The 124,857-nt window shown below is 44.9% G+C and overlaps 4 protein-coding genes across 20 annotated transcripts; 3 read left to right on the top strand and 1 right to left on the bottom strand.

The window, feature by feature from the left end:
* The first annotated feature begins 250 nt into the window (after nucleotides 1–250).
* Nucleotides 251–46,123, top strand: MYO15B (myosin XVB). The gene is made up of 72 exons (XM_074847238.1): nucleotides 251–3,250; nucleotides 3,326–3,387; nucleotides 4,292–4,355; nucleotides 5,118–5,227; nucleotides 5,838–5,912; nucleotides 6,289–6,409; nucleotides 6,957–7,060; nucleotides 8,828–8,891; nucleotides 9,404–9,517; nucleotides 11,081–11,242; nucleotides 11,594–11,707; nucleotides 12,114–12,172; nucleotides 12,263–12,386; nucleotides 14,150–14,245; nucleotides 14,839–14,970; nucleotides 15,149–15,274; nucleotides 15,752–15,829; nucleotides 16,166–16,314; nucleotides 16,439–16,484; nucleotides 16,837–16,961; nucleotides 17,056–17,215; nucleotides 17,715–17,890; nucleotides 18,306–18,399; nucleotides 18,861–18,918; nucleotides 19,270–19,292; nucleotides 19,476–19,616; nucleotides 19,904–20,059; nucleotides 20,117–20,194; nucleotides 20,278–20,370; nucleotides 21,753–21,810; nucleotides 22,076–22,143; nucleotides 22,649–22,733; nucleotides 23,369–23,499; nucleotides 23,608–23,703; nucleotides 25,504–25,739; nucleotides 25,824–26,002; nucleotides 26,148–26,220; nucleotides 26,663–26,866; nucleotides 26,974–27,053; nucleotides 27,243–27,340; nucleotides 27,516–27,603; nucleotides 28,974–29,084; nucleotides 29,254–29,348; nucleotides 29,950–30,177; nucleotides 30,648–30,750; nucleotides 31,101–31,247; nucleotides 31,595–31,784; nucleotides 31,917–32,004; nucleotides 32,552–32,756; nucleotides 34,254–34,369; nucleotides 34,924–34,983; nucleotides 35,224–35,299; nucleotides 35,801–35,919; nucleotides 36,169–36,287; nucleotides 36,728–36,869; nucleotides 37,006–37,117; nucleotides 37,440–37,600; nucleotides 37,869–37,981; nucleotides 38,098–38,161; nucleotides 38,405–38,477; nucleotides 38,859–38,935; nucleotides 39,312–39,388; nucleotides 39,964–40,094; nucleotides 40,702–40,796; nucleotides 41,074–41,151; nucleotides 41,468–41,564; nucleotides 41,911–42,059; nucleotides 42,458–42,585; nucleotides 43,574–43,707; nucleotides 44,191–44,324; nucleotides 44,756–44,896; nucleotides 45,164–46,123. The coding sequence occupies exons 1-72, from the start codon at nucleotides 251–253 to the stop codon at nucleotides 45,239–45,241; spliced, it is 10,941 nt and encodes a 3,646-aa protein (XP_074703339.1). The 3' UTR covers nucleotides 45,242–46,123.
* Nucleotides 46,124–47,070: 947 nt separating this feature from the next.
* On the bottom strand, nucleotides 47,071–86,282 carry RECQL5 (RecQ like helicase 5). 8 transcript variants are annotated; one of them, XM_074846897.1, is made up of 20 exons: nucleotides 86,209–86,282; nucleotides 85,474–85,604; nucleotides 84,092–84,213; nucleotides 81,784–82,302; nucleotides 80,957–81,062; nucleotides 80,401–80,512; nucleotides 78,038–78,200; nucleotides 77,590–77,672; nucleotides 55,916–56,143; nucleotides 54,317–54,416; nucleotides 53,787–53,823; nucleotides 52,931–52,989; nucleotides 52,707–52,783; nucleotides 52,145–52,238; nucleotides 51,535–51,675; nucleotides 50,401–51,074; nucleotides 50,129–50,204; nucleotides 49,008–49,259; nucleotides 48,441–48,513; nucleotides 47,071–48,337 (listed from the first exon to the last, which is right to left on the bottom strand). In XM_074846897.1, exons 2-20 carry the CDS (start codon nucleotides 85,592–85,594, stop codon nucleotides 48,216–48,218), a joined length of 3,159 nt encoding a protein of 1,052 aa, XP_074702998.1. In that variant the 5' UTR covers nucleotides 85,595–85,604; nucleotides 86,209–86,282; the 3' UTR covers nucleotides 47,071–48,215. The 8 variants fall into 8 exon arrangements, with proteins under 8 accessions (XP_074702998.1, XP_074703002.1, XP_074703003.1 ...); XM_074846901.1 differs by having other exon boundaries at nucleotides 86,176–86,278; XM_074846902.1 differs by having other exon boundaries at nucleotides 47,071–48,316; nucleotides 86,176–86,277.
* On the top strand, nucleotides 59,284–75,784 carry SMIM5 (small integral membrane protein 5). 8 transcript variants are annotated; one of them, XR_012625929.1, is made up of 5 exons: nucleotides 59,284–59,934; nucleotides 66,024–66,109; nucleotides 68,323–68,476; nucleotides 69,845–70,928; nucleotides 75,073–75,784. XR_012625929.1 is itself a non-coding variant. In XM_074846915.1 (4 exons), exons 3-4 carry the CDS (start codon nucleotides 68,350–68,352, stop codon nucleotides 69,964–69,966), a joined length of 249 nt encoding a protein of 82 aa, XP_074703016.1. In that variant the 5' UTR covers nucleotides 59,284–59,934; nucleotides 66,024–66,109; nucleotides 68,323–68,349; the 3' UTR covers nucleotides 69,967–71,102. The 8 variants fall into 8 exon arrangements, 2 of the variants coding, with proteins under 2 accessions (XP_074703016.1, XP_074703017.1); XR_012625928.1 differs by having other exon boundaries at nucleotides 75,076–75,784; XR_012625931.1 differs by having other exon boundaries at nucleotides 69,845–70,807.
* A 10-nt stretch (nucleotides 86,283–86,292) lies between the features above and the next one.
* Nucleotides 86,293–117,527, top strand: SAP30BP (SAP30 binding protein). Of its 3 annotated transcripts, XM_074846913.1 has the most exons (12): nucleotides 86,293–86,492; nucleotides 86,656–86,765; nucleotides 89,823–89,870; nucleotides 103,707–103,749; nucleotides 110,180–110,268; nucleotides 112,773–112,864; nucleotides 113,336–113,396; nucleotides 113,893–113,944; nucleotides 114,344–114,402; nucleotides 115,618–115,702; nucleotides 116,362–116,546; nucleotides 117,211–117,527. In XM_074846913.1, the coding sequence occupies exons 1-11, from the start codon at nucleotides 86,315–86,317 to the stop codon at nucleotides 116,541–116,543; spliced, it is 999 nt and encodes a 332-aa protein (XP_074703014.1). In that variant the 5' UTR covers nucleotides 86,293–86,314; the 3' UTR covers nucleotides 116,544–116,546; nucleotides 117,211–117,527. The 3 variants fall into 3 exon arrangements, with proteins under 3 accessions (XP_074703014.1, XP_074703013.1, XP_074703015.1); XM_074846912.1 differs by lacking the exon at nucleotides 117,211–117,527 and having other exon boundaries at nucleotides 116,362–116,886; XM_074846914.1 differs by lacking the exons at nucleotides 89,823–89,870; nucleotides 117,211–117,527 and having other exon boundaries at nucleotides 116,362–116,886.
* The last annotated feature ends 7,330 nt before the right edge of the window (nucleotides 117,528–124,857 follow it).

A 124,857-nucleotide genomic window follows, 5' to 3' on the forward strand; every position in this document is an offset into this window, starting at 1 on the left:
AAAAGAAGAAAATAAGGGTGATTCGTGACAAAATAAAACAGATTAACCTGGAAGAGGACAGTCAGTTTGGCACTCCTCAGCTGCACAGATATGGTTCTGCAAATGTTTGTTTGGTTCTATAGAAATGAGGTAACTTACCGCTTAGGAGGATCTGTCCTCTCTTTGTAGCTTATTTCACAGCAAAATGCACAATGTTTCCTTTCATAGGTGAATTGAGATAGACCCTCGCATACTCCTGAACATTGGAGAAATGCCTCATTCTCGATCCAAGACTCGGCACAAAAAGGCTGCAAAAGAGAAAGTGTTGAATTGTGAAAAAAAGGCAAGTTCCCCAGGAGATTCAAAGATCCACTGTGGGAGACAGTGGGAAGGTAAGAGTAAAGGCCAGGTGAAGAGCAAAGAGTCATTGCCTGAACAAGATGATACCATTGAAGAAGACCCCTTAAAAAGCCAGAGGCTGGTGAGGCTTCAGGGAAGCAGAGAAAATGGCCACAGAAAGTTATTCCGGGGAAAAAGAGCCTACAAGAGAAATGATAAAAGAGAATTTGGTTTAGGGAGAAAACATGGAGAGCAGTTAGTGTCCAAGTTGGAGGGGAAAAAAGGAAAGGCTTGCAAGTGGCGGGAAAAGACATCAGGACGAGAAAGTGAGGACAGTAGCGATAAGGAAGAAAAAGCCACCACAAACAGCAAGAAACACAGTTTAAAAAAGAAGTGTGGAAAGCGTCTCGCTGTTAGCAAAAATGTCACTGACTCAGAGTCTGTAAAGTCAATTGCAGTGAAAAGTGTTGAAGGCTCTTTTCAGAAACATGACTGGCCGCAGAAGGCACATAATGCCAGGCCTAGGGAAAAGCACAATGAGAATCATGGCTTTAATGAAGCTTCTGAGCAGAAGTCAGGCTCTCAATCCCAAGGCGGTATGATGCAGGGAAAAAGTGAGAGAACTGGGAAAAAGCAAGTTGGAAAACATACCAGGATTATTGTCACTGAAAGTGCAGAAGAAAATATCCTGGAAACCTCAGATAACTCCTGCTCTGACTCCAGCAATGAAGGCAATTGGATCCATAAAGAAGAGTCTCTAGTGGACAGCACTGCAAGCAGTGAAGAGAAGAGTAGTTCTTCAGAGGAAGGTAGCATCAGTGAGAAAGAAGCCATGCTTGAAGATCCTCCTGCGGCTCAAGGAAACGGCTACAAGGAACTGCTTGATAAAAGCAACGAAGCATCTATTGAAAGGGAACAGGTGACCACAAATGGAAGGAATGAATCTGAGGATGAAGGCACAGACTTTGCAGGATTGGAGGCAGAGGAGAGAATGAAGAAGCAAGATGACATGCCAAGACAACCAAAATCTATTCTAGCTGAGAGCAGTGAGGAAAACGATGATGTAAACATTTCAGGATTCCAACTTGAAAGTCTTAAGAACAGAGAAAATGTCAATAATGAAGTAGGCAAGGAAAATATATTAGAAAATGACAAAATTCAAGATATGTCAAAAGATGCTCGTGATAATTCAGATGGCAATGGCGAGAACAGTACTGAAGAGAGCATTAACAAAGGAAAAGAAAATGCAACAAAACAACCACTGCCTAGTACTGTGAAAGCAAAACTCCACATTCGCCTTAGCAAAGTACTTCAAGGAACTGAACAGGAAGAGAAGGTGAATGATGAAGGCAGCGCACTGGAAGGTAGCCCTTGGCTCTCCAAGCAACAGATGACCTTGAAAGAGAAATCTGGGAGGTGTGAGATTGCAGAACAAGGTAAAGTGATAGGACATAGACAGAGGGACAGTTCATCAGACTGCAGCGAGCAGGAGTTAGCAGCATTGATGCTTACAAAGAAATGCTCTTCTCAATCCCAAATCCTTCTCAATCTGAAAAACAAACATAAAAATGCTGAGACCAAACTATTAACAAGCTGTAAACCAAATCCTGTCCAGATGGCTTTGGAAACCAACTCTGACCTGAAAAATGTTGAAAGCATCTGTTCAAAACCCACGACTCTAGAAACCCTCAGTACACAGAAAGAACCCAACATAGCTCAGAGTTTTGGAGAGACAAGATTAAATCTTTCAAATATTCCAAGCTGCTCCACTATTACAAAAAAATCATCTGATAAGCAGCTCCTTGGCAAGAAGAAGAAAGTTGGAAAAGTTGTTGGAAAAGTTAAACTCAGTTCAGGCCAGACTTTAGAGGCAAAAAAAGAGAAAGCAGAAGAAGTGGTTGCAGAGGCAACTTCTGAAAAAGAAAATGTGCATGATGGGAAAGGATCCAAGTACTTGCACACCCATTCTGCTTTTAGAAAAGTCACCAGCTGGCTTGGTCAAAAACCTGCCAAGAAAGCAAGCCTGAAGGCTCGTCTTCTGAGTGTGGCACGTGCAGTTGGTGTTTCAAGGTGGCTCTTGAAGAAATTTGGGAAGAGAAAGAGGAGCAGCAAACCTTTTGGATTCAGAAGTAGAGTGGCGATACGGATTGTAAGCACTGCTGCGTGGCTTGGTCGGTCTGGCAAAGCCTTTCCTGCTGCAGCCAGACATCTGGGGAAGGCTGAGTTGAGTGACAAAGAATCTTCTCCATTAGTGGAGGGGAAAGGTGATCCTAAAACGGCAGAGGAAGTGGGACACAGTGATTTGCCTTCTGGTGATTCCCCTCTTCATGGAACAAGTTCCTTTCCATACTTACTTAGCTTGGATGAGGAGAACAATGCTCCTGATGCCAAGTTTGCTATAGTATTCCCCAGAGTCCACAGCATGATTAAGGCAAAGACCTCCTTGTCCAGGGGCTCTGGGAATGGTTATTCTCTAGAGAAACTGAGATCTCGATCAGAGGGAAAATCTGTGATGTCTGTACAACAGAGTTGCAGATTCAAATCTGACCTTCCCAGATCTTTGATAAATCAAAGCCCTCAGAGAAACAGTGATCAGGGCTTCCTTCCGCATCAAGAAGAGGATCCAATACGTACATCAGATTGTTCCAGTGAGGCAGATGCCAAAGAAGGTTCAGGTGTCCTCCAGACTGCAGGGTCCATGGTCACACCTCGTGTTCACTGGTCTCAGCCACAGGCTCAGGGATGTGATCCTGCAGCATGGCTGAACGCTGAATTGCTGCTGCCACGACTAACCATTGAGAACTTAAGCAAATGGGCCATCTACAAGGACCCACATCTGGCCAACAGCCATGTGATGAAGGTCTGCAAGGGTCAGTGGGAGGCAGAAGACATCACTGACAATATGCTAGAGATGGAATTCATGCAGAAACAGGTACGGGTGTTGTCTCCAGTTTTGGAATGAAGTTGAACTTCTCCTGATTTTCAGTAATGTATCTATGCATTTCAGGTGTACATGTGTGAAGACCACTGTGTAGAAGTTGAGGAGATTGAAGATCTAACCAGACTGGAGTATGTGTTGGCAGTGGTATTCTGCAGCTAATTCAAGGTCACAGGGGCTTGCTTGTTATACTTCAAAGCTACTGTTGGCTCAAAAACAGCAAATGCATTATAGTTCCTTGGCTACCATGTGAGAAAATAGAATTAATTTGATGCATATCATAGCTGAGTAACTGATGCTCTGCAGTAAAGCTAAGTAAAAAACTGCATTGCACTATTTAAGTTATGGACTGAATCACGTGGGGAGGAGCACAGCTGCAGACGGAGCTCCTGACCATTGTATATAGTGTGTCCCCCAGCTCTGCTGCACAGAGTGCACATTGAATCTCCACAGTCACACACCAGAGAGAGCAGCTCATCCTAGTCAGCAGACTCTTACAGATGCATCCAGGGAACTCTAGCTCCCCTGCTAAAGCATTCCTACTCCTGAAATGGGTTCCAAAAAAACCAAATATACTTTATGGGTAGGGGAAACAAGGTTTAGAGGCTGTGACTTTTACTGAAGAGGGACAGAACTGGGAATCTGACATACCATTGCCTTCAGCTGTGGCAAACTCAGGCCTTACATCTTTATCAGCTTTTAAATCATGGGTTCACTGCTGTTGTTGAAAGAGAAGCACTTAACACTGCTTCTCACATGTCCTGCACCCTCTACCCTTGCCATCCTGTTGAGATAAACAGCTGTAAAGGCTATGTGCAAGGAGGTGTGCTCACACAGAGATGGACAGCCTGAATGTTCTGAGCTTTGGCTGCTCTGTTCTCTGATGTGTTTAAACCTGGACATGTTGGAACCATGTGAAAGCAGTGAATAGTTTCAGATCCCAGCCTCCTACAAAATCCTTGGGAGGGCAGAAAGGTTAATATGAACATGTGCAAGTGAATCTTATGGCTAACAAGTCCTTTCCTCTGTTTGTAGAGAAGTCTGTGAGAGCTCAGTTCTGCTGTGTCTGAAGAAGAGGTTCCATCGCGACTTTATTTATGTATGGGTAGTGGTGTTTTGGGTTTGTTTTTTTTTTTATTTCAGTGCTTATTCATTCTGACAAATGAGCTTGAAGAGAAAATAATTTCTATCATTCCATCAAGCTTTAATAATGCACCAAATAACTCAAGAGCTCACTCATTACCAGGAACAGTGATAAGAAGTATACTCGCACTCTTTTTGCTCAGAAAACAGGTAGCATGAAATATTTGTGGTAAAATCTGAAAGTCCCAGAGTTTCTCTTTAATTTTGGTATTTGTTGCTAACCCATGAGTACACTTGGATTCAGTTTTAGCCTCAGCTGCTCCTTGTGGAACTCTCCTGTCTTAGCAATACAGTTCCAACTAAAAACTGTGGATCTTGAGAAGAAACTTCAGAGTTTCTGCAAACATTTCACAGTGTTACAGTCCAGAGCTAGTTCTGGATGGCTAATTGTTCCCTTTTTCATTTGCTGGCTCAGGTGTTCAAACCTGTGCCTGTAATTTCATGTGAAGCTTGGAAAATAGACAGTGATTGGTGAAGGTGACCGTGGACTAGTAAGTGCGCACTTAGCCCAAAATATTAATGACAGATCTTTGAAAACAGCCATTGAACAATTGTGCTATGCCCTGAAAAAGTTGGCAGTATAGTCAGTATAGACAGCATTCCTTTAAAAGTCATCTTAATCTTTGTGTTGATATATGTGTTCTGTTGCATTCCTCATTCAGAAAATTCTAAGAAGCCACCAGATTTTTTTTTTTCCCCTTTCTTATTTTTGTCCTAGACTTACATTGGGCAAATTTTGGTTTCTGTGAATCCTTTCAAAGACCTCAGTATCTACTCTGAAGATGTGGCTACCCAGTACCACCAAGGGACTCTCTCAAAAAATGCCCCGTATGTTTCTCTTTATCAAATAACTCCCTAAATTCTGTTCTGTTTGTGCTCCAGGAAGTATTTTATTTTCCTCCAGTTGTCTGATAGAGCAGGATGAATGCCACAAGAAGTGAACAATCCATTTGGCAAAGCTGTAGTTGCTCCAACCTGTAATGCTACAGAGCTGAACTCTTTAGGTCAGGTTTCTTCAGTATTGCTTGAAGGTCCTGAATTCAATGCCTGCTGGGATTGTACCTGAGGAGTTCTGTCAGTATGTGCTCCCCACTGCTAACACTGGCACAGGCCTACCAGAGCTAGCAACGTAGGCAGGTTCCTCTAGTGCAGCTAATACTGTTGGTGTCCCTTATATTAAACACCACAGCACAGGGATGTACTCAGGTTAGGCTGAAGAGGTCCTGGAGAGACCTGAACTTTGCAATAACTTGTGACAGTGGTATTAACCTGATGTCAGCAAAGAACAAGGCTCTGATTTTCCTGGTTCCTCACATTTCTCAGATCAAGATACTGGCCCATCTGTAATGTAGATCACTGATGAGTAACCTTTTGGTGCTGTATTTGTGAGGTAGGAATGTGAGGTTGGTTAACTGGAGTTTTCTTTCTGTGCATCTAGACACATCTTTGCCATAGCAGAAATGGCCTACACACTATCCCAGTCATCAGAGCAAGAGCAGTGTGTCATCATCAGGTAGGTAGTAAGGGTACTTTTTTGAAGGCTTGTTAATGTCTTTATGTAAGACTTTCATCTTTGTATTTTACTGTCCATAAGTTTATCATTCTGGCTCTTGTGAGAAGGCTGTCAGTAGAGAACATGAATAAGATGGATTTTTATTTCACTCTGTGCAAATACAGTTTGAATTTAGCTTCACATCAGTTTGGAGGAGTGGAAGAGAAGGCGTTTGGCATTCCACAGTGGAATCTTATTTGGGCTTATTTTGTCAGGTTGTCTCAGTGTTTCAAACAATATGTGATAGATCTTCATTCATTGCAAATCAGTACAACACTGATTTACAGTAACAGGTTCTCTGATATGTCTAAATGAAGTAATTCTGTTTTGATGCCAGCTTCCTTACCTCTTGTTCCTCCAGTGGACACAGTGGATCAGGTAAAACAGAAGCTGCCAAAGCAATTGTGCAGTACCTGACCATGCTGTACCAGAGATCAGACAGCCACAGGATCAGACAGGTAAGAGGCAACTGAGACAGGCTTTATGCTGTGATGGTTAGGCAAGAAGTAGAAGCCAAAGACAGGGTAAAGAGGCCATACAGTTTATGTTATTTCTTTGTTCCTGTTTAACTGAGCTGGACTTTGGATGGCTTGTGGTTCAAGGTGAAGCTCTCCTGTAAAGACATGAGGACAGCTGATGTATTTATTGTTCTGTATTTTAGTATCTGGGAGCCCTGATGCTGTATAGAGTGCTGTATCTGTTTGAACAGAGAGATGATACCTGCCTTAGAGACCTTATAGCAGTGTCTGGGAGGTGAATCTGAACAAACACAGAGCAGAACTAAAGTGAAATATCATAGCAGTGAAGGTAAAGATCTCACAGAGCAACTCACCAATGGTTAGAGGCAATGATACCAAGATAAATTTTAAAAGAGACTCTTTAGCCAGGGCAAGAATTATTTCAAGAAAGTCCCATTTTTCTTGCATTTTCAAACTAACAGTTACTTAAGTTCCTTTGGGTTTAAAAACCTGGGATTGCTACTGTTCTCTCCCTCTTTTCTTCAAGCCCTGCAATGTCCTACCCATCTTGGAGAGTTTTGGGAATGCCAAAACCATCCTCAATAACAACTCAAGCCGTTTTGGAAAGCTTCTGAATGTCCACCTGCGACAGTGAGTTAAAGGAACATCTTGGGGTGCTGTCCTTCCCAGCTGTCAAGGGTTGCTTGGGTGAGGAAAGGTCTATCAGTGGTTAGAGCTCATGCAATAGTCCTTCCTCCCCTGCACTCTTGTTACCATCAGGATAGTAAGTGGGTGAGTTTACACCCCTCTTGGGCTTTTATGTTTCCTCCACAAAAGAACAGATCTTCACCTCTCAAGATGGGTGATAAATTAAGAACATAAGAATGGCTGAACTGGTTTATACCAAGTTATACACAGTGTTATGTCTCCAACATTGGCCACAAGCATTCACTGAGGCAAAAGTCAGAACAGGCCAAATATATATAATGATTTTCTCTAACACTCTGTTAGCTCTTAAGCATTTGCAGCAGCTTGGGAGTTTTTCTGAGACTCTTGTGGTTTTCCAGTTTCCTCTTGGACTTATATAAACTTTATGCCTCTGCAACAATCTTTAGTAAGTGTTCTACAGGTCTAACCAGTTCCTTGAAAAACACCTTTTTTTGTTTTGAACCTGCCTCCTTTCTAACTTCTGGTTTCTTTTTTTTTTTTTTTTGACTGTTACCAAGCACTGAACTGATATTTTCACAGAACTGTCTATCATAACCCCAAGGTCTCAGTCCTAAGCAGCAATGGTTAACTTGGAGGCTGCCAGTTTATATGTGAAGCTGGGATTACTTCAGCCTTGTATGCATCACTTTGCATATATCTACAGTGAATTTCATGTGCCATTTTCTTGCTCACTCTGTATTGTAAGGTCTGTCGGCATTTATTCACAGTTGGCCTTCATCCTCACTGCCTTGAATAATTTCATACAATGAGGAAGCTTTGTCGCACTGCTGTTCAGTTCCTCTTTTAGGTCACTTATCAAACCTTGAGTTACACTCACAGGTCAGAGCACAGACACTTTGTGGAACCACCTTCCACTGTTAAGAGGATTAGCCATTTACTCCTACCCATATCAGGACCTTTCTCTGAAAGTTCCATAGCTTTGTCAAAACCTTTTGGAAACTCATGGAGACTATAGTCCTTAGATCATTCTTATCTGAAAATTTGTCATCTCCTTCAAACAACTCCAGGAGGTTTGTGTAGCAGGATCTCCTTTTACAGTAGCCATATTGACTCTTCTCAAATCAACTGCATATAATCAGGTGGCCACTAATTTAGCCCTTCATTACACATCTGCCTAATCTGCATGGGACACATTACATGCTTAAAAGCCTATAGATCCTTGCATGCAGCTTGACTCCAGGCTTCTGGCTGCATGGCCCACTATTGCTGTAGTACTTGGACATCCTGGTTTTGGTCCAGCATCGCTTTGTGCAAGATGCAATTAAATTACAAAACAAAAAGTAGTCCCTGTCCCCACAGGCTATCAGCCTGACATATGAAATGGGTGGGTAAGGTCAGGTGGGGGAGTGGTAATGCAACAGCAATCAAATACGGCTGAAGGGAAGGAGTGTGGCGTGTTCCCTGGACTATTTTCAAGACATGTTCTGTGAGGATCATTCAAGTTCAAGCTCCTTTGTACTCTGGAGGCTGTCAGAACCCAAACATGAATCTGTATGTTTCATAACTCCTTTCTCTGTAATAGTCTGATACAAAACACCAGTGCTGGAAAACTTTGAAATTCAGACCAAGTTGGTCAGGTCATACCCTTGTTTCTCAGCAACATTTCCCTCTGCTAAACCCTCAGAGAAATGTATCTACAGAAAACCTCTCACTAGCTGCTGACAGGATCTGTTGTTGTCTTATGCTCAGTGGCATCGTGGTGGGAACATCCGTCTCCCAGTACCTGCTGGAGAAGTCTCGTGTGGTATTTCAGGTGAGGACCAATGAGCCCCTCCCTCCTAGAGGGGTCCCTCTCTCCCTTATTCATATTTAATCTTAAATTTACTGTTAAATAACAGGGATGGGAATAAGTATAAGAATTGCCTCCCGTTTCTTGTTAGCAAGAAATATGCCTCCCCTGTGTAGCACAAGGTGATCGCTTATTTTGTTTGAATAAAAGAGGAGGTTGCTCTGTCTCAAACAGGTTGAATTAAGCCACTTATAAGGGATCGCTTGAAGTTAAATCTTTCCTCAACGATTTTTTCTGAGTGTCTGGAGTGTGGAAAAGGTCAGATATTGGGGCTGTGTGAAGGCGACTGCTCTCAGGTGGAATGCTCTTAAGGTGTCAGTGAGAAAGCCTGGAAACTTTTCAAATTAAATAGTTCTTGGGCGGCTTCTGGCCTCATCTTGCTGGCCTCAGAGTTTCAGTGTCCTGCTCTTTGAGTGTATTCTGTAGGGTTTTGGAACTGGATATGAGTCAACTCTATGAACTGTGTTCCCTGTCAGGCCCATGGTGAGAGGAACTACCACGTGTTTTATGAGCTACTGGCTGGGCTGCCTGTGGAGCAGAAAGAGGAGATGTACTTGCAAGAGGCAGAGTCCTACTTTTACCTGAATCAGGTGAGGTGAGGATGCCCTGCAGCAGCTGATAGAGTGAAACAGCCAAGGCATCACTTCTGTTTGGTTAGTGAGGCACCTAACAACTTTGCTTCCCTCCTGATGTGTCCCTCACAGGACTATGCTAAAGTCTACTCTGCTCCTTCTCACATCTGACATAAGAAGGAATACCTTTGTTTCTTACGTGATCTTCTTCTCACCTTTCAGGCCCTTTCTGCTCCCAAAGAAAGCCTTTCAAAAAAGGAGTCATGGTGTAGGCCCGTGGCTCCACCCTGTGGTGAAGAAATCCTTTTCTCGTTGCCATTCCTTGCATTTGCAATTTATTGTGGGACTGAAAAGAGCAGGGGGTATTTCTTTCTACCTTCGGCAAAATAGTTGCTTCATTGAGTCAATGGGTGGAAATTTTAAACCACTGAAATGTACTGCTGATTACAATCTATTTAAATTGGAAAATTGTTTGCCAGACTTACGGCAAGCCACCACCTTGAAGCATGGTTTCTTTGTTTAAGAATGCTTTCCATACTCAAGAAGTTCATAGCAATAGCAAGATATCTTTCTTACTTCAGCTGTGTGGGTCAGCTTTCCCAGGTGGGCAAACTCTTTACAGCAGCTGTGGTCATGTGAGGAATCCTTGACAAATGATTGCTATTGTCTTTCCTTGAGGCAAGGAATGAACAAGTGTGATTAATGACTCCAGGATGGAGGGCAATTAAAGACCCATCCCTTAACAGGGTGATGTTCCTAGTTGGCAAAGGACCTGTATTGTAAATTAAACTCTTCAAGGTGATAGTTAACAGGAGTGTCTCAGCCTGCTGCAGAGAAGGAAAGGGAAAAAGATCAGACCATGTGTAAAGAAGTTAGCAGAGACTGACAAAATCTCTCTTGGATCTTGGTCTTGGCAAGAAGAAGCCTAAGGCCTGCCTGGACCTCATTCTTGTCCTCACTTGAATCTGGTGATCAGCTGGAAACTTTTGTCAAAGAGTTCGCTTGTACACAAACAGGTTCTACAGGCTCCCTTGACCCAGGATTTCCATGAACTTCAGGGTCACAGGTGGTTGTTAGGAGTGTCTTCTTGTGGAGAAAAGCACAAGAAGAATAAGAGTGATATGCCCACGTTGCAGTGAAGCTCTGTGGCAGAGGTGAGTGAGACTGTAACCCAGGATGACTCTCCAGGTGCACAGAAACCCATTTGCTTTGATACATTGGGTTCTGGTACCATCTGGGGTAGCAGCTCTGACATGACTTGAACATAGATTCTGGCATCCCTTCTTCTCTCAAGCTGCACTCCAGCAGTGAGCAAGGGGTAGCTGGGGTGCCTATATTGGAACTATAATAAAAACTTAGCATGTGTGGGCAAGAGAGATCTTATTCTCAAAAACTCCAGAGAGACATGAGACTGGTCTGTCATGAATACTGAGCTCCCACTAGTGGTGTCTTGGTCTTTTAATTTCAGATTCCTCCAGTCCTTAAAACTTTGAACAACTACTCTGAAGATTGCTGCCGGTAGCTCAGCTCCAGCCTGGGGCAACAGGGACTGACCACAATTATCTGTCCCTATTCTCTCAGGGCAGAGCATGTGACATTCTGGGGAAGGAGGACAGTCAGGACTTTCTGGTCTTGGTGCAAGCTCTGGAGGGAATCAGCCTTTCTGACGACCAGCTGACTTCCACCTGGGCTGTCCTGGCTGCCATTCTGCAACTGGGAAATATCTGCTTCACCTCCTACGAGGTACACTAACCCTTGACAGCTTGGGAATGGGCTATTTGTGCTGAACATTGCTGTTATCCCATGTGGTGTGACAGGGGACATTATTCTTGACTGAAGATTATATCCTTTGAAGACAATTCTGTTCTTTTGATATTAGGCTCTAGACTGACCTAGGCAGGGACAGAAGATGGGAGGCAACCAATGGTCATTAGAGCTTGGGTGGCTCTTTGAGGAGCCAAAATGAACCTAGATGCTGGTGCTTTGGCCTGGCTGTGACCAGCTCTGAGCAGCTGAGGTGCTGTCAAGAATATTAATACTAGTGGAAGCTTAGTATCCCATCCATAGTTGATTCTGTTGTTCTCCATTAATTAGAAAGAATCCTATGAACATGCAGCCATCGCCAGTGGCACCGAGATTCAGATTGTGGCCAATTTGCTGCGTGTCTCAGCAGATTTCCTTCAAAGTGCTGTCACTCACCGTGTCACTGTGAGTACCTTTTTGGCAATTTCTCATTCATCCTGAAGCATGTAAAGCCCTAGCCCAGTGCTCTGTCAGCAGAAGTGCCACCACCTTAGAAGGTCCAAAATCTGGGAGGTAACAGCAGGAATAAAATGGTTGCTGTGCTGGATCAGTAATGAGGATGGCTGAACCCCTCAAGACAGCTCAGTAAAGATGGCAGAACTCATATCTAGGAGGGCTCTTTTCTGACATGAGGTGGCTTCAGGCTTAACACTTTGGCCAGCTGACTCTCACCCTCAAATGTGGCAGCAAAATTCTCAGGTCAAATAAAAAAAAATCCATTTATTAACTGGGCTGACTTCCTTGTGGATTTAAAAAAAAAAAAAGTGTATTTGTGAGATAATAACAGTAAATGCTGGCTCTTTATTATCAGGTGACATCTTATGATCGGATCTTCACCCCTCTGTCTGTAGAAGGAGCCATCGATGCCAGGTGATTTCTGCTGTTGTGGTCTGGGTTGGGGAGATGCACCCAAGGGTGCTGTCTTTGCAGTAACTGGTTTTACTTCCCTCTCCTACTCAGGGACTCCATTGCCAAGACTCTGTATTACCTGCTCTTTGAGTGGCTGCTGCTGAGAATCAATGAGTGGTTGGCTCCCTGGGAATCAGACTGTGCCTTGGGCGTGGTGGACATACATGGTTTTGAGGTTGCTTTTCCTATTCTTTTGATATTGTCTGGGCTGCAAGTGCATGTGCTTGTTCTCCTCGGTCACTGCCAGAAAGGGGATGGTATCTGATGGGTGGGTTTTCTTTCTGGTTTTGTTTTTTCTGTTTTTTCTTTTTTCTGGAAAGGAGACAGAGCACTTTTTTTTTTCAGAGGCAGTAGAGAAGTCCTTCTTTGGGGTGTGATTTAACACTTTTACTATAGACTCTTGTTATGAATTGCTATCTGGAGGAGCCCATAGTCTTCCATGACTGTGTGACATAGGTAGAATCCTAAAGTATATAGGACTGGGTGGATGGCAAACAGTATTGGTGTGTGAGTGGAGTCCTAACAATCATAGGCAGTTAACAATCTAGTATTAATTAGAGGGCTTTCTAATGCTCCCACCATGTCAGCCTTACTTGTTTGATACTTTTGCATTACTGACCAGTATGGTGCTGCATAGATAGTGCACATCACTGGCTTTGGTTCTGTCATTCTAAGGAAGAGGAAAATTATTTGGTTTTAAATCAGAACAAACCCAGCACTTTAAGCCAACTTGGACCACTGGGTTAGCTCATATGCTGTATTAAATACAGATAAAAACTGTATTTTCAGCAAGTGCACTGGAGTTTAGAAACCAAGTTATGTGTGATATTGAAAGGACATATGGAGATTTTAACTCCATGGTTGGATTCTCACCTAAAGAAGGTTTGACAAAACCCGCAGAGTTTCTTAGAACGTTCACTTATACACAAATTCCCATAAAAAGCAGCTCGGAGTCCTTTCCCTGCAGCCTGTGTTCTGTTGCTCAGCAGTGGCTTGGGGAGCCAGATCACTCATCAGCCTGTTCTGATAGACCAAACCCGGAAAAATACCTAGTATAAATTTGCTGTACTGATGAGGTGAGCTGAATAAGCTAATTCTTAATGAATCACATTTTAATTATTCCCGGTGCTATTACTAACAGAAAGAAGAGAAACATTTCTAATGTTGTTTTAATCTAACTGTTCCCATTTTTTCCTGAAGACATGGATTAAGCTGAAAATATGTTAACACTATATTTTACAATTTATTTCTTTTCACATGCTTCAGCATATCCTGTTTTTCTATTATTCCCAGCCTGAATAGGGAGAAGTCCAGAATCCACTGAACTTCTCTGAAGAGATTATCCCTGATCCACTAGGCTTTGGGTCAGGTCAGGGATAGGAGAAGTGCAAATAATTTTGTAAGAAAAGGCCCTGCAAGGTGTTACTTCTTGAAATTGAGGTTAGGGTAGCATGTAGAGGGGTCAGGAGTTGTTACCCTGTGGCAGGTCTCTCTCAGTGAGCTTCTGGGGGCTTCCCAGACATATGGTAAATAAAAAACCAGGCAGAGCAGGGACTTAGGGTGATATGCGCTCATCAAGGCCTCAGAGTTTTATACTTAGATTCCTGTTGAAAATCTGTGTGCTCTGATGAATGCTGAAAACAATGGAGCACATACAGGTGGGGGTGTGCAGCCCAGAGTAGATCTCTTTCTTTCTGCTTCTTCGCGGCTTGTCTTGCTTCTTGCTGTGCAGCCTAGTCAATAAACCAGGCTGAGACCTTGCAAACCAGACATGAGATGATTTGAATTTCTCAGGTTCATTTACACTTACTGATCAGGACAAGCTGCCTGAACCAGCACCTCAGATCAGCACTATCTGGTGCCGTGCATTATTCGCATGAAGACACAGCCTCCTGGGAGGGCTGTGGTCAGAAGTGTGATGTCTTTTTGTCTTTGCAGGATCTAGGTGTGAACAGCTTAGAGCAACTCTGCATCAACTTTGCCAATGAGCATCTCCAGCGTTTTTTCATCCAGACAGTCATTGCTCAGGAAGAGGTAAATGGAACTCATGTCAGCAAGTGAAAGGCAGCACACATGGAATGAGCTGAGGCAGCCTCAGCTGGAGAGTATCCTTTAGTGGGAAAGCAGGAAGCTGAATAGACCTGGCCCTCTTAAGCAGTACCTGTGGAATCCTAGTCTAAAGAACTGGTTATTTAATATCTTTTATTAATTCTGTAGTAAATTAAGGGGAGTTTGTTAGTGCCCTGCTCCCTTTTACAGATTTTATAAATGAGTTGGTAAGGATCAAGAACCCCAGACCTCAGCTGGTACTTTTAAAGACTGTTTGGTAGATTCATTGTAGTATTTTATGTATCCTTCATGTCCTGGAGATGAAAGTGTATTTATCAGACTTGTTGCCTTTTACAGTTCACTTTACCACTCTGCTTAGCAGCCTTCCTCTCTCAAATTAGGAAAATCATAAATGACTTTAGAAGAAGGTTCATAAGACAAAATCATGATTTTAGGCAAGTTCCTAACAGCAGTGAAGCACTAAGTTTGTAATGAATAAAGCAAATCCCTCTGTTAACCCCCTCCATTTTTTTCTTGTTTGCATGGCTGGATTTGACTGGTTGATCTTTAACATGCAGGAGGAATATAGGCAAGAGCAGTTAGCTTGGATTCCTATTTCCAAGATGTACAGTGAGTCATGCCTAGATTTCATTGCTGCAAAACCCCATGGCATCTTGTGTATCCTGGATGACCAGACTTCACTGATTCAGGTGAGAAGCTCTTATGTGATCTCTTTCACAGGATGGTTATGGTGAGGCAGTTACACAGATTGAAGAGGAACTGTGTTCACACAAGTATTAGATGTATTTACCTTTGGTTTAGCAGCGGCTTTTCAGCCTACTGAATATGTTGCAGCAGCAGGAAACATATTTGTCATCTCCTTTACAGGCCACTGACCACACTTTCCTCCAGAAGTGTCATTACCATCATGGAAACAGTCCTTGGTACACCAAGCCCAAGTTGCCTTTGCCAGTCTTCACTGTGAAGCACTATGCAGGCCCCGTCACCTATCAGGTGAGCTGGCAGGGGCTTCTGAGCAGCTGGAGCAAGAGGCCAGCTTGGAAGTGTGTTGTGGATGTCCTGATGGACCAGCTCCGAGTGCTGGGAACAGAGCCCTTCCTTTGTAACTGCACATCCCCCTAGAGCATCAGTTTATCAGAAATGAGGAGATTCTTATTAGGAGAGGCTACTAAGCTGCCTCTGGGCAGAAGGAAAATAGGTAATGGCCTCAGCTACACAACCGCCTACATTGCTGGTCTCAGAGCCCTGGAAATCCAGGAAAAAAAGTGAGGGGTCAAAGCCTGCTGGGCAGTGTGAAGGGGAAAAGGAGCAATCCCTCCTAAAAGCAGAAGTCATTGTCCCCTCCACTCCTGATGGCCTCTTGTTCCACCTCTCAGCTGTCTGCCTCAAGTCAAGGTGTGTGTAAGCGGGGTGTTTGCCTGTCTGCTTGGTGGTCTGAATGGTGCATTAAATGAGACTTTGCCTCTGCAGGTCCACAAGTTTCTTAATAAAAACCGTGACCAGCTGCGTCCAGAGGTGCTGGATATCTTCTCTCAGAGCCGCCTCGAGGTACTGTAGTGGTTCAGGATGAAGATCTCTATTGCAGACACCTAGTGAGCCATTCATTGCTTTCATGTGTGAAGCAGAAAGATCCTGGCCAGGTGTCAGGAGAACCTGGACAAACAGTGAGGAGTTTTGTTCTTCTGAAGGACTCTTGGGAATTGAGCAAGTTGTTTTTGCCCACAATTGATACATTTTATATATGAAATGCACAGACTGCCTGAGGATGCAGCTGGGATGCTGGCACTGCTAAGGGCAAGGGAGAATGATCCCCCAATTCCAGTTAGAAGAGATTATTCTTTCCACGTAGTTCAGGGAGCTTTGGTCATTTCTTTGTTTTTACAGGTGGTGTCTCACATTTTCCAGAAGGCTAAAGCTGCCTATAGTCAGCAAAGGGAGCTGGGGGCCAGAGGCAAAGGGCTCAAGCCTCAGGCCTCCACACTGGTGTCCAAATTCCAGCAGTCTTTGCAGGACCTCACAGAGAAGCTGAGAAGGTGAGAGATACTGTTATGGTGCCATCCCTGCACTGGGATGATTGCTGCACCCAGAAGTGTGTAAAGTCTTCCCAGGTCAGCACAGAGAGGAGGATGATCAAAGGTTCTTCCTTTTATTTTGCAGGAGCCATATCTTCTTCATTCGGTGCATCACCCCTAATCCTAAAAAGGTAGGGCAGCACCCTGAGCTCCTTATGGAGTCCCTCAGTTCCTTGAAGTCCAGTCCTCTCCAGCAGCTCTCATTTCACACTTGGGATTTGAACTTCTTCCCCTTTCTCTGTCTCTCAACTTTCCCTGTGGCCATGTGAGCTGATCACATGCTGGAGGATAAGAAGCCGGTGTCAGCTGGACACCAAAGGAGGTGTTGGGTTTTGTGTTCCATCACCCACAGACCACGGCAAGATCTAACCCAAGGACAGGACAATAGAAGGAGATCCTTTCTAAACTCTCTGCCTTCTGTATCCTTTCTTTTTTCCTTCTTTATTTCTTGTTTTACATTTTTCTTCTGCATTATATTCATAGCTCTCAAATATCTTTGATGTGGAGTACGTCACTTGTCAGCTGCGACATTCTGGGATACTGGAGGCTATCCACATTAGAAAGGAGGGATACCCAGTCCGTTTTCCATTCCAGAACTTTCTAGCCAGGTACAGTAGTGTACTGGCTTGGGATTCCCCAGGCACTCAAAGCCTGGTTAAACTTATCAGCACACTGTGATTTGTTCTCCTCTGAGGACTCCAGTTACAGCCTTGGTTTCTGTCATATCAACATCTCATCTTCCAGGTATGGCCTCCTGGCTGGGAGAAGGCACAATGGCTTGGAGAAGAGAGAAGGCTGTGCAGCAGTGCTGTCTCACGTGGTGGGGAACCCCTCAGATCTCTATCAGATTGGAGTAACAAAGGTGATACCCATAGAGAATCCCACCTTAATCCCACAGGCTCTGCCATCTAGTCACTGGCTGTCAGTGCACATATTGCAGCTCGACTCCCTGGCCAAAGAGGGAGAACACTGCATGCCTTCACCTCCCTTTTGCTTTGCGTCTTGTCTCCAGTGTGAAGGAGGGATTTTTAGCATTTCGTATAAAGAAAGAGGGGACTCTGGCTCTAGGCTGTTGTAGTAGCATGGCCAACTCCTTTGCCTACCCATCATTCCCTGATGCAGATCTGGGATTCTGCCTTTCCTGCCTACTAACCTTCATCACTCCTTGATTCCCTGTCGTCCACAAATGCATCCATCTCTGTCACCTGTGCCTCCTGCCCTCCCCAGTTAAGGGAGTGCAGTTTCTTTGGCAGGAATCCTGAAAGGCTACAAAGAGATAAACCAGCAGCTTTTATTATTGATTAAGTCTTAGAGAAGCTGGCTGCTTTCCTTGTGAGTCAGCAGCTGTTCCCTTTGCCCAGGTCTTTCTGAAGGAGAAGGCCAGGCAGCTTCTGGAGAGACGGTGGAACCAGAGGCAGAGTTGGGCTGTTGTCACTCTGCAAAGGAAATTTCGATGTCTCCTTCATCGCAGACGTCTCCGTGTCCTCCAGGAGAAAGTCACAATCATTCAGGCTCACTTCCGAGGTTACCAGGCAAGGTACAGCCCTTTGTCCTTGCCTGAGACAGGAATGTGGGGATGTCCCTAGCCAGGCCCCTCCTCATGTTGGCTCCTGACCTGCTCTGCGGTGGGGTATCCTGTTTCTGGAATGGTGGACGAAGGACTTCCCAGCGTGGTTCCCAACACTGAGCAGAGATTCCAGTGGAAATACAGCTGCTGTCAAAGCTGTTATGGTAATTGACCTGTGCCAAGGCTGATATTGTGATAGCTGGAGTACAGGATGTAGAGAAAACATTTAAGAGACGACCAGGCTTAACACAGTAAGACCAAATCCAGACTGGCTGACTGTACTAATGTTCTGTTTGGCCCATATCCTCAAATTGAGTCCACAGTCTGCCTAAATTTTTTTGATATTTCCCTCATTAGCAATTCTTCTCTTTTCACATCCCTCTAGGAAGCGTTACAGGAGGTTGAAGAAGACTTTGGTGCAATTTAATACCATGATTTTAATCTCCAGACATTTGATTCAAAGGAGAAAGCACTGCCAGGTAACAACACTCTTCTCAGGACCAGGTGTACTTGCAGAAGCTATTTCTGCTCTAAGTAGAGAGAGCTGGTGACTGGATGAGGCCACGGCTCTACTTTAGAAAGTTTCTTGGAAATGATCCAGTGAGGTGTCCTTCATTCTCTGGCTGAGATAAATGTAGTCAAAAGAAGGAACCCCAGAGACTGGAGCCTTCTCTCCCTGGATAAAGTTCAGAACTGGCATAGGTGGTATAAATGCAGCTGGTTTGTATGTCTGTGTATGTGAGCTTCTCTCTAGGTTGTCCCACATAAGACATGAGCTTATTCCATCTGTGGCCTCCAGACCTGCTGTTACACTCAAGCTATAAGGAGTCATTCATCTTGTTCTTTTAATTGTCCAGTTCAGTTTCTGGTGTTTTCTCAGATGATGACTGAAATGCAAGATTTTTTCAGTCCACAGTGATCCTTCCCTGACCCCTTACAGCTACATCAGGCTGTGGAAGTACTTGGCCTTTTGCTAATCAGCTGGGCCCATATTTGGGGTGAGAACAGGGTGGCAGTGGTTTGAGAAGATGGAAAATTGTGTGCAGGAGAAGAGCCATGGTTCTGTCAAAAGGGTTGAATGTATTTTGCACAAGCTATTAAACAGAAACTTGAAAACAGGAAATCGGACCACTCATCCTTAGAGTAGCAACTAACAACCCCATAGCTGTCAGCTTCATGAGGGAGGGACCCAGTACAGCCGCTGGCATGACTGGCATGGCCATGACATGACAGGGCAGAGGGTTAAGGTCAGTGGTGTTGTTGGAAGACTGCAGAGGTTCCTTCTGCTGTGCCGTACCCAGAGCAGTTTGTGTTTCTGTTCCTTTTCCTGACTTTTCCTACTTGGACAGGATCCAGCTTTTCTCTCTCCCAGGTAACCACAACAGCACAGCTCTTTTGAATGTGTTTCTATTCATCCAGTGTTTGCTCAATGAGGTCTCTGTACATGCAGTAGCAACAATAAAGGTCTCAAAGTTCACCTGCTGCAAAGTTCCTCCTTTCCCCCCACCCCACAGCCCTGCCCTTTGGACTTCAGCATGCCTACTGTCTTTCTCAGCCCAACCCTCATAACCTCCCATCTACTCACACCATCCTGCAATATAGACAAGCAGGAGAGAGAGGGAGAGACAGAGACCCTCCTTTTCCATCTCAGGGGAGAGACAGAGACCCTCCTTTTCCATCTTGGAGTAGGAGTCAGGTGAGTGGGGAGACTGGGGGATGATAGCATGGGTGGGAAATGGCAGAGCTCCAAGGGAGTTTGGCTTTTGGTATTCCTCGCACCCCCTCTAAAAGGGTCCCTTTCCATGGACAAGTTTGTCCGTCCATGTTCATATTCTTTGACACTGGAGGAGGCAGATGAATGTTTCTGACAACCTCTGTGTGCTTTTGGCCTGAGATACATCAAATGCTAGGCAAAGGAGGGAAGGTGTGGCCGGGATGCTGGGCAGGTGATGAAGGCTCTTGCTGTTGATATGTGTTGTGCAGGGCAAGTGGTGTTTCAGCAAAGCGAAGGGCTTTGCCTGGGCACCCCCTTCTCCGTACACTGTGTTGAGTCCCAAGAAGGCTCTGAAGCTGTTCTGTCATTTTACCTGCTGGAGCAGGACACCAGCTCCTGCCCATCTGCAGAGTCTGTCCCCAGAAGTAGCTAGAAGTGACCTCATATACATCTTTTCCCAACCCCCTTTCATCTCCTAACAGCAAGAGTTAGAGGAAAGGAAGCTAAGAAGGAGGTCCCTGGCCATTGGTGACACAGACAACAGTCCCAACCAAGGAATGGTAAGTTGTCAAACAGTCTGGGAGAGTCTGAGATAAAACAAGGCAGGCTTTCAGGTTGTTCTCCCTCCCCTGTTCCTCCTCAGCCCAGGTTTGCTGGGGAACAGCAAAACATCTGCAGAGTGTACAAAGCCAACATGTATGCAGGAAACCTAGCAGCAAGAATGCAGTTTAGCCTGGTATAAAGAACCTTCTAACACATAACTATCTATCATCTCATTAGTGCTGTGTTTCCCAATCTCTGGGCATAGTCAGGCATCATAAAGTGGTCCTGGGGCAGAGTACTGTATTTGTTCACAGCACTGGACCTGTTCTTTGGAGCAGGGAGGAAGACTATTTTTGATAACAACATTCTATTGTGAAGGGTGGGAATGAGACAGTTCTGCACAAATATATTTATTGGAAGGTGTTCTAGAGGAAGGGAGGTATTAAAGGCTTCATAACAAGTTTAATCTGTATCAACTACTATAAGTAACACTGCTAACTAATGTCATTATTTATACATTTGTGAAGATGTGTGTGGCAAGGAAATCTGAATTGACATAATACACAATTTTGCACAGATTTGTCAGTAGCAATGGGAATACTTAGCGCTGGGTGCTCTTGCAATATCACCTGCTTCCTCAGGTGTGGATCCAGGACTGTGGAATTTCACAGTCCATTTCCTGAATACCCCACTGAAAAGCTAGACTTAAAGTCAAGAATCTTCTTATGACAAAAAGCAAACTGATCAAAAAAGCTGTGAATCTATCTTTAAGCATTGCTGAGAGTTTGTGGAGAGACATGACAGAACAGTATGTTGGTGAGTAGAGGCTTTACTATGCAGAACTTAAAAAAAACCAAAAAACAAACCCCAAAAGCTCAGGCTTTGTGCCTTTGGCTTGGTTTCATAGTGTCTTAACCTCAGTAGTCCTGTCTGAAATGCCCTCAACTAATGTTATATGCAGATACTGGTGTTGCATTGGCCTATTTGCTCCCTACCTTGCGTAAATGCACGCATCGTGCAAGGTGCAAAATAGTGAAAAATCAAGGCTCATTGGCCAGAGCCAGGTACAGATCTGAGCTTCCATAGGAACCTCCAAAACAGTGGCGTGTGTCAAAGATCAGAATCAGGTCTCTCTTTATTTATGCTGTAGCAGCCTTGGATACTGGAGAATAAAAATAAAAATAGCAGAAAAAGGAGCAGGAGGAAATGGCCCTTACCCTTCAACAGCAATCTCTTCTGTGCAATATGCCAAATTTGTTAGTAATGAGAGATGAGTCAAAGAAAGTCACCTTTCCTGTCACTTCCCCTTGTGGCAGTTGATTTTTTTTAAGAAATTACTTACTTTTGCCTCCTTTGCTGACCCATGTCATATACTTGTGTTAATATGATACTTCCCTATTTGTAATGTTTCTGAATGTTGCATAGGCAGAAATTACTGGGTTTGCTCAGATGCTCAGCCCTTGTTCTGGCCAGCTTTCCAGAGGCAGCTTTACCCAGCCTCAACAAACAGCTCCGGGTTTATATGTTGTTTCACTGCTGGTACCCCAGTGACTGCCTTGCTCACTCTCTCCACAGGATGTGGGACTGCTGGAGATCCCTGCAGACCTTGCTGCCCTCCTGCAGGTAGCTGAAGGTGAGGAATCCTTCCTCCTTCCCTCTCTTTCCTGCACTGTTTTACTTTACCGTTTATTTCCTTGTTTTCTAGCAGTGTAAGTATGTGCTTGTTCTATCTACTGTCTATCACCTGGGTTGTATTTGATTTATGATTATTGCAGTGTAAATATTATAAAGGCAAATGGTGTCATGTATATTGTTTCCCAACATGACAGGGCAGAAGAGGACTTGGGCCAGTGGGCAGAACACCAGATTCAAATTCAGTATCTTTGTTACCTTTTCAGCTCTTCTTTTAAACTGTGCGGATAGAACTGATGAGAGTGATGGTGCAAAACCTTTTGGTCAAAGCTATGTGACAGCAAACTGTTTAATGAACCCAAGTCTCTTGCAGAGCTGGATATCTGGGGTGTGAGAACTTAAAGCCATCTTTTGTCTACTCAAAACTCTTTAAGGAAATTGAAGGTGAAGAAGTCAAAACTACAATTTTGGCACTTTCAAATGAATGTTTTGGGGTTTTCATTAAAAATTACTTGTTCAAAAGTAATTCCTTATTTTAAAATAGAAGTAGGTAGAAACAATGTAAAAACTTCAGGATGTAACAGTGTAACAATTAAGGGAAATGTTTTGCTTGGGATGGAAAGTTTTTTGGTTTATTTTCAAATCACCAAATTACCATTAACTGAAATAATTTCTCAAGTTGTTGACCTGACCTTGAGCTTGAAGTTGTTTTCAGTTTTTTCTGTAACTCTTTTTACAATGTATACATTTAAGTTGAAATAGGTTGAAGCAGGATTTGCCTCTTTAGGTTGGTTTAGCATCTAACAAAATGACAGCTGTGTCTTGGGCCTTCTGTATAGTACAGGAAAAGATACAATCAGGCAGAACAGGCTTGTGAATTAGAGCAGACTGTGCTGGATTCCCAAATACTTCCTACTTCATGGTGTACCCCTCTAGGGACTATCAGCTAGTCTTGTGAGCAATGTCACTTAGAGGAGCTCAAGAGACAAACTGCCCTGAAACTGCTGAAAATGAAAGCTGACGGAATGTAAACAGGGAGAAGGAGGAGAGCATCAGGGGACACATTGGTTTGGAGATACAGGAATGTGCAGAAGCTGTGCTGCATTGAGAAATCTATTTGTTTAGGAAAATGTTTGCTCCTCTATTATCAATGATAAATCCCTCATCCAGTGCCTCATCTTGAAGACCTCTCATTTACTTATTGAGTGAACATGTGTCAGCAGTATCTCTGCATAGGCTCCGTGTTTCCTGCCTTGTAAACTCTGCATAACAGAATTGAAACTCCAGGTGCTGACTGCCTCCTGGGTGTTACCCAGCGATAAGAGTCTGAAAGATCAGAAGTGTAAAAGCTCCCTCCTGAAGTGAGGTCTTGTGGTCTCAGGGAGGTGAGGATGTGCCTGTTTAGGGCAGCAGGGGCAGACTGGGTGTCCCTGGAGCCAGGGAGCTGGTACAGGTGCTCAGGCAAGGTTAGATGCATATTAGCCATGTGTTGCACTGTAAGTCGGATGTGTTCTGGCTGCCTTTCCAACTCTACAACACAAGACCTCTTTCTCTTGCAGGTCAATACCGAGCACAGGCCAATCAGATAACTGAGGCATTGCCTCCAGAAGTCAAGGTCAAAGATGACCTTTCCCTCCCACCTACCATCAACAGCTATCCTTTCTCCTCCTTCATTAAGTCACACTTCCAGGTGGGAACTCTTTTTGTATCTCTTTATTGCTTCCCCACTGGGGAGACACACTAGTTCTAGTAACACCAGGAACAAACACTATGTTTCTGTCCTTTCGTTTCTTTGTAGAAGACAGATTTCCCACCCCCTGGTCAGCCTCTGCAGCATCCCTTAACCCATCTGGAAGCTGAATACCAGGGAAGCGCGCTTGAGATCAACAAACTGGTAAGAGATGTTTTTCTTGACAAGAGCCTTATTAAAGAACAGGTGGGCATAAGACCATGCCTTTATACAACAAGATGCTGGTGGTGGCTACTGTTCTTACAATACACGGTGTGTTAGGACAGCAGAATAAATTGCTCCTTCTGGGCACTGGAGCAGTCTGGCCGAGATCATGTGCAGTCCCTTAGGGTTGCTGCGTTCTTGGTGAGGCATAGACCAGCCATAGACCAATGGGATCAAAGTGAATTGCCTGGTGGTGTAGCCTCCAAATTTGGCAGGACATATAGGAATTAGTCTGCTAGGCCTAGTTTCCCAATATTCCAGATTCAGTAGCAATGACAGTATAAGGGAGATCTGTCTTCTCAAGCAGTTACTCTTATCTGTCAGTCATAAAAAAGTTTAATTTAACCCAGATCTTTTCCATGATGTGGTTTATAGTAAATATATTGATTGTATGTCAGGCACACAGTTGCGTCAGTACACAACAGGGGACAGTGAACTGTGGTATAAAGGCTGGAAAAAGGCAGGGACTTTGTCATCAAGAAAACTACACCTGGAACCACACCCTAATTCTGTAGTGTTTGTGTGAGGGGGATGGTGTTATTTCATCTCTGTGGATGTGAAACATACATTTCTTCTTAAAAATGGTAATATTAACTCTCTGAAAATAGAATGAAACTTCAGATAATTTCTAAGTAAATCTGGCAATTCTTTTGAGAATTACGTGTAATTAAAATAAGCCTCTTAGGAAAGGTAATACCAAAAATCAGTTGTTTTGTCCTAATGATCCCAACTATAGAAGAGCATAAGATTCAATATAATCTTGTGAATAGGATTGTGCTTAAGCAGACTAATATTATTTTTCCTGAAGATCAATGATAATATTTCTCCATTGCTAATCAAAAACCAGACCAAATTATTTCTCTGGCAAAGGCCAAAGATTTGCTACATAGGGATTTGCTACAAAGAATTCCATGAGAACTAAACAACCACTATCTCCTGTTTTTCTTGGTGAATCTCTGACACGCTTAGTCCATTAACCATTTTAAGAAGTGTTGTTCTCTGAGGAAAAAAAAATAGGCCATCACTCATAAATGTTCTTTCCAAAGCTGTCCATAGTACATTTTAGAAAAATTTCAATCTTATGACATATTGAAGTGTAGGGGCTGAAAAAAATTTTTCTGTACCAAAGGGTGAGAAATACAAACTACAAAAGCATCCAAGATGTTGATATGCATAGCCAAGAAGCTGAATCATTGCTAAGTGAGTTGGTTGAGACACCACATCTCATACTACTTGGTATAATATTAACTACACCGAAGTCTTCAACATTCAGTTGTTAGACAGCGTTTCCTCATGTCTGGTGCTCTGAGCTTTTCACAAAGATCAGCTAAGTATCAATTTCTTCTACATATTTTTACAGCTACGCAGCCTGTGGGCTCAGACACAGTAACAAATAGCCTATGGTAACTTGCTTGTGTATCTGAGCTCTGCCCAAAGAAGGGAAATATTTTGCCCAAGAACAAATTCTGAGTCAGAAGCATAACTAAGAAGAGACTGAAGTCGTCCCGACTTTTAGTCAGGATCCAATCTCTATGAACCCAGCCTTCCCAATTCCCCAGAAATTAGGTGGTACACAAAACCTGAGAATAGATCCCGATCTGAGTGTTGGCTACTCTTCTTAGGCTCACACACCCCCTGGTGCCTACAACCCAGGTTGTCATCTTAAAACACAGTTTGGAACAGAGGGTTACATCTAGAGCGCTCTCTTTTTTTTTTTCCCCCCCCTCTGGATGCTTCTAGATTTTGCGGTTCATTGGTGACAAGAATCTCCATGGCTGGCAGGAGGTACTTCTGGGCAACTACATTGCTGGGAGAGGTTTGAATAATGTGGCTCTGCGCAATGAAATCTTCAGTCAGGTGGTTGCCCAGACATGGAAAAACCCAGACATGGAGCACAGCCAGCGAGCTTGGGTCCTGATGGCAACTTTGCTGAGCTGCTTTGCGCCTTCACCAGCACTGGAGAAGCCGTTGCTGAAGTAAGGAGGAGAAAAGACCTAGCTACACCTTCATTAAGGTTAAGAGAAATGAGCAGTGTGCTAAATGCAGTTGCCTTTTCCTAGATTTGTGTCAGATCATGGCATGGAGGGCTACAATGCTGTTTGCCAGCGCAAGATCCTGACAGCAGCACAGTACACAGAGGTAGACTCTACATTCTCTCGGGCCTATCCTCCCACTCAACTGGAGTGGACAGCAAACCAGAGGAGAGGGAAGATGGTGCTGGATGTTCATACCTTTAATGGTAACTCGTGCTTCTGCCCTTCTGCTATCTTCTAGTCTTCTAGTGTGTAAGATTTTTCAGCTGGGCTCTGTGTCCTGCAGAATTTAGGTGTTGCTTTGGGTTCTCTTGGGGAGGCTGTGTGTACTGACTTTCTTTTCTGTGCTAGAGGAGAAGTTCTCAGCTGAGGTGGAGTCCTGGATGACTGGGGAGCAGTATGCAGGCTGGCTCCTGAGTGCAAGGTACTGCCAGAGGATGGGAGATCTGGGGGTGTGAAAGAGGCTGTCACTAGTTTTAGGGTTCAGACTGGTTGGGGCTGCAGGCTAGAATTTATATGGTCAGATGTGGAATAACCACTCCTTCCCCACCCCAGCTTGTGCTCTCTCCTTTGCCCTTCCATCTGTGTGCATAAACTGCAGGCCTCTTCAGGAACAGAGGAGTCACTGGTGTGATCTGTCAGAGCAGATTCAGAGAAAAGATGATATAAAAAAGAACAAATCTTGAGTGATTCTAGGGTTTTTTTTTCCTGACCCTGGGCACTTAATTTTTGATTCGCACCCTGAATCTTAAGGACTTAAGCTAGGATAGACAAGGCAAGAAGAAACCGAATGCATTGGTTTTCTTTCTCTCCATTTTCTCTGTCTATCTGGACACCTTTTCTCTCCTTCCTTTCCCTGTTACCAGGGGCTGTGATAAGAAGTCTCGAGGGTGGTCTATCTCCATGTTTACTGGCAACACGTGGCAGGACCTGCTAGGCTGTGACTTTGTGCTGGACCTCATCGGAGAAATGGAGGAGGCCAGCAACTTCAGCAGCCCCTCTCAGTCAGCTGAGTACCCCATCACTCCTGAAAGGGACAGAAGCTTCCTCCAATACTCTGACCTGGATTCGTAAGTCACCTAATACTCCTGCCCCACCACTCGTGGCCCTGTCGCCCAGTGGCTTGTCTTTCTCTCAGCACTCTGTACTGTCCTCATCTCATTTTCCTCTTCAACAGGATCCCTCCTGCTCCAGAAATCCGGGCCCCTACCTTCCCACCACCTAGCCTGCCTCCAGAATTCAATGATCTCCATCCAGGTAAGCCCTTGCCCATGACTGTGGATGGCACTGGGAAGGGCCACATGGGCCCCAGGCAGTGAATCAAAGCAGAGGGGGAGACAGGTGATTCTCCTCGATGTAGGGCAAGGAAGGGCTCCACTCCAAAACATGACTGTCTAATGCTCCTTACCTGCCTTGCCTTGTCTCCATACTTCTCTCTGCTCTTAGATCCAAGATTCAGAGATGACCTGAGGACGCCTGTAGGCTTGGATCACTATGTGGATGATCTCTTCAGCACTGTGCTGCATCAAGGCTCCAGAGTATCAGTAAGCCCCTTTATGTTCCTTCTTACTTTCTCTCTGTAGCTGTCCTCTCCCTGTGACTCTCTCAAGCATGCCTCTGCCTATTCACTCTGCCTCTGCTCAGCTCAGATATGCCTTTGGATGGCTCTGCCTCTGTGGAATCTATCTGAGCTGACATAACTGTTGTTTCTTGATGCAGGATATGGAGAACAGGGAATTTCTGAATGGACGCATGAAAGGAGGTGGGAAGATTGGACCCACACAGAGAGGAATCTTTCCTTCTACAGGTCTGTAAGGGGATGGGGGCAGCTGGGAACACCTGTGGGGTTACATAATAAGCTTCAGTGAGCGCAAGTCAGGGAGTCCCTTAAATGCTAATAATTGCATGGGTCAGCTGATTCATGAAGAGCATTGGTCTTTAGCGTAGGTCATCAGAAGTTGCGCTCCTCGCCCCTGGGTGCTGGGAGACAGATGCTTTGGGGAAGCTTGTTCTGCTTTTAATTTCTCTCTCGAGTTGGTCTTGAGGTCAAGGTAACAGGTACCTTGCTTCTGACCCAGGCCATCTCTTCCCTAGGCCAATGCTCATAAGTCCTGTATTCAGCTTCTATTCACCTTGTGCTTTCACAAAATAATTGCTGCCTTTCTCAGGGAAGGGTTTTAATCTTTCTTATTGCTTCCTTACAGACTTTCCCATCATCTCTAGCTATTCCTTGGGTTAGTAAGTCTGAACCCTACAGAGGCTCTGGTTTGTGTGTTTGGTTTCTTTTCCTCCTTTCTGTGGAGCTAAGACTCAGGCATTTTCAGTAGGGTGGAGTCAAACACCAATATATTAGTGACACTGAGAAATCTGCCTGCATAGGAACACACCCAGCTGTGTCAGAAAGGCGGGGAATGTCCTGTTCAGATCATAACTGAGACTGGAACTATTTTTGGCTATTGTAGAGATTCTGGGGCATGACAAGCCCTATCACTCATGTGGCTGCTTAGATCAGTGAGGAATGTGAAGATTTCTCCATGGCATCCCTGAGCTGTTCTCACTGGCGAGGACATCATGATTCAGTAGACCTGTGCTGTGTGTTGGCTCACTCCTAGCTGAGACTGATCTCCATGCCCTTACTCTATTGGCTTTACCTTCAGTGGGATTTCTGTTTTGTGGCCTCATGTGGGACTTGACTGCTGAGAGCAGAGGAATTCCTTGCTCCCCACAGTTCCTTCACATGATACAAAATGCCACCCAGGCCAGGGCTCATTGTTCATTCACTCTTGCTACCAGCTGCAGAGACAGATATGGATGTGGCAGTCCCAGAGATTTTTGCCCATCCCTCAAGAGAAACCCTTCTCTGTAATCATACACAGGCAGGAGTTATTTATACGTTTAGTCATGAAGAATGGTGGTGTCCTAAGCTAGACTGCAGAAGCAGGGTCTGCATATTGCTATCGTAGTGTGGCAGGTCACATATTTCTCTTTGGTTTCCTTTTTCCACCTGAGTTTTGCTGTGTCCTGCTGTGTGTGACGAGATAAACTAATCACATGTCCCTGTGGTTGGTGCATGTGGAGAGAGCCAGAAGTCCCCAGCCTATGCGATGTGCTCTGTGGGACCGATCAGGGCCTTCTCATCTGCGATTCCCCAAAAGCACTGTGTGTATGGTCTTCTAGGCTTCTCTGGAATGACTCAAGCACCAGTTTACCAGCCCATGCCTTCGATGATGGGGATGCCAGCAGCCATGCCTATGATGCCGGCAGCTGGTGGGATTGCCCCTGTGCCAGGTAGTAACACAGTGTTCCAGTAACTCCACAGGGGAAGAGGATGGGAGGGTGGGTGTCGTCATGGAGCCTCTGCATTTGAGTCTCAGTGAACACTCAGCTCTGGGCTGATGCTCAGGCACTGTGGGGAATGATTGCCTGTGGGTTTTGCACACATGTGTGTCTTCCACAGCCATGGTTATGCCCCAGCCTGTGGTTCCAGCTGTAGATCCCAATCAGTTAGCAGCACAACAGCAAGCCTTTATCAACCAGCAAGCCATGCTCATGGTGAGTGGAAGGGACTGGCTGGGAGGGCCCCAGGAACTGGGGAAGAACAATGCACTGGTATATGTGCTTAGAAGAGGTTAGCTATGTTCCCATCTTGCCTTAGACCTGCTCTGTAACACTCTGTGCTTCTGTGCTGGGTGTTAGCTATATAAAGTTGGCATTATTTAAGACTGCAAAACTGGGAACCCCCTTTTTGCTCCTTTGTGTACACGGGGACACTGAGGCACCATAGGTGAGTGAAGTAGCAGGGACAAGAGCAGGACCTGAGAAGCCTCAGCTGTAATTCCCATGTGTTTTAAAGCTGGGATTTGCTACAGGTGCAGATTGGCCATGTTCTGCTTTCTGTACAAAGTCTTGTGAGTGCATGGAGGCCCCAGGCTACCTCACTGGTAGCTGAGTCTTTGGGGTGTTGTTGAGAGCTCTGCATACTTGGCTAGGTGAGAGCTGACTCCCTGGGCATGCCTTGTCTATAACAGTGGGAAACTTGCAGTGGACTGTGTAGATGTTCTGTGATTACCAGCGAAAGAATGGGACAGCCTGACTGGTGGCTGGTGGTTTTGTGTAGCCTAGAGCTCACAGACATTGCAATTCCTTCCTGCAGGCCCAGCAGATGACCCTTCAAGCCATGAGCATTTCCCAGCAACAGCAGCAGCGGCAACAGTCTCTTGCAAACTCAAGGCCAAGAGTCTCAAGCCCACCACGAGCCCAAGCCCCTGCTCCAGTGTCAACCCCAGTCCCAGCCACTTCCCCAAAACCCAAGAAGCATCCCAGCAGCCAGAATGCTGCACCACCAAAGGCTCCAGAACCGCCAGCTAAGGCAGAAGAACCGGTATGAAAAACACACAGCGGTGGCGAATTTGGTTTGAATTTCATGATTTGTGTTTGCTCTGCTTCCCTCACAGTGTGGCAGTGGTTTGGCAGAGAGCTGTGACTACCTATGATACTGAGGCCTTTCAAACTCTGCTTGATGAGTCTTTAAGACACAGGATCAAACCTTGGTGGAATTAGCTCTGTGGAGGTTTGGCTACAGAGTTGGCTGATCTAAATTTTTCCATTGGAAAATTCATCACTCTGAGTTCTTTATCTTCCAGCAAGCTGTCTTGGGCCTCTAACATATTCCTCCTTCTCTGGACTCGGTTGATGATTCCTTGGGTCAGAGACAGATCTCTTGGGACACTCCCAAGATGGGGAGAAGTTCTAAATCAGAACTTGACGAGGGAAGATCACCTCTGAACTTAAGGGCACTATGGAGGTATCTGCTGGCTAGTGCTAACTAACCATGTCGTGAACTGCTTGCAGGTTTATGACTACACAGAAGACCAGTTCTCCGACAGTGATGATGATGATGATGACTATCCTCGGGAAACTTTCCAGCAGAAGAGAGAATATTTTCAGAAGATGGGTGGGTATCTACCACTTTGGGAATTTCACTCATCATAAAACTTTGTTCTGCAGCCTCCTTGGCATAACAAGGTGTTCTTGTCTCCCTGTCTGGAACCCAGCTGATCCCAGCAGAAGCTGCTGGTGCTGTGTGTAGCAGGAATTTTGGGTGCCCGCTCAGCTGGCTACAATTCAGATTGTGAGATGTTGTATTGCCAGTTTTCTAGAAATCTTTGGGCTTGTGACTCCCACACCTTCCTTTGCCTCTAGAAAGCATAGGCTTCTGCTGACTGATACAAGGGTGGGAACTATGCCATTAGTAGTAGGTTTTGGCTGTGGGTTTCACTAGCTCAGGTCCCCCTTTCTACACAGGAAAGCAACATATCCGAGTGAAGAAAGTCAGGCCTCCTTCCAAAACCTGGACCCCTCCAGCAAATCCCCAGCCAAAGCAGGAGGAGGAGAAGGAAGAGGAGCAGGAGAAGACGAAAGAAGAGAAGCCTAGCCCTAAAACAGAGGCAGGTAAGATGCTGTGCAGTGAACACCCAGGCAGGCTGACAGGCAGGAACTTTCCAGGAGCATCAGACCAGGATATAGCCAGAGGAGGAAAGGATCTGGCTCTTCTGGGAGTCTGCATGAGGGGAGGGGAGGGGAGGGGAGGGGAGGGGAGGGGAGGGGAGGGGAGGGGAGGGGAGGGGAGGGAGGGGAGGGTGAAAGGCCTGAGCTTTGGGAAGTGGGATCACAAAGCAAGGCAATGGAAGACCATGGCCAGTCAGCCTAGGGGTGAAAGACAGGGAGCTTCAAATGAGATAAAGGGATTTCTCTTGTGTCTTTGCTGGTCTGTTGGTTAAAGCTGTCATCCCCAATAGCTCCTGCTTCCCCTTTGCCACCTCTTGAGCCAAAACCAAAAAAGCAGACACCAAAAGTGAAGAAGGAGCCACCTGTAGTGAAGCCTTCAGGCCCCAAGACACGTCCTGAACCCAGCCGTGAGATCCGCAACATCATCAAAATGTACCAGAGCAGGCCAGCCCCTGAGCCCCAGCCTATCGAGCCTGTCAGGTGAGAGCGTGGGATCCAGCCAGCTGGGCAGGAAGATGAGTGGGACTATATCCCAGCACTGCCACATGGCTCCACTGTGGCCACAACCCTTCTGCAGCCCCTGTAACTGTGTTCCCCATTTCCTTGCAGAAGAGTGTCCAAGCCATTTTTGAAGAAGAATGACCCCAAAAATGAGGCTCTGGCCAAGCTGGGAATGATGAACCTCCCATCTCCCAAATCAGTGAGTTCTTTGCTCCCCAGTCACCTTAAAAGCTCAGCAGAGAGGGCCTGTATAACCAGTCCCTAACAGGTTGGGAGCTACCTGGTAGTGCAGTAGCAGCCAGGTGATTTCTTGTTGGGTTACTAGATAGCTGTGAGCTCATACCATGGTGCTGCCCATCCTAGACTAGGTTGCAGTCTGTAAAGTCTGAGGTCCTGAAGAAAAGGCTCTGGAGCAGCAAGTCCTGTTGTGGTATGTTTAAGGCTGATCTGGAAGCAAGCAACTCATGTTCCCCATATTTGGCACCAAGTCTTGGCCCATTAATGTATTTTTCTTTCCTTCCCAATTGGAGGCTTCATTCTCAATTACTTGGTTCTCTGCACCTGGGTTTGGTTGATCTTCATCTGTTTAGATCATGTGTTGATTTAAAGTTCCTGATATCCCTGTTCATACAGATCTTGCTTCCAGAGTTGGACTGCTGCTCTAGGGATGATTTATAACAGCGGTGTCAGGACAGAGCACAGTAATGCAGAGAATGACTGGGTCAAATGGTTTTGCTGTCTTGCAGCCAACTCCCCTGCCACAAGAGAAGACACCTCCACCTCTCAAGCCCAAGCCAGGCTCAGCTTCCAGCTCTATCAAGGAGAAGCAGTTGCCTCTCCTGTCCATCTTCAGCCCAGAGGGTACCCCACCTTCTGCTCCCCCTCCTCCCCCACCATTGCCTTCGCCTCTCCTGCCTGGGAGCCCAGGCTGGCAGGAATCCACTGGGAAGGGTGAGTGCTGACTTCACCCAAGGAGGATTTGGTAGTGGGGGATGAGGAGGGGACAGGGTCGAAATCAGCCCAGTGGCCTAGGAGTGTCACAGCACACGTTCTGTCATCGGCCAGCTGGCCAAAGTCTGAGTGGGCTGTGTGAAATCAGAGAGACTGTCGTAGTTCCAGTCTGGCCCAGTGATCAGCATGGTACTTCCCAGCTCTAGCTCTTCCCTTTCTTCCCAGTGCAGTGCAGGATGTCAGGCACAAATGATGAAGGAGGGGCTGGGTCTCTCTGAAAAATGCAGCTAAAACCAGAAAGGACCTTTGGGCTACAGCTTTATCAAGGTCCCGTCCACAATATGTTTTATTGTTTACCTGAAGCGTAATTACTTTATCAAAGCTGCAATTCAATGGATGAACTTTAGACCAGGGAGGAATGGGAAGCCAGGTGTTTTACCTTCTAGAGCCTCTGAAGGGTCCTTAGAGAGAAGCTGAGGAATGAGGGAATGTTTCTTAGAGGGAGAATGAGAGCCTGGGAGACCTTGGGACATTGGCTGCATAAAGAGTGTGTGGATGTTGTCCACCTAAAAAATGGCATAGCTAATGCTTCTCAGCAGTAGTTTGGAAGTGTTATTCAGTCTTAGGTTTTACTTCTGAATTTCCATAATTCATTTTATACTTTGCTGCTATTTTGGATATGTACTAAAGTATTTCAAGCTGTTTAAAACACTCATCAGCATCACATTTTATAACATGCAAGGAACAGTCAGCCAAACACATTACTGAAGGACTCCATCCTGCAGCAACTTCCCTGGTATAAAAGAATTGCCCTGTTTTACTCCCCCTCTCTTTTAAAAAATGTTTCTTTAGAAGCCCTGTGAAAGTAAATCAAAGTAACTGGATTAGCCTGAAAAATCCCTATGTGCTTTTGAATAGAGATATAGAAACAGCTGAACTGTGGGATCTACTATATTTCTTGTCTACGAACTCTGAAGTTTTGAAAGTTGGGAGTGCTTAAATGAAGACGTTCCTACCTCATAAAGCAATGCCTTTCAACTGTTGCCTTCAAACTGAGCCTGTCTTTAATAGATCTCCTGCAGAGAGAAAACCCAGTGAAAGTACTGGGTGCCTTGTACCAGAACCTTGCAGTCTATTTGTAGCAGCCTTTTTATAATGAAATAAAGTGAAACTTGCATCTTCAACCTTAAGCACAGGGGTAGTATTTTGCCTGGGATGCTGTGTGCTCCTTATCTCTGGAGTGTTTCTATTCTGGGCACTGAACTTTGTGGCTAATACAGCAAGTACAAAAGCTATCAGAAATGCAGGTACTCACATGATGACTGTTTTGTGCACGCATTGACATTAGCTGATCACTGACCTTCAGGAGGGTTCCTGACAGTAATCTTCAGTCAGGCATGTGGCACTGTCCCCTTTCCCTTGGTAGCAATCCAGCAGGTGGGAAGGTGACCCTGTAGTCAGCAAAGCCCATCTTCACTGCTCTCTCTCCTCGCACAGACTCTGCTGTAACAGTAGCAGATGATGAGGGTATCAAGACCCAGCTGTACAAGCTCACTACCAGTGTCAGCTTTTCCTATGCCAACCCTGCCTGGAAAATCTTTCTGCGCAAAGAGGTACAGTTCATTAGCTGAGGGCTGGCTATGGGGGGAGGGAACTGGTCCTGCATTTGGTTAAAATCACTCTTTGTGATAAGACACCCAGTGTGATATAAGAGCACAAAGATAGTTCTGGGAGGAGCTCACATGACACAGGAGTTGGCCGCAGGGGATCATCTCATAGGAGAGCTGGGTCCTACTCTGCCTTACTGACTCTTGTGTCTCAGTTTCTCTACCTGTCCTTTCCTTCCTCTAAAGCACTAAGAAATCTACAAGTAAAGTGAATTTGTTGTTACCTGGTGCTTTCCTGTTAAAATAGTACAAATGTGTTCAAAAACAAGTATTGGAGAGTGCACTGAACTGACCAGGGGTCATCCCATAGTCTCACCAATTTACTTTTGGTCCTTCGCTCCTGGTCCTTCTGTTCACATTCACAGTGTCTCTTCCCTGCCTGTCCTTGGAGATGAACTCACTCCTCTCTGGCAGTAGGGCATATGGATTACAAAGCATCCCTGGGGAGCTATTTCTGCAACATCTGTAACATCACTATTGTTTTTATCCTCCTCTTGCAGGTGTTTTACCCCAAAGAAAATTTCAGTCATCCTTACTGTCTGAACTTGCTGTGTGAACAGGTATGTACTGGTGTGTGACTCAAGGCCTGTTGTCTCTCTGGGGACAAACCACTCCATAATTACATTGCATATGTTGCCTTCACTTCTGCATCCCTAGCAGTGTTAGTCTCTTCTCCAGGTCCATCCAGTCAAGCCCCTGTTTACTCCTTTCTGAAACTCAGCCTGTTGAACATCCTCGGATGCTCCAACACAATCAGATGTGGCCTTTTTAATGGAAGCCTCTGTTTCCTTCCTCTGCAGATCATGCGTGACACCTTCTCTGATTCCTGCTTTCGGATCTCCAGGGAGGAGAAGCGCAAGATGAAAGACCTGCTGAGTAATTAACAGCCCCATCATCCCCTCTTCCCTGTGCCAATCCCAGATTTTGGCCTGAAATGAGAAACTGGCTTCCAAGCCCTTTCAGGCAGGACTTAGGAGAAACGTTTGTCACTGCAGCAAGAAAGTGCATTTGTGTGTACTGTGTAGTGCTGTGTAGGAATATTTGTTTACTCCAAATGGTCAGAAAATGGCCCTGAAATTTCTCCAAGCCAGAAAAACTTAGTTCTGATATGTTTATTGTGGGGAGAGGAAACTGAGGCCCAAGAAAGCGATTTTGAGTTGTTTCAAAATCCAACTGTCTTCTTTGACAGGAACTTCATGGGGGAGACAAACTAGTAGTAGACTCGTGTGTGCAAGCAATGTCGTATCCTTTTGCCTCTGCATGTCGTTTGCTGCACTGTAATCACTGAGCGGGGCTGGTGGGAATGAGTCCCTGGGCAGAGGGAGGCTTGGCCATCTTTGTCTTACTGAGAAAGTATCTGCTTTGTAACCCTGCTAGTGGAGTTCCGGGTTGGCAACGATGTCCAGTCCATTCAGGAGGATGGGATAAAGAAGAGGATTGTACTGGCTGCTCGGGATAATTGGGCTAACTATTTCTCCCGCCTTTTCCCAGTTCATGTGAGTCTTAATCATCTCACCAGACTGTGGGCTTGCTTTAGCTCTGTGGCTCTAGTTCACCTGGGATCTCCTTCTGTCTCCCTGCCAGGCCACGTATCACTCATTCTGCTGCTCCTTCTGTACCTTGCTGGGTTTGACCCTGTCAGCCCAGGGTACCTCATGGTACATGTGGTAGCATCTTCTTCTCCTGCTGCATCCTATCCAGGTGGGATGGAGCCTTTGATGCTCTCTGCTGTCCTTCCCTTACAGGGTGAAAAAGGAAGTGATGTCCAGATCCTGGGTGTTTCTCACCGGGGTGTGCGGCTGCTGAAGGTAGTGAAAGCAGCTGGCTATAATCCTGAGCACCTGAAGATTCTTCGCAGCTACAGGTGAGCAAAAGGGCACTGGTTGCTGCAGGCTAATAACTGTCACTTGCAGGATGCTTTCAGAGTGTTAGGAGGCAAACTGAACAGGTGAGCTCAGAAGTCCCTGGTTGTGCTGTGCTCTCTAGGATTGTCCTAGGCCAGTTGTGGCTCACTGATCTTTCTGATGAGTTTGGCCTTTCCATTTCCTTCCTACCTTGTGCTTTGCTTAGAGTAAGTGAGCACTAGGTGCTCCACTCATGTCATCACAAGGGAGGTCCTCAGCATGGTACAGTCAGTGAAAGCCATGAGCTATTACTGTTGTAATCCAGCGCTGGTGAAAGGCCACTCTCTGGAACATGCTGAGGCCTGTCTCCATTCTCAGTCCTTGGAATGAGCTCCCATCCCTGTGATCTGCATCCCTACCTCTGGCAGAAGGAGCCTGAGCATGCTGGCTGTGTTCTCAGTTTTGCAGATGTGCTCTCAGTGGAAATGAAGGGCAGTGATGCCCTGGAGTTCTCTCTGAAGACAGAGCAGCTCATCCTGCACTCTCCGAAGGCTCCATGCATCAAGGCCATGGTGGAACTGTTCATCCAGCAGCTGAGGCAGGTGAGGGAGCGGCTGTAGTGCAGTAGGGCATTAAGGTGGTTTCCCACATGGACTTGAGAGGGTCCATGGGTTGATGTGCTCTGAGTGCTTCACATCCTGGGCATGAGATTTGACCTCCCCATTGCTTTTTCCCCAGGATACCAACTACGTTGTTGCTCTGCGCAGCTACATCACAGATGACAAGAGCCTTCTTAGCTTCAAGAAGGGTGACCTCATTGAGTTACTGCCCATGCAAGGCGTGGAGCCAGGTGAGGGAGTTTGTGGAGAATGGCAGGAAAGGTGGGGACTGGGTTCAAGAGCCTGCTGGACCCATGGTGCCCAGAAACTCTACATGCTGCTGTTGAATAAACCAGAGGAAAGCAGATGGTTAAGGGCTGGCATAGTCAGCCTTCAGCTCTGCCATATCCTGACCACAACCCACCTTGTTCCAGCTGCCATAGTTATAAGGGATGTTATTTTAGACTGCAGGAAAGCCTGGTCAGTCTGATGCTCTCCTTTGCCAGTAGAATGCTTAACTGCCTGTTTCTCTTGGTAACAGCCATGATTCCTGACTCTCCCCTGTTTCTGCAGGCTGGCAGTTTGGCTCCACTGGTGGCCGCTGTGGTATTTTCCCCACCAGCCTGGTGCAATTGGCTGCAGCCCCTGATTACCTCAGCACCAGCATGGACAGAAGTGGAGGGCTGCAGAAGAGCATGAAAGCTTCCCCAGAGAGCAGGAACACCAGCAGGGAGGTGAGTTGTCCTTGGGGAACTTCTAGGGGCTGGGTTCTGTGGGAGCTGCCAGGGTGGGTACATGGCCCTGGTAGTGTTTGACCTCCAAGGTTAGAGGGAAGAAAATGACTGCTTAATCCTTGCAGATAGAGACACTCAAATACTATCACAGTGGGAGGGGGAGGCACCCCACACAGATGAGGCCTTCCCAGGTCTGGCAGGTGAGGAGAATACACACTGCAGCTCCTCAGCTGACTTTTGAGGGTGGGTTTGGTGCCTGTCCCTGCAGAGTTCTGTTCCCAGCCTGACATCAGAACCCAACAGCATCATGTTAGTCCCTGCTGGTGATCATTATACCATGATGGACTTCGCAACAGCCTACTTCCGAGAGGCTCAGTCCATGTGAGTAGGCTGTAGTCCCTCCTGAACAGGCATACACAGAACCTGTGGAGCCTGATTCACACCAAGCCATTTCTGGGGATATTTCTTGGATTGCATGTTCCTTCTCCTCTGTCCAGGCAGGGACTGAAGGGGACACCTGCTGAAAAGAAGATTGTAACTGACCTGGTCCAGCACACCAAGGTGAGCCCAGTATCTCCCCATGGCTACACCCAGAATCCCAGCTCCAGCATTGCCTCTAGTTTTGTCCCCACATAGCAAAAGTGCAGAGGGCAGATCCTTGGCTGCAGCCTCTGGAGACATGTAGGTGCCCCTACTTTTCAGTGCTGCCTGCAAGATACTGGGCAGTCATGTCTTTCGTGAAGCCTGCAGCACAGCTCTGTGTGATCTGTCTCCCCAGCTCACCCTTGTATTCTGGCCCTGCAGGTCCCAATCCAGGAGTCTTTGCTGCGGTACTCTGACAGTGAGCTGAATGAGCTTGCTACAAAGAACTTCAAGAGTAAGTACCTTCCTAGGACACAAAAATGCAGAGGCTGGAGCGGGGGTGAATGGGATGGCCTTGGTGGTCACACATAAGCATTATGGGGCCCAGAGCAGGGAATGAAAACTGCGAGAGGAGGGCCCCTCCTAAGGCATTTCTGCAGTTAATAACCATCTGTGTCCATGCTGAAAGCATCCAGCAAAATGCTCTTTGCCTCAAGTGCAAAGTGTTCAAGAACACACACTGCCTGGGCTGATGCTCCACGAACTACACATGTCCAGTGCAAGCCTCGTAATAGCCAGTGGAGCAGAAAAGCTTTCAGGACATTTTCTATTCTACTGCCTGCCCCATGGCAGGATCACCTCTGCTTAGACCTAAATGCTCACCTTCGCTTTGCAGCTCTGATGCGGTTCATGGGAGATCAATCAAAGCTCAAGAACCAGAATGAGGTTAACTGCATCTATGAAATCCTTCAGGTTTGTGACCTTCCCCTGGGCAAGGTACTGAAGTACCAATGGGAATGAAAGGCCAAGACCTTGTGAAGGGAGAAAGCAGGGAGAGCTATAATGCAACCTCCTACATGAGAAAGGGAGCTGAAACAGAGAGGCTGATTAAAAAACATGGGGGTGAGGGGTTGCATGTAAATGGTTTCCCTGGATATCACTGGATGAGAGCACAACCTGCTTCTCCTTCTTTGGGCCTAGATAGCACTAGAGACCAGAGGCTGCAAAGCCCAAGCTTTAAGCCAGACTGGCAGAGCTCTGGAGCTGGGAGAGGAAGGGCACAGAAATGAGCCGGGGCCTCTCTGATGCTCTTGTTTCCTCTCTGATGCTGTCTTCTCTCTGAATGCAGCTGTGCAAGGAGAAAGAGAATTTGCATGATGAAGTCTACTGCCAGGTCATTAAACAGGTCACCCACAACCCTAACCAGTGAGTACCAGCACTGTTGGCTCCTGTGCATGTACAGCTGCAGGGGAACTGTCTGCTTCACTGCACGTCACCAGGCCCAGGGCAGAGGCTGTCCCCTAAAGATGTGTTGTCCCCAGCTGCTCAGATGCTGGGGTTTTTGCTGAGCACTCAGGAAATTTAGCCAGTCACTGGGTTTGGCATTTTCACTTCAATGGATGTTTGTCCTTGTATCTCTGGCTGCTGATACAGCTGGGCACTGGTAAACATTCCTGGTAGCTCCCAGTAGTGTGCTGCTCAGAGCCCCAATTTCCTCAACATAGCCCTGGGGAACTGATACAACAGGGACTGGCCTGACCCCACACTGCCCTGCAATGTGGCAGCAGTGGCAGCAGAGTGGTCTTGACTGTTCCCTTTCTTTCTGCTGTTTGAATAACTGAATCAGTCCCTCCCTCAGCATAAGAAACCTCTGATCAAGGGCCACCACCTCATTTTCTGCCACCTGCCATAGGTGTTCAGAAAGGCAGAGGCTCACTTTGAGCTGCTTGGAGCAGGAATTGTCTTGTTCTGAGGTGCTCACAGTTCTTTCTGTTCCACAGGGAGAGCGTGCTGCGTGGCTGGTTGCTCCTAAACTTGCTAACTGGGTACTTCCTCCCTTCTAACATCCTGATGCCCTATGCCACCAAGTTTCTGCAGCTAGCCAGCAGTGATCCATCTAGCACCCACCATGGTATGACTGTTTCTGTGTCCTGTAAAATAAATGTCTGCCCCCTTGTTATTAAGGTCCAGTGGTCAAGGAAAGAAGAGAGGATTCAGGCAGGGACATGGTCCAATGCGAAAATCTCCTTATCCTGTTAGGCAGGAGAAATGAGTGGGGTACTGGGGGAGCTGAACCTGCAGGCAAGAGCCTGATTTGTATCTCTAGTCTTTCTGTTTGCAGAGGTCATTTCCCATTATGTCTTCACCCAGGCAAGGTGGAATTGTGTCTCTGAGGCTTAGGCCCAGTTTGACAGCTAGACACTGGGGAAAAGGCAGGCTGTGGTCTCCCAGAGTCATCAGCTGCGAGGTATTTGGGGTGGAATCCTGACAGAGAAAAGGGTTCTAGTTCTCCCATCCTATCATTCCTTTGTACTCCTACTGCCCTGGGCGCTGTCTGGGGCTGGCCACTCATGATTTGGATGTGTCCTGGCAGAGCAGAAGATGAGGTCAAGTCTCTTTGCTCTCCCAGCAGCAGCCCTGGGTTAAATTCAATACAGCCAGGATGACCCAACAGCATAGGAGACAGTGCTTAGTCCTCTGTTCGGCTCAGCACATGAAGCTTTTTCCTTTTCCTGCAGATATAGCCAAGATCTGTCAGAGCAACCTGCGGAAAAATTTCATGTACGGGGGCCGTCGCCACCTTCCTTTCCCTGTGGAGATAGAGGCATTGCTGGTATTGAGGGGCAGAGAAGTGGGGATGTTGGGAAGAGAGGGAGGGCAGAGGTTTGCCAGGAGCTGCCATGAGCAGTGCTACAGGGGCGGGTGTGTTCCAAGAGAGGTGTCTGTCAGGGCATTGGGAAGTGCAGTGCCATGGAGTAGGCAGGGGTATGGGCAGGGAAGAGACAGGTATCATGGGCAAGCAGTGGAAGGCAGAGATGAGGAGGAAGAGGGAGAAACAATTGTGGGCTGATGGGATGCATGTCTTGCTGCCTAAAGACTGTCCTTTGCAGAAGGGTCATGGTGCCCGCCGGCTAGTGATACTGATGCCTGGAGGTGTGGAATACCTCACCAGAATCAAGACATTCACTGTGAGTTTTCTGCTTTGAATTTCTTCATTGATCCGAACTCTGAACCACACCAGGGAACTCCCTTATCTCTCAAAACCTTGGGTTTGGCCTGTGCTTCCCACAGTGCTGTGACAATTTCCCACTCACTTCCTAGGAATCCCTGTAGCAGTATACCTCTGCAGGGCCTGCACAACGCTGGGATGCCTCACCCAGCTTGCTTTGTGCAGTGGCCAGAGCCATACTGCTGCCCTCCAGCAGGCCCAGTATGTCTAACTGCTCTGGGGCTGCTCTGGCCTTGCCTGGCCTTGGTATTTACTTGCTTCTTCCCTTGCTTCAGGTGGCCAAGGAGCTCTTGCAGGAGATCTGTGAGCAGATGGGAGCAGGCGAACAGGAAGAGATACAGGAATTTGCTCTTTTTGCCATCAGGAGTGACAGCAATAATCCTGGCAAGTAGAGACTAGCACCTAGCTTCTTAAAGGAGTTTCTCCAACAGGGAGTACCATGGCTACTGTTTTGGATAGTTCCCCCACACTTGCTGGCTCTGGGGAGGTTCCTCCTCAGCAGTTTCCCTCTGTACTAGGGTTGTACCTTCTCAGGGGCTGTGTTGCTTGTTCCTGAAAGAGGTGTGTGGGCCCGTGTCCCTCTGGAATGGCTGATGTTTGGTGTCATAAGGGCAGGGTGGGATAGAGGTGTGCAGGAAGGCTCCTGTCCCAGGCCACAGAGCTCAGCCCACTCTCTCAGCACCAAGAGTGATGACCCTCTCTCTGTGTAAACATGTAGATAAAATGGTGAGGCCGATAAGATCGGAGGAGTATCTTCATGATTACCTGCTGGAGGACAACTTGGTCACTGTGACTTTACGCAGGCTCATCTGGAGGACACCTCTGCACTTTGAGAACAAAATTTATACTGATGTCCATTATGGACAGGTAAGCAACAAGGCCAGTGTGAGCACCAGGAACGTCCCTAGCAGGGGCAGAGCTGGTGCACAGGCCAATGGGAGTGTCCTATGGGGGCTGGAGAAGGGGAAGGGCTTTGGCTGATTGATTGGTACACTGTTTCTGGGAATGACTAATAACTGAAGCTATGGATGCAAGGCAGGCAGTGCACCTGTAGCCTTAGCCTGTGAGCTGTACTGCTCCAGACATGGTTTGTGCCATTCTGCACACTTCCTGAGCCCAGAAAGCCTTTGCTTTCATGTTATCAGCCTGAGCTGGATTTGTTAGCAGCAAGGCAGGATGTGGGTCTCTGCAGGCTGGCACTGCCCAGGCCTGCCTGTACCTTCTGGCAGGTTTAACAAAGGCCTCTTTGCTGCACTGTCTCGCAGATGCTGTGGGATTACCTGAATGGGAGGATACTGTTGAGCCGTAGCAAAGAAATGGAGATGCAGGTGGGCATTTTGGCAATGCTCCAGCACTGGGCCAAACCAGAGCAGAACAACTCTGCTCTCTCCAGGTATGTCTGTCCCAGGGTGGGTTTCTATCTCTAATGGCCATCTGCACCCCAGGGGTTACATGTAGGTGCCTGGAGATACTCTCTGGATAATGAAGGAATGGACAGTTCTGGAGAACATAAGCTACTAATTAATGTCACTTAGTGACTGACTCCTGCCCATAATCAAGAAAGTTCACCTCCTAATCACACTCCTTTGTCTCTGATCCACATTTCCTTTCCTGACTCCTCCCAACCTGAGGGTCATGAGGGTGCCAGAGGCATTTCTTTTGACTGCCATGTGTTTGTAATACCAAGAAGGAAGTGCATGAGCTTAGAGTTGGGATGAATGCTCCTTTGTTCTTTCTCACAAGTGCCAGAATTTTTAACCCTGCACACCTGAACTCTGTACTGATGCCTAATGGGAATGAAAGTGTCCCTGGGTACTGGAAAGCTTCTGTCCTGCAGCCCCGAGCTCTATTTTCACACTCCTTCCTTCCTGTATCCTTATGCACTTTGACTCAGATTTGAGATAATGTCTCCATCAGCTCCCCTTACAGCACCAGCAGCAGGGGGTAATGGTGTAACCCTGCTGGGCATGGGGAACTCTGCTCTGTGTAGTGCTTTGGATGCAGAGGAGCAAGACAGGGTTGGAGTAAGGTGGCGTTCAGCTGAGATTGCCTGTGAAAGAAACACCCCGTGGCTTTACTTCCCTGCCACAGTCCTTATCTGAAGAGCTCCTGTTGTCTCCAGAAAGAGGGATTTCTCTCAGCGCACTGGTCAGTGGTGCCCAGCCACCTTCTCTGTGGAAAATGGTGGTCTCACTGTCTCTGATGTTTTCTTCCACGTTATCCAATTCAGATACAACCTGTTGTACTCTTCCCCTCTCCCTCCACCCTTGGCCCCAGCCACGCAATTGAAAACCGTTGCCACATCCCCTCCTTCCTCCTAATCCCCCTGGTTGATCTTTTAGCTGGGCAGGGGGTGAATTAGATTCTGCTTGTTGGCACAGGGAAGAGCTGAACGAGTACACGCCAAAGACCCTGCAGTCCTCCATCAGAGTCCAGGCTCTGGAGAGCCATGTCAGCATGCTGCTGAGAACCAGGCAGCCCCTCCAGCCAGTGGATGCAAAAATCCAGTTCATAGGTGAGGAGACATCCAGATCTGCTGGAGTTGTCCTTCCTGAGCATGATGGAATCTGCTCTGAATGCACTTTTGGGACAGTTCCTGCGGTTGGCGACGATCCTCGGAGCCTGGAATGGGCCATGGCATAGAACTCCCTGGCAGCCTCCCCCTGCAGACTGGCACTTGTTCCCAAGCATGGTGATCATGGTAGAAGTTTCACCTCTTTTGTAAAAGTCTGCAGTAGATTTTCAGAGCTCTGTACAAGTTGTGTTTTAATTGATATTCTGGCTGCACGTCTATTTTCTGGTCAGAAAAGAACGGGACATCCATTCAGGCTGCTGGGAATTGAGTATCAGCAGCCTGGGTGCGAGGGAGAAGTTGTCAATCTTACTTTTTAACGTAGAAAAGCTTGGGAACACTTGCAGCTTCTGACCGTCTCAAGTTGGTGCAGTAGATTGCCGGCTGGAAGCTGCTGCCTGAAAGCCACCTTTTGCTTTCTTACAGAGCACATGATGAAATTGCCTTTCTTTGGCTACAACATCTACTTTGTTGAGAGAGTCAGCGATGACACAATCCCTGTGCCCTGTTTCTTTGGTGTGAATAAAGAGGAGATCATCGTGGTGGATGACACCACTCAGGTACGCCAGACACTTCCTCTCTGGAGTCCAGAGCCCTGATGTCTGTCAGATGTTAACTTTGACTTTTAGAAGAACTTGAGCAGGAAGAGACTGTATTTACCTGCATCACAGCCACGCTAACAACAGCCCTAGCCCAAAGCAGGTGACAAGAGTGGTAGAAGAGCTAGTACTGCCATATGCTCTTTTGTAAGTAAGTCCAGTGGTCATGCTAACAAGTGCAGATCACATTCCTGGTTGTCCCAATCTTGCAGAAGTTCTAGGGACACACTGTCAGCAGGAACCTGCCCTGTACTCTGTACACACTGTCCTGTGCCCCAGTCCTTGTCTCACCTTTCAACAGGCTGTAGAGGTGAATCCTCCTTGGTGAGAATCAGATGGTTTTATTTGTAAGGACTGCACCAGAGAGTTTTGTGGCTTTTCTCCTTACACAGGCAGTCTCCTGCGTCATTCCATTGAAAGAGCTGCAGAAGATGCGAACCCTGCGGCCTGTCTCTGATGGTGGCCTTCCCGGCATAGAACTGAACTATGGCTCAGCTGCCAGCCCCAAGACTATGTGGTTTGAACTGTCACAGGTGAGATCTGCCTGGACCTACAGCTTCTTCCTGGCAACTCAGAAATTGCCCTCCACTGCCCAGCTGAGTCTCTGCTAAGAGACAGTACTACTGCTCTCTTCTGTCCCAGAGGTGGATGGGGGCACTGCATTTCCCAGGCCCCAAAGCAGCTTTGCCCCAGCACGACCTGGTGTTTAATTATGGAAAGTGATTTATGGGAATATTTAATTATGAGAAGCAGCCATTGTGGAGGCAGAGGATGACTGATACCAATTTGTATTTTGACAGGCTAAAGAAATGTATCACACAATTGTTGTCATCCTGGATAAAGCAGAGTTGCACCACCAGAGCCTAAGAGGAGACTGACCAAGCAAAACAGCACTATTTTCCTTTCTCTGAGCTCATTCAGTGCTCCCTGCCGTGTCTTCTGGAGAGGACTCTTCCAAAAGACTTCCATGACCTCAGAAAGCTGCTTTCTAAGACTGCCACCACAGTGTTTGTTGATGGTCTGAACCGTCCCCTCCTGACCTGCCATTCAGTCCCCAAGCACTCTTCCTTGAAGCCATGTATGCAGTGGCTAAACCAACCACAAGACACCCTTTCTACACCATTGCTTTTTCAGAGCCTGTCTCAACAAGAGCAGCTGAACAGATGCAAGCAGTTGCCTTCAAGCTATGCAGTGTGGGACTCTTCTTTTTTGAATTAATTAACAAACATGACCAAAGACTGATACTTGCTAGAAATTTGTACATCAAAATGCCCACCTGAGGCTATGAAACGACTGCACTGGCTGCTGCTGTTTTCCACAGGCAGCTTTTTCTCTGTTATTGATATCCAAGAGGCCCTATATCAGGATTTGTGAAGCAGGAGCTTGTAGAAAGCATCTTAATTGCAAAGCAGATCAGTGTTAATATACAGTTAACACATATGCTGGGGCACAGATTGAGCTGCAATGGTAAGAAAGTTTATTGTTAATTAATTTCTTACTGACATAATTATAGGCGTATGTTTCCCTCTACTATAAAGAAGTCAGTCACATCCATGCAGCTGCCATACGTGAACGGTGGCTCCATGCCCAAGGAGAAAGCGTATTCAAATGGAACTTGTATTACAGTAGAGGAGTGTCCTGGGTTGTACAAAAATGCTTAATTTATTTTTATTGCTACAGCTATCCTACTGAACTGAAAAGTATCTGCACTTTAGGAGATTGCAATAAAATAATCACATAGAGATGTTTTGAAGCTATGACATGACAGATACTGGTTTACATCTAACATGGGAAGATTGACCTGCAGGTAACTGGCAAAGCCTGAGGAAAAGGTTGTCACTGTTGGCTGGGAAGGGGATAGATCTGAGGGTGCTCATTGCAAGCCACGATGCACAGCCAGTTCTTGCTGGTGAGCTGATGTCAGCAGCAACTACAGCATCTTCCCTGTCAGGACCTTCCCTTCACGTGCTGCTCGCTGTGGTCTGCGAGGTCTTAGCTGAAGCATGTTCCACCCTCCCCCTTCAGCAGTGGCTCTACGTAAAGCACCACAGTGACATGAAAGAAAGGAATAGAGAAAATAGCTGAAGATTAACTTATCCTTATTTCCCCTTCTCTTCCTCTGAGCTTTTGCTACCTTACTTAGAAGCCCAACTCATTTGGTTAGAAATGCCCCATATTGTGATAAAGCACTTTGTCACACAACCGCCTGACTTAACCAGCCCTTTTGGGAGCTCCCTGCTTTACAAGATAAACAAAGCACTTCTGAGAAGTTCACCCAGGCAGCAGCTGAACTCTATAAACACTGAACTCTGGACAGATAGTAGACCCTCTTAAGTGGTTGATGAAACAGGATTTTTAATGGGAAGGTAAAATAGAAAACAGCAGGCAACAGCTGAAAAACACTTCTATTGCAGAAAGGGCTTTTTGTAAAGCCCTTTGTCCTCTAGTGAGCAGAGAAAGCTGAACACGAGTTACTTTTGAGTTAAACATTTCCTGGTTCTAGCTGGAGAAGTCCTGCAGCTACAAAGGGGTGGAGGTGGCTGCTGGCACATGCTTCCCATCCATCCCATCCCGCTGGCATTTATTAACTGTCTGTTCAGATAAGAAATGAGCTTTCGTGTCTATGTTCAAGTGATGGAGTCTTAATGTATCTTAGACCAGCCTGTAGGACTGAGTGGTAAGAAAAAGTTCCCAGGAAGAGTCCACAGCAGCTATAACACTGTTTTATTGTCAGTTCCACACATACCCTTCAGTACATTTAAAAAAACCAAAACATCTGTTGAGTACAGCCATCCAAAAGCCTGTCTGATGGCCTCTCAGGCTGCAGACTCCTCTAGCAGCACCAGTGCTTGAGGCCACCAGCCTTCACAGGCATGGAACAAAGGCAGAACCCAACAAAAAGCCAACAGAAAGGGCTTGGGCCAGGGAATCAGGTTCTTTCAAGCCCACTGATACCCTAAGGCCCAGGTCCTTATATAAATATAGCAGCAGAGACACCACAGTGTCAGCTGGAGGGCCACAGCAGTACCTTAACCAGTCGTAACAGCAGCATCGCCCTCTGTATTGCAGAGTGTGGGTGAGGCACAGGGAGCAAATATGGCTTTAGGGGTTACAAGCAAATGCTGGAAAAGTGTTGGCAACCTTGGTGCCACTACTGGAGAGGTTAATACTGAAAGAACATCACTGCTTAAGTTAAAGGGCAGGCAGAACTAGACAAAAGTAAAAAAAAAAGCTCAGATTAAAAGAAAAAGAGGAATCTGAGTTTCTCCACCTTCAGAAAGTAAGCATTGCCTGCGTGGTAAAAACAAATCGCTCCCCTCCTGCCCTTCAAGGGGAAACATTCCATCCAGGAACTCAACCATCGAGTGGTCATTGGCAGCCCTGAGCAAAGCATGTGAACCTGTAGCGTAAGGCTTCTATTGGTAACACTGAAACAAGAACCAAGAGATGGGGAGCGAGGGGAGGAGCCCTCTAGGAAGCAAGGTGCCATCCCAAAGCAGAGTCCCAAGTGGAAGTCTGAGCCTTTCCCAGATTGCTGCAGGGAGCAGAGGCTGGAGACGCCGCAGAACATCCGAGGCAGCAGCCCGTAACCTACCCAGCAGATGCAGACTTCACACCTCTTGGCAAGAGGTACTAGAGGGCTTCAGCGCCCTCGTTACTGGAGAAACTCTCCGTAAGTTCACAGAAACGGGTTTCCTGGAATTGCATGTCGCTAAGGACAGAAGTGAGCAAAAATGCAGTAGGAAAAGAAAGCTCATTTCTGCAGTTTCATGAAACTCTCCGTGGCTGAGTTCTTCAAGATCCCCCGGTTGTGCTGCTGGAGGAAGGAGGACAGCCAACACGATGCAAGGATCAGCTCTCTGAGCTTTGCAGCTCCTGCCAGTCTGTCTCACTCTCACACCTGACCCTTGTTTTGAAAAACTCCTTGATGAGTCTCTGTGCTTCCTCCTTCACTGCAAGAGAGGAAGCACCACCTTTGAGATGACACTTAAGACATCTGCCCCCTCTAAAGCCATCAATCCATTTAGCACCAAAAGAACCCAAGATTCTTGGTGCTCTCCCCAGCTGCCAACTCACCAGTCTTGCGGGCAGGGTTCTGCTCTTCAGCCAGTAAGTGAGAGAGGTGCCGAGCAAAGCCCTTAAACAGATCCTGCAGAGTTGGGGAAGATAAAGAGCAGAAAGCAGACATCGGTTACCTCACCAGACTGTTTCCATGTCTGTCTTGCCCTCAGCACAGGCTGGCTGTAGCACAACCCATTCACAGATTTAGACTACAGGAGCGTTGCAAACCTGCAAATACACCTGACCCTGCAGTGCTGCAGAAGACACGCACACACGTGCTGCCTTGCAGAACACACCAAGTGAACTACACCAGAATTGAACCTGATCTGGTGCCACTCCACAGGGGGCAGTTCTTAAAAACGTGCCAGATTTTTGTGTGAAAAATCACAAACAAGTGTGGAACCAACATGATACCACTCTAAATCACACACAAGCCCCTTCCTGGGAGAGGTGAGTTGCTGCACCTAGATGGGACTTGGAAATGAAATGTGGTATCCAGATCACCTTCCCCTTCTCAGAGCCCCTGATCACCAGGGAGATGCCATCTCCTTCTGCTAAAGAGGGTCTTGAGCTGTGCCCTACCTTGGAAGCAAATTTGCCACCCTTGTAGAATGGGGTCAAACATTTGACAACGATGTCTGCTGTCTCTTTGAGGGACATGCCTTTGGTCACCGGCTGTATGGTCTTGCTGCTTCCTTCTTTATCACATTGTGATAAGTTTGGATCAAAAGTCACCTTCTTCTTTGTTGGACCAACACTTTTGCTTTCTGGTTGGGACAGAATAGAAGATTTTGCTGCTGTCCGTAGCCGCTTTGTTGCAGGACTTTCCATATCCTGGAGATGGAACAGAAGAAAACCAAACCCACCAATTCCTGTGGCAGCATTACACTTCCAAGCAGCCACTACCTTCTGAGAATGTGCAGCATCCTGCAGGCTCTCCCTATAGTGAATGCCATGCAGGAATCTACATAACCCATTTTGCTGTGTAGACGTAATAAACTGTTTCTCACACAAAGGGACTTTGAGAAAAACCCTTTAGGACTATCACATTTAGAGTTACCCCATGCTCTTATTAGGACAGGTAATTGCTAGACATTGTCCTACACAGAAAAAACTGACAGGAAAAGATTTCCTGGGATGTCTGCTGAGGATACACCCTACACACTTCAGGTGTGCCACACTCCAGTTTGAAAGAGCAAGGAGAAGACCACACAGTGCAGACAGCTACCACGCAGTCTCAGAGGCCAAATGCAGAACCAGAGACTGAATGGCAAGGAAGGCTGTGAGCATGGTTTGCTTCTGAGTGGTCCTGTGTGTCATTGGCCTGTGGTTGTTCCCTTGGTTTGAGAAAGCAGCTTGCTAATTATAGTTACACATCTTGAGGGGGTGGAGAGACTCATTCTGGGCAAGTCGTCAGCAAAGGTACAGTCACATGTGTTGCAGAGAAGAGAAAACAAAGCAGAGTGGAGGGGAAGCTTTCCACTGCAGCCTGAGGTGCTGGCAGTGGCGCAGTGGGTGGCAGGGGAACACCGGGAGTGCAACACAACTACGGTTCTCCCCTCTGCTGTAACTGCAGCCGGGCCCTCCCCAGATAAAGAACTCTATCGGGTGAGGTTCAGGTCAGGAGTGTCACTCCCAGAGAGAAACTGGGCACAAGATGAGCAGAAGAAAGAGAGGAAACCCAGCATCCATTAAAGTCTTACCTCATCTGATCCTGGTCGCTTCCCACTCTCACCTTCAACAACAGTTAGCTCGGTTTCTGTGACATTTTCAGCAACACTAGTGGGAAGAGCAGAGAGAAGGCCGATTTTAATCACTCCACAGTGAAGGTATTACTGCATGCCCTGTCAGTGGTAAAGCAAGAGTCTTCCTCACCACATCTAATACAGATTTCTCAAGTTTCCAGGACAAGGCTGGTGGGGCTCTGCAGCTCATTAACAGGGCAACACAGGGAGCAGAGAGGCAGAGATTTTACCTGGATTTTACAGCAATTTCTTCCTGAGGGAGTTCAGATTCAGCAGCCTGCTGGGTCTTAAAATCCTCCTCTCTCTCAGTCAGTGTTACTTCTGTCTCTCCCAGTTCTTCATTCTCTGCCTGGGACTGTCCAGTTACATCTTCTCCAGAGACATCTTTGTTTTCCTGAGGTGTTGGTTTCTCTTGACACATGCTTTGAGAAGAAACCTGAGGTAGTATACTTGCAGAACAGCCATCTTCCTTTGCTGAGCTGCAACTTTTGGCTTTAGACCCACCTTTGGGGAGGGAGAAGAATTTGGAAATATCCTGCGATTCTTTTTTAGCTGCTTCTGCGAGCATTTGCTGCTTCTTGCTAGGTTTGGACTTCTTAGTAGGGCTGTCCCAAAGGACAGCTTTTGTGTCTGGACTGGGTTGCTGTGCCTTCTTTTCAGGAAGGAGTACTTCTACCCCAGCATTCTCACACATTGCTTTGGCTCCTATTTCTTTCTTCTGGAGAACAGGGTTTCTGGTGTTCAGTTCCAGACTGCAGTTGCTGTTGTCTTGCCCATTTGGATGATCTACTTCTTTTTTGACAGGCCTTACATCGCTCTCCTCCTGGATCTTCAGCAGTTCTGAAGCTGTCTGAAACAAGCTGGATTTCTTTGGAAATCCTGCTCCCACATGCTTGGGTTTGAACTAGGGAGAAAGGGAGAAGAAGAAATTTTGGATATGAGAGCATTAAGGAAGCCCTGAGAACATGTGCAGAACCCTGAGAGGAGTTTCTCTACACAATACACTAGTGTGTACAGCCATAAGCTGGGGAAGGCTCCAATACTGACTTATCATCGTAACCATCAATGGAGCATCAGGGAAATGGATTAGGTTAAAGTCATCAGCTCGCAGTAAGGAAACAGACAGCATCTTTGTTTAGGGCAAGATGAGAAAAACTTATTTAATGTATGGCCTGCACATAGATTATATTCACTAATAGGAACCAGCATGACTAGTTGATCTCACTCCAAAAAGAAAGGACAGACAGGGAGAACAATTATAATAGAAATATACAGCTAGGGCCACAGAAAGGACTTAAAATTTTAAAAGCAGATAGACAAAGCACACCATTCCCTCCTTGTCTATCCCTTCTGTACTCACTCACCGAGTAAACCTGGGATGCAGGGAGGAAGTCCTCTTCCGCTGGAGACATGGATTTTGTTTCCAAGCTGCTGTTGCCACCAGTTCCAGACCCAAAGACTGAGAACAACTCTCCTTGTTTTGAGGCTTTGCTGATTTCTGCTACCTGAAAAGAGAACAGAAATATTCTCTAACGGCCAGAAACCTTTACGCATTCCTACCTTTGTACCTACTAAAAGTTGTAGTGACAAAACAAATGTCTCCCTGGAGAGACACCTATCTCAAGAGCAGAAACACCTTCAGAGAGACTTATGGCAACCAGCTAACCTAAACTAAGGCTCCTCTTTGGGCAGCGACAGCCTGAGGAACTCCTCATTCCCATTACTGCCAGACCTAGAAGATACCTGGAGGAGCCTGCACTGGTATGTGTTTCCAGAGCCTGTAAAGCCAACAAAGATGTGAAACAAACCTGATTCTGGGCCCTCCTGGAATTAAAATCAAGAAGAAAGATTTGGAAGACATCCAAAGCAAAGCAGAGCTTCTCCTGCATCTTTTCCACACAAACTCTACCTTATTTTCCCTCAAGCGGAGGCCACACCACGTTCAAGGGAACGACAGCAGACGTATGGCCCTACCTTCTTTAGCACAGCTGCCTTGTATGAGTTAGCCATTTTACTGGTTCGGAAAGCTTCATACTCCAGCTCCACAGCACAGGCATGAGGGTCTGACCTGTAACACAGCCTGGGGTGATTTCTGGCAAGACACACTTCTATAACTGCAAAGGGAACACTAATGCTTAAGCACCTCCCAGCAAGTACAAAATTCACTCCCTCCTGTACAAGAATAAGTGATAACTTCCAATTAAGTCCTAAGGGGTGCAGCGGTGAATTGCTGGAGCATGGAAAGGGTGGTGAAAACAGACTAAATTGAAGTCCTCTTGTCCAGTCGCTCAGTTTGAGAGGTACGCCACCCCCATCTTGTGGGACAGGGAAGAATTGCCACTCCTAGGATCAAGCTGATTCAGCAGAATCAGACACAGGAATGCTCATACCTGATTCTGAACGTCACTCCCAGAAGGATGCTGTTAAGTGAAACTACGTGCTTGGACCAAATAACTTAAAAAGGCATTCTCCGAGAGGGGTAATGCTGCTCAGGGAAGACTAGGTCCTGTGTTAAGGAACTCCTTTTCTCTCATACCCTTTTCTTCCTGTTGCTGGAACCTTCTGATTGGTGCTCAAAGCTTCTTCCAGCATCTTCAAGCAGTGTTCCCGTCCCTAGGAAACATGGGATACTCAGACATGCTCTACAGAAGTCACAGTGCCCCTTGGACTTCTATCCCCGAAGGATGAAGAACAGTGCAGGCAGAAACTTTGTTGTTCTTTGTAAGTCATCAAGACTGAATGTTCACCAGCCTTTCTTACCTTCACTGTGAGCTTAGAGATTCTCCTGCTGAAAGCATCCTTCAAGGGACAGTCTGCACCTACCACAGAAGAGCATTTGGAAAAGACGTCACATCAGGGCTGGGGCTGATGGAGAACATCTTCCCTGTCACTGGGAGGGTGCCAGTCCAGTGCTGCTTGGCATGCTCCTCCCTGCACAGTCACCCCAAGGACCACTACGCTCACCCTTCTTACCTGGAGAAGCTACAAACTCCAAAAGAGCAGGCAGAAGCCAAAGTGAGATTTTTCTCTCTGGATGAGAACATCTACTTTGCCAGTTTATGACTAACAACTTTCTGAAACCTCCCCATCTCAGGAAACCCTTTTCCAAGGAACCCCAGCTCTTAGAAAACTCAACTCTTTTCCGCTCCCCACAATACCAACCAGAAAAAAAAAAGAAAAAAAAAAAAAGAGGCTGAATAGAGTAACACAAACTACCAGATATTCTTTTAAAATAACGCAGGAACTGTGTTGCCAGACAGGGCCCCACATAGCACAGTTTATAACAGCAAAGTTTTTCAGCAGTTTCCTTATAGCCCAGTTGAATACTGCTGCATAACCACTGCAGAAATAGCCTACCAAATCATGTTAGGGAGTTTTCCTTCTCTCTTGCTTATTTGGAAAAGTTGTTCAGAAAGATGCATTCCATATCTTCACCCCAACCAAAGCTAAGCTCTGATCCATCTCCTCCAGCCAAGCTTTCACAGCCAAAAGCCTAACCTCTGTGTCTAGGGACTGATACCTCCAGTGTTGATGCTACATAGATTGCATGCAGCTGCAAAATACAAGACTTTCTTCTCCCAAAGAAAACCCACTATAAATCAAAGAACATATTTACTTGGAGGAACAAAATCTTCCTTTTCTGGTTCTTTGCCCTGGAAGAAAACAAAGTTCAGTCAAACATTTCCATTACTGCAACACACATGCAGGTCTAGAAGCACAAAAGACACATTTTATACCCCTGCTTCAGGGAAAATTAATGCTGAAGTTACAAAGCTACTGAAAAGGCACCAAAATGGGGGAAAGAAGATAAAGAATGAGAATCAAAGCCAAAAGTTCACCTTTGCTATAGGAATACACAAGAGAAGCTGAACTGGGAAATCTGTTTTTACTAATCTCAGAGGTATTAAAGACAACGGAATCCTCTTGATTAGCACTGCAGAGAAATCAGTACATGAATAAGCTGCGTTTCTTCTCACTATAGGACTGTGTGGAGAACACAGCAAAAGCAGAGGTACAAGAAGTAACAGAACAAGAAACAGTAAGACGCAATAATTTACTGTCATTAGTGCCAGGAAGCCTTTATGCCTGTAAGACAAGCCCACAGCGAACAACCTGTGAATCTCTTACAAGGGGATACCAACTCACCTTGCGCAGACTCATCTGCTTTTTGTAGAAGTTGTTCCACTCCCGTTTCCGACTCTCTTCATTGGCTTCATCCCCATTCCCACTGCTTTCTTCATCATACCTGGATAAGGCAGGGACACAAGAGGAACAAACATGTCTGTAGCTGCAGCATTAACTGGGGAAGAGGCTTTGGAAAGCCTAAGTCATCCCAGTATTTACAAAAGATGATGTATTTCACATCCTTTCTGAACAATCAGCTTTTGGTTTCACTACCATCCCATAACCTGGACAGTAGTGAGTGTCCTCCAAAAATTCATGGGATTTGTTAAGCCCATGAACTCGTAAGCAGTAACATGAACTAGTAGCACATAACTAGTGCTCTGAGAATGGAGAGCTCCATTTGAGAAGCTCTGCCAGATTCTCCCGTGGGGTTGAGGGGTCACTGCCTCGTGTTATGTACGCAACGTGTCAGTCACTTCTGCCCTTGGAGCAGGGATGGCAGAAGGGGCAAAGCACCCATTCCTCAGCCTCAGTTGTTCACAGACAGTTGTATTAAATTAAATCCCCATCACTAATACACTGAAATGCAGCAGCTGATTCTCGCCAGATGTAGCCCAAGAATTTATCACCTTCCACAGCTGTCACAGCTAAAACTTACAGGTATCACAAATCAGAGCTTTAAGGCTGCTGACTGTTACAACTTCCAAGGCAAAGCTACGGTCAAGTCATGGAGAGGCTCAATAAATCAAGTGGCAAACAGTGTGCTGTACAACAGCACTGGCCATGTCTTCTCAGGTCCTGAGATCAAACATGGGCTTAGGTCACAAGTACACCAGTTTCCTCTGACTCAGCTGGACTTGCCTGAAGAACAAAGCTACCAGTCTCAGGCTGTTTAAGGTAAAGCAGAGGGGCTAGGCCAGCCCACAGCGCTGCGTGTCCTGGCAGAGCTTCACGGGCAGCACAGGCAGTGAAACTTGCATCCTGACAGCGCTGCGCAGTCACTGCAACTCAGCCAGAGAACAGGAAGAAGAGAAGCTGTCATCTCCACACTGCCAAGCATTTTACAGAATTAATCATGTTTCCCACTGCACATCTTCCTTTTGCTGTCAGCCTGATAGGGAACTAAAATTTAACAATCTGCAGAAGCAGCTGACAGCGGCACTCCATTGCATCCTCTATGATGACTAAGTCCTGTCATTGCCCCCCAGCTCGCTGGCCCACAGACAGCCGTACTAAGTCAGGAATGAACTCTGGACCATGTCATACTTTGCTGTCATGTTGCTCTCAATTTAAGCATTTTTGATCCTTGTGACTGTGAATGGGCTGAGCCAACTTACTGCTTTCAAAAAATTTCAGGCTAGTTTCCTGAACCAATTACATTCTGCAGGGCAATTCTTAGGTCAGTCGAAACAGCTTTTGGCTCTCTGGAACATGAATGTGATCGAGGCTGCCAAAGTGTGTGGAAAATGAAATTCCAGCTCCTGCTGCCAGGAAGTTACAGGAAAATACCACCACACAGAAACATGTGCTGCAAATAGGAGTGGCTGGGCCTGCAGCTGGGAGATGCTCTCTTCTCTCTGTCAGCTCCTACGAGCTGAGTTTGAGCTACTGAGTACAGACCTGCTAAAACCTCTGCAACCTCTCCTGCCGCCTTCATACAGCTCTGGGTCATAGCTATCCCAGGAGGAGCCTGTGGGCCCAATGCAGGTTTTGCTCCAGCTGTTGCTACAGCGCTCCAGTGACTCCAGTTGTCTTTTCACCGCTCCTGGGTTCTTGCAGTAATCACAGCACTTGTTACAAGGTGGGGTGACATCCCCAAAGTACTTGGCTATGGCAGCATGTCGACATCTAGGAAACAAAAGGGAAAATGATCTGGTAATTATTTTATTGACGAGAACTTCACCCTCCAAATGCAAGGTGTCTTTTGATAAGGACTTGAGTCTTCTTTTGCAGAGAATGCCCATTCCAGCAGGAATCACAGGGATTAAGCCCTGGAGCAGAACTGGGGTTCTCTTCCTGGCACCTTGTTTAAGGTCTTTGCCTTCACTTCCCCACATACAAAACAAAGAGTGGTGTCAATCTCTTCTGCTAAATGCTTTCAGATCTCCAAGATCAGCAAAAGGCATGGTGGATGAAATAGGCAGTTATTAATTCCGCATCGTTGGCCAAATATATTCCATTTCCAATCAGTATGGCCCTAGGATAAATGTGTAAAGAGGTCCTGTTGACCCCTACACCTCAGAGTTCAGAGTATGTCTGTATATTTCACATTGGAGAGCTTCTAATTTTATTGTTTGTGATTTAAAGGTGAAGAAATCTACATTTGAAGAAACTAGAATGTAAATGAAGTCACAGAAATAGAGTCCAGACTGAAGTCACAAAGGAGCACTACTCAGATAATACAGTCTGGGTCTTGATCTGCTAACACAGGCTTCAGATCAGCAGCCAAAGTTCGGGTAGAGTCCTACATCCATGAAAACCAGTCCATCTGTTCATACAGTATTGCACAACCAGTTCTACCAGCCTTAGCAAACTAGCCATGTGAAGATGATTAGATTCTTCCAGGAATCTTCAAAAGATTTCTGGCAGACACCAGGGCTTTTGGGTATGTAAAAAAGAGTTTGGTGACAGAGATATATATGTTCATTAGCAATAAAGGCCGGAAATAATTTCTTTTCTAGAACACTCCCTAATTTACACCAGTGAAGACACTGATTTCACTAGATAAAGAACCAGCAGGCGGTTACTTTATTTCTTTTTTCTTTTTTAAGAAAGCGGGCAGAATTTAGAGGAGCTTTATAAAACCTGGGTTTCTCAGCAGCAGGAGCCAGTTGTCCCTTAACCAAAATGCTGATCCTAGATACACAGAAACACTTACTTCATCAGGCATTTAGAGATCAAATCCTGCAGCCAAGCAGCAACAAGAGTTATTTTAGAAAAGAACTATTTTACCGCAAGGAAGAACAAAGTGGAGATTTTTCTTCTCTACCAAGGAGTGCCCTAGTTGGCTTACCAACTTCATCCGCAAAAAGTGGGTCAACAGAGGAGAAAATTAAGAGAGTGAGAACTTCACTTATTCTTATTATAAGCCCTTTAAGGCATGTCTGAACTTGCCAGAGATCTAACAAATGCAGTTTCCTTCTTGTGTGCGTGTGTATGTGTTTGGGGGGAACATAACTGCATGTCTACCAAAGCATCACAAACAAACCCTGCAAGGGTCTACGGCGGCAGCTGGCTCACTCATTCCCACGGCCTGGGAGGTTCATTTGCCAAGCAGAAGAGAGTGAGGCAGCAAAGCAGCAGGTTACAGATTACTGTCGCCATAGCAATGAAATGGGTGTGCTGAAGCGCAAAGGACCTGGCGCTGCTCAGGTAAGGCGGGCTGCAGCAGCCTGGGGTTGCACTGGACAGTGTCCGGCACTGAAAGCTTAGAGGGCTACTACAAAGCTGGCTTTATATCCCCCCGCGGAGCCGCACTGACTCGCTCTCCTCTTGCACTCAAAGAGCTCCTTTCACATGGTGGGGAAGGGTGGGGGGACCAGGATGGGGACAACACATTCGATCCCCTTGTCCTGCCTTTCCAAAAGGACTGCTGGTGCTGCCTGTCCTGCCAATGCAACGTGACTATAGAAATGTCAGCGAGCTGCAAGTCAGCTTTTTGTCTCCCCAAAAGAAAACAGGCAGGCATTCTCATTAGTCCATGTCTCTTTCTCTCGCACGCACTGATCTGTATTAGAGTTAACCGAGGCATACAGTAATGGTCAGGCCCTTTCCTCACTCCTACAGCCTGCTCAGCAGTCTTATGCTGGGGAGGGACATCCACACATACCTCTGTCCCTTAATGCAAACAAGGGAGATGCCCCAAGGGAAGGCTTTGGCGGAAGCAGAGATCAGCTCTGAAGTCACTGGAATTTGGAGTTCTAGTTTCTAACCCATCAGGCTCATAAAGCCAAGCCCTTTCCATCCAGCCTCCTGTAACTGCCTGCATCTTCCTGCAGAATTACCCAAATCGGGGCCACAGCCCCACTTTAGCCAACGGTGCTCATGAGTTGGGTCATAATGGAAATTCAGTTGCAGAACTAAGATTGCTGTCCTGTAAGTCAAGTCAAAAGGCCAAAACCAGAGTTGCCAACAAGGATGCTGGGGGTAAACACAGGATTAATGCTTAACTGAACACAAGAGGACCTGAAACACAGTTAGGTATGCATTAACATGTGGCGAGAAAACTTCCCGAGTCACACAAGCACCTGACTGATGTCCACGAGATGGAGAGCTGATTTACATAAATTAATGGTAGTTTGTATTATTATAGATGTCCTAAAATTATTTCATCTTTTAAATATGCAACTGTATTAACTGCCTCCCCCACCCTTCAACGAGAGTATGTATGACCTGACCACTGGTCTTTAAAATGTCTAAGGAAAACCATTTATTTCATTTGAGACATCCTACCCTGATTTGACATCATGGGATAAGATGAAGAGCAAATAACAATCCAGTTTACTAACATGTTTTTGTCTGTGGCAATACATTTCAGAAAAGTGCTAAACTGACCACAGGGCTGCCTGCACCATGCCTCCTTTTGGTACTCCTTGATTTTGTACCCCAGCTAAAACAGGAGCCCTACTCCTGCAATTAGTAGAAGCAGATGGTCAGAGAAGAAATAAGTCACATATTCCAAAAGAAGCTTTGCCTCTCCCAAAATATACCAGAAAAAAGCATTCTCTTGTATGAGCCAAAGAAGGGAACACAGCCTCAGAAGAGCTCCCCCTAAAAAAACCCCAGCAAGTCTTGGGATTAAGCCAAGAAATGAAAGCATTAAAAAAAAAGACAAAAATCATACGAGGACAAATTAGTTACGTAGATGCCAGTTGCTGAACAAAAGCCATTTAATGAGCTTTATCAAACAGAAGAGCAAATTACGAGGCTGATGAGAAATTATCACTTTGCACCTGTCTGAAAGACTCTGTAATATCGTCTGAACTTCAACAACCCCCTGAGACAAGACAGTGGGTGTCAGCTTTCCCCAGAATACGAGAAGCAAAACGCACGGCATCGAGACAGTAAACGACTGGGTCAAGGGCACAGAGCATCATCCCTGTCCCGTCAGCGCCAGACCGTGCTGCACCGTCCTTGCGATTACTCGCTCTGCCCCTTCAAAGAACACAGGAGAAAAGCTCCTTCCCCGGGGAGTCCGAAGGAAACTGGGCAGCATAAAGAAAAGTTAATTGTTTTACCACACACCCAAACTATCGCAAGGAGAGAATCAATTCAAGTCTCGCTCCAGAAAAAGCTGTAATTAAAAGGGAAAAAAGTAAAAGACCTTGCTCGGAGGAGATGCACTGAGGAAGCGAGCAACAAGTGGTGGCACTCGGGCGCCTGCACCAGCGGCTGGCTCAGCCTGGGGAGGCTCCGCCGCCCGCCCTCCCTCTCTGGCACACATGTAACACGAAACTTCGTATCTCCAGGACAACCAATAACAAAAAAAAAAAGGCAGAGACAACAGCTGGCTGTCAGCAACAGAGCAGAGAGGAGCCGAGCGAGGAGCGAGACACAAGCCAGGATGAGGGGAGAGATGACGTGAAAGTTTAAGAAGACAGAACAACAAGAGGAGGAGAAGAGTTCGTGGCGCGGCTGGGGTAAGGCTGAGCTATTGCTGGTGTTCGGTCAACCGTAGCACCTTAGCATTCAGCTAGTTAGCAAGTAGCTGGAGCTTTTGTAGCTCTCTGTCTGGTGAACTGCAGAATCAGCCGTTGAGCAGAGCTTGCTAGCCGGAATTGGTTTGCAAGGGACACTCAGCAAAGGTGGCGAGAGAAAAGCTGTTAATAGGATTGCAGAAAGCTGCGCTGCTGCCGGACCGCTAACAAAAGGAACCAGCCTGCAGTCCTGCAGTGCTTCCACAGTCAGAGCAGGAGTAAGCAACTTGTTGCTGATTAGAAAGGCTGTCTGCTCATTTTTCTGTTGCTGTTACGGAATGTGACCTTAGCTGATAAGCAGCTCTAGCAGAGGGCACTCGCCAGACTGATGACTTGATATATGAATGCTTAGTGCAGGCAAGAGAGCTGGTCTGCTCCTCCGTGCGAGTAGTGTGTGTGCCATTAGCGAGTAGCTGCCAGGGCAGGCAAGAGCAGGCAAGAGCATGTGAGACCAAGTGGGTGCCAGCCACAGCATTTCTCCAGAGCTCCTCCCAGCTGGAGCTAAGTTTTATCCCCCAAATCCTGAAGCAAACAGAGAGCTTGGAAAACAAACCCTGGTTGGGGAACTAGCATACTGTGCAAGTTAAGCATCTGTGTCCAATAGAAATAAACAGATTTTACACAGCTTCTAACAAGAGCGTTTTAAGGAAAGAATCAGCTAGTGTATGAGGCACAGATGCTGGTTTACTAGTCAAAACAGCATGAGAAACCACTGCTCTGAGAGAACACATACAGACACATACATGGTCTGTGGTTTGCAGTAACGAGACCATCAGGTCTGAATGCAGTGAGAAGGAAAGGAAGAGAAAAAGGATCCCCCAAATCCATGAAATTATAGAATCATAAAATCATTTAGGTTGGAAAAGACCTTTAAGATCACTGAGTCCAAGGCTTGGTTTTACATAGAGCGGCGTCCCACAACCTGTGCTCCTATCTCCATTTTGCTGCTGGGTACGGGAAGGGGGGCTGGCAAGGAGACAGCCCATAAAACCCCTATTTTCTGCCATCTGAAGCCGATTACTCACTTTGGAAGCTCTTGCAGCTCCTAGCACAGAGCTGGGACCCCTTGCCTCTTCCAGGAGGCGCTCGGACAGTCAGCTGTTTACAAATGGGTAGAGAGAGAGGCAGAAAGCCAGTTCTCACAGAAAGATGTCTTCTCGATCCTACACATGCCTGTAGGGAGGAATGTTAAGGATCAGGTATTTCCACTTCTCTCCATTCCCATTAACGTGGAAGGGAGGGCAGGTCTTTCTGACCTACGTGTTGTATAAACACCGAATTGGAACTGCCTGTGTGGGATCTAGTAGTTAAGACCCACACGCCTCCAGTCTAGCCCTAGGTTCAAAAGGGATGGAGGGAAGTTTCCACCCTGCTAATGAAGGGTCTCTGTAGGTTGTTTGTTGCAGTTAAGATGGTTTCTCAAAGTACGTGAAAAACAAAGTTTAGGGGGAAAAAAAAAGGGAAGGAGGGAGGAGCAAGGGAGAAGGCCAGGGGAGGGAGGGAGGGAGGGAGGGAGAGAAACACGCCAAGTTTTTCTCGCCAAAAGAAAATCTTAATGGGTTTGGCTGGGGGCTTGTCCAGCCGCAGCCGTGTTGTACATATGCGGCGGGGGGGAATAAGCAATATGAAACACATGTCTGGATACAAAGCAGGACATGGCTTGTGTTGCAGCTGTCATAGTGCACGGGCCTCAGCCTGACGGCAATGCAAAAGCGGTTGTGGGAGTGGAGGTACAAAATAAACCAAGTTTGGTAGAGCAGATCCTTTCTGTAACACAAACCCCTGACCCACACAGCTTGTGGTGGGCCAGTGAGCAGAGCTGGGCAAGCGGAGCAGCACCCACCCCTCACCTCCACGCAGGCTCTTACCACCACCCCGTGCAACTTCAGCTGATACAGTTTCTAACAGCTTCTTCTGAGGAAGCAGCTGTTGTAGCCTTCAGTTTTTAGTTCCTATACCCAAACGGCATCTTTACTAGGATTGGACCAGCACATTTCAAAAAACTCAAAAATTCCTGTCATTTCTGAGACCTATAGGTCTAAGACCAGTCAGGGCACAGAGGTGACTGAAAGAAGATGGAGGTGTTTCCAGCACTCCCAGGGGGCTCCAGCTGCCTTACCTCAAATACCAAACTACTGATAGATCCCAGTATATTTGTGAAGTAACTATTTAAAATACTTTCACAGGCACGCAGCTACCTGTCAGCTTCCTGGGAAACGGTTATTTTGCTAATATTGTAATAGACATTCAGGCTAGATTCAAGCATCAGCAACCCTAAAAAAAGTTCTCTTGAGAAGAGCTACAGGTTTATTTTTAAAATTGACCTTTTCCTTTCACTGGATGGCTCTGTGCTTTGGTTTCCCCACTTAAAAATGAGACTAGTAGTGAGGAATTATCTCATGGGGTTTTGTGGACTTGTTTGTGGGATGGACTGGAAAAAAACCAGGGTGTTCTGTAGAGGTGTAGAGACTCTCAGTTCAGTGCCCCAATGGGTACCTCAGCTACTGAAACTGCTACTACAGGGAATTCAGTGCCTTTTTATATTAATCTAATATTAGCTTGTAGGGGAGGGCAGGAACATTTATGGTGCTGCCTCAAAACCAATCTCCAAATAGTGGTTGGTGGAGATGACAGGGTATTCCAGCCAAATGGCTACCCAGCCAGGGCAGCTTTATAATCTGAAAGAATGTATGGCTGCCTTTTCCAGACCAGCTGACAAAGTCAAAGCTTTTCTCCCATGCCACTGAGCTGCAATTTACCAGTTTGGGTGTGTGCTGTTAAAAGACTGAATTCTCTTGATACTTGAAACTATTTTCATCTACTTGGGAATGAATTATAGGTCTGTCTGACTCCTTTAGCTCCCCTTTTAGGAAAAAGGGCTTGTCTGTGAACTATAGATAAGATTCACATGGCTGGTCAACTACAGTCATGGCAGCAAACACTGCATTAACAATGATGAGGGAAAACCATGCACTGATAATATGACTACATTTCTATAGCCCTTTTCATCTCAGAAGTACATTACAAACTTAGAACAATAAACAATCATACAGGAATTATTACATGTTCTGCCAAAATGCATCTAAGCTGTAACAACACCTAGCAGCCCCACACTGTTTTAGGACAGGAAGCATTGCAGACCTTAACCATACAAAATCAGAAGCATGCTTCAGGAACCCAGAACAAAGCTGGTAGGTGTAGGAACTGGCCAAACCTTCACGTTCTTAAGAAAGTGGCCAAATACAGTGAGAGTTTATTTTAAAGTTTTAGACCAGAATAAAAAGCATCCTCTCCCCTTCAGCTGCTCAGCGCTCTCCTTCCACAAGGCTGGGATTGCCTTCTAAAATTTTCTACCAAATAAGCTACCACAATCCGTACAGACTTCCCATCCTATTATTGGTCCAATTTCAACCAACTTATTTGACTTGTCTAAGTAAGAACACCACAAAGTATTTGCTTCTCCACAGCCACAGTCTTGGGAAAAAGACAACGTTGCAATGAGAATGTTGCCCTGGCATTCTGCTTGCTTGGGCACCTCCGGGAGGTCCCACTTTGTAAGGTCTCTGGAGCACTGGTGATGGGGCAATGGGCACAGTGGAGGATATCCAGCTCACCTTCACTGGGACTTGCTGCGTTAGGACTAGAGCTGTTGGCAGCTTCAGGGCATCCCCACCACCAGATTCCCCCCTCCAAAGCTTTGTCTCCATTTTTACATTACTATAGCAACAAACCCATTTTCCAGAGGGAGCACAGTAAAACCAATGGATCAGGATTATGTCAAGAGAAATAAAACCCTGTGGAGCACGGTTGGCTAAGGAGCAACCAAGAGTGGAAGCCATGCTTTCATGTACTTTCATCCTGAACAGGCTCAGTGACTGAATGTAACAAGCAGTTAGCAAGCAAAGGCCATTTCATTTTGTAACTGCAACAAAACCAGGGATTTACTGTCTTTCTATCTAAACATTTCAGAGCGTGTTAGAGACTTGGACACACAACAATTAACAAACAAACATCTCATGGTGGTTACATGTTCCACTGCTTTGCAGAGATGAGGTCACCCAACAGAGGGATGGATGACTTATCCCAGTCACACAACCAGTAAGCATCACTGGCAGGCCAGGAAGACTGCCTGCATTTACTAACTTCCAGTCCTGGGGCTAAACCACAAACTCAAATTCATGTTCTTTGCACTGAAATAGGCTGCTCAAATGCCACCAGGGTTATGACTAAACAAGTGTCTCATTCCTCAGCAGTAAACTGAAGCTCACCCACTCCCTACAGTTCAATTTTTGATGCACCTGTGTAGACACACAGATAGGATACAGCTTTCCAAACCAAAGTCAGACCAAAACCACCTGATTAATTTATATCAATTCCGAAATACTTACAGCAACTTGACTAGCCTAAGGCAGACAGAAGGATGTGGGACCTCACCTTACATGGTTATCTCAAAGCTTTTTCTTGCTTGAAGCTTGGAAGCTACAAAACACAGCCAGTTCACAGTACAACAAAACCCTGACCAAGGCTCTTCTCTTGAATGTCTAGATTGAGGCCTTTTAATGGCTTTATTCTCAAGAGGGCTGAGCTGCCAACTTCTTTGAGTGCTTCAATATGGCTTAAGTCCATTAGAACAGTTCAGAAAGATAATTTCAATGCTATTATGGCAATTTTCACAGCTTTATTCAGGGGCACAGCAAGATTAATCTGCATTAAAAACAAGCATTAGCACTTTCTGGGAATCTAAATCTACAGAAGCCCTAAACATAGGACATACTACTTTGGTTTTAGAGGGTCATCTAATCCTTTTGCTGAGCAGCACACCTGCAGACATCAGGCATCCCCCTGCATTATTACTGGGCTCTCTCTTTTCATCCAAGGCTAACGACTCAAGGCACATGGCAGACTCTGCTTTTTTTTTCCCTCAAAACCAAATAAACCCAAATTAGAAGATTTGTTTTATTCCCTCCCCTGCCAGGCCTTGTAACATAGCGGAAGGCAGAAAGAACTGATGATCTAGTCCCACTGGCAACACTGGATAGATGAGTTATTTTTTAAAGAGCAACCATGAATTTCAGGTTGCCACACCACCCCAGCAGGAACTTCCAAACTGCCCATCGCAAGACATCACCATTGTGTTCACTTTTTTTTCTACGTGTGTTTCTCATATTGCCTCTCTTCACCCTATTTTCACTTCATATGATCTCTAGCTACAGCTATAGAGCAAAAGTTCATGACTTTAGTCTGACAATGCATTATGAACACTACATTGCACAGTGATCATTCAGCATTTCTTCCGTAACAAGTTTCATCAGCTTTACTGTCCTAACAGCCGTGTCTCCTCTGCTCTGGAGGGTTCCCATCCTCAGTGGATGCAGTTTTGAGGAGGGACAATGAGCAAGGAGAAGTTCCCAATTGAGAAAAACACTGGCAGACAATTATGTTTGCTCCAAACCACACAGAACGTGTGAAGTGCTTGGGTGGTTGTTCTAGGCTTTAGAACAGCACTCCAATCTTTGAAAGTAAACTGTCAGTTAAGACAAACAACCTTACGTTTCAAATCTCTCAAGACTTGCCCATTTTAACAATAATTATTACAGTTACTGCTTCAGCCAAATATACTGCACCACCTGGCCTTTACTACTGTTGGTGACCGGGAGCTTACTTGAACACATTATAATAAATAAAAAGGAATTAAATCCTATGGCTCCACTCTAGAATTTGTAAGTAACATCATCACTGTTGTGTTGTACATGAGGAAGATAAGGCAGATGCATAAACCAACTTAGTTTAAGTTACACAGCACCAGCCTTACCTTTATGCTAATCTCTAGGGTAAGATCTTGTTCTGTTGAAATCAGTTGGAAAAAGATCACAATCAAAACTAGCCCTGACCAAAGACTTTACATCACTAGTAGAATAGAAGATACAGAAGTCCATGAATACAACTAGCTTTCTTGGGGGAGTTTTACTTTTTTTTTTTTTTTTTTTTTTTTAAGTAGTCATTTATTCTTCACCCTTTGCTACGCTCCACAGGCAGAAATCACAAAGCAGCGAGCGCCCTTCGAACCAGTGTGCAGTCAGAAGTGCAGTCAAGCAGAAAAACATTTGCTTCCTCACAGGTAGGTTGGTGACTGCACCACCAACATCAAACTTTGTCCTGAACAAGTTCAAACTAAGGTAAACATTCCTTGCAATCTTTAGAATAAAACCTCCTTCACTTAGCTCCAGATCAGGTACCATGGGCAGAGGAATGTCCATTACTGAGACAAGCTCTTATCATTTTAGGCTAGGCACTTGGCTAATCCATGTGGAGTTCTACAATCCTAATCAGTAATTTTACACTGTACACCCAAACTTCAGAAGCCTGACTCTTATACTTGCTGCTTCTGGTGCAGCCCAAAACATGGCACAAAAGGTTACAGCAGATTCCTTATTAGGAGAGCTCCTGGGCTGGCAGAAACACCTCCAAAAGGAACAAACATTTTCAGAATGTTAGAGCCAGAAATACTTATTTTTTTTAAAAAAGTTTTTCTTCTAGAGCCAAGAGCAGAAAATACAAATCACTTCACCTCTGCCTGCACCACCATCTCTTGGAATTGAAACAAAACTGGAAACCTGCTGACACACAATCCTCCAGCACTGTGCAAAGAATAAAGCAGCCATTTTTTTTGAGCAGCTCGTTTGGGGTACAGCAATCATCTGGACAGAACTTTTTCACCCTAGTCTCAAAAGTGACCCTTTCAGGTCAAAAGGCCATAGCTATGCCTCCCTGCTAAGTTGCACAGAGATCTTTCTGTAGATGTAGATTTTCCATCCACACCCATCCCTAGGAAACCAGCTGGTTCAGATTTTTATTCCTTAGCTTGGATTTAAAAGAACAAAGAAAACCCTTTTTGAATTGCATAAACATACAAAATGTAATTTAACTTGGCACTGTAGTATTTAAGCCCAGCATGCAAAGAAACAGCCAAGGTCTCTCCGTCCTCAGTGTGTTTAGAAAAACTGAACTCCAAGCATCCATTTGTTTGAGTAACCAAACCAGATGTGGAGTTATGAACTGGTTGGCTTATTCTGGAAGTAATGTCTTGGTCACGTGGCTTTGTGTTATCGGCAAGACTAGGATATTGAATTGCAGTGTTCAAGTCCTAAAACAGTGTTGACTATTACAACAGACGCAAGCTAGTACATTCTGATATAATAATGACATGAGTTATAATCCATCCAAGCGTTCACCTGTCCAAACACTTGTTTTAGGTGAAACAGTGGATATTTCTCAACAATATCCTATTCCAGTTACTGACTGAAGTAAAATTTGAACTTTCATAGCTCTCATGCAAGCTTGTTTGTTGCAGTGCCTTCCAAAATCTTGCTCACAGGGCAAAAGGAACAGCAAATATTGGTGGCAAAACCAAGGCACTTAACTTTGACCAGACTCATAATATTTTGAAGTAACAATAATTCCTGGTGATCATTCTGAGAATAAAGAAGGTGTAAGATTACTGAGCAGGGCAGGAGGGATTAGTTCCACAATGAAGTATCTCCCTGACAGATCCAGGGGCTTTTGCTTTGCTCATCACCAGCAGTGATTGGTGGATGTCCACTGTTCAATTCATATATTGCTCAATTAGAACAGACTGTGGCCTAAAAGAAAAAAGCTACATTTAGTTACCATATAAAATTTGCAGTCATCTGTAAGAACTTGAAAAGCATCCAGCTGTCCCCACTGAATGCAGACTTTAGCTTTTAATATCACTTAATAGCACTTAATATCAGTAAAACTGGTTGATAAAACATTATTAATGGTATTGCAGTGAGGTGTTGAAGTAAGTGCCTTAGTTCTTGAAAGGGCTTTCTGTAGCTGAAAGTGTGAGAAGTCTTCAAGGGAGTCTACTTTGTGTTTGTCTGTAAAACACAACTGAAAACTATGTACCACTGGAGTTCAGCATTTGGAATTCAAGTCAAGTTAGAATTGCATTTCTTTCTGGAAGGACAAGTTAGCACAACTGGAAAAAAAAAATACTTTCACTGGATGAAAGCCAAGGGTAGCCACTGTCCAGTTCTAACTCTATGCCTGCTGAAATAAGTGTCCCTTTAGAAGAAACACCATTTTGCCTTTGCTCAAGTGAACAAAGACACCCTCAGAGACAGATTTTGAAATTAAAACAGTGCCAGAACACGTAGACAATTAAGAGTCCTCCACCTTAGCTACTGGGAGCAAGGACTGAGACCAGATAAACTTGTTTTCCTTGTGATCACCAGCTCTATAAGAAGGCTGGCAGCTTCCTAGCATTAGTCAGTGAAAAGGTTTCCTCTCTATTTGGTTCTTCTACAGCATAAAGCCTGGAGAGGTTGAGCCAGAATGTCATCTGAAGGCTTTCTGAAGGAAATGCAAACCATTGGTGAGAAGTTTCTCCTTAAGCTCCAGAAACTGCCCAAGGCTGACCCGGTGGAGATTGTGTCATTTTGTGTGGTTCTTCTGTTTATCGGTGAGTTTACTGGTGGAGGCCAAGGGGTGTCAGAATGTCTCTGCTCTTCTAGGGGGGCAGCTTGCTCCACAATCTTTGTTGGTGGGTCAGAGTTGTTGGCAGTTGTTTTCCAGGCTGTGCTCTGAGGCCCAGTTTAATTTTGAGGTAATTTTCTAATACTCAGTGTGTATCTCTACATGCACGCAGAGCACAATAAGCGACAAAGCTCTCATATTTAAGCAGTATTTTAACCAACCCAGAGCTGCTGCAATGTTTTGATGCACAGGACACAGTTTATGACGAATGGTGTTAGGGCATCTTGCTGCCGCAGGAGACACTTAAAGTCTGAGACTCTGAGTGTCATTCCTGTGCCCACTTCAGTGGAAGCCAGTATCTCCTCTGGTAATGGCAAGATCCCTCCTGCTGCTCTGTGTGGGGATGGCATGGAAGGAATAACAAAGAGCTGCTTGATCAAGGGGCATGAAGTTTGTTTAGACAGTGGGAAAACAAGCAGGAAGGAAGGAAGGCCCTGCCCCTCAAAGAGGTACACTTTGCTCCCAGCCAAAAGGAAGGGTGTACAGCCAGCCTGGACACTCCTCCCTGGGCTGGAATTCAGAAAGACACACCTGCTGTTTTATTTGTTTCATACCTACAGCTGGTTCCTCACCGGTCCAGTAACCTGGCAGCCCAGCTCCAGACTTTTAAGGAGCACATGCACGCACACGCGCACGTTCACGCACTCTTTCGTGTTTTGCAGGATTAAACATGTCATCCTTTTCTATTCCAGATAAACGAAAATAGCCCTCCCAACACCAGCCATTATTCCTAGTGTAGAATAACAGTAAGTTAGCCCACTGCTTTGTGAAACAAAACCCTGCATCTGAAGTATCTATTTTTTCAAGCTAAATACATAAGAAAGAGTAAAGTCAACCAGTCACAAATATCTATCTTTATTGAAGGGTACACTGCATGTACTCTTCAGAAATGCAACTGCCAGTTTGACTAACCAAATCCTCTCAAGTTGCCTCTGACACAACTATGGGGAGAGCTGGCATCTCCATACTTTCCAGGCACGCAGCTCCACTTAGTTACTGCATGTCAGCTCTGAAACAACAGCCCATTAGGGAGGTAAGGATATACCCCCATGTGGTTTGGTACCTAGCTCTTATGATCATGAAATATCCAGTAATGATTGTCCAGATTAAATGGATAACTAATACGAGGGAGCAGGAGCTTAGGAGGAGGGAGGTGGGATATAGGGCAAAAAAAATTGGTGAGAAACCAGGCTTTGTTCATTCTATTGCTCACTGAACAACTTGGAGGAGACATAGGGTTTCTGCAATGATTGCTCCTACACCATAAAGCAATATCCTCTGCTTCTCTTTCTAGTTACTGTCCTGGTGCTCATGATCATTGCCTGCAGTTGCTGCTGCTACAGCTGCTGCGGCTGCGACAGACATCCTGACCACAGACGTAGGAAGATCCAAGTCCGCCCAACTGCCCATTCATGAAGTACAACAAGAGGTGACACAACCTACTATGAAGGACATGCACGGACATCATGATTCAGTCCTACGGGAATGACTGCCTACAGTAGATCACTGAAAATGACAATAACAATATTAATTAATATGACTCAGAGGACCAGAAATCACAGCATGGAATTCCTTCTTTCTGTGACAGCCACTACTGAGCTCTGTGGTGCTACCAGAAAGGTAATGCTCTTTTACCATCACTGTCTCCCTCTTCTGGGGTGGGGTGGGGGTACCTGGACACATGCTGCTGAGAAAACAGACAGGCTTTCCCAATGACAGCCCTGCAGCTGGGCCAGCCAAGGACTCCCTTTGTGAGCATGGAGCCACAGAACAAAGCAGAGAACACGCACCCTGCCACACACTAGGCAGCACCTACTCTCTTCACAAGTGGCTAATGCCGCAGGACGGTGCTGGGCACTAGCAAAACCCACCTGACATCACTGGGAAGTCCACGCGCTCAGTACATCTTGGATCAAGCCCAAACCTGCTCTCTCAAAAGCCATCTACAACAGACACATTTAGTGGAGATGTCTGCTGAAAACAACAAGTCGTGGACCTACTGACCCAGACATGCCAGCTGAGGGTCTGAGTACAGCTGGTAACAAATGCTTCCTGCTTGTGTCACTGGTGTTACAGTGATGTGAAATTGCCAAAGAGAAAAATCAGATCACGTGCAATACCCTTTGTAAACAGAAAGACGAAGGCAAAAGGGAAAAAAACTCAGAAATGCTACGGCTTAATTTGATTGTTCTGCTGCTAATCATGCTCCCTCCCTACCCCCGTGTGGTTCTGCTCTTCTGCTTATTGCAGGTGAATGGTACGTACAGAGCATGGGAGTTCCAGATGAACAAATCCCTATCCTTACTCAAGAGACCTGTCTGCCTGACTCCCTGCACTCTGTGCAGTTTATTTTAGTGGACATAAACATTATGCCTAAGGTATGTTTATTAGCATACACAAAGGCATTTCAGAGGAGTGACATACAGTATGGTAAGCACCACTTCAGGGTATACATGCAGCCGCTGACAGCGGGCATTGTGACAAAGCCGAGCCCAGAACAGGCTGTATGGCTGAAGTTAACAAGTGCAAATAAACCCCTTTTCCATGCCGCAGCCACTGTGTATGTTTGGTTTACACTTCAGTGAACTTCAGGAAAGGATTTATGTAAAGTACCAGGCTATGGTGCAGGCCACAACTTTCATAACTGGGACAGCCAAACGGAAGACCATACTGTACCTAACTCTAAGCCATTGGCCTTTCAGCCACAAATGTGAAACCAACCACCTTTATGAGAAGGTATAAAAAGTTACATGCATATAGATAAGTTGTCTTCTACCCTTGTATTCCAACTGCTAAGTGTAGAGGAGTCAAAAGGATTACACATGTATATACCAGAGCCAACATCTAGCTAGAGAAAACAGTCATCAAGTTTATAACAGTGGGCTTCTAAACATGCTTCACACTTCAGAAGGGATAAAAAAATGAAAACTTTGTAAAGAAACCTTTCTCTGATCCCTGCACCCAAACTAGTAAAAAGCACATTACATCAGTAACTTCTTATGTATTTAATGCACTTTAATTTTTGCAAAGAAACTAGATTTGGGTATTTTGCATTTTTGTACTGCTGCACATTGGAATATATCTGCAGCCAGTGACACAGAATAGTCTAAAAATTAAGAAAAAAAATACATCAAACTAGCAATGCTCCTTTTAAATTAGTAAAAAGAAAAACTTTCCAGCAGAAGATGGGGATGTTCCTTGAAAAGTAAATACTTGAGCCCCAACTTGACAACTGCCAACAGAAGGCTGCACTAGAATGAGCTACTGCATGCACAGTTACACTAAGACTAACAAAGCACCAGCCTTTATTACACTGTCCCAAAGATTTCACTCCCCATCAATATGCTAGGGTAGGATAAGATCAAACGTGGCATCAATTTACTCTAACCAACATTCAGAGGATGCATCACACTAACCTCTCTGTCAGATACGTCTTTGCTCATTCAAGGTGGTATAGGAAGTCTCTGAACCTCTTTTACAGGAGACAGGCTCAACAGACATTTCTGTGTCTAAGTCACAAGACCTGTGAAAGGACAGAGCTTACTTTCTTTTCCCAGCCCATGCTACACAGTGCCAGCTGCAGGAATTAACAGAATCCCATTGAGAAATGTTTCAGCCGCATGGAACCAGTCTGTGCTAACAGTCAGGAGGAAGCTCAGCGGGCTGGAAACACACCAACAACTGACAGGTTGCTGTCACTAGGAACAAGCTGCCAGGCCTTATCTCAACAGGAAAAGCTACAAATACATGTTTCCCAGTGGTGTCACAAGTTAAACCACTGGCAGATACCAGGCAGGGGGACAAGAGAACTGGCTCCTGTCTTATCACTGCAAGTTCCTGAACTAGAAACAGAGAATAAACACAGCACTGTTAAAAAAACCCAAAACAAAACAAAAAGAGAAAATGAAGCAATTCTCTAAATAATTCAGGTGGCTTTCTGGAGCAGAGAAGCAGCTACCACGTAGAGGAGGGGTCCCTGGACCTATTTCTACATACTTGCCTGGACCTCACAGGCCTAGTGTTCTGCTTTGTACTATTTTGTACCATTGTACTCAGCTGGACTATTCCTATACTTGGTATTTAGGTATTATTTGCCTGGGCTGGGCTGGGTCTGAGGCCTTCTTGCATGCAATAGATCAGGTTGGCCTGAACAATGCCCAGCAAATCCCCAGCTTACTGCAGCTTTTCAGTTTCTGTTGGCTAGAAACGTGCCAGTCTCTGGGTCGCTGCTCACCACTCACACAAGCTTTTGTGGTTTTGGCTTCAGTCCTTACCCACATAAAGGGACTTGGAATGCCCTGAGCACTAGTGAGGATGGATCCTCTCTGTTTCAAAAAGCAGAGAGAGATTCCAAAGAGCACAGGCTAAGGCAAGACTGCTTCTAACACAGCAACTTCTGTACATGTTATGAAAGCCTGAGTGAGCCTAGAAGGAACCGCAAGGGAATACAATTACATCAGTCCTGATGATACAAGTGTTGAAATAGTTTCTTACCCTGAGGAACCTAAAAGAGAGTCAGGCCAGGCTCTCCAGCAGAAGTGGTTGAAGTTGTATTGACAGCTTAATGGAATAGCTTCTATTCTGTAACATCATCCCTCTGGTTTCAAAGTGATTTGTTTGGCTTGTGAAAAACAAGTTTCCTTTTACACACAGGCAGTCTCACACACCACACTCTCCTCCTCCCATCCCACCTCTCTCCAGCACCATCCCTCTGGTCTTCTTCAGTTAGGAAAGCAATAGGGAGTCAGTTTGACCACAGCCAACAGCAGTGCAAGACTCTGTAATGAGTTTATCCACCTAAACTGTCATGATGAAGTTTGGACTGGAGGGCAGGCTTGTTCACAGTCTCATTTAGATATGGCAGTCTCCTAATGCAGCTTACAATACAGATCTGGTCAGGATCCAGGAAACAAAGCCCTCTTCTCTCTACCACAACCTGCAGCCCTTCCCAGTTAGAGGACATAAGTGGGCCTTTACAAGCACTGGAACAGGTACATGAATGGATAAAGCCACAGAGAGGAAGAAATGTCCAAGCAACAGCTGAACTAGGTCTTTTTAACTGGGCTCAAGGCCTTTGATTAGATTAGCCACACCTTGGGAGGAAAGTCAGCTGTTAATTATTTACTGCAGTACAAACAGGCAACTTCCATACTAGCTCTGTGGGTCTCCAGGTGCAGTAAGGGGGTCCCTCACCACAGGCCAAGATCTCTTGGAGTGGGTGCAGAGGAGGCACCAGAAGAAACGCTTACTACAAACACAACAGCTTCAGGTATTTATAAAATTCCATACAACTCCTATTTCAGGAGATTAACTGTGGCTAGCAAGAGAGACAGGAACCTTCTAGGGTGTACAGTCACACAGGGTTTCTGCCTTGGGGTCTACAGAACTAGTATCTAGGCTGCCTCCTTTTTAAAGGCAAAGGAAGCTATCCAGAACAGCTTTAATCCTGTTGATTAGAGACTAGGCATAGTGATCTGCTATCATTCCAGAAAACAAAGCACAAACTGAATATATTTGGCTTCACCAAACTGAAGTGTGAGCTTGTGCTCATGGTCAAGTGTGACTTGCTGAGGATAAAATATGCTTTACATGGCTATTTCTCTTCCTTACAATATTAAGGATACAGACATAAGGGGCAGCCAATCAAACAAATTTTCAAAAATAACAAAGATCTCTTCCTGTATTAAGTCTACATGGTCATATTTGAGAGAAAATGTGAGAAATAATCCATCCTTTCCCTTGAGAAGCTTTAGTAAAACCACAAGATGCTTGCAAAGAGATGCTGGATGTTCTTTAGAAAGCTGATAGCCAAGTCATTATGTGAAGTATCAGTGAAAGAGCAAGTGCGTAGAACCCACTGAGATCCCAGTTTAAATTATTGCTGAGCTTAAGTACTTCATGGGAGGAAAACTTATGCTTCTATTGCAGAGCAACAGAAAGCATTACTAGAGCAAACCCTCTTAACAGGGGACCTTTTTTATATAACTACACTATTCTAAGCCCTATGGGGCAACAAGTTGTACATGAAGATCTTTGCTTACTATTGGTGGGGTTTTTGTCTGCTTTTAAATAAGTGTTCATTTAGTCTCCAGTATGTTCTCAGAGTTTAAGTGCCCAAGTCCTTTTTAGGGATTCTTCCAATGGTATCAAGCAAGTTCTCCCACTGAATACTTGTCTTTCATGCATAGGCTGTGCAGTTGACAGAGATGAAGGGTTCACACTGAACATGCTGGAAGACACACTATATTATGAAAAATATTGATAAACAATGATTAAAATAACTTTCAACCCCCAAAATCTTGTAAAGCCAGAAGCTTTCCTCTTTACATCTCTGTAGATCTGATTGTGAAACTGGCCTCAGCTATCCTTCTTCTGGTTTATGCTCCCATTTCTGTGAAGGGTGACTCTCTGTTTTGGAAGAAGGATGCCTGCAGGCATGCATGCTGATACTGGTTTCAGGACTGTGGCTGGGAGCATAGAGAGGATACACCAACATCTGATACTGTTCTTGTCTACCTCCAGCAGGGTAGAAGCCAGCATGCCATCAGTACAAGAGGCATCCTCAGTTCTGGAAGACCTAAAGGGGCGGATTGTAACAAGTGACTGGGCTCTTGGAGGGCTAGTGGTGATTGGCACCTTCTGTCTTGTTTTTATTGCTCTCCTCTTGTTTGCTGCCATCTTTGGGTGCTGCTCATCTCCAAGGCACAAACACAGTGGTGCATAAACAGTGAAGCTGAGACAACAGTACTTGGAGCCCTGCAGCTAAGCAAGAATCAGCCCAGCTACTACCCAATTGTGTTGTTCATAGAAAGCTTTCTCATTGTCTCTCCCTGGGTGGTTATTTCTCCCCGTGCAACTTTCCTGCATCAAGAGCAATGCACCAATGCCAGCAAGTTGTTCTGCAAGTCCACAGCGAACTCAAACATAAGGCTGTCTGTGTTCAGGAACTGCATGACCAGCCAAATACCAAAGTCAACTTATCTCTGCCTGATTTTCATCTTTCAAGCAAAACCACTGGTTAGAGGTGGAAAATAGTCAACCACCCCCTAAAACTGATAAAGATGTCTTCCGTGGCTGCACTGACATGTTTTTTTCTCCATCTTGCAAATGGGGAACAGGGAACTCTGACCAGCAAAAGGTTTGTCTAAACCCACTCTCTAAAAGCAGCTTATACCATTGTTCTCCTGTCATACCCAGACAATAGCCTAAATATACTATGCAAAAACTTGCCTGCCAGTATACAAGTCTGTCTTTATTTGTTCTTATTTAGAACTTGCAAGGTCAGAGTTTCAGGTTTGCTTTCACTGTTTGGATAGGAAACAGAACTATATTAATTCAAAATGTAAAAAAGAAATGCAACATGGCATTCCTTTATGTAGCACCTTAGTCTCCTGTACAGTTATGAGCAGGGAAGCCAGTCAGTTGTGCTGCAATATGCAACCCCGGGATGCACGCGGCATGTTATATAGTAGGAAGAATGTACCGAGCTGGGGGAGGGAAGAAAAAGTGTGGGAGACATGTGATTTCTAATTAGGTCAGTGATATTCCCTTACAGAAATCTCTCTTATGTACCCGGTGAAATCCTATTTCTATTCATCTGAGCAAAGGAGAATGTTTTTCTCTCTGTCCTTGCTCAGTCACTGCTTCGCTGCTGCAGTGCAACTCTAGAGAAGGTCCTCACTTCAGAGAGCAGTCAGGCTCTTTACAGCATGCTTGAAGTGAGAGATGCTGTACATGGAGCCTAACTCATGCCCTCCCTGGGACACAACCCTGGAACGCCCTGTGACTGCTGCTGGCTTGTTCCAGCCCAGTTCTTATGGCACTAGTGTCCACTCTGAGAAATGACTGTCATGACTAACTCTACTAGTAACCAGCTTAAGTCTCAAGGAGAAATAGATACCAAGACAAAGTTTCCTGAGCTTAGCATCTAACCAGATAGATACAGCTGCCTCTCAGATTATACAAAACCCAGACACAAACAGCCATCTGACCACTTTTGCTGTGAGCTGGTAACATGCACCAGAAGGAGCAGAGCTGCTTAGCCAAGTAAGTGGATTAAACTCTTATAGCAAAGAAGCCTCCTAGTAGCTACTTCCCAGAATCACCTTGACTTTGGGCAAAGAAATGCTCCTTCAAGTGCCCCAGGACTCAGTGTTGTGCCATACTTCAGTACAAGCAAGACTTCCCCAGAGCAACTCCATAAAACCAGGATTACCAAACATGACCACAAGGAGAGAAGGTGCTCACCAAGACATCAGTAAAGAAGCATGTGTTACATTCACACTAAAAAAGTTGCCCTAGACACAGGTGCGAAAAATGAAACAAAATGCAGACTTGAAAGCAAGACACATGTTGCCCATTTTCAGTTAGTGAACATATACTGCTCTCTTACTGGCAAAATTATAGCTTTGATGTCTTATCCACCACAGAATAGCAATTAGTACAATTACAGCTTACAAGTCATGAACTAAACCTGAACAGTGCACGTTGTAGTTGCTAGTCTGCATTTAGATTGGGCACATCCATAATTTGGGCTTGTTTTTGAAACATTCTAAGCACCATCAGTTCCTTCTAAGGTCAAGAATCATGGATACCTAGTGCTTTGCAGAGTGGAGCTCCTGAGATTTACAGAAACATTAAATCTAAACGTTTCCATCCCATGCTGATTAGGCCATCTGTTTGTCTCCTTAGAAGAGGGATGATGTAGTGAAGGAGGAAAGAGTCAAAACAAAAGCAAATGCAAATAAGTCAGCCCATCATCAAAGATAGAACACAGTAAAATCCATAGCCAGAGGACTTAGAGTTTAACATCACCATGTCACTTGGTCAGGCTCCAAGACCAACATCTCAGTTAACTCAGAGGTGGGAGTGAGCGGGAGATGTATCAGGGACACCTTCCTCAGTCTGGACAGCACGATACCAGGTGATTCATTCAGTACTTTTTGTCCTGGATATGCAAGATCTTAGCCATAACAGTGCCTCAGAAGGGACAGGGCATGGTTTCTGAAACATTAAAGTGTTTGAAAGAAGTGCACTTACCCCAGCTCCTCACAGAAGTTCACAATGGCATCAAAAGCTGTCATCACAGCTTTGTCAGATTCCTTTAAGGTGCCTTTTTTTTCCTGAAAGTAGATGGGGACAATAACTATAGTCTTCAGTTTAAATATAAACAGATAAAGTAACTCTAGTGATGACCAAATCTAACCCTTCTGATCAATATGGCAAACAGATACAGACACCACTCTGTCTCTGCTCTACACTTCTGCTCACCCATGCCTCTAACAGAGCTGGAGCTGTACCTGGCAGCCCTTCCCCTTCCTGCTTCGCTCCCTTCTACTGTCCCTTGAAACAGGGCTACAGACAGCTCTAGACCCAGAAACACTCATTTCATCTTTGCATATTCAGAGGTCACTGCAGGCAAGAGGCAAACCAGATCAGAGCAAAGGCAGCATATCTAGGCAGGTGGATACTATTCTGCAGATCTTACTTGGATGTTAGAGAGCTCCTTCTTAATCAGAAAGCTGACTTGATCCCGGTCATTCCTTGAGTAATAGAGGCGGCAGCAGGATGGCTTCCCATCTCTCCCAGCTCTGCCAGACTCTTGGTAATATCCAGCCATTGACTTTGCGATATTCCAATGGGCAACAAATCTGCATGTGATAAGACAACGGGAAACATAAGGTTGCAGGTTTCTCAGGTCACTGCATACATGATTGTGTTGGCTGTGGACATCAACAACACTAAAAAAACAGGGTAGCAAAAGCATAAAAGACAGAGGATTTAGCAGAGCAAGGTATTTTTCACACAGAAATGGAAGTCCTCTTAACACAAAAGACACATGGAAAGCAGCAGAGCTATAAGAAAACAAATGCATCTGAACAACATGTGAGCAAGATGTCACTGCAAATGCATGGAAAAGAATGAGCACATGAATATCCCAAACGTGCATACATTGTAGGGCTATGAAGACTGAGAGTAAGGACATTGATTTAAGGAGTTTGGGAGATTTTACCATAAAATACAGCATTAATAAAAAAGTCCTATTTATTTTGTGGAACACAATTTGAACATTACAGAACATGCTTTAAAATACTCGATTTTAGAAAGACACTTCTCTTTACCAACAAAGTCTGCATGGGAATTCAGTGCCACCAAGCTTACTTGTAGAAGAGGGCATCCTTCCTAGTCAGCAAATACAACTGTAGAATCATTACTAAACTTTCTGTAATCTCTGAAGGAAGGTTTTCAACACACGACTGCAGGACTGCTTTAAACCTGCTTGTACCTGACTATTCAGCAATTCAGCTTATACCTGTGTTGAGAGGATTTTACAGTACAGTAACGCTGACAATGTTTTAAATACCAGTCTGCTTCAAAACCAGCGTGTCCCAGAGGCAGGTATGATGCATATGGGTGTGGAAAAGCAAGCAAACATGTTTCTTCAAACACAGACACTCCAGGAACAGGTCAGGCAGGAAGCATCAGAGCCCTATACATTTAATCCCCATCAGGAAGTTTACTGAAGGAATTGATAAATAATCTCTAACAAAACTGAATTAGCAGTGAAGAGAGGGGAACAAATTCTGTCAGAAAAAGAGACGCCTCTGTTTTCCCTTTTGTCCAGAAGAGTCACCTCCAGAACTTGTCAGACCTGATCTTACTTGATAACACACACGTGAAAACTCAGAACTCTGCCAACACAGAGCAAAGGCTAAGCAGCAGTGCCTTGTTGCCTGGGCTCGGGTATTATGTCCTTTAAACTATTACAAAACATCCTGTGAAGAGTCATTTTAATTCCATTCCTTGAAAACCAACCATATTACAGGCATATTCCACTATATTTCACTCTCAATCAGCCCTATGCATTTCAGTTATTCTTTGCCTTTTTTAATGGCTACTGCACTAACAGGGCAGAGTGGTTTCAGCAGGTCATTAACTCCTGCTGCTATGCCAGGAGACTTCTCATTTCTGTTGGGCAACATGCATCAAGCATGTCAGAGTCTGTCATTGCTCTGGGATGCTGCTATCTGGCAGCACAGTGGCACAGAGAGGATGGCAGAGTTGTGAACTGATGTGATTGTCTCAGTGACGTCCTGCCCTTCTCCCACAGCGTTCAGAGCAATTGCTTTATGTGGATTTTAGAGTAAAGATTAGGTCTGTGGGGGATGTTGTGTGAGCTGCACCTGAGTTACCCTCTACTGAGTGATCACAGCTCATGATACTAACCCAGCACAGCCATACTGCAGTGCAGGAATTCTAACACAGAGCAATTACAGCGACAGTTAGAAGTCCCAGAGGAACAGCAATTGAAAACACGTGCAAAGTTTCTGTCCTTGGACTAGAGCTGCATTTTTTATATGGTTATTGCCATTTGTGAATGCTATTTTTTCCCCATTGCATTGCAAAAGGAGATCTAAAAAAAGCTGGCTCTGACTATTTTAGTAGAGGGTGTATGAATTATTTTAGGTGCAGATTTTCTTCCCACTGCTTTTTAACAGCAACTATTGCACTAAGAGAAGTGAAAGGGACAGCTGTGACTGCATTGAGATGGCTCTTTTTGAAACCCTGGAGGGTGTGGCAAAAAACAAGCGTTCCTCCAATTTTCTTGGTTTTCAAGATGACTGGCAAAGAGGAGCTTTGGTATCTTGTTTTTAATTTCTTTACAAAACCCTTCCAGGTTTGTTTTTGCTGCTTCTAAGATTAAAAAAATCTCAGCTCTGTTTTTGTGGGTTTTAGCAAGTGTTCATCAGGCATTTTAGTGAGATGTATCAGGTAACAGAGAGACTGAGGCTTTCACTTCCCACTGCTCAGGTTTCAGGCTCTGGTGGTGCACAACACAGCCTCACACACCTGACGTTTGCTTTGTCTACTCCCATTCCAAAACTGATGGTTGCAACAATAACTGGAATCTTCTCCTCCATCCATTCATTCTGGATTGAAGTCCTATCAGCTGCCTTGAGTCCTGGGAAGGGAAAAAGAGGGAAGGAAACAACAAAAAAAAGAGGCAAGAGGATTTTTCTCCTCCTCCATTCCCCCATTGTGAGCCAAGCCCTCACTGAAAGAGACATGTACATATTCCTCTCTGTCCATGCTTAAATTGGCCTGCGATCAAGCAGAAGTCAGCAGCAGCTGACTTTCAAAGAGAAAAATTCAGATCCCTCCTGGGATAAAAGCAGTTGTTACATTTAGGCCATGCAAGTTCCAACAAAACCAACAGTTCTGGAGCGAAGGGAATGCCATTCTGTTGAAGGCCCTGCATTTACCTCACAGACCTGATGCATCAGCATCAGACACATTGCAGACCATGCCAAGAAAGCTGTTCTCTAGGTAGCCCCAACCCAGGCCTTAAAGGTGGTCCAGATCAGTTCTACCAGCTATTGAGAGATGCAGGTGCAGCTTCTAATACCTGCGTGATAGGCCTTGGCTTTCACTCCTCGGTAGCTCAGTTCAATAGCCAGCTGGTCACACACATCCCTCATCCTGCAGTACACGATGCCACAACCGGAGTACACCTGGACACACAGGAGAGGAAGTCCATGAGACTGTCTGAAGCCAATCAACAAAGCTGCAGTCATTAGCGTGGTGGACACAGGAGGGGTGCCTAAAGCTCATCTCTTCTCCAAGCTGATCCCCCAGCAACTGAAAGATACTGCTGCAGCACAAAAGTAAATCAGCCACAAAGAGAGTTTCCTTACAAGTCCTACAAGGCCTAACATCAACCAAATATGGTCCCCCAATCCTCTCCCAGTGGGCACAAGGCAAGAAGCAGTCTCCCTCCGCCTTACAGATAAACTCAGGTGCAGAGGCTATCACCGAGAATTATTTTGGGAATATTAGAGCAGGAAATTCAACACAACACTGCAAATGCTTCCAGTCACCCTTGCCACACTAGAAGAGCAGAACACAATCAAACAGAATGATCACCTCAGACATGGCAAACCAAGACAGAAAGGCTAGTTGCATATTCCTAACCCATCTTCTTTTAGACCAACCCCTTTCTGAGGCCACCTCTGGAAGGAACACAGCCTTCACATTCTAGCTATTTTAGAGGAACTAAAAAACATACGTGAGAACTTTGAGGAACTTAAAAAATATACGTGAGCACCTTCCCTCCAGGGACCTCCTCCTTCCCTGCCACAGACCTGTTGGGGCCATGCTAACCACTGCAAGGTCAGTGACCATTAAGGTAGATTTTGTTCAAGTTTAGCCTTCTTCCCCAAATGTAAAACCTACCCCAGCGGTGTTCTTCACTTCAAGCGCCTTCAGACAGAAATCCTTCAGGTTGGTGTATGGATCAGTCAAGAGCTCTTTGAACTGCACATCATAGAACAAGTTAGATCTGAAGCAAGGAGTCTTAAATGTGGAAAGTGGCTGCTTTAGCTTAAGCGCTGCCACAATGTCCTCCTGGACCTGCCTGGTGGCAGTGGCAGTCAAGGCAACACAAGGTGTATTGGGTATGCGAGTGCGCAAGGTGCCCAGCCGTAGGTAGTCGGGTCGGAAATCGTGTCCCCACTGGGAGACGCAGTGCGCCTCGTCGATTATCAGGTAGGACAAGAGGTTTCGGGACACCAGAGAGTTCAGCGTAGGTTGGAAGGAAGAGGCAGCTGCCATCTCCGGGGTGATGTACAGGAGCTTTACTTGGGGCTTCTCACTTGCTATGTCAGCCAGGATGGTCTTCTTTTCCTGGGCAGAAAGCTTGGAGTTCAGGGAGCAGGCTTTGATCTTCAGAGCTAGCAAGTGATCCACTTGATCCTAGAGTAAATACAAAATTAAAATTAAACAAAAACCAAATGGATATAAAGAAAGTCACCATCACCAAGAAAGATTACTAGGGAGATCCAGGATCGAGTCTCAGGACAACATCCACCTACAGTCTGCATATTTAGAACTTCAACTCTACACGCCTTTATCTTCAGCTGTGAGCATATCTGTCCAGCTCTAACATCCAACTGCATTTTTGTGCATCCATTCACTTTAAGACAGTCTTTTTGCCGCTAGGGAACACCGCAGGGATCTGTGCAGAATAACTCATCATAGCCACAGTGAGCTGAAACAAGCCACCAACGCGTCTCAGGATTTACACTATCAAGTCTCACAGATGGAAAATGAACACCACCACCCTACAATAACAGAGTGGATTTCATTCCAAAACAGCTAAAGGATGTTACAAACACAGCTGAGATAGGATAAAATACAAGAATCATGCAAATCACCACTGCCACAGAACCAAGCCTGGATGACAATCATGCCCTGAAAACCAACAAGAAAACATGGCATCACATCCAAACGAACCCTGGGCGTACAAATTCACCTCCCTGTCCCTACACTGAGCTGTTCACTTGCACTTGACTAGCATGTAACATTTCAGAAGATATGAGTAGTCCTGAAAAATGGGTATCTCATTATTTCACTCAATAACTGGTTTCAGTGATTGATTTAATATCCGCCGGTTTTTGTTCACTAAGTCAACTCTCAGCCTTCCCTATAATAAACTACACAGACTAAGCTCTTGAAGTTTGGCTGCACTGAAATACATCATGATCATTGCAGGCAGAGCCACCCCACCTCAGGACTTGATGAGAAGACCTCTGAAGGTTCACTCCATCTCTGTTCCATAAGACTCATCGAGCCCTTCTCAACATATTTGTTGCTCTGACACATTCTGTTTCCCCTGCAAATCTTACAGTGGTAACTTTTTTAACCTCTGTTTCACTGATAAAATATTTCCTGGAGCTTAATTAGAAATCCTCTCACTTGGAACAAACTCACTATTTATAACACCTTTCCAAGATGTATTACCAGGCCTGCTCTTAATTCTTAAAATGTATTACATTAAAACTGTAAAGTAGTTAAAAAAAACCCCACAAAAACCAAACCAGCAGCCTATAACACCAGATATCATGCAATGTTAATCAGATGCTTTACAGAAGTCTAAGCATGGTACAGCTGCTCTTACAGAGAGGTGTTTCTTCCAACAGGTGATGAAATAGTAGAAAAGGCAAATTAGAGGAAAAAAAAAGGTCTCACAGGTGAAAGTGCTCAATGAGCAGCTCTGCTACAGCAGCTTCTTCCCATGACAGAAAGACTGACCACAACAAAAAGCATTTCGATGCAGAACAAATTATGCCTTCACAGGCAACTTCATCATTTCCAGAGTTATTACTTTACAGGTAAAATGGCAGTTTTCTTCTGGGGAAAGATCCAGTTTGGTCCATTTGAGGTACTTAGCTGCTTCTGTATAGCACACTGGAGATAAAAGACAGCTGGAGAAAATGGAGAAAGGCTCAGTTACAAAAACCACCAGGTTATTATTAAAGAACAGAAACCTCCTTTGAGAGAACTGCATAGAACTGCATACCAGAGCTAAGCTGCTCTGCAGCTAAGTTGCAGTCTCTTCACCTAATACCAGGGTAAGGAAAACACACTGAGACATGAAGATGGGAATCCAGAGGCAGGCCAACAGCAGAGAGGCAGCTGTGCCTCCAGCGTCTCCCGACCCCCTTCACTGACTGCTTTTCCAGAGCTGACAGGAGACAGTTACCTGAATCAGTGCAATCAGAGGTGAAATGACAATGGTGATGCCCACTGCCAGAACTGCAGGAAGCTGGTAGCACAAGGATTTCCCTGCCCCTGTGGGCATGCATACAAAGACATCCTTCTCGCCTGCAAAGACAACAGAAGAAAGCTCAAGGCTCCTGAGTGGTGGTGAGTTCCCAGGGCTCTGACTGGAGGGGTGGGTAGCAAGGCTTGTAATCTGTGAGAAACAGCATATGTGTGCACATACTGTGTGGCATACCAACAAAAGACACTTCATTTTAGGTTCTCAAAGCATGGCCATACTTTGAATGCCTGCAATAGTCTCCCTCAAAGAATCTCTGATTGCTTTGTAAACATTCAGAAACAGCCTTACAAAAGTACCAGAAAATACACAGAAACCAAGATAAAGAGAAGTTAAACAAGTTATTCATGTTAATTCTCTTCCAGACAAGCTGCTTTCACTCATCTTACAGACCTCCAGTTACCAAATTACCAGCCCCATGACAGATCTTTACCACATCCTCTTAGAGCTTATCCCAGAAAGGTACCTCCTAAGAAATAAGGGTTGGAAATTCCAACCGCATAGATAATATCATGGGGTTAGGAACTGTCACTGCACTAAGCAGTATCCACCTCACGTCAGGGAGATGCCAGTGCCTGCAATGCTAACAGAGACACCCTGCTGACAGAACACTGCTTTTGGCCGCTCTGTTGTCCATAGCACGTTTGCATAGCTGCTGGTGATAGATGCAAACTGTAACTCTATCCTCGGTGCTAAGTTTGACACTGTTCTGACTCATATTGTGAGACCTGCCAGGGGAGCTAACTGTTGGCAGCTTGTATGTGTGAACTGCCTGTCCAGCCAACAGCGGTATGCTGGGGGATATGTTAACACCAGCTAAATCATGTTTCTGATAATGTCCACATGATTCAGAGAACAGATGTAAACACTGCCAGGAGATCAAGTCTTCTACTGGTGTAATCTCTAACACAAGAACAGGTTTACTCTGAAAATGTATAAATGCAAACGCTTTTGACCTCACCTGACCATAAACATGCTGGCAGATGTCTCCAGAGGAGATACCAACAATACTACATTTTAATCTCCTATTTCCTAGTTGATGCGATGGTGGTGCTACAAAACTAATGCAAAGGAGAACAGGCAGAGCAAAGCCGTGCTCAGAGAGCTTGTGTGCAGCACATGCTCGTGCTCCTGTGCCACTCAAATGATCTCGGAGCAGAGGCAGCTTAAGAGGGCCAGGTGGTCCTGTCTAGTCCAGATGAAGTGTCTCCTCAAAACAGGCACAATACCAGCTCCTGCAGTACCACCTCACAGGAAGATGGAAAACCCGACACATTTCACATCTTCCCGATGCTGAGCCTCACCTCTCGCCACAGTCATGGTCGCGCTTTCCTGCAGGGAAGTCTTGAAGGACTCAAACCCGAAGACTTTTCGCAGTGTTTTCCGGACCCTGCCTTCCAGGCCCGGGGGAGCCTCGCCGCTCATCTCAGAGAAGCTGCGAACAGTGACAGGAACCTGAATGCCACCACCCTCCTCTAGCTGAGGCCTGCCCTGTCTCATTGCCACCTGGGCGACCTCCCCCATGGCTGCCCTGCCACGCTCCCCCTTTTTTTAGACACCCCCTGTGCCCCCCAAGGATGCTATCCGGGTCCCCTCACTGGAGCAGACCCCAGTATCGCTTATTGTAGAGCAGACCCCGCTGAGGCCTCCCCATGGGGCACGGGCTGGGCACAGCTGGGGCCTGAGGGTGGCCATAGCGGTGGGGGCACCTCGCTGTCCCCCAAACCCCCCACACCCCGTCATGGGGAACGGGAGGGGAAGGCAAGGACCTTCACACCCACACCCCTCTTCCCAGGCGGGCTGTATCCTTCCACCGCCTCATCTCATACCATGTCCTTCCTGCCCGGTGTCCCCCTCCCCATCCTCACCGCAGCCGTACCCCTCCTCGCCCCGACCCCCGCCCTCTCACACTCGGTCAGGGTTCGGCAGGTGCTGTCGTGGCGCCGCGCGATGACGTCAAAAGCAACGCTTAAAGGGCCAGCCCCCACTATAAATAGGCCGCGCACCTTTTATCCCTCCTCGCCCTCCCCCATACAAACTCTGCTCCGTCTCGCTGAGGATTTTTCTCCTCTCGCCGTGCGCGGACGCCGGAGCTGTCCCGGTTTAACGTAAGTTCGCTTAGAGCAAAGGAAGGGCGGCGTTGTTATGGCGACTGCGCTGTGCGCGTCATCTCCGCGCGCCGGAATTCCGCTGCGGCCGAGGCGGAAGATGGCGGCCGCCAAGCGGAGCGTTCTCTCCTCGTTGGCGGTTTATGCTGAGGATTCGGACCCGGAGTCGGACAGCGAGGCCGGGACGGCGGGAAGCGATGGGGGAGCGGCTACGGGTGAGGGCAGGGAGGGGGCCGGGGAAGGCGATGGACTGGGACGGGCCGTGTGGGGGCACCCGGGAACCCGCCCCGGCCCGCCGCCTTCTCCTGCGTGAGGGGAAGGCCCCGCTTGTTGCCACCGTCCTTGTCCTCATCGTTTTTCTTTTCTCTTCCTCCTTAGGAGAGAAAGGAGGCCTGGTCTCAGTTGGGTACGGAGACGACGATTTCACCCGCTTGGATGGAGACGAGGACGGGTATGAAGAAGAGGATGATGAGAACAGCAGGCAGTCAGTAAGTACCTCTATGCTCTGAGAGCTTGCCCTGACCCTTTTCATACATTGCAGAGGCTTTTCGCTCTCCAAAGAAAGCCCCTGAGCAGCAAACCGTGATGGAACCCAGAATATCTAACTCCTGCTGTGGGTTTCAGTGCTCTCCAAATACTTATGTTTGTTTTGTTTTCAAGTAGAAAGCATTTGCCTTGAAACCCATCAGCAGCTTGGCACAGCTCGTGTTGTTTGTTACTAACTGTGTTGATGCCGTTTGACTCTTCTATGGGAAAAAGGCTGATAAAAGTCAACAGCCACACTAAAGGAAAATTATTTTTTAATCATGGTTGACATGTATGAGAACTTTGTAAAAAGAACACACTGTTGTGTGGTCAGCTGGAGGATTGAATAAAGTTCTGTGATGTCTTAAATAATTCTTTTGTGTGTAACTCAACCCACTCACTACATCAGGTTACCTTGATGTAACAGTGTCCTGTCTGGGCGTGAGTGGCTTTTGTTTGTCATAGGTGCATGGCATGTGTATAACATTACCTAAATATTGAGATAACTGTTGCATTGTGAGACAGGGCATGTAGCTCAGTGCTATGAGTGCAGCTGTAATACACTAAGGATATATAGTTCTGTCATGTGTCTGTAAGAGCAAAACAGTGAGTTTTGGGGGAATGGGGATGGAGGTTGTCTCCTTTCTTTCTCATCAACCTTTTGCTGACCACTACATTATCTTGTCCTTGTTCTAGTGTTTTGGCTACACAGTAGAGGAAAGAAATAGAGCTAAGTTACTATAACTTTTCCTCATTAAAGTCTACTTTGTGTGCATTAGATCAGCCTCTTACGAAACACTCACTGTTTCTGCTATCTGTTTTCCTGAGTAGCAGACAAGAAATTTCTCTGTCTCTTGTTCTTGCTTCTGTTCTGTCACTAACTGGAGAAGGTGCAAGCAATAGCCTTCAGGGTCTGCTCCTGGCCTCTGACTAAGCAGAGTAATGATGCTTCTTTACAGCTTCAGTGATTCTTCTTTTCATATCCTAAACTCTAGACCCTCCTTCAACAAGATGTCTTTAATTTGAAGAAAGCAGTAGGTGCTTGTCAAGACTATCTGTGCTTAGTTTGCATTGACAAATGGGGAGGTAAATGGAGTAGCCTTTATTACACGCACAATTTTTAGTGCAGATCACAGCTGTCCATCGTTTGGGAGGTACAACTTGCTGTCAAATGATGGCAATTGAACAAGTCACTGGTGTCAGCCAGTAGGTCTTGTCTATATTTGCAGTTACTGTACAGACATGTGCAGGTTACACAGGGTGCCTGCTCTCCAGTCTTGTTGCAGGACAGCGGTGCTTGTTTTTTGTATTAAATATTCTTTGACCAGAATTGAGAGCTACCTTGATATCACTTGTGCTAGTAGCTTATTGGTAATGAGTTGCCTTTAGAAAGCAGTACGAGTTGGACTCAGGCTGTCCTGGGCTTTTATCTAAACAAGTCTGTGCTGATATTATCTACCTTAACAGTGACTGAAAAGCCTCTGTTTTTTCAAAGGCAGTTCTCAGTAATGCTTCTTGTTTGTTGTTATTGTTTCAGAGATGTCCCCTGTTAGGTAAGGAGATTTTGGGAGCTGTTTCAATTACCTGTCTATAACATGAATGATTCAACACGTTGCTTTGTTGAAAAGTACTTTTATCTTTATAATATAGGTGGGACTGTGGAGGGGAGAGGAATCTCATTTGTGACAAACACCAAGTTACTTGGTACTATGGTTCTTTTCTAGTTACAAACTTACTGTTATTAAACTTTGACAGTTAAGACTGAAATATTGGCATATGTGCATGTTTCGGAAAGGTAAGCTGGAGAGTAGCTGAAGTGAGTAAAGAGTTTGATGTCTTGCTTCTGTGGAATATGCATGTTAATTCAGGCAATTAAAATTTACTGACGTTATTGTGTGGTCATTCTCTAGCTTACCTTGCCAGAACTTGCTCGTGTGCTAATACTCAGAGGTGGGCATTTCGTGGTGAACTCTTCCTTTCAGTTGCATGTAATCATCTCACTACTTTTTTGTTTTTCTTTTTGAAGCTGAAACACCAAGTTCTTGTTTTGGGGACAAAGTTGAAATTTGTGGCGAAGTTTGGAGGAAAAACCATTCTGCTGAGTTGTGTGAGCATGAAAAACATTTTCTGCTCCTCAAACTTGTTTTGAACCCAGAATATGTATTTATGTCTAGATTCATAGGTAACTCTAGGATCCCCAGTGAAGTAGCTCATCGGGCAGTAGAAGGGCAGGCTTACCTGCCAGTTCAGGCCAAGGCTGGAGCTTACTTCTCATGTAGTGTAGAATTTTACACAAGTATTTTAAGCTATCACAGGGTGGAAATTTGTCCAGTTCTTTGGTTTATTTCTGGGTAGAAATAAAAACTGAATGGAGTCTGTTAACTAAAACAGTGAAATTTGTCAGTGGTTCCCTTCTGTGCAAGTTCACGTCACCTGCAAACGAGGCTACGACAGCACTACACACCTAAGAAAGATGCGGTGTCAGCTGGCATCACCGGATCTTTGGAACTTGGTGCTAGGCCAGCCCCTCACCAAGCCTGCATGTTGGGTTGGATGGCAGGCCAACTGTGTGTCCTGTGTGTGTTGCTGATGTATGCCTGGGAGTATAATAGGTCTTGCAAATGCTGCTTTTTCTGTGAGTACTGCTAAATGGGGGCGAAGGCAAAAAGCCCCCGGGCCAACTGGAAGGGACAGAATTATCAAATGGCAAATGCTTTTTTTCCCAGTTCTGTTGCTGCTTATTGTCTAGTTCTGAGCATTCAGGAGCTGCATGCGTTTTGCGGGGGACATCTGCTACTGAGTGATGCTTTTGCCTAACAAAAAAAAAATTTCCCAAACAAACACTTCTTTCCCTGACTGTAGGACTTGTTTTCTGGTCATGAGTGGGTGGGGCAAAACTAACTTGTGTGGAAAGGGTCTTGGACTACTGCTGGGCTGCAGAATGCAAGCCCTTTGCTGTAAGTGCAGTTACTTGCCAAGCCTGCTCTTTAAGCTTAATCCTGTAAATTCTTGTCTTGTAGGAAGATGACGATTCAGAGACTGAAAAACCTGAGGCTGGTGACCTAAAGGTATTTGGAAGTCTGGTATGGTGGTGGGGGGGAAGTTCAGTATGAGAGAAATAAGTCTTAACAGCATGGCTTGGTGTTCGTTTGTGATCTTCCGTAGCTAGTGTGATACTTTCCTTTTTGTAGCTGTAATGTGTTTTTTGACTTTACTTCTGGCTTCTGCCAAAGGTAATTAACCAGTTAGGTTACAGGCTGAGTCACGATCAAGACCTGCGTTCGTGAACTTAGTGCATTAAATTTAATGCACTTATGCATTAGATCTGAGGTAGGTTTTCTGACAGCTCTGGGAGATGTAGCATTCAGTACAGAATTCTCTTATGACCAGTATTAGTAGGAATACTTTCTTCATTTAGAACAACTTAATGAATAAATAAATGATCTTATGCTCCTAGAGGTCATGAAATGTCAGAATCAATTCAATCATCTCCATCTCTCTTTCTGTCCTTCTGAATGAAGATGTTTTGTAAAGGTTGTATTTAAAATTAAAAAAATGAAATAAGATCCTTAGATGATAGCTATCATAAATAGTTGAAGTCATCTTTGTCTTGTGATTACATCTTGTTTCTGCTGAACAACAGATGTTTAACAGCACAAAGGAACACACATCAGGCTAAAAGCTGGAAGACAGAGGAAAGACCAAACGCATTTGAAACTTTATAGAGAACTGTACTCAAATTTCTGTGCTAGTTCAATCCCCCGTATAATATAATCAGTCTTGCGGGATACCAAGTGAACAACAATTTCAAGGGCCTTTATTTTATCCAGTAGCTTCCTCAAGGATGCAGATGGTCACGAAGCTCTGCGAAGGAAACCAGAGGACTGCTGCAAACAGATTCTGTAGAGCGTTCCAATTAGCATAGGGCTTTGATAGGACAAAATGAAGGCAAATGAATGTGTTCAGCTATTCTGCTTAAATGAGTTTTATAGCAGCACCTTTCAGTATCCACAATAATTTTAAGGGTTTATAGTGATACACAGTTGAAAATCTTGGCAGCTGTACTGCAGCTGAAGTCTCTTGCATCAGTGTGTGAAATATCATTAATGCCTCTGGCATACTGGTAGGAGGCATGTGGAAATGCAATGTATTGTTTCCTTTCCTTGTCACAAGAAAAATAAATTACCTCTTTTTTTGGAAGAGAGGAAAAGGTAATCTCTCATTCTTACTTTTTTCTACTTCTGAATTTTTGCTGTGTGGCTGGTAAGCATGCTAGCAAGATGTTTCTGTAAAAGCTACTGGATTCAAAGGCATACAGTAAAAGAAGAATAGATGGGTTTTCCTTAAGAGAAATTTGGTGTACATCGCCACAACCTCTGTAGTAGGACCCTGTTGCAATTGGATGCGTTTGTCTCCTCTAAAAGGGCTCTAGTACTTCAAAGCAATGGAGAAGAGATCTGGTAAAGAGAGAAAGAAGAAAATCAGACTATAGTAGCTCTTGTCTGAGTAATGATGCATTGCAGAAATCTTACCACTTCTTTAATATGTTGCTGATGTTTCATGTTGGCTTGTTTAAAAAGCCCCTTGATTTCAGTGAGTACTATGCGCTACTGCCCAAGTGCGTTTTGCCCTTCTGAAGAAGAGCTACCCACGACCATGGGGCAGTGTTTCAGCTTCAGTGGGGAAGTGAGCAACACTGAATGTATTAAAAGCACTTGGTATCTTCGGTACACTCTGCAGTAGCAATGCCGCAAGAACTGAAAATGTAAATTAAAGTAAAACTTCAAAAAATAAAAAAAATAAGGTAAAATGTAATTCCTGCCATCCTAGCATGACATGAAAGGTGAGGATTTGAGAGGATTAGAAGGGAGGCAAATGTGAACTTCAGCAGTTTCAGACTTCCATGTCATCCTTAATAGATGTCTTCATCCATAAGTGAAAAAGGCAATAGCCTCCTCTGGGCTTTTGGGTTTGTTTTTTTTTTTTTTTTTAATTTTAGCTAAAGAGCCAGCTGGCACATGTGGGAGAGGTAGAAGCACACCCTTGCTGCGCAGCTCACTGCAAGGCAGCCCCGTGCTGTGCTGGTAATAGAGCAGGCATGGTGCTCTATGATATTCTGTGGGGCACTGAGGGAGCTGCACTAGCCATGCTGTTAAGAAATTCACTCGTGATGGGGGGAGATGGAACATCATTGTAAAAGTAGTTTTACTTGGAGCAGTTGCAAATGTTTCCTATCCCCCTTTTCCACCAAGTGGCAGTGTTCACCTCGTTCTTCCTCATTGCTTTGAGCTTGCAATATCTATGACAACTAGTAAGAGTTGTAGTTACTGTAAGTCCAAAGTGCAGCAAGAAGTGAGGCACTTGTGTTACCACGTTATAATCTTTCAGATAACTTTGCTTTGTTTTGTCCCAGCTGAGTGCTGTAGTTGTTCTTGCTCTATCAGTTTCATTGTAAGACATCCCAGACCTGGAAACTTGTTTAAACAGGTATCACAGGCTGTGATATATATTAAATATATATCTCTATATTTCTACATGGCTGGGACTTTTCCAGGGTCTGAATCTGACTGTATGCAGCAGGTAGATCCTTTAAAATGCATGAATGAGATAAAACCATTGCAATTCATTGGTTAATTATAGTAATTTCAAGCCCTAAATATACATTCAACATATTTTTCTGGTGTTTTGCCTCTTTGTATGTATGGTGAATGAACTGCTTTGAGATTTTATCTTGAATAATTGACCAGGACACTTGAGCCAGGTTGTGTGGAGAAGGAGTTTCCTTGTTGTTGGTGCATCCTGTGGTTAGGCCTCATTCTGCACTTGGTAGTACCAGATGCAAAACACCCAGAAGGTTCAGTTGGTGTCAGTTGTGGGTATACACGGAGGAGACTGAAAGTGGGGAATGATGTAAAAACTGTCTGATAAAGTGATGATGGGGAGAGTGGAATCTGGAGCCTGCCTCAAATAGTCCCACTGGGGAGATATTTTTCTACCCCACCTACGGTGTTTATATTTATCTTAGGTTTTTATCTTGATTCCAGGGAGTGTGCCCTTGTTGACCCTCATGAAGGTGCATCTGTCTGTCTGTGCAGCCTTTATTCCTCACTAGAGGTGGAGTCAGTATAAAGGGCTGGATGGGACTGCAATTTTTCTGTGTTTTTTCTGCTCAGTAGCAAGTCACAATAAGCTTTTCAAGTTCAAACACCGTGATATCAAACTGTTGTTTTCTGTCTACCCTCAGAGAGATAGGTGGACACTTTCTATACACCTGTTTGGGGGAAAGGGTGCGCTGGCAGTAGAAGAATATTTAAGCTTCATCAGTCATCTGAAAGCATTTTTCCAGAGCAGACTTCTGGCCCATGGGATCTCTGTTACTGAGCACCTGTGAACCGGTCCCAAACACTGTGTGCTTGCAGCAGAAAGCAGATCCTCCTCTTTAAGTAGCAAAGTCAGATACGTCACATCCTGCAACTGCGTTTTGAAGTGCTTGAGGCACTTGTGGAAAACTGGAGATTCAAATCTAGGTAAAAGTAATTGCTCTTTTAAATTTCACTCTGGATGGATGTGCTCAGGCTCTGGAACAGGACATGTTTGTTAGTGACCAAAATCAATTTAGGGGTCCCTGCTTTTAAGTGAGTAGTCACCAATTGTAAACAAGCATCTGTCTTAAAAGAACTTCAGAACCAAAGCCTCCTGCTTAGAAGGGAAAAGTGGTCAACAGAAGGAGTTGGCAAAGGTGTGCTTCTAAAAAAATGGAATCCCACAACCTGGATGGGTTCTTTGTGTCTTTTCCTAAGATGATGGTGCCATGGGTACAAAATGAAGGATGTTGTGGAAATGAGTTTGAAATTTGGTGTTCTGCTGGCAGTGTTGGTTTGGTATAATGAGGGTTAACGGGCTGTGTAGTGAGTGCGAGTTGCTTGGGCTCTTGCCAGCAGCTGGCTATAGTTACAGTCTTGATGCAGTAACAAGATACAAGCCTTCAGAGCTCACTAAATGGACCAGCCCTGCAGGAAGAAGGAAAATGAACCTTAAATGAAATACTGACCTTGCACTGCGAGTCTCACCTGAGGGGTTCTGTACTTCACATCATAGGGCTGGATGAAGAACAGCTTGCAAGGACAGAGCCCAGCCCTGCAGCTTGGCTCACTGGAGTTTTCACAGGGGGAAATCATTAACTCTTGAGCCTTGATTGTGGTATCAGGACTAGCCAGTGCAGGGAAGGGGATAAATACTGCCACTCCCTTGGCAAGTGAATGCCTGACACATGGCAACAGTTTTTCAAAGCAGGTGGCTACTTTGATGTTTTCCTTTTCTGGTTTTGTTTTAAGGGTCCCCTCTGCATCCTTGTGGCATTGTTATGTTTAGCTTTTATTGATCCAGCATACCTGTAAAGTAATTTTACTGTGTTACGATGCGTAGGTGTGTACTAATACTTAGAGACTTTTGATTGCAATGTTTATCTTGCCTGCCCATTAACATGTTTGTTTAAATACCAAAATTATCTTGATTTCAAGTAAAAGCGGTAAGTGCTAAGAACCAGTAAATGGGGGTGTGTGCAGTAATGTAATCCCTGTAATTAACTCTTATTTTGATAAGGCATATTAATTTTTCTGAATTCAAGATACATTCATCAAGCCAGATTCTCAAAAGATGCCTGAACCTACTCAGTAACTTTCACCTCAAGTTATAACTCTTTTGCTCCAAAGAAGGGGAGAAAGTGAGTTTGGGAAAAGTTGTATTGTTAAAGCACTGCTGTTCCATTTAGGTATTCCACAGCAAGCTGTATAGAAGGAGCTGGCATTAGTAAGCTTTAGAAAATAATTTGAATCTTTTACTTTGGCAGTGGCAAATTATGAAGGTTGCTTAGGAAATACTAGCCCTTAATGCTTTCAGTTGTTGAGACGAGGTCTTAAAAATTCTTAGACTATGTTAAAGGTCATATAACTGAAGAACACGTATTAAAGCTGCTGTTCCACCCAAAACCAGTGCACTCTGCCATGGCTGAAGTGACTGTGTATTAGTCTAATTGCAGGGGCTGGATTTGGTAGGATATGACTGGTTTGTAAGTCTGTTATAGAAAGGCGCTCCCAGCGTCTCATCAGAAACAAAAAAATATTTCATGTTCTTCTTTTTCTGCCCCGCCCCCCCCTCCTGGCTTGTTGGTGCTATCTGGGTTAGTACTGGCCTCTGATGGGCAGAACTGGCAAAAGAGCAGCTGTATTTAAAAAATGGCCTTGTGTTCTGCATGGCTGTGCTGCGTTCCTCTTTGTAAGCACTTTCAACGTGTGAACTGTGCAGTTTCCAGGGCTAGGGTTAAGGTTAGATCTCCGGTGGTTTTTCCCACTCCCTCTGTTGCCTGTGAGCACAGCCTGAAGGTGCCAGTGATAAGCGCTGCCACCTCGGATTCATTTTTTTCTGTTTTCTAGCTTCCTTTTAATATAATTATGTAAAATGCTGTCTGCGCTTCCAACTCCGCATATTTTTCCCTCGTTTTAGGTTTGGCACGCTGTTTTCCAGCGCTCTGCTGAGGGAACCAGTGAGTTTGGCAGTTTAGCAGCGCGCATTACACGCAGAGAGCCTTTAGGGGGAGTGGAGTGAACTCGGCTCCTAATGCTGTTCCCCACGCTATTACAGTGAGTGCTCAGACATTAAAACAGCTGATACCTGGTTCCTATTTTTTAACTAGGTGGTTGACCTATTGCCAGAGAGTATCAGCAGCGGTTAAACAGTATTGCATGCAGGAAACGAACGGGCATTCGGCATCTTTGATTATTTTGCCCCTTGCCCCATGTACTTCAGTGTCTCCAGCTCTGTCTACCTGAGAGGGAGGTAGATCACAGCATTGTTGGTCTCTGAAGCTCGTTTACCTACTTTATAGCTGCTGGCTTCAATCCAGCTCTTGAGCTGTTTGGAAGATGAGACATGTCCACGGACATGCTCGTTCCTTCCTCCCCGCCAGGCATACATGCTGTGGCAGACTCTTCACTCCCTGCAGTACTAAATACCACAGATTATTGACACAGGTGTGGCTTGCCTTTCTCCAAAGGAAGAGCCAGGCTTTTTCTGTTTGTCTTTAAACTTGAAGAAAAGTCCTTTTTGGAGCTGCTTCCCCTTGCATATTTCACCTGATAAAGGTCTAAGTTCTTCAAGTCCAGTTCTGTTGTTGCAATTATTTCTGTCTGCTGTACTGAAATAGGCTGTTCTGAATTTGCATGTTGGTGCATGTCAGAGTGAGAGTCTGAACAGTCAGCACAGATGGAGGATTGCCTCAAATACCAACACATATCTGAAAATAGCTTCCCCATTTTGGGTACAGAAGGACCAAAATCTGCAAAAACTCTGTAGGATCCATTCATGAAGGAGCGCATATCCCAGGGAGGATACTTGCTTTTACACCTTGCCAGTACTCCAAACCATGCAGAAGAATTTTTAGTGCTATGTACTAGGGAAGAAAATCTTCTGCAAGAAGTTAATTGTCAGCTTTCCTGAGCCTTTCCTTTGCTGCTGTGAGGCTTAAGATTTCTCTCAGCCCAGCTTCACCTTCTACTTGATTCTGCACTACAACAATCAATAAAAAAAAATAAAATCATCAAAGTAGCTTGACACCTCAAGCTCTGAATTCCTGTTTCACTATAGGAAGCAAAAGTGACTTGAAAGCAGAATTTAGGGGCTCTGCAGAGCGTGGTGGCTTCTGGTGGAGACTGCTGGGAGCTGTGCTCAGAGCGTGGCAGCTGTTAACTGCTGGTGGGCTCCCGCAGGCGGTGCAATCTTCTGTGCAGGCTGGTTTGCACATTTACACCACTGTGCTGTGGTTGGTGTCTGTGCCGAGGAGAGGCTGTACTCTGTGGTCTTGTACAGCACGTGCACAGGGTGACCTGCAGATGTTGAACTTGGAGGGCCCCTAACATCGGGGGCGGAGGAGGAGAGAGAGGAAGCAGGTAGCTTTGGGACCGGGGTGCTGTCGTAAGGCAGATGTTATTAGCTGTACCTCCAATTGGAAAGCGACAGTTCTGGCACACAGTTCCTTGGCTGGAAATAATCTTTGTCAAATATTGAGATAGCATATGTCAGGTGAATGGAATCAAGTTTCAGAGAAGCTATTTAAAGGCTTTCATGCTATGAATGCTTCCCTTCTAAAGCGTTTGCTCACTGAAATGTTTTGCCAGATCTTGGTTGGGGGTTTTCAGGGTTTTTTCAATGAAATTGAAATTAAATTAAGGTGGATTTTTAGACTTAAAGTAAAAGGTGGTGTCAGCTACCCATGTTCCTTGTTTTGATAAGATGCTTAAGGAATGTCTCAGGAGTTGACTCTTTCCTGACTTGTTCTTCTTTCCTTTTTTGTCTGTGACAGTAGTATCTCAAAATAGGTAGGTTTGTACAGACTGTATATAAGTGTCACTGAAGGTGTATCTAGATCATGGTCCCTACAGTTTTTCCTTCAGTTTCTTACCCTGTACTGGGCACTTTGCCTGGAGCTGTGTATTGGAGCTGGCAAACAGGATATGGCTGTAGGAAATAGGCTTGTTCCAAGCTTTCTCTTGGGATTCTCCTCTCTCACAATACAAGAAAAAAAAAAAAGGGGGGGGGGGCAAGAGGAATGAAAGCACTGTACTTCTGTTCCCTTGCGTTCTCTTCCCCAGACTCTGAATACACTTGACATGCACTCTGCTGCCCACCGCCTGGTAGCACACCATCAGGCAGACCTGGTGAGCAAGAAATGAAGTAGTTCTTGTCATGAACTTTTAATATTAAATGAGAAGTTTCTGGTCTTCTCTTCAGATAAGCACTTCTGATCTTTATAGAAAAGCAAGAACATCATTGCTAACATGTTCCTTTAGGAAAAAAAAAAAGAAAAAGGAAGGGCAAAAAAGCACATGATCCAGGGTTTGGAGAGGTCTTTCTCCTGCTGCCTGCATGTAAACATTTCACCTGCTTGTTCTGGCAAGGCCATCTTCACTGTCAGCTTAGATAACTCTTCTAACAATTTATGCTAAGTTACAGATTTTTTTTTTTACATCATACTCAGCAAAATGAGGCTTTTGATACATTAGGACTCCAGGAGATCATCTGAATTCTAGAGAGGGAGAAAAAATTACAAAAACTTATTGCTGGCGCTTGCTCAGACGAGAGAAATCCACTGTAACAACTATTGCAGCAGCATCCACTGGCTACTAGTGGAAGGCCTGCACTGAAAAATTCTCTGCATTAATATCTTCAAATAGTCCACTAGCATGACAACAGTGTGACTGGTCTATATGTTTTGTGGCTGTCAATCTAAATCAGTGTTAAATTTCTGTATGTGCAAGCAATTGGGTGAAAGAGTTGGGGGAGAGAAGAAATTCTGGAATTCAAGGGCGTTCTCTGGAAAAAAAGAGAAAATGTTGAGGGGTACTGTGGAAGCTTCCTAGCTACTTTTTTTAATATCAACAGGAAGTCAGCGGAAAAATGAAGCTGTAGGGCCAAGTTGGCTGCCAGTCTGGAAACACAATTGAGCGGTGGCAAATCTGGCATCAGCTTCTCCACTTCTTACAATTTGCATCTTACTTAAAGCCATCAGTTTCTGGTTTTGTATCTTTTCTGCCTTCTTGTTCAACTATCTTCTCTTGTAGTTTGAATTAACATATGCAACTGCTTCTATGAGAAATTGCTAGTTGAATTTGTACCTTTTGGCGACAGTTAATGCCAACCGTTATGTTCGATGTGAGCTTTGTACTGGATTTATGGATCTTGTTTCAGGAAGGATTTAGTGAGCATTGTTGTAAGTCAGTCCATTCTTTCCATTAAATAAAGCTGGAAAGACTTGCCCAGAACAAACTTGAATTCATCAGTCTCAGATTCATATTGTTTTTGCTTCCTTCCTTTAATCTCTGTTCCACGCTGTGAGGATTGTGTTTAGTTGTTTTTATTTTCCATGAACCTGAGCAAAGACTTTTTTATGTAACTGAATGGAAACACTCTACAACTGAAAAAATGGTCCTTATTTCGCCTCAGCAAGGTGAAATCTTAAGCCAAAATGCAGCACTTCCCTTATGTGTGTACATACACATACACCCCCTGCCCTTCAACTTGCTCTTCTGTAACTGATTATGATACATAAAAGCTGAGCCATCAAGCTGGGGTGATACCAGTCAGGCTCTTGCAGGCAGCGTCATCTTGCCCAGGACTTGAAGAAAGCATTTGTCTTGGGGAAGTAGAAAAAAATGGAAAACCTTTTCCTGGATGCATACAGGAAGAGCAATAGAGTAACTGTTTTCTGCTATTGGTGAGCTGATGTACAGATTTGCCCTTAGAAGCACAGAAACTGTGACTTGTTGGTGGTCCAGTTAGATGTTAAAAACTGATTTTTTTTTTTCTTGTTTTTTTTAATACTTTGTCCTTGCCTGTAGCAGTTAGCACTCCTTAGAGGCTGCCCTTTGTTAGTCTCTGAATCAGGGGAAAGGCGTCTGCCTCCTGCTTGTCTTACTGTCTTTCAGTCCTCTTCCAACTTGGCTCTGAACCACCATGGCATCCCTTGATTCCTTTCAGTGGGTCTGCTGGAGCAAGGCCGTCTGGCTTTAGGCCCTTAAACAGCTGATCTTGTGAGATCTAGGCTGCAGTGTAGATAGCAGCCAGAAAACCAATTTGCTGAGTGCATGAGAAGAACGAAGTGCAGTGCTGCTTTTTTTAACTCTAGCCATTCTTAGACGTCATCATGTAATACTAAATGGGATACAATGACTAGAGGGAAGAATGAACACAAGACACATGTTTTGCCTGAGTTTTGTATTTCCATGATGGTAGACGGAATTTTCAGCATAACTAATGTGTCCAGCATGACTTTGTACAAGTAGTGAGAGACTGGCTGCAAAAGCAAATTCAGAGATGCTCCTGTACAGCCTTTCAGAGTTCAGGCTTGTGAAAACTGGGCAGTATTGGAAGGTGCCACTAGTGAAGTCTTAACTTTGTTATTTTTTGAAAGTGATGAAGATCCAAATGGAAATGAACCCATTAAATGATGCCTGTAGCTATGGGATACTTGAAGGCTCTAATAGCTTTCCTATATTTACTCTGATAGAGAAATTTGACAAAATCCCTTCTGTTTGGAACCACTCATCCATTTGATTCTGTGCTCTTCATGTGAGATACTGATACATAGCGCGGTGGGTATTGATGATGTAGTAATCTACAAAAAGATCACCTTTCCCTGAATAGATTTAGGTAACTTCCCTACTTAAAATTGTTACCTTCCAAATTTTCCATTGTTTAAATGCCTTGGAATTCCTTTAGAAATCTCTTATCCATGTCTAAATATTTCTTCCCCTTCACAACCAAAAGATAGCGACTGTGCAGTATTTATTGTACCTCGTTTCTCCACTCGGTGATTCTCCATTTCATTCAACTTTATATTAGATTAGATAGGCAAAATTATTTTTTTTAAAATGCTGTCTTTTCTAGATCAGTTTATCGTATTCAGTGTGTCTCCCAGGCTTAAATTAGCCTAAGGGAATGTAGGACAGTTCTTGTTGGGTGATTACTTTACTGAAGGTTTTTAGGCTGTTCTTAAGTTCTGGATCTTCAGTAGATACTCAGAGGCTTGGACAAGACTTCTTAAACCTCAGATCTGCCAAACTATACGTCTTTGGTCAAGTTGTTGATACTTGCCTTGCCACAGTGTTAGAAAGTAGACTGAGCAAATATGAACAAGCACTGTAGGAGGAGTCGGTCATCCCTTTGTTTTCTGAAGGCATTTAAGAGGCCTGAATGTAGTCTGACTTAATGAAAAGCTGTGTTGATGTCTTCGGCTTGTTAATGATGGAGCAGTGGGTGTAGGTACGCAGTAATTCATCAGTAAGCAAAATTCATATCCTCTGGGCAGTGAGGTGTGGCTGTATATTAGGGAACTTGTTTTCTTTTGCTTGGTGTAGCTCTGGAGTTTCTGATGTCTTGGCTATGGCCTGAGGATGTGGAGACTAGACTTGCTAGAGCGGCTGTGGTGGAATGGGTGTAGGCGATCAGGCCGGGTAAATACACAGTGGCAGCCTGATAGGACTGGCTTTCTTTAGCCTGTTATAAACAGGGCAGACTCTAGGATTAAAAGATGCAAATTAAAGAACAAACTTACTTCTGGTGAAAGCAAACTTACTGATGATTCTGGAAATTCATAAAACATACTGTTTGATGCATCTGACACTTTAGAGATATTTGTCTAATGTAAGGTACATAACAGGAGAGGTTTTGGCCATGAAATTATCTTTTGGAATATTAGTTTCCATTTCCTGAGAATTGTGTGCTACACTTGGTGCTGGCTACAAACAGCAACAGGAAACTTGAAAATGGGCTTCTGAAAACTTCAGAAATACAGCAAATACCCTTGCAACCCTGTTAACTGGCTGCATAAGAGGACAGCCTTCCTAAGGGCATTTAACACATGTCTGAAGCACATGAATTTTATTGTGCCACTGGGTTGCTTAAGTGCCTGCTTGGCAATGTTGGGCACGGGGGATTTTTTTTCTCTTGCCTTTGTGTTCTTGGATGGCGAGAGGACAAGTGGGCAGAAGAAGGTGGGAGGGATAATGGAATAATAAATACAGTGCAGGGTAAGAGGAAAGATCAAGAGGTGCTCAGGGATGTAGCCAGTCTCTTCCTCTTCCCTCTCAGTCCACTTAAAACAAAACTTTCAAAAGATAAGAGTGCAGGATGTAATTCAGTTGAGGTTGGAACAAAAGCAGTTCCCTCCTTTCACCTCCACAAACATTTGCTTGTTGTCGCAAACCAAGGCGAGAAATACTTTTACACATCTAGCAAGTTCTCCCGCGAAGGGAATAACGCAGCCTTCTGACCACATGTGTTTACTGCCTCATGAGTCATTGTACGTTGCCTGGACATACGCTTACCTTGTGTCTGTAGCTCTGTGAACTTCTCCAGCCTGCATACTAATCTGAATTTGTCCTCACAACCTGTTAGGCACCGCCAAATTGCCCCCACCTCTCTGGAGGCAAACTGAGGCTCACCACGTTAACGCCACGTCCACGTGGTTGAGGCTCACCACGTTAATGCTGTGTCTGCGTAGGTGTGTGGAGAACATGGCCTGGATTCCTGTCCAATGCTCTTGCCAGAGAGCTCCTTCTCTTGGCATAAGTTTTCTGCTTTGAAATGTCATGCTTCTGTTTTTTCATTTTTTTCTGCTTGTGCTGTTCTTTCTGAAGACCCTGGGAGAAGACGTATTAATGTGCTACACCAAGTGCATTAGCTTAGAGGGGTTGGAGCTGTTACACTACAGTCCATCTCACAAAGGGGCCTGGGGCCTCGCCAGCTGGCCAGTGAGAAGATGCATGTTCCTTCGTGTACTACTTTTTTTTTTTTCTAAAATAGCTTTAGTGTTGTATTTTTGTGATCCAAGTGTACTTACAGAGAAACAGTGCTTTTTTTATTTTTTTCATGAATGGCTATAAAAAGTGCCCTGTAACAGTTAGTACCACACAAAGAATTTGTTTTTCTACTTTCAGAGGGCTCTGGCTTCTCTGGAAATTGGTGGGTTTTCACAGTGAATTTGGCACAGCCTGTTCCCAGATCTGGCTTGGTGACCTTGCTGCTTTCTCCTCACCTTATGTATCTCTCACCTGATTGGAAATGAAGTAAAGGAGGGGGTTTAGAGAGTGGTTACTAAGCAGCAAGGAGGCAGCATTATGTCTGTGTCAGGTTGAATGAATAGCTTCAGTGTTTGGAGGCACTGAGGAATTTTGGACGCACAGTCCAGTGAGTCACAAAAGGTCTTTGGGAGGGAGGCAGGGGGGAGAGGGCAATGTTGGATACAGCTGATACTGTTTCAGAAACTTTCTTTGTGCTGAACTTGATATCAGTTGTGACTCTCCTGGGGTCTCTCAGAAGCACCAAAGTATTTGCACATTGGTCTCAATATGGTGAAAGCATATTTAAGAATGTCTTATCCTACATCACACCTCCTGCTCAGCAGACTCTGCAACTGAAGCGGGCTTAATTTATATAACTAAGGAGGGATTAGCTGTGTTGAGGAGATCTCCAAACAGAGCATTACAAACCAGTGGAGGTTGCCCTTGAGTTTCTGGTAGAGCAGATCAGCTGTATCACTCCTGGAAGGTAGCAGCCAAGAGAGAATTGACAGTGAGAGCGTTCTTCCAAGATGGGAATACACGATCTGCATCACCACCACGCTCTCTGGCATTTTGATTCGTAGAGGGTTTATCAGCCAAAGCCCTGAAGGGCACAAATGCAGAAGTACATTCTGGCACCACGCACAACTGGCAAACCTCTGCAGCCCAGGACCATGCAGAGCCCTGGGTCTCTAAAGAGAGGCCGATCAGATGCTGTTCTGAAGCCGTCACGCTCTGCCACTGGTTCTGGGAGAATTTCAGCTGTTTTCATGTTACTCTGGGGAATGCATCCTGCTGGCCCTGCTTGGAGGACTGCAAGTTGCCCAGGCCTGTGGTAGCCATTCCCAGGGCTTAAGTAGTTTTCTGTGGGCTGGATCAAGCTTGTATTTAGCTAGCTATGCTCTAAAGCATTGACTCTTGGCCTGTGCCAAGGGCCAGTCACCAAAAATGAAGAATCTATGGTTTAATCTGTTTTGAGGAAAGGCTTCAAGTACAGCAGTTCTTGTGGAATTCAATAGGAGCTGAGTGTCCAGGACTCAATAGAAACAAAGCCTGAATTCTTTCATCAAATTTAGACTCTAGCTTCGAAAGGACACAGAGCATCCTGTTAGGCTTTGACTTTCCATGGTACAAACATTGCCCTATTATCTAATAACTTGCATTTAATTCTTAATTTTTATTCTTTTGTCTCAGAAGTAATGTGTAAATTTCTACACAAATGGACAGTATAGCTTTTTTAGATTGGAAGTACATCTTGACTAAAATCTGTTTCTTCCCCCTTCCTCCCAGGAATTCTCAGAACTGGAGAAAAGAGATCCTCAGGAGCTAGTTGGTAAGTTCACTCGGAAGTATTTATTCACATGTTTTTTCAAACTAGACCTTCTAGATTCCCCCTTTGTAAAAAGCATCTTAATTCTGTCCTGACAATGCTGTAATTTGAATTATTGCCTGTAGTGTTTTATCTCAGTGGAATATTTTCAGTTAAGTCATCTTTTGGGAGAAAGGTACCATGCCTAAAAATATGAAAATATTTTCATATATTATATGTCAAAGATGTGTATGTAAAGGGCAGTGTTGGTGTTTTTCTAGATGAGCTTAAAAACAATAAAGCGGTAACTGTGCAGACACCTCTGTGAGAGCCAGTATAACCAGGAATGATGACAGATACTTTGTTCTTTGGCTTCAAAAACTTAACTAAAATATCCCCACTTAAATGTGATCCACATAGTGATTAATAGCTGCTGTGTTGACACAGCATGCCATGTGTTTCTAAAACTTACTTCATTTTTGTGACATATCACTTATTCACTGCACCATTATTAGATTTGGGAAGTCCAGGGTCATCAGCTTGAAGTAGTATCCTCTGCCTGGTCTCTGTGGAGCTGTACAGAAAGTGTATTTTATGTTGAAGCTCTGACTATCTTGAACTAACCCTTTGTTCCTGAGGTTGCTAGTACAGTTATGTGGTAGCATGTAATAATATAATAAAAAAATTTAGAAGTTGCTCATTATCTGTCAAGTCAGCTTGTCAAGGCTCAAGCATGGTACTTCAGCCATAAAGTGTGATAAAAGTAAAATAAGACAGTAAATACGAGGATCCTGAGCTGTGACTCCTACAGCAGCCATCACTGAAGTTTTGGACTTAAGTCCTTTTAAATTGGCCTGCCCAGACTTTGCACCAACCCAACTGTTACATTGAATTTTCAACTTTTAGAGGGTAAAACTGCTTTAACCAGTCTCATCACAGAATGCAACAGAGATTTTTCTCCAAAGTACTGATCTGCTTCAAATGCACACTAGAAACATGGATGAGACAACAGCATTTAGGGTAAAAAGTAAAGAAGAGTATCTGAAAGCCAACTGCCCTTCTGCTCCCTACATATGGATGAAGCTCTACACTTGTAAAGCAATGTTGTGGGAAGTCCTTTCTTGGTAAAGGTGTAGGGCTCAGGTTACAATTTTTAGTCTCCTTTTCTCCCAGTGACTACTCCATCCGCAGAAGCTTAGAAGATTGAACCTCATTTGTCTCATGATAGCCCAGAGTCATATGCAGGCTTAAAAGCTGCACAGAGGGTGCTTTATTACAGTGTCACACACTAGTGAGTGGACAGTGTTGGCGAGTCTGAGACCTGAATTAAGGTTTGCAATATATCTTTAATATCCTTTCCAAATAGTAGCGCACACAGAGCAGCAGGTAGGCTAACTTGTGCAGAACCACGTTGTTAGAGGCCAGCATACTTGCCATGCTGGATTCTGTAGGTATTTTGCATTAGACTATATTGAAAAGCAACTGTTGCAAGAACTTTATGGTTGGTGTGAGAACCATCTCCTTCCTGGAAACTTGGACTTTTAGAGTTAGAATTTTTGAATGGAAAAAGGTACAAGATTTTGACACACCAGGTAACTTCTCCAATCTGGACATCTAAAGTTTTGTCTAATAGCAGTATGTGGAAGTCAAAGTCTTCCTTAGACACAGTTTTCCACAACGGCTTTTTGCTTTAAAAGCTTGTGGGCCTGCCCTTCTCAGAAGATAACTTTATTTTGCTCAGCATCACCTTTATTAAAGTCTGTGGTTATGCAGTTGCTTAACTACAGCATAAATGTAGGCTCCTGCCAAAAATAATGTTTCGGTTTTACCTTCCCCAGACACATGCTAAGGTTTGTGTGCCTTGAACTGGTCTGGGAGTTGGAGCCAGCTGAGATTCGCCTTCGCTGCTGGTTTTTTTATTCCTGTGAGGCTTCCAGCTGGATCCATTCCCTGATCTGCTTAGTGTGTGCTAGGTGAGCACTAGAGTTCACACAAAGAAAATAGTAGGGATGAGCAGCTGGGAAGGGCATGGTTGTCCTGACTTATGCTGAAATAGTGATCACATAACCAAAGCCTGAAAGAATGGGAGGAGAGGTGTCAGCAGTAACTGCCCAGTAGTTGATGAGAAAGTATACGTGAAACTTATTTTGATAGATTTCTGTATCAGTGTTGTCCTTCTGGGTTTTTGTACCACTCTGAAGAGTACGTGGTGCTGGCAGGACATTGCATTTGCTGTTTCCTGTGGCCTTGCAAAATAATACTTCTAGGATGTGTTTTTTTGCCTTGAAGTTTTTGCAGCATGGTTGTTTACCTTTTGGACTGTAAGAAATGTTCTCTCCAGCCCTTAGGATATCTGAGCACAAAGTCAGTGTTCATAAGAGCAGAAAATATGGCTGAGTTGCAGGTCTCTTTTCTGCATTTCTCAGCCCACGGAGCAGAAAGGGAACTAGTGTCCTTCCATGGATGGGTGAGTCACTGGCATGTTGTTGCCTCCAGTTCTTCCCTCTGATTTGGCTGTTCTGGTGCCAGGAAATCAGAAACCCACACACCCTGGTTTATGCCAAGCAGACTTGATTAGAGTGCCAAAGAATGCAGTTTTTAGAGACCAGGCACCACCAGTTTGCATGTCTCCAGGGGAAAGCCATGCCCCTCTGATCACCTTTTCCAGGTCTTTGCTTGTCTTTATAAAGGTCACACTATGCAAAGACAAACTGGCACCAGGTACTGCCCGTTATCCCTTGTGGCTGCTTAAAAGTGAACCTTGAAAGGGACCAGAGTTCTTAATTGTGCCTGGGGAGCAGTGTTATTCACTGAGAGTGCTGAGGCAAGGTGCTTTACCAGACCTCGGATGAGCCACACCCCCATCTGTCCAGGTACAGCCAGCTCTCTACTCCTATGCTCTCTATTCTTTCAACTTTCTCTGCACTAGGAAAATATGCCTACCCATCTGTAGGAGACAAAGCTCCTGTGTCCCCCTGTCCATGTCTCCAGCATAGCCTTTGGACTGTGGGCAGTTGTTTCCTGGAAGGAACTGAGTGTGCAGTTTGTGCTGTGGTACTTTCTCTCCTGCTATGCAGTATGTCTTCGTACTGTTGGATATACTGGTCAAATAACCCATTTATCTGAAACTGGAGCAGATGAAATGTAGTGTTTCCATTTAATTACCTGTCTCACCAAGATCTGGCAAGCAAATATCTTCATTGACTACCGAGATGCTAAATCTTTCCTAGGTACACCCTGATAGTTGGCTGTGCTTTGGCCTCCTGCACAGAGCCTGGGAGCAGCTGAACACCTCTCCTGTGCCACAGTGCACGTGCTGGCTGCACAAAAATCTTCAAGCACCTATTGTTTGTGCTGATGAAATTTTTAACTTGTAGGTCAGCTTGTGAAAGGTGGATGTACAGACTAAGCACCAGTGGCCATGTCCTTCAGCAGCAGGATGCTTGAATTGCAGCCCTGGCAATGCGTTGGCTCCTACTTTCTTGAACTCCCTTTGGAGTCATGGGATCTGCTTTATGGCCTTAGTTCTTTATCTGGACTGTGAGTCTGATTAGGGGAAGATGTTTACTTACCATGAGCCAGAATTTGGGTGTGCCCATAGTGATTAATCGTGCCAACAGCCAACATCCTGAGGTCCCCACATGGAGATCCTCCAGGCTGTGAGCCAGCAAATCACAGGCCCAATTAGAGACTGCAGCCAGTGTCACTACCTATGACTCATCTAAAAGTATAACTTTGATCTTGGCAGAAATAACAGGATGCACAAAGCAGTTGGATGTATCCTGTGAGAACACGCCTTGTTGTTAGCTGTCCATCTGCATTTACTGCTGTATAGACAGTGGAAAGCTATGGGACTTTGAAAAATTTTTAACACAGGAGCCTGTGGCCATATGTGTGAGTTCCAGGATTACCTTGAATGATAATCCCAGCTGCCCCATTCTCTAGGGAAAGACCTGGTGGGAAGAGGTTGTGGAATGGACTGTTCTGCTATCTGTTGGGGAGGAAGTTTTGAGGACTGCTCGAGGGCATGGATAATCTGCACTTCCTTACTGTAAAATAAGCCTGAAGGGGTTAAACTCATCCTTTTCTTACTAATGATGTGGCATCTCAGTCTGCCTGTGATGTGATAAAATAACTGAGTAATGATGAATGTTTGTGCTCAGTTGTGCGGTGGAACAGTGCACGTAGCCTCACTGCTGACTCGGTCTTCAGGTGCGTACAGCTATGGCAGGATTGCAGCAGACAAAGATGTCTTGGTTCTGGCTCCTTGTAAGGCATTAAGAGAAGTCTTCCCCCATTAGTATAATGTTGATAAATGATTGTTTTCACATGGCTCAAACAAAAGAGCACCAAAACCTGAAAAGTCATGGGTCAAAACACATTGTCTCATCAGGAGCTCTGTTCCTCCTCCAGTGTTTTTTCTGTTTCAAAGGAGCTTTGAATTGATTGCTGAACATACTCATATGACTTTGACTTCTTTGATGGTAGGCAGAGTTCTTGCCCTTAGTTCTGAGTTTATATGAGCCCACAATTCCCCTTCTCATAAATGTTTTGTTTCTCTGTTGCCCTTCTGGTCATCTGCAGATAAGAAGCCTATGGCATGTCTAACTTAGAGCTAGGCTTGATTTATTTATTTATTTGGTCCTTTCTTTGCCTTATGAATTCTGGATTTGGTGTCCTTTTTTCTTTTTTAATGTTTCTGCTGTTGCTGTGAATCTCTTAAGCTGTTAATCAGCTTTCACCTTTTCGGGGAAGCCTAGTGTGCCATCTATTATGAACACTTCTGTCTATCTGATACTGTCTTCTGGGTTCCTGAAACTAATTAAACTAGAGGCTTCCCCATCCCACCAGCAGCTGTAACCTATAACAAATGTCTGCCTTGTTGTCAGGGAGCTCCAGTTTGCCTGCCTTTCTGTAGGGGCTCTGGCAAGCTTTCCTTCTTCCATAGAGGCATCCTCTTAGTAAATGCCAAAGGACACTTTTTGTTCATTACTAGCAGCTGCTGAAGAATTTAACCCTCAGCAACATCTTGATCAAAGAGAATGAGCGGTCGGCTGCCAGCTTTGCCTTTCCAAAGGATATTGTCCTTAGTGCTTTACATTTTTACAAAAGAAATAGAAACTGTAGTAGCTCTGAACACGTGTAGTGTTGATTATCGGTAACCTCAGGATCCGGCGCTGTCGGTGTCTGTCCTTTGGGCCCTCCTGGGCTTTAGTCAAAGGAGCTGAACTTGAGCATGCTGGAACTGCAGTTCAGGCAGCTTTTACTGAGGAATGTATAACTGCGGATCTGCAAATGTGAATGGCTTGGTTGATATGACTTCTGTACTGGTGTCAGGTCTCTCTTATCCACTACAGACTACGACTCCGGGATGTGTTCCCTATACAAATTATGGTTGAAAACAATCCCAGCTGCTTAAATGTGGCACAGATCTCTGCTCCAAGACTTGGCTAGAAAACTGCCTGGGTTTCCCATCATAATGGGAAAGTAGCAAGCAATAGGGGGAACCACGGCAGTTTCTTTTGCTGATAACTCTGTAAACTAATCTTCACAGGGCAGTCAGGTACTCTAATAGTATATCCCACAGAAACAGCTATAGAAATCTGGCAATCTGCACTGGTCTGTTCTCAGTCCTGCAGAACGAGTTGTTCTTTCTAGCAATAGTCTGACTCTAAGCAAAGATCAAAGTACCTGTTAAGGAAATGTTAACTTAGGGATGAAATGTAATTTCTTGTGGTTAACTCCTGACAGCCTTGGGGAGGGTTGTTCCCTTCTTGAACCATTTTGGTTCGTGTAGGTATGTCCTGAAATAAACAGGACCCAAAGTGATTACCTCCCCCCAAATGGCAATGAGCCCAGCTGCTTCAGATTGATCCCGTGATCCTCCACATACACTCAGAGAGAATCAGACTGTGTATCCTGGCACAAGTTTTGTCAGAGACTCCAGGTTATCTGAGCTGTTCAGAGCAGGACTTTAAAGTGCACATGGAAGACCTGGAGTAGTGGAGAGCTCAGTATGTGGTGCACAGTGCAGGGTTTTAGAGATACATTCCATGAACCAACCTTTGTTCCTCTGAAGATCCTTTGCCTTTGAGAATCATATCAACAATTGCAAATAGTAGTTTAGCTTTTCACATTTCCATTCTGGGGTGAAGAGACCCCTGAAAATAAAGCTTTAAGCATGGGTGTGACTCAGAGCCACAGTGTAAGGTAGGTATCAATAAAGCAAGCATCACATCCCTCTTCCAATGATCTAGCCTTTAGGTTAGTTGCTTCTTGCTCGGCACTTTGAAAACACTGCGAGTACCAGTTGAGAGCATTCCCCTGTTACCTTTACCCAGCGGTTCTCAATGATGGAGTAGCACTAGCAAGGACTTAAAACAAGTTTAATGACTTGCATGGCTTAAATGCCCTTCAGTATTGCCAGGACTCATGCCCAGTTTGCTCTCTACAGCTTCTTTTTCAGAAAGAGTGCGGAACATGTCTCCAGATGAGATCAAAATCCCTCCTGAGCCTCCTGGCAGATGTTCTAACCACTTGCAGGTTGGTATAAGTCCACTTTACTTTTTTTTTTTTTTAATAAGGCTTGCAGTTCAGTAGAGACAGGGGATATTTGGGAACTCTGCTCAATATTTTTGCACATCAAAAATCCAGCATTAAATCTCATTTTTTACCACACTGAGTTTATGAATGCACTGTCTTAATGCTTTAGACTTTACAGCAATTCTAGTTTAGGAATCTCAAAGTAGCTTAAAGCTGTTTTCCAGTCTCTGTGGGTCATTTATGCTTTAAAATGGCTCTTGATCCCACCAGTGACACAGAAGCAATGTTTACTGTGAAGGTTGCTATCCTCTTACCTCAGCAAATTTAGCTCCATAGGAAAGAACAAATCATTGTTTTTCTACGCAGGGCCCAAGAATCCCTTAACTGGAATAGTTGAGGCAGCATTGACTGGATTCCTTTTCCACCTACATATCTCTAGATGATAAACATTTAGAGGCAGCAAAAGAAAACAGATTCATGTTTTCTCTGGTGCACACCCAAATAATTGCAGTAACCAACTTTGCAATAACCTTCTGTTCTGTTCTCCTCCTGATGGAAGGCAAATGAAAGAGCAGGGGCTGCTGTTTCCTATCACCCATTTGACTTTTAACTGCAGTCATCTGCCCAGTAGAAATACAAGTAAAGAATCACTTCTGGAATGCTCTATAAACTAAGCTACCAATGTGCAGTGGTGATTCAGAATGACTCACCATCCAGATCACCTTTCTTCTCCGCACAGTGTACCTGGGCGCACCCATTCCTACTCTTGTGCTGTAGGAGGATTTTGCTGTTCTGACATCAATGAATTAGAGTGCGTTAGATCTGAGGAATGCACAGAGCTTGAGAGAGTAGACAGAATAAAGCAGATTTTCTTCCCCTTTGACAGCAGTTTACTATGTTAAATCAAAGGCAAACTTGTCCTCTGTTAGCAGGTCAAACCACATCTTAGAGCGCGCTGAGCAAGGAGATGGGATTGTTCTTTAGAGATGCAAAATGTTCTAGGCTTTTCACTGTTGATTTGCTCTTTCCTTTTGTCAGATTCTTCCTCTAATAAACTGTATCTTGAACTCTGCCAAAGGGAGTATTTCTTAGTAAAAAGCTGACTGAATAGTTCCCCATCTGTGGACTTCGTGAACAATATTGCTACCTCCATGGGGAGGGGGCAAAGGGGAACACCTATTCAATCATTTCTACTCCCCAAATTCACCTCTTTGCAGTTGTTCTTTCAAACCTCACGATGTGTGCACTGGATGTGGAAATTGTGTCATTTCTTCTTGCTAATTTTGTGAGGATCGGACAAAAATTTCTATTATAAAGCTTTTTTAAGGTTGATGAAATAGGAATTTCATATCCACTCTTACTAATCCTCTTTTATTCAGGTGTAAGCAAACCCTTAGACAACAGTCAATTCTGTATTTGAGTTAACCGTCCATATGGAGGGAGACATGAAGTGACTTACCCAGAAGCAACAAAGGAAGATTGACTCAACTCTCCCATCCTGAAAGACTGAAGGCCTAGCCTCTGGTCTTTTTTTTTTTTTATATGCCTCTTTTACATGAGAAATCTGTGTCAAAAAGAAAAGATGAAGGAAATTACTGAGAGTATTCTCCTAGCAGTACCACTAAAGTTTGTTCCATCTGAAGGTTTCTGCTTTTGCTATCCCTTCAGCATCACCAGAGTAAAAATACTTTTAAGGTATTTCACTACCTTGCTGAGGAGGAAAAAAATCATGTTTACTTTTAAATCTTTCAGTCCTCTTGGGGAGTAGACTTCCTGACATTTCCAGTCTGAGTCAGTTAAGTTGCCTTTTGCAGGGGCTTGTGGCTTCAGTAAGATATCCATAGACTTCGTAACTATGTGAGTGATCTGCAAAGAGAAGCTGATTCCTTCGAACTGGCCACTGGTGCCCAAGCAGGGATTTACAAGTGCATTCTTCCTGAGAGCATTTGGCTGCCGGTAGACACCACCAGCCATACCTAGATTTAGTTCTCCAGCAGAACTTGGCTCTGCTCATCTGTTTCCCAGGCAGAGCCATAAGCCTTGCCTTCCATGCAGTGTAGCCCAGCAGCTGTTTTTCAGGTGCAAGCCTGAGTCTGAAGGTGGGTGTGATGGTCACTGGAAGTTGTGGGAGAACCTTTGTGGAGGTCACCTGTCCCCCTCAGAGCTGGCTTCTGCTTCTCTACAGTCATGGCTGTAAAGGAAAACAACAGACTGGGAAGGAGTGTGCCCTACTGCCTCAAATGCAAATCTTTAATCACTGAAGCCTTCAGAAAGTGTAAAGATAATTCCCTTACACATCCAGGCAGTAAATGAAGATACTTTCTGACCTTAAAGGAAGGAGTGTCTGTATGAATCAGCCCGCCAGGCTGTGGGGGGAGAGGTGGAATCCTTGCTCCATGCAAGGAGGTCACTGGTTTGGTTGGCTTGTTTCCACATGTACACTTTTGATAGCTGGTGTGCTGCTCCTTTTCATACTGGCTCACCCTGTAATCTTTCTCCCTTAGGATAAAATTCAAAAGCTATATGAGAGGAAAATAAAAGAGGGCATGGATATGAACTACATCATTCAGAGGAAGAAGGAGTTCCGCAACCCCAGGTGAGCCACCATATTCTCCTGTGTGATCAAAGCACCACAGAGCAAATTCCAAGAATTTTCCTCTTTGTTGGAGCTGTAGCAGGAACAGGATCCTGAGCAAGAAGTACTACTGCTTACAAAAATGAGAAAGACATAATTTGATTGTAGCCAAAACAGTAGAACTCTTAACTTTGTGTTCTGTGAAGCAACAACTACAGTTGGTGTGTTGGTTAGATTTTAAATGTCCAGGCTTTGGATGAAGTATTTTAGAAGATGTGTCTGTTCTGGAAGCTGGGAGATTAATTTGGGGGAAGCAGGAAATAATGTGGTTAATGGCATGCCACATCCATCATAGCAAGCATAGCTTCCCAGGTCCTGATTTACTGTTGCAGTGTGAAGAGGCGACAGCCTATTTCTACTAACAAATCTGAAACGCTTCTGTTTAATTCTAGCTCCCTGGCTCTGTTCTGAACTCTTGTCTTTCCTTTGCAGCATCTATGAAAAGCTGATCCAGTTTTGTTCCATTGATGAACTCGGTACAAATTATCCAAAGGTGAGGTGCAGTACTTCTGGCTGGCAAGGGAGTGGGTGAAAGATAATACAGCGATGTAAGGTCTTACCCCTGGCTTTCTTGAGCTGGTTGGTTTAGATGTCCTTCAAAGGAACTTTAGTCTGATCCTCTGCATTGAGGCAAACGTATTTATGTGGTACTGAGCCTCAGTGCCTCCAACTTTGCTATAATGATTCTGGACAAAAACTGCTGAAGTGTATGGATAGATATACATGAAACTCCCTGGGGAGGATAGAAGCTGAGCAATAGAAAAATTGCATCCTTTTGGCTTCAGAGCTGTTTCTTCATTCACAACAGAACATGGTCCTGTAACAGAAAGTCTGATGTCATATTTGTGTCACTGGGATAGAAGAAGAAATCAGTAATGAATAATGTCAGTGATCAGAAATACAGAAAACATTTTCGAACTGGGTTCTGCGTATATGTGGAAATAGCCCTAATCTGACTCTTTTTTTTTTTTTTTTTTTTTTTCCTTCAGGATATGTTTGATCCTCATGGCTGGTCAGAGGATTCATATTATGAAGCACTAGGTAGTTCCAGGAAGTCTTTTCTTTTGTCCTAACTTAGGTCTTTGTGTTTTGGAGTTAATTAACTGCTCTGGAGTCTTTGCTTCCTTTATAAATGAGAAGTCATCACATGCTGCTCTTTTAACTACTTCATTCTGGTTGGATGTGCCTGAATGTTATTGATGCTTCATCAGTCTGGAAAGTCTTTTCATTTAAATTGGTTCGTCAATGTTTTCATCTCTTAAATCATTAACTGAGTGCAATAATACTTTGATGAAAAGGCAGTAGTTAGTTTCATGGCAATTTAATTTTCTATACACAATTTGAAGTTTTTGATTGTTTATGATGGGAAATGTGTGAGTGAGAGAGAACTATGGATTTTTACTGTTCCTAGTATTTCTTGTAACTTCTGATCTTTTTCAGCTAAAGCCCAAAAGATTGAAATGGACAAATTGGAGAAGGCCAAGAAGGAACGCACAAAGGTGACTATTCAAAACCAAAAGAGACAGAGATGTTAGGGGTTCTGTTTGTTTCCCTGCTGAATTTAATTTTGTTGCTTTGCTGTTTCTTAGGAACTGTGCTCTGTGCTAATACTGTTTGTTTTTTCCTGGGTCTGTCCTTTCTTCTTGCACATCTCTTTCCAAGCTGCACAGATCAAGTGTTTGCCCTTCCTGATAAGTCCATTTCTCTAGGTTGTTTATTCCACTAGATTTCCTTCTGTTTTGTCAGTATTTTTAAAGCAAAGCTCTTAAAATGATATTCAATAAGCCAGACACAGGCAAGATAATGCATGAAGAACAGCTTTTTTCTTAATCTATGACATAGATGGTGGCATAGCCTAGTTAGAGCTTAAATTCCTCACCATATCTTATTGTGAGACAATATCTGCTTTCTGTTCTCCTTGATATTGCCTTCGTGCATCTAATTTCCAGAAATGTTGGGCCTATTTTAACTTTAACTGGGCTTGTTGCAAAATGTTTGTTCTTATGTACCCCCCCTGAAAAGAACACAGGCTTTGGAAGATTTTAATGCTGTCCTTCAGTGGTGTTGCCTTTCAGCTAGTGGCTGGCATTAGAAAACTGTCTAATGTTAGAGATTACCATCTAACCTTGCAGACTTCTTCCATATTCAGTATGTGGAGGTATTTTTTTTTTCTTGCAGTGCATGCTGTGTCTTGCTACTTGTTTTGTTTTTTGCACAGTAACTCAGGTATCTGATTACATCCTTGCCCATAGCTGCAGTTTTGAAAATATGAGACTGCATGCTGTTGTAGCTCTTGTTGCTAGGTTTCCTGCTATGATGCAATTGCAATAAATCGTGCAGGTAGGGACTTGTCTTGTATGTTTCTTAAAGGAAAAAAGAACAGGAACTTCTAACTGTATAAATAATTTTTTTAATGACCAGTATCTATCCTTTCTGAGATATATCACATTCCCATGCTTATACCAGTTAACAAACACATTTTTATTCTATCTGATGTAGGAGCTGAGTTGCAGGAATCCTTAATGATCATGACTTCAGTACGCTTTGGCCTGAGGTCTACATCTTTCTTCCTGCATGACAGTCAGCTCGGAGGCCAGTGTCTTACATGACATTAAAGCTGTTCTTAAAAACATAAAGAAGTGATGTGAGTTAAAAAGACTGTGTATATTAACATTATCTTCTCCCCTTTCTCCTGCGTGTCTCTCCTTTCCCAGATAGAATTTGTGACTGGCACTAAAAAGGGTACAACAACAAGCGCTGCTTCTACAACCACCACAACAGCCAGTACCACTGTGGGAGGTAAAGAACAGTTGTGATTGTACCTATTAAGCTGCAGTAATGCTGGGATTAGTGCTTCTGGGAAACACTGAAGGCTCCTTGTTGATTGTGTCTATAATGTGTAGTGTTCCTTCCAGGAGCTGGTGGACTAGCTTTTTGTTAGTCCCTGTGTCCCATGGCTGTCCTTCTGCAGTGAAAGCTTAGGAGACAGGTTGGATAATAAACCTCTTCATTAACAGGTCAAGAAACCTGCTGATGTTTGTGGTTGTAAAGTGTTCTTGGGACTGATACACCTCAAGAGACTTGAAAAGACTGAAAATCATTCTCCTGCCTACAGCCTGCCTTTTAAACTGAGAGGAACGGAGAAAAACCACGAGACTGTGTCCTGTGCCTGTACCTGAGCAACTGAGATACATGTGCTCTGTTAAAATTAAATATGCTTTGGGGCAGGGAGTGAACCTGTCTCCCATTTGGCTGGAGTTCAGGTGTAGAGTTTTACTCCTGAGGTCTTTCCTCATCAACATTTACTGCCAGTGTATGCTGAAATTAATGTGAGGGGAAAGTTATCTAGTCAAGCAGTGTTATATTAAGAGTTGACAAGACAGGGTGTTTCAAAGGGATTATTGGTGACCTTTAATGTAATGCTAATCCTCGTTTGCTTTACCTAATCAAATTCACAGATGCCCAGAAGAGGAAGAGCAAGTGGGACTCTGCCATCCCTGTAACAACAATAGCTCAGCCCACCATCCTCACCACTACTGCAACACTGCCAGGCGTTGTCACAGTGACAACCAGCGCGAGTGGATCCAAAACTACAGTCATATCAGCTGTTGGCACCATTGTGAAAAAGGCAAAGCAGTGACTGGTGCGCTGGGCCTGGATTTGTGGACTTAATTGTCATTGAAGCCATTGTTCTCGGAAGGGAGGGGTAGCTTTCACCTTTGGTAAAACATGACAAGATTCTTTGAAACAGATCCTGGTTCCCTTTTGAAAGAATGGGGGCAGGAGCAGGCATGCCAGCTGTGTGCCCACAGGAATGGACCTCTGCCGAAAATGCCTCTGCCTTGTCTTGCTGTGGGAAGAAACAGTCTCTGTGTGTTGTGCTGGAGGAAGGTGGTATCTGGAGTCAGCTTGTAAAAGTTAGCTTATTAAATTACTGCGTTAGGGTCTTACCCTACTTGCAAGTCTGGTTTGGGGGGGGGGGGGGGGGGAAAGGCAATTAGTGAAGGAATATCAGTATTATGCCGTATATTCCAGGTCATGCTCAAAGGCTGCTAGCAGCTTGTGATATTTGCCACCCTCACGTACACTAACTCAGTTCCAGAGGAATTAAAGCAGAGACAACTGGTTAGTGTCCATCTTCAAATGTGTAACAGAGGCTCGAAGCGATCTACGCTATGAATGTAGACTTGCTTCTATAGTACTGACATCTGTACCTGTGCATATCTGTGTAGATCTTGGTGATCACGTGTTAAATAGTTGAACTCTTGAGGAAACTCTGCTCAAATAGTCTTGTTACCGTCTTGCAGGGAAGGAGATTTCTACGCAGAACCTGTAAGCTGTAGAGGTTTGATTTGTGAGCTCATTTGCGAAGAGCTGTGCAGAAAACTCCTCCGTGGCCATGGAATGAGATTGGACAGCAGATAAGCAGAGGAGAGAGTCTGATCTTAATTGTGGTATTGTCCATCTTTGTACTAGATAGTGATGTACTGTGAAATGCACACATGGCAGTTACTGCTTGCTCCACTGTTGTGAAAAAGTATTTTCAGTTGAAAACTTTATTGTATAAATCTTCTTACCTGTGTAGAAAACTATTATTATAAAAATGGAAAAATCTTTAAAAAAACCCCTAGTGTCATTGATGTGTCTGCTTTTCTCATCTTGGCGAGCGATGCAGTACCTTGAGTGGGTGTGGCATGAAGGTTTTTCTCATTACGGATTTCTTAAAATCTCAGGCTCCGGGGGGGAAAAAAAGGGCATTAAACTAATTTTAATCAGAGATTTGTTCTGAAATAGTTGGCAACTCGGCTGTTCTCAATGCTAATTTTTTCAAACCTGTTCCTGCATCTTCTTCAAAAGTCACCTTCTAGTAGTATCGCCTGGGTCTTTCATAAAACCTTTTATAGAGGCCAGTCTCCTAAAAGGAGCTCAACAGCAAATGAAGTGGTTTGCTCATTGTTTTGATATGGGTGGGATAAATAATTAGAATTACACCATTTGTGTAGAGAAACCAGGACTTTCTGTCTTTTGCAGTGGTCACTCCAGATTATTTAAATGGTCTTTAATTCTTAGACTGTGATTTTTCAGATTCAGTAATTTTTCTGTTTCCTGTTGTTTTAAATTTCTACCCAGAGCCTGTTTTTTCTAGTGTGTAAACAGTGATAGGAGAGAAGGTTGCTAGATCAACAAAAGTGTAAGTTTCTGAGAATTCGGTGTTACTTTTTCAGGTTTTTATATACCTTATGTCACTCCTGACCCAGGCTTTGCATTTATGGAGACCTAAGGAAGAAATAAGAGGTTGGTTTCATGCTTTTAAATAATTTTAAAATGTATTAAACACCTTGTCTTGGCAGTCATTTTAGCTTTCAAAAAACATATGTATACAGGAATGCTCATGGGGAGAAACCAGGGGACTGATGAGATTGTAGCGTGGGAAACTGGGGAGATGGTGGAATTGCTTTTTTTTTTTTTTAAAGCAATGAAATATTGAAAGGCATGAAAATAGCAAGATGGAAACATCTTTTCTGTTAAATTACTCTCCATTGGGCTTCTAACTTGATTCCTGCAAGCCCTAACTCCATCCTTATCCTATGGAAGATGGTAACAGCTCTCTTGACTGAGGGGTATCTTCTGTCTGGGGACTGCTACGTACTCTGCAGAGGATGACACATTTCACATCAACTGTTCAAGGTGTTTATTCCTCGCCTTGAGGATCAGAGTTTATAGAGTTTTCAGGGGTTTCTTTTAAAGGTCAAGGATGCACCTGTGGTGAGAAATACAAGCCATTAGGTAGCTTTGCAGCTCCGTAAGGTGACTCTCCTGTCTAGAATGTCTTGTACAATTCCAGCCTCTTTGAAACTTGTGTGGTATAAATACCTATTTTCAAGTCCTGCTGAATGACATGTGGATGAAGGTACAAGAGTAAAACTGCAGCAAAGTGGGCACCAGCTGCTGCGGTTTCTCTCAGACTGTAGATGATGACAAACTGGGCACCAGATGGATCGCTGCAATTGTCTACTCCTGTGAACAGGGGTGGGAGGTGTGTCTGGGCTTCTAGAACAACATTCCTCTAATGAGTATCCTTAATATGTGTGCTGTGAGCAAGTCTGAAGCTGAGTGAGATTAAATATCTCCGTGGGATGTGTGCCAGCACACAGAAATGCAGCCTGGTGCCAGAGGTAACAGCCAGTCTCGTGCATCCCCTTCCTCTGTCCTGTCTATAACTGTAACTGGTGGTAAGCACAAAGTGGGGAGTCTGAGACTATGTTAATTTAACCAAATTCACAGATTAATAAATTGTAATGGAAAGGATTTTGTGCCTTTTGTAAGAACTGACCATCTTTTGCCTAATGTCTTATGAGTCCTTGTAAAGTTGGATCAGAAATGGTCACTCTGTCTCCTGACCGACAAAACCCCCTTGCAGATACAGTTTTTCTCAGCCTGTTGACATTAGTGTGATGTGAAGCTCCTTCCTGACTCTTGCTTCTGCTCAGTTTCTCTAGTCATTGGGAAAAACTCTTTCATGGAAGTGAACAGCTACACCTGACTGATGATTCAGTAAAAGTAATTCTTGATCCTAACCAGGAACAACTGTGCTAAATGAATTAGCTTGATTACAAGGAAATATTATTTATACACCTAGTTAAGCGTGTTGGCACTTGTATCTTTGTATGCCCTACCATATCAGGGGAGAGGAGTACCAAAGGAAAGTGTGTGTGAGTTTATTTTTTTGAAAGCAGCTATCAGAATGCAACTGAAGATGAACTAGAGGAACAGGTTTGCAGGAAGAGAAAAAGGACTTGATAAAAAAATAAAGAAAGAAAGAAAGTGCCATCTTCAGCTGTGAATGTGAAGGTGGGCTCCAGCCTGCTGCTTGGCACCTGACACAGGGCAACGGCTGAAGTTCTTGGGGATGAATTATTTAACTACAGAAGCTACTGAATGTTGTTGAAGTGCAAGTATCTTATTCATATCACACATCCTGGCACCCCACCCCTTCCTCTTTGTGCACCCTCTTCCTTTTTGCTCTGCAGTACCCACAGTCATTCCAAACCTCTGGATTTCTTTGCAGATTTTATGACCAGAGCAAAGAAATGCTGCTTGTTTAGCTCCTGTCTTGCTGTGGCAGGCAGGGAGCAACAACGCCCAGCAACTCGGGAGCCATGGGAAAATGCTGATCAGCAGGGCTTGAGGATGCTACATAGAGGGATAAGGAGGAAACTTCCTAAAACTAGCTCTGCAGAAGCGTGCTGAGCAGGGATGGCCGTGAGGCCCCTGGAGCAGCAGTTGTCAAACTCCTGCGGTAACAGGCTTCTGGGCTGTGCTCTGGCAGCTAGCTCCTGATCTCTCACGACTTGAGTGTTTGCTGTCCACAGTGGAGAAAGCAACTTGAAACATGCTTGATTTGTTTGATTTTTTTTTTTTCTTGCTCCTTTCTAAAAAGCTGGAGTGGAGATGCCAACCATTGTATAACAAACTTGCAGCCAGTACAATAGCTTGCTGCTCTTGTTTATCTTGTGTGTTGCTATCAGAAGTAATAGATGGATACACAGGTTGGAAACTACAGTTCTAGGAAAAAGCCTCTTTCCTGTCTCAGAGAATGTGATCGTACAGGTTGGTGGCTTGCACTCAGCTGTGGGCAGCCAGTGCACCAGAGGAAGGTGGGGGGACCTTCATGTGTGCAAGAGTGGATGTCCTGAGGGAAAAGGATGGCCCATGACACCATGGCCTGAAGCCCTTGCACTGAAGGTTTGACAGGTTTGCCTGTTAGAAGTCTGTATGGCTGTGATCATACCAGGGCTCTGTGATGGCTGCTGCGTGCAGGAGGGCTGGAGGGACCTGCCGAGTGTTTAACTGTCTGTGTTTAAGTTGCCCCTAAGAACTGCAAGCTGTGTCCAAGCTGCACTAATGCAAACTCACAGCTTACATGGCTAAAAGGTTCTTTATGCTGCTGCTGCAGTAGTGATTGCTCAGGCTGTGACTCTGACTCCTAAAAGCTGTAGATAATCATTTTTACCTCTCTTCCCAAGGGGAGACTAACTGTACCCAGGAGAGTAAAACCAGTCCTCTTTTCATTATTCCTTAGTCTGAGAATTACAGGCTCATGCTCCTTGAAAACCATGGAGCTTCTCTCTGCTTACCACCTTTTTAAGATGAGTGTCTCCTAGCCTGAGTAGGTTTGTCTGAACTCCACATTTGAGTGCCTCTGCCACGCTGGGCTGCTCAGTGGAGGGAGGAGAGCTGCTGTAATGAAGTCATCCTTGGCAGAGCTGGTTCTGCTCTCACCCTCCCTTCTGAAGTCTCTTCTTCCACCTCCATGCCCTCAGGTGTTGATTTTCTTTCCTATTTGCTTGTTGTGATTTAGAGATCTGCCCTTTGATGCTGTTGTGGGAAGGGATTTTGTGTGTTCAGGACTTGCTTTTTATTTTATGTCTTGCTGGGTGCTGCCTAACCGAAAGAGCAGGTGGGGAGGGGCAGCCCTTGCCAGCCCCACCTCAAACTGTAAAATGTGAGCACCTGAAGCTATGTTTTAGTTGGATTGCTGCTGTACTGTCTGTTTTATGAGAGTTATGTACTGAGCCTGAAAAAAAAAAAGTCTTCCTTGCCAAGGCTTTGGGCCATGCCAAGGCTTTGCTGATGACCCAGTCAGCTCTAGCAGCATCGAGGTGATTGCTTCAGCCAGGTCTGGCCAGTCGACACCTGCGTGAGCTCCTTTCCAGCTCTTTGTCGTTGCAGGGGAGAAGGAGTTGTAGCTTCTGCGACGCCCCTCAAACAGAGGGTCTTTGCAATGTGCCCAGAAAGTTATCAGAGGGTATGGGCTGCTCCCTCCTGTGCAATGGTCTGAACCCAGGAAAGCCCAGAGCTGTTACCTCCAGAGAAAGAGGTGCTTTTCAGCAGGGCTCTCCCAGACTGCCTAATGTTAAAATAAATAAATTGCTGTTGAGGTGTAAGACTCACAAAGGGGCAGTGAGGTTCCACCAAAGTCTCCTCTTCCTTTTGGGGTACATTTACACCAACATATTCATGCATTGCTGTTACAGAGCAGTTTTCCATCTCCGAGCTTTGCCGTGCGCTGCTGTTCCTCTGACTGTTTATATTCAACTTCCTTCCTTTTGTTCTAAGCGAGAACCATGGACTCTGATGACTTCCAATATTTAGTCTTTGTTTATCTGAAACTTGTCTTTGGCTGGGGCTGGGCTTGTGCTTTTGGTTGCCAGTAAACAGCAAAGCACCAGGATTTCACAAGAAAAGGTTTTGCCTTTTCACGTAGAAGGCGTCTGTCTGTCTGTCCTCTACCACATTTGTATGAACCAGCATTAGGGAGAAAACAAGCCTGCCTTTTGGTGCAGCGATAAGAGGTGAAGTTACTGGTACTTTTAACCTCCCTTCTCTTTGTGTAGCCTCTTGTAGTGCTTGCAGAGTATGACAAAAGGTGACAGTCCACCTTCTCCCCTGGTTTGTGTTGGCTGGCTCCTCGCGAGACTCACCCACACTATTGAATGGCTTGTATGGGGGCAGCCAACACAAACCAGGAGGAAAGGTGGGCTATCTTGCTAAATCCTTCAAACATAACATCAGTGTGCTTCCAGCCCTTTGGCAGCTGGGTAAGATGCTAATGTAACCCTGGAAGGTCCTGTTTTCCCTGGATGGATGTTAGGATTGTCGTAGGCTGAAGTTTTATCCTGGATCCTTTACTAACATTTTCCTCTTGTGTTTTGGTGGCCCACTTACCTCTTGCTGCTGGTCAGTCCTGGAGGCAAATGGGCATCAGTGACATTCAGCAAAGAGATTTTCCTTTAGTTACGTGTTCATGAAAAAGGACGTCCATTGCAGAACAACGGGCGTGTGTGGTTAATGCTATCTTAGGGGAAAGACTGAGGAAGAGAATATGGGAGGATTTAATCTTGCACTTTTAATTACCTGGGTAATTATGTTAAGCATAATTTAGTGCAATAAATTATGTGCACATTAATGTACATTAATAATACATTGTTAAGCATTCCTTAAATTTACACCAGATAGCAGGATACTGTCAATACACTGTACAGTGCAGCTGTGGGATCAAGTATTTATTTTTCTACTAGCAGTGTGTGTTACAGAATTCAGAAAGGGAATGAATATGCTCCAGCAGCAGGATCTCAGCTGTAACCACTTAACAGAGACCTAGAAAAAGCCCCAGAGCTGTCTCTGGGCACACTGTGGTGGCAGGACAGAATGAAGAAAGGTTCTGTATGCGGCATTAAAAAAAGAAAAGAATTAAAGCTAAAATCACTTGTAATTATCAGTAATTGGCACTCAGACTGGTAGTCTCAGCAGAGAGCACAATAATTTAGTGTGAGCTATAAATGACTTGTTTTCACTCACAGGGCAAAAATTTCTAAGCCACACTACCACAGCAGAACATCACTGATCTATAAACGTGAGGTCCACCACGTATGTGTCTGTGAGCTTTGGTAGAGCCATCTGCAGCGAAATCTGCTGATCCTTCCTCTCTGAAGTACCTGTTCTATGTTGTTTGAAACAGCAAATCTGTGTGGCAAAAGCCTGATCCAGCAGGCAGTGAGTGCAAGGTATTGAACTAAGGCAAAAACTTGAGCTCACCAAGTATTCTTCCCCGGTGGAAATATTTGGAGAAGTTGCCTGAGAGGCAACCCATAAAACAATATTTTTTTTTAAAGACAAGATGAAGTGAAAACCTGTTAACCTCTTATGATCATTTACTGATAATTTCTAATTCCTCTCTGCTTCATTGCCTTAAAGCTTGGTGATGGTGTTGTCTTGATATTAGAAAAGTGCCTTTTATCAGCCCTGCAAATGTCTACTTAAATGCGCTCTGGGAAAATTCATGCTTGGAGATCTGTTAGGGGCTGGGGGGACATGTCTCAAAGAAAGGTGCAAAATTAATATCCTGGGCTCTTCTGGCAGCACCCACGGTGAGTAACCAGGCTCCTTCTCACAGCTGGAGATGCTGAGCAGAGCTGGACCAGCCTTGCTGCTCCAGGCTGCTGGGATGAAGGGGAGGGAGATGGTGTCAGGCAGTCCTGGGGCTGTCAGAGTGTCTGTAGGTGAGGCCACACTTTACAGGAAGCAACATCAACATCCTCCATCTCAGGTGAAGAAAGGAAGACATCCAGAAACCAAGGGCACCAAATACCATGCTGGAAGCTGGCTGATCCTAAGCTTTTCCAGTTGGCTCCCTGGTTCCTATTGGGGAACCATCACTAAAATATTTTTTTCTAGTAATATGTTTCTTGTAGACTAAATTGCTTTTAACTCCAGCACCTGGCAGCATTGTGTCCCCAATGGTAACAGAGGAGGATGGCGGTGGGAGGTAGGCTGGGGCTGAAGGGAGCTGGGTGCTGCTGGTGGGCAGGACCAGGGGAGGTGAGCAGCCACATCTGCAAGCACCGGCACCTGCTCCCCTCTGGCCTCAGGAACTGAAGCTCGGCTTTACTCTGTCTGCAACGTTCCACAGCATCTGCTGTCTCTGTGGCTCCCCAAGGCAGAGCAGGACCCTCTGCCTTCAGCCCCTCAATGGTAACAACCTGCTCTACACCAGCAGCCACTCGAGCATCAGACCTCACGTCCCAACTCTCATGTTGCAGTGAACGTCTGTTGTGATTTAAAAAAAACAAAAACCAAACCAACAATAAAACCTCTTCATTTTCAGAATTTTTATTTAAATATAGGAAATCACATCTCCAAAAGGGCCGGGGTAGTGTTGGAGTTGCCAAGTCAAGCATTCGGAAACTAGGAAATACCAGACTTAAACTGCCTGTTTCCCATTTGCTGCAGCTTTTAATGGCACGAGCACATCCTCCTTTTTCCTGGGGCTTAATCAGTTTACACATATTTGCTTCAGCTCTCTGTTTCTTGTAGTGAAAGGAATCCTGCTCCTCACTTTCATTTGAATCAATGCTCAGACACCATCATTAAGCAGTTGATCAGCAGCCTCT

This window comes from Strix aluco, chromosome 21 (assembly GCF_031877795.1).
Source record: "Strix aluco isolate bStrAlu1 chromosome 21, bStrAlu1.hap1, whole genome shotgun sequence".
NCBI lineage: Eukaryota > Metazoa > Chordata > Aves > Strigiformes > Strigidae > Strix > Strix aluco.

Coding starts and splice junctions, on each gene's coding strand:
- MYO15B (XM_074847238.1), top strand. CDS start 251: ATGCCTCATTCTCGATCCAAGACTCGGCACAAAAAGGCTGCAAAAGAG. Junction 12,387..14,149: donor TGGACATACATGGTTTTGAG/GTTGCTTTTCCT, acceptor TTGTCTTTGCAG/GATCTAGGTGTGAACAGCTT. Junction 27,604..28,973: donor AGGAATCTTTCCTTCTACAG/GTCTGTAAGGGG, acceptor ATGGTCTTCTAG/GCTTCTCTGGAATGACTCAA.
- SMIM5 (XM_074846915.1), top strand. CDS start 68,350: ATGTCATCTGAAGGCTTTCTGAAGGAAATGCAAACCATTGGTGAGAAG. Junction 68,477..69,844: donor TGTGGTTCTTCTGTTTATCG/GTGAGTTTACTG, acceptor TTCTCTTTCTAG/TTACTGTCCTGGTGCTCATG.
- RECQL5 (XM_074846897.1), bottom strand. CDS start 85,594: ATGAGCGGCGAGGCTCCCCCGGGCCTGGAAGGCAGGGTCCGGAAAACA. Junction 82,303..84,091: donor CTCTGATTGCACTGATTCAG/GTAACTGTCTCC, acceptor TATTTACTCTAG/GATCAAGTGGATCACTTGCT. Junction 56,144..77,589: donor AACTTCTGTGAGGAGCTGGG/GTAAGTGCACTT, acceptor TTTGTTTCCTAG/ATGTCGACATGCTGCCATAG.
- SAP30BP (XM_074846913.1), top strand. CDS start 86,315: ATGGCGACTGCGCTGTGCGCGTCATCTCCGCGCGCCGGAATTCCGCTG. Junction 86,493..86,655: donor CGATGGGGGAGCGGCTACGG/GTGAGGGCAGGG, acceptor CTTCCTCCTTAG/GAGAGAAAGGAGGCCTGGTC. Junction 112,865..113,335: donor AAGGAGTTCCGCAACCCCAG/GTGAGCCACCAT, acceptor TTTCCTTTGCAG/CATCTATGAAAAGCTGATCC.